The sequence below is a fragment of the Moschus berezovskii genome, chromosome 7 (assembly GCF_049115385.1).
Source record: "Moschus berezovskii isolate FMDL1 chromosome 7, NW_MosBer_1.0, whole genome shotgun sequence".
In the NCBI taxonomy this organism is placed as follows: domain Eukaryota; kingdom Metazoa; phylum Chordata; class Mammalia; order Artiodactyla; family Moschidae; genus Moschus; species Moschus berezovskii.
In genome coordinates, this window is record NC_142466.1 from 80,925,194 (window position 1) to 81,031,729 (window position 106,536).

Here is a 106,536-nt window from a genome sequence, read left to right on the forward strand (position 1 = left end):
CCAGTATTCTTGCCTGGGGTAGCCCATGGACAGAGAAGCCTAGAGGGCTACAATCCATAGGGTCACAAAGAGTCAAAAACAACTGAATGACTGAGCAGCAGCAGCAGCCATTGAAAGGAACAATGGGTTTGATCCCTGGTTCAGGAAGATTCCACATGTCTCGGGCAGCTAAGCTGGAGCACCACAACTACAGAGCCCCCGTGCCTCAACTACAGGATAATCCCCCCACTCACTGCAACTAGAGAAAGTCCATGTGCAGCAAAGAAGAGCCAGCACAGCCAAAAATAAGTAAATAAAAAAATTTTTTTTAAAAAGAACTCACGGAAGAGCTGCTTCATCAGTGTTGTTGATGAATCTGGTGGAAGGATGAAAAGTGAAAGTGAAAGTCGCTCAGTTGCGTCCAACTGTTTATGACCCCATGGACTGTCCATGGAATTCTCCAGGCCATAATACTGGAGTGGGTAGCCTTTCCCTTCTCCAGGGGATCTTCCCAACCCAGGGATCAAACCCAGGTCTCCCACGATGCAGGTGGATTCTTTACCAGCTGAGCCATAAGGGAAACCCAAGAATACTGGAGTGGGTAGCCTATCCCTTCTCCAGCAGATCTTCCTAACCCAGGAATCGAACTGGGGTCTCCTGCATTGCAGGCAAATTCTTTACCAACTGAGCTATCAAGGATGAAGGACAATGGCAATTCTCCTGCCAGAGGGCTCAGAAGAACAATTAGCACTCAAGAATTTCTTATGACTTAACTACAGAATGCTCTGAGTTAGACATGCATAGGACAGGATAATGGCAATGTATTAACAATAAACTTAATATAACAGATGTCCAAACTGAAGCTGAAGCACAGAAACAATAACCTAAGTAAGTCCTAAAGTACATTATCAAACATTGGAGCAGGGTCATGGATGGATGTCTGGGGGAAATTATGGAAGGAACACTAACTGGCAGGAGTGTTAGAAATGAATAAGTAACAGCTTCAAGCATGTCCAAATAGACCTTTATTGAAACTCAAAAACAACCTTAATTTGTAAGCATTGATACCTTTTGATGTTGTTTAGTCATTTTTATTCATGACCACACATGTTCAAACATCACTATTTTGCTATCTCAATAGGAAAAAAATTCATACCCAATGTACAAGCTTGTTTTAGTACACATCTTAAAACTGAAATTTTTTTTTGGCTTCTTGGAGTGGCTTGTGGGATCTTAGTTACCTGACCAGAGGTGGAACCTAGGACACCAGCAGTGAGAGCACAGAGTTTTAACCACAGGACCACCAGGGAACTCCCCTAAAATTGGAATTTTAAAATATAAAGTTCAGACTTATTATGGAGATGAGGCTCATCATAACTGAAATACATCAATGCAATGAAAAGTTTTAGGGTAAAAATACGCCCATTAGGAAGGAAGGCAGAGTATAACTGTCAGACAGAGATTTACTTATGTAAGAACGTTGCTGCCCAGTGAATGGACAGTGATGTGCCAGTAAATGTTTAGCAACTTTTTCCGACTTTCTGATGTGGGATGGAGGGGACCCTAGCATTTATTTCTGAAGTGTAAAAATTCCCATCAAGACCAGTTTCCAGTTCCCTACAAATACAATAGACGTCTTGAGAACCCCATGAACAAAATAACCCCAGGAGCCTGCTGCTGCTAAGTCACTTCAGTCATGTCCGACTCTGTGTGACCTCATAGACGGAAGCCCACCAGGCTCCCCCGTCCCTGGGATTCTCCAGGCAAGAACACTGGAGTGGGTTGCCATTTCCTTCTCCGGTGTGTGAAAGTGAAAAGTGAAAGTGAAGTCGCTCAGTTGTGTCTGACCCTTAGCGACCCCACGGACTGCAGCCTACCAGGTTCCTCCATCCATGGGATTTTCTAGGCAAGAGTACTGGAGTGGCTTGCCATTGCCTTCTCCAAATAATAAGATGTAGTAGAATAATTGGGAAATGATGATATTTGAATATTTATTACTTATTACCATTGTTTATAACTTACGTGATTTAATTGTAAGTTTTTATTGTTTATCTATTTTTGGCCAATCAAAGAGGCATCCAGGATGTTTGTTAGTTCCCTAACCAGGGATTGAACCCATGCCCCCTACAGTGGAAGCTTGGAGTCTTAACCATTGGACCACCAGGGAAGTCCATCTAATTTATTTTTAATAATGGCTGTTTTTCTTTTTTTTAACAACCAGCTTACAAAATTCCTGAAAATTTTAACAATCAGCTCTTAAAAGCCAGTGTAAGCAACCATAGCAATGAATGAAGGAACATCAGAGCATTTTTGGGGCAAGATAAAAAAGAAAAAAAAAAAAAAGAAAGGAAGGAAGGAATAGCAGTGAAATATTTTTTTACTTATAAGAAAATATGGAGAAATGTGAGTTTAGGTTCTTCATTTAAGTTACTTCACTATTGAATGATTATACTCAAATAACTCTGGCTCATAGATCAAAGTCTCTTTCCCCTAAGTTTGGTGATGTTTCATGTTAGATCTTTTCTGCTGCAGATTCACAATGTACTGTTGACCCCTGAACAACACATGTTTGAACTGCACAGCTTCACTAATTGGCAGATTGTTTTTCAATAGTAAATACTACAGTACAACACAATCCGTGATTGGGCGAATCCTTGGCACGGAAACTCGGATGGGAGGAGATGCATTGGCAGAGGGCCGACTACAAGCTAAAGGCAGATTTTCAACTGTGCAGAGGGTGGGCATCTCTAACCACTGTGTTGCTCAAGGGTCAACTGTATATTTAAAAAATCACGCAGTAAATAACCCATTTATACCTCATGTTCCCCAACATTTTTGACCATAGAATCCTTTTTTTTTCCCATAGAATACTTAAAATCTTGGGGAAAATAGGTGGAGGAACACTGCTCTGTACTTCTGCTGTAAGAAGCCTGATCCTCAACATTTGCTATTAATGATTTCCATCAGACACTTTATAGCATGTTGATCAAAAGTGTGGATATACTAAATCAGTGATTCTCAAATTTGACTGCACATCAGATTCACCTAGAATATTGACTGACTGATAAAAACTGTATATATGTAAAGTATACACTATGGCATTTTATACACAGAGAGTGAAATGATTACTCCAATCTAGCTAATTAATGTATCTATCGCCTCACATAGTTACTGGGGTGTGTGTGTGTGTGTGTGTGTGTGTGTGTGTGTGATGCGCGCATCTGAAATCTATTGTCTTGGCAAAATTTTCTTTTTTGGGTCATGGCATCCAGGATCTTATAGCAGTTCCTGGACCAGGAATCAATCATACCTGTGCCCCCTATAGTGGAAATGCAGAGTCTTAACCACTGGACCACCAGGGAAATCCCTAAATATATTATTAACTATAGTCGCACGCTGTACTTCAGATCTCCAGAACTCATTCATCCTATATAACTGCAACTTTGTACCCTTTGACTAATATCTCCCTATTCCTCTTTCCCTCTAGCCCCTGGCAACCACCATTATACTCTCTGCTTCTGTGAGTTTGACTCACAGTTTTAGATTTACATATAATTGACATCATGCAGTATTTTCTTTCTGCATCTGGCTTTTCATTTAGTATAATGTCCTCCAGTTTCATCTGTATTACTTCCAGTGGCAGCATCTCCTTTTCAAGGCTGAATGGTATTCCTATATATACATCACATTTTAAAAATTAATTCTTCTGTTGATAGACTCTAAGATTTGTTTTGGAGTTTGGCTATTATGAATAATGTTCCAATGAATTTGATAGCACAGATAATTCTTTAATTAATTTAATTCCCCTTGGATATATACACAGAAATGGGGTTGGTGGATTGCATGGTTGGAAGCTTCTTAAGAGACCTAGTAAATCAAAATATTTGGAATTGGAGCCTCTCTTTTTACGAGGCTTACCCTGTTAGATATATGAGCCAGCTATATTATCTTTGGTTGTGGTAGTCTACTTTTGCTAATAATTTGTTAATGTGTAATGTACAAATTTTTGAGCATGTAATGTGACTGATAATCATGAAATCACAGGGCTCTGAATATAAGAACTTATAAATGCCTTAAGACAATATATTTGAAATCTTTTTTTTTTTTGGCTACACCAGGCAGCTGCTGGGATCTTAGTTCCTCAACCAGGGATCAAACCCATGCCCTCTGCAGGAGAATTGTGGCGCTCTAACCACTGGACAAAATCACTGCAGATGCTGATTGCAGCCATGAAATTAAAAGACGCTTACTCCTTGGAAGGAAAGTTATGACCAACCTTGATAATATATTAAAAAGCAGAGACATTACTTTGCCAACAAAGGTCCGTATAGTCAAGGCTATGGTTTTTCCTGTGCTCATGTATGGATGTGAGAGTTGGACTGTGAAGAAAGCTGATCGCCGAAGAATTGATGCTTTTGAACTGTGGTGCTGGAGAAGACTCTTGAGAGTCCCTTGTACCTCAAGGAGATCCAACCAGTCCATTCTAAGGGAGATCGATCCTGGGTGTTCATTGGAAGGACTGATGCTAAAGCTGAAACTCCAATACTTTGGCCACCTCATGTGACGAGTTGACTCACTGGAAAAGACTCTGATGCTGGGAAAGGTTGGGGGTGGGAGGAGAAGGGGACGACTGAGAATGAGATGGCTGGATGGCATCACCGACTCTGTGGACATGAGTTTGGGTGAACTCCGGGAGTTGGTGATGGACAGGGAGGCCTGGCGTGCTGTGATTCATGGAGTCGCAAAGAGTCAGACACGACTGAGCAACTGAACTGAACTGAACCACTGGACATGAGTTTGAGTGAACTCCGGGAGTTGGTGATGGACAGGGAGGCCTGGCGTGCTGTGATTCATGGGGTCGCAAAGAACTGAACTGAAGCACTGGACTTTGGCCACCTGATGTGAAGAACTGACTTATTGGAAAAGATCCTGATTCTGGGAAAGGTTGAAGGCAGAAGGAGAAGGGGACAACAGAGGACAAGATGGTTGGATGGCCATCACTGACTTGATGGACATGAGTTTGAGCAAGTTCCAGGAGTTGGTGATGGACAGGGAAGCCTGGCGTGCTGCAGTCCATGGGGTTGCAAACAGTCAGATACAACTGATCAACTGAACTGAACTGAACCACCGGACTGCCAAGAAATTCGTTGATATCCTCTTTTAAAAAACATTCTGCCACCAAATTTTAAGGTGAAAAATCTTTGGAATAATTCTCTAGAAAGAATTACAACTACATGGCTTTTTAGACTTCCTGTACAAATTAATTGTCATTTCTATGAATTGATCACCAAACTATTACCAATAAAATCTCAATTATAGGAACTTCCCTGGTAATCCAGAAGATAAGTCTCCAAGCTCCCAGTGCAGGGGGCCTGGATTCAATCCCTGGTCCCACATGCCACAGCTAGAAATTCTGTGAGCCGCAATGAAGACCTGGCAGCAGCCAAATAGATAAACAAAATATTTTTTAAGGTATCACTTATGAAGGAGAAAAAGATAAAACTTTCTATTTGTTTATTCAAATATTTATCAAGTTCCTACTATGTTCCAGAGAATACGTATCAATCCAAAAAATGAGGCATTGGGAAGAAAGATTAAGGAGCTGTGTATTAACACCTATGCACGTAAAAGGGCCTAGAACACAATATTTTTTTAAAGACTTTTTGATGTGGGCTATTTTTTAAGTCTTTTCTGAATTTGTTACAGTATTGCTTCTGTTTCATGTTTTAGTTTTTGGCTGTGAGGTATGTGGAATTTTAGTTCCCCAGTCTGGGGATCAAATTCACACTCCCTGCATTGGAAGGTAAAATCTTAACCAGAAAAGTTAATCTTAACCACCAGGAAAGTTCCCCAAATTACAATATTTGATTATCAAGTCCAGCGGACTCCTGGCAACATTAATGGAAATAGAGTGTGCACAGAAGAGGGCAGGTAACAGTTTTACTCAAATGGGTAATTGTCAGGTCTGAATTGTTATATTTATTTCTGAGCATCACTGTATGATACATTTGGAATAATTAGATTTTATACAGAGGATATTGACTGAGATAATGCACTGATACGTAGACCAAATCTGGATCAAGGAAGGAAGCTTTGAAGAAGTTAAGCTGATTATTGTGGAAAAGAGAAAATGTGGGAGACATAGTTCTATACCAGTATCTAAACCACATTTGTGTTCATGTTGAAGAGGTCCCTTGTCGGAGGGCCAGAGTTTGCAGAATAAAGCTGCAGTGAGGTATTAATACATTTCTGTACAATATAGGGAAGAATGACTTAGTGATTATAGCTATCTAAAAATAGAATAGATTTTAGTTCTTGGTTAGTTGGAAGTTCCTAAGCAAAGACAAAAGGAACACTGGAAGGCATCTAGACAGTGAGTTCTACATCTTGAATATTGTGGAATGAATAGCTTTTGGAAACTTTCAGGCCAAATTTGTAAATATTAAGAAATTAGGTAAAAAATGCTGACATCTGCTTATAATGGGTTTTCCAGGTAATGCTAGGGGTAAAAGAATCTGCCTGCCAATATAGAAGAAATAAGAGACTGGGGTTTGATCCCTAGGTCTGGAAGATTCCTTGGAGGAGAAAATGGCAGCCCATTCCAATATTCTTGCCTGGAGAATTCCATGACAGAGGAGCCTGGCGGGCTATAGTCTGCAAAGGGCTATGGGGTTGCAAAGAGTTGGTCGTGACTGAGAGTGTGAACATATGCACCACTTGTAATATTCCCTGTAAAGTCCTTGAACCTGCTCCATATCAGAAAGCATGACCCTGATGGGTATGCCAGAATTTTAAGCCACATTATTTTATTCTTCTTAAATTTATTTTATTCAAGTATAGTTGATTTTAATGTGTTAATTTATGTTGTACAGCAAAGTGATTCAGCTAAGCACATATATATTCTTTTTCATATTTTTACCATTATAGTTTATCACAAGATATTGAATACAGTTCTTAAACCAAATCATTTTCTAATCAGGAACCTCTCTCTTTCATTTTTATTTATTTATTTTTTGGCCACACTGCATGGCATGCAGGATCTTTCCAACCAGGGATCAGACCCATGCCCTCTGCAGAGGAAGTGTGGAAACTTAACCACTGGACAGCCAGGGAATTCCCAGGGACCTCTCCTCTTACCTTTGAGTTGATGATCTTTCCTAGACACCCTAAGTCCTAATCGCCTAGAGGAAAGGAGCATCTAGTGCCACTTCTGTTTACTGAGGAGGAGGCTTGTGTTCATCTTAACTCCTAGGAAAAGAACAACTTTCAAGTGATTCTCCCCTCATCACATAATATTCTTTAAAAAGCAGTCTTGCAAAACCCACAGATAAATCTTGTTATCTGTGTCTTACTGGTGAGACTGTGGTTGTCCTTTGAGTCTTTCAGTTCAGATTGTAAGCAAAACATGTCCAGGCCTCACAGTCTTTATAGGACCCCCTCAGGAAAATCCAGAGGGAATTTTTTTCTTGCTGTAACTAAGCCAAACCCAGTTCTGCTGGCAATTACTACTTTGTACATCTTACATGTGGTCAGTTGTTGATGTTCTGGCTCAGGCTCACATGGAAAAATGCTTGCATAATAGCACATGGTTCATGTGAGTGAGGGATTGGTGCCCTATGGGATTCTCTTGGGTAATATGTATTCAGGGACATAGGACCACTGGAAGTAGTGGGGATGACTACCTATAAGCAACTTACATATTTAATCAATTACTGCCTAACAAATATAGATTGGCATGACCAGGATAATTTGTAAAATGTCTCTTTCTTCCAGGATTAAGAAGGGTGAGTGAAAACACCCACTCAGTTTGTGATATGACCTGGTGGCTCAGCAGTAAAGAATCCACCTGCCATGCAGGAGACGTGGGTTCGATCTTTGGGTAGGGAAAATCCCCTAGAGAAATAAATGGCAACCCACTCCAGTATTCATACCTGGGAAATCTCATGGACAGAGGAGCCACAGTCCATGGGGTCACAAAAAAAGTTGGACATGACTGAGTCACTAAACAACAACAACAAAGCAGTAAGGAGCCAACAAGTCAGCAATTTTCTTCCTAAACCAGAGAGATTTATTCATTCATCCATCAATCCAACAAATTATGTGGCTGATGATATGGAGATGATTAAAACAAATCTCCTGCCCTCACAGAACTCAGTCTAGTAACAGACACATATGTAGGTAATTCTAACATAATCAAGTAAGAGAGAAGTACATTAGATTTTATGAGACTATTTCGGAAGGACACCTAACACAGCTGAAGGTGAAAGGGAGCAGGATCCTATGGTCCTTGCCATGTGCCCTCCACTCCCCGAGTCCTCAGCCTGTCTTTTGTCTGTGGAAAACTTTAGTCAAAGAATAAATTTAATCAGAGACGTGAGAAACAGGGAAACAAAGGAAAACAATCAAAGGAGACTAAATAAGAATAACGTACTCATTAAGCATAGTTAAGGACTTTCAGTTTTTTCTCAAGGCCCATAGATAATATTCTGAGCCTGTAAGCTGTCTTATAGATATTCATGTGGAGACATTAACTACTTGATGACCAGAGTATGATGACATAAGCTGCCACAATTCCAAGAAATGATTACAAAGAAATGGGAACAAATGACCCTGGAACTGAAGGTTCAGTTCAGTTCAGTCGCTCAGTCGTGTCCGACTCTTTGTGACCCCATGAATCACAGCACGCCAGGCCTCCCTGTCCATCACCAACTCCCGGAGCTCACTCAAACTCATGTCCATCGAGTCAGTGATGCCATCCAGCCATCTCATTCTCTGTTGTCCCCTTCTCCTCCCGCCCCCAATCCTTCCCAGCATCAGAGTCTTTTCCAGTGAGTCAACTCGTTGCATGAGGTGGCCAAAGTATTGGAGTTTCAGCTTTAGCATCAGTCCTTGCTGCTGCTCCTGCTGCTAAATCACTTCAGTTGTGTCCGACTCTGTGTGACCCCATAGACGGAAGCCCACCAGGCTCCCCCGTCCCTGGGATTCTCCAGGCAAGAACACTGGAGTGGGTTGCCATTTCCTTCTCCAATGTGTGAAAGTGAAAGTGAAGTCGCTCAGTCGTGTCCGACCCTTAGCGACCCCACGGACTGCAGCCTACCAGGCTCCTCCATCCATGGGATTTTTCAGGCAAGAGTACTGGAGTGGCTTGCCATTGCCTTCTCCGAGCATCAGTCCTTAACTGCACTTAAAACAATCAAGATGACACATTGCATTTAAGTTTTGTATCTTTCAGGTAGCTGAAAGATATACCGGGTGGATTTTTAGTTTGGGTCTGTTCATTGGTTAAGTGAGAAATACTAATGTAGAAATGGAGACATAACACAACACTGCAGCTGTTCCATCTGGAGGAATTTTGAAACTTGCTTTTTGCTCAGATGGTAAAGAATCCGCCTGTAATGCAGGAGACCCAGGTTCGATCTCTGGGTCAGGAAGCTCCCCTGGAGAAGGAAATGGCAACTCACTCCAGTAATCTTGCCTGGAGAATCCTATGGACAGAGGAACCTGGCATGGTTAAAGTCCATGGAGTTGCAAAAAAGAGTCGGACACAACTGAGCGACTAACAGTTTACAATCAAACTCCTCTGCAGATCAACAATAAGGTAGTGGCCTTTCCTGGTGGCTCAGTGGTAAAGAGTCGGCCTGCCAAAACAGGAGACACAGGTTTGATCCCAGGTCTGGGAGGATTCCACCTGCCCTGGAGCAACTAAGCCTGTGAGCCACAACTATTGGGTCTGTGCTCTAGAGCCCGGAGCCACAACTGCTGAAGCCCAGGGCTCCCAAGAGCTAGTGTTCCACAAGATAAGCCACAGCAAACAGAAGCCCAAGCTCAGCAACTAGAGAGTATGTCCACACTCCCGCAACTAGAGGAAAGTCCCAGCAACAAGGAACACCCAGTTACAGCCATACCCTGAGCCCCAAAAAAGAATTAGGCAGAAAGTGGAAATAATGTAGAGGAGGTGCAAATAATCATAAACTTTTCTTTGGTCTCGGGAATGCCTTATCACCCTTTTCTGCCTTAAGGTCAAATCCTGGATGTTTTTAGAGGTGTTTCTTATGTGGAAATCGTGGTTCTCTACTCTGTAGGAGTACTGCAGAGACTGAGATATGTAATGTGTATGTTTTTAGGGGCTGCATGCATCATTAGCGCATCTTTTAAAGAAGTACGCATTCTCTCTGGGCTGATGAGGGGTGTTGCCAGTTTATTTTTATCCTTAAACCTTCGAACTCCACTGAAGATGCTTTCAATACAAATCTAATAATACCGGCAGCTCACGTTTATCACGTGCTCAAATAACTTAATCTTTGAAACAATCCTATAAGGTAGGATTGTTACCCTCGTTTCCTGCGTGGAGTCAGGATCGGCTGCGTGGTTTCAGAGCCCAGCACTTAACTACTGCTTTTGCACTTTTGGCGGAACAGATCTGGGTCACCTTTTCGACCATAATCTACTAGCAAACTCCGTTTTCCTTTTTGAAACCATTCTCAACTGCCTTCACTTATCAAGGGCTCTCGCCTTCGTTCCCGGGCCCAAGAGAAGGTAATTTAATTCACCCAGATGGCACCCGCCCAGCCACGTCCTTCTCAGATTCGCGAACTTTCACCTTGGCTGAGCAGCGAGTCTGCACCACCGTCCCTTTATTTTACTGGTCTCGGGGCTGCCCGATAGTCATTATTTTAAGTAGCAATACAGTACGAGTATTCGCTAAAAAGACACAGGACTCCATCAACTCTTACGAGCGAGCACGTTAACTGGACCATTGAGCCTGCCCCAGAGTGAAGGCACTGACGCGAAGGTGTGGGCACCGAAGCGCAGCAGGACGTCGGACTGATACAGACAGGGCGAGCACACTGGGGTCTACAGCCAGGGACCAGAAACGCGCCGGCCAGGTCGGCTGGGACGCAGCGGGCGGGGCGGGGCGGGGCGGGGCGGGGCGGGGCGGGGCCAGGAGCCCGCCGGGCCGCTCCCCCGCCCTTCCCCCTCCGTTCCCCTCCACAGCCCCGCCCCTCCCTTCAGGCCCAGCCCAGCGGCTCCGCCCTCCGAGTGACGTCACTGGCCAGGCCAGCCGGCGCCATTTTGAAAGTGGAGTCGCCTGCTCTGCCGCTGCCGCCGCCGTCGCTGTCGTAGCCGCTGCCGCCGCCGCCGCCGGAGAAAGAGCAAGAGTGGGGAAGCCCTTGAGTGAAATCCACCATCCCACCGGCTGGTCTGCCCGCCCCTCCTTCCTTCTCCCCCGACCCCTGCCCCCTCCCCCCACAGGTGCCATCCGCCGCCATCCGCCCTCTCTACCCCCCCATCCCCAGGTGAGGGGGGTGAGTTCAGGAAGCGGAGACCCCGAGGAACCCAACAGGGTCACCATTTGCAGCGCAACATGGCAGGTAAAGGAGAAATCACCCTCTCCACTGACAAGGCACCGCTTCCTTCCTCCTCCCTCCATCACCCCCTAGCGACCGCCTGCGCCTGTCGGAGAGCCACGGGGCGCCCCTCGGATTTCAGGGAATTGGTAGGGTGGGGTGGGGGTGGGAAGGGTTCTGGGGAGGCGAGTGGTCGCTGTGGCATCGCAGTGGCTTTTAAAAATGAGGGCTGGAGCCTGGGCATGGTGGGGGTGGGGCGTGTGCCTGCGAGCCGAGGGGTAAGGCGTGGGTGGGGCGGGGTGGGGGCTGACTGCCGATTTGTCCCTGCGGCCTGGGAGCCGGGAGAAACCTCCGCCCCCGCCCACCCGCACCCCCCGGGGGGCTTTTTTGCGGCTCTTCCTTCCGGTAATTCCTATTTTTCTCCCTTCTGCAAGCCTTCTCCTATGTTTCTACAAATAAATCTATTTTGCACCGAGAAGGAAGAGTGCTTTACAAGTTAAAATACAATGGGGACATAGTGTATTTCTTTCCACTGTGGGTACCTATATTTTTGAGACTGTAAGCCTGAATTTTTTGGGGGGTCTGGAGCCATTCTCCCTTTGGTTTCTTACCCTTTACATTGAAAGAGTGCAAGGCCTGTAATACAGCAAGTTGCGTGGAAAATGTAATTTAAACTTAGCGTTTTGCATATTAGCTTTTGTGCAGATGTCCTTTTCCCGAAAGGGTTTTATGGAGTTAGTTAAAATAGTTGTGGAGTTCAGAGATATAAATAGCCAACGGAAGAGAGATTTAGGTAAAAGCTTGGAGGGGGAAAAGATGCAGAGAGAAAACCAGGTTGGAATATTTAGTAAGGAATGGAGGTGAAGGGGGAGAAAGGCAATTGCTTCGAGGATTATTTTTGTACATTTTGATGTTGCTGAATATCTTCCTTCATCTAGTAGAATCAGTTCTAGATCTCGATCCAGTTTCTTGATAGATCCAGGACATTTTCCTCTCCGTGCTTGAAAGTGAAATAGAAACAGTCAGGGACTAAACCAGTTTTCTGTGCTTTCATCAATATTTAGACAGATCATTAAATCTGTAAAAAAGTTAACACTTTGGATCGACTTAGGGTTTGCTGTGAATAAGTTGCTTTTTGGCCTCGTTGAATAATTATGTGAAATTACAGTTGTTTTGCACAAGATGTTGACAAATGAGCAGAATTCGTTCTTTACGAGGGCCTTTGGCTTCTGAGGGATTAGGTGAAGGGGAGGGGAAACAAGCTTCCTGTGGCATTCCCTACACCAGCATTCAATTCAGTTTCTCTTCCTCTCCGTCTGGAGCCAGTGATTTGCTGGTAATGAACTGCAAAGAAATGGGTGGTGAGGTTGTGTTTGCTGTATGTGCGCCTGTGGTGACAGGGTTCATATGAATCACTGCTCCTCACCCAGGCAGTAATGTTCCTGAAGTTTTCTCTTCGTTCGGTGTTTTATGGTAGCTTAACCTTATTAACTTCTGCAGGCTTTGTACCCTTAAAGAAAAACTCTGACTTTTGGTATTTACGTTTTTCTGGTAGGTCTTGCTTGAAGTGAGGCTTTTACTGTATTTGAGGGGAAGGAAAACTGGAAGGAAAGTTTTGCACTCGTGTACAGTGGTGATGATAGTACATGGACGATAAATATTTCAGACCTGGAATCTCTCTCTTTTGAACACAGTACCAACTACTGGGGACTAACCTTTTTCCAAATTAATGCTCTGGGGTGGTGGTTGTATCTGTGGGTAGTACCAGGCGGTTAGTCTCATGCCAGCCGTGGATACCATCACTGTGTTTACGAGAGTAAACATGAATAGAACTCAGTTTTAATTGGTATGTTTTCTTTTTCCAGGAGCTGGAGGAGGGAATGATATTCAGTGGTGTTTTTCTCAGGTGAAAGGAGCAGTAGACGATGATGTAGCAGAAGGTAAGAGAGCTTTTAATAATGTAGAATTTGGATATAGAATCTTTTCAAAATCTTGGTTGCTGAAGGGCTTCCTTGCAGCTGAGTCTGTAACTAGTTTAAGAACGTTTTATGTTTGTTGTCCAAGCAGTGGGAGAACAGTTTTAAAAGAGTCTTAAAATATTTTATTTATGCCACATTTTATTATTTTTTTCTGATTAAAATAAGGAGCACTAGATGATGATGTATATAAAACTGTCACAAGAAGAAGCTAAGGTCCATATGGTAAAGGTGTTTTTGCTGTGTAAATTTCTTGTACCAGTAAATGGTGATACATTTTCATGGTTATACACTGTATTTTTAGATAGTTGAAATAGATGCCATCAGCATTTAGCTCAGAAATATTCTTGATAGCATCTTTCATTTTTAAGGGGTGTTTTTAGTTTTTTTTTTAACTTGCCTCCTTTGAGAGTGTGGTGTTGAAATTGGCATTTTCTGTGAAGAAGTGCTGGCTCAAATGATGCCTTTAATTGTCTTTTAAAGGTTAATTTAGGTGGATAAGAAAAGACAGTGTAATGGATATAGAGCATGTCTTCTGTATTCTTAGAAGCTGGATTTGATCAGTTGAATTGCTTAAGTATTTATTTTTCCCCCAGATTTGTTTATTAGCATATTTCAGAATTCTCAATTTTTGAAACTTCAAGATTTTTGATGGCATTTGAGATGGTCTTAGACGGAGGAGACATTTTTTATAAAGTAGTTGTATCACATCATTGTTCAGAAATATTAAGGTGTGAATTTTAATAGTATTCTGTGTCTTGAATTACAGTAGGAATTGTCTAAAACTCAGATAAAATAGGTACTTTTAATTTTCAAAAATTTGTCTAGTGACAATTTATAAATTTTCTAGATTGTAATGTCCTCATAATAAGATCCTATTTCTGACCTCCTGTCAGTATACCGTTTGTTCTGACAGTTTTTCCAGGTGATGGTAGGATGATGGCCTTGTGTTGAGCCAGTTGAATGCTTGGATTTGTTCATGTCAGTGTCATTCTCAATTAAGTACCTGATCAGAGTCTGGAGCCCTGTGGGGGAGCCAGCTGGCTTCCATGGCACTTCTGAGACAGCTCTCTCAAGTTTCTTTCTTTTGAATCCTCATCCATTTTGCAGATGAGAAACTGGAAGCTTAAAGGAGTTGAGACTCACTGCTGGTCATACAAATAGTGCAAATCAAGGTTTTCTGGTGAAGCCTGTGGCATTCAGCCTGTTCAGAGAAAGAAATCCTAAGTTCAGGGGAGGAGTCATGTGTTACTCATTTTGTAACTCCATTACCTGTTGAACAGTAGGCACTCAAATATTGGATCATTAGTTCTGTGCTGTTGTGTAATATGCACCAAGTTATGAAAGTGCTGGATCCTTGAAAAACATTCCTTTGTTGATTTCCATTTATTCCCTTTATCAGAGATCTGGGGGCCTCCTAAACACACTAGGGGTCCGATGTATGTTGACTATAAATCCTGCCCTGAAGGAGTTAATAGTTTGCTTGTTAAACAGGCAAAGACTACAATGAATTTTATTTAATCAGAAGAAATTAATGATTTCAAACTTACCTAACTGAACCAAATGATAGTTTGTGACATATGTGATGGATCAGTAGGAATTTTCTTCTGCTAATACTTAGTAACTGCATTTTGCTACTGATTCATTACATAATTTTCATCTGAGGTTAAGTATTACTTTTAACACACAGTACACTCTTGGCATTTTAACATGCCTAAGTGTGGTATGTATTATTTTAATAAAAACATTTATTCTAGTACCTGTGTCCATACAAATGTAGTAAGGATAAAAAGCACTCAATTTTCAAAATATGCAGCTTTAATTTGGGTATTTTTGCATACTATAGTCTGATATGTTTATTTTTACTAAGAAAAGGTTTATTTTTCTGAAATAAGATTAATACATTTCCCCCTAGCTTCAGAGTGTGATCTGTAAATGATTACATTTGGCTCAGTCTTTGGCTTGCCTGCTTTCTTTTAATGATACAGCCCAAGTTCATTTCCATCAAAGGCTCCACATTGTCTTTCCCTCCTACACACAGTCAGCTGTCATGGCATACCGTTTTTACCTCTGTAATGCTTTAATCTTCTTTCCATGCCCACTTTCACCTTGGTTAAGGTTCTCAGTGTTTCTCATCAGGATTGCTGTAACTTCCTAAATGATTCCTTGCTTCTTGTTAAATGTTTTGCTTCTCAGTTAATCTTAAATGCTACCCAAGTTTATTTTCCTTAGACATTTTTAGTGGTCTCTGTATCCACAGGATTATGAATTACCTTCAGATATTTTAGCCTAGAATGTGAGATGAGACCTCTCACAAATATGACTCCTACTTCTTTAAGTTTCTTTGCCAGTGTGTTTTACTGTCCAGGTGAATGGATACTATTCTTCAGACAAGTCCTGTACATTCTTATTTTGAGGTCTTCGTTTTGTTTTTATTTTTCTTTTTTGCACTTTATTCCCTTGGAATGCCTGACACTCCTCCCACTCTTCTCTTATCAGAATCATATTCATCCTTCAGGTCACATCTGTAACCCTTATACTCATCTCCCTTTACCAGAAATATTTAAAATCTTGCTTCATAGCACTTTGTATCTATAATATTTAGTACCCCCAACCTTCACTGTTCCACTGTAAGCTTAGTGCAGGACTGCTGTATCTTTGTCCTTTATGTGGGACTTTCTACATAAAAACTGCTGTGCTTAGAACAAAGCCTGGAAACCCGGTAGGTGCTGAGTGTTTATTGAATGGAGGGATAAAAATACACTGTTATGAGGTTATGAAGGAGGACAAATATGGGTGAAAGATAGAATGATTGAGACATACTTTTTACTTGGCAGCTATTTACGTGGATTGATGATACATGTATAGCCATATAATAGGAAGAAGTGAGGAGACCTTGAGTTTCTATCCTAGTAACAGGCTAGTATATGTCACTCTGGGTTCCAGTTTGCTTAGCCTTAAGAAAACAACTGGATTAGGTGATTTCTGTTGTTCTTGGTCCTCTAATCTTATTAATTTTCAAAGATGTCTTAGAAAAGAAACAGCTTCACAGTGTTACTACTGGTAAGTTAAGTTGGTTGAGATTTTGGATTCTCTGGGGGCTTTAATTTAAAAAGAAGACGACAGTGGCCTTAGTTACTTAGGGCTCAGGATTTTTCCTTAAGTACATTTCAGAACATTTCAGGGGGACTTCCCTGAGGGGTCATATGATAAAGAGTCTGCCTGAAATGTGGGGGACCCAGGTTCGATCCCTGGGTTGGGAAAATTCCCCTGGAGAAGCGAATGGCTACCCACTCCAGTATTCTTGCCTGGAGAATCCATGGACAGAGGAGCCTGAAGGACTACAGTCCATGGAGTCGCTCAGAGTCACACACGACTGAGTGACTGTCACATTTCAGAACTGAGACAGAATTTTGAAATTGGATCATATGCTCTTATTGTCCTTTGGTCCAAGTATGCCCTTCAGGATGTTTACAGCCAGTGTTGGGGTACTTATTCTATGCCCTGTGCTCTTCAGGCACTTCAAGTAGTTTACCTCTGATGTAGCTGCTTGTCTTGGAGAAGGATGAGGCACTAAAACCCCTATCGCTCACATAGTCTCATGTCATGTAGTTTTTATTTTAGCCTTCATGGTAGCTTTAACTCCATTTTATCCTATCTTCTGCTTTAAATTTTTCCTTTGTTGGTAGCTGTTCTCTTATGAGACAGTAGTTTGAGCACAGACTCTAGTGCTAGGCTGCGTGGTTGGAATACTATGCAGTTGCTGATAGCTGTGTGGTCCTGGGCCAGTTAACTCAGCCTCTTCGTACCTGTTTTCCCCTCTGTAGAACGAGGATGACAGTAAAACGTGTCCTATGATGTTGTTTTGATGATTAAATAAGCTAGTATTCCTAGAAAAGAAACCTAGCACATAATAAGGGTTTAGCTCTTGTTATTACTTGAACATTTATGAGAAGTAAGGGAGAGTAGGAAACTAGGCAGTTGTCTTTAAAGGCAACTAAAAACTTATCAGCCAAAGTGAGGAAAATGGTGTGTGTGTTTTTGAAATCTGTATGAGTGGAATCAAAGAATATGTATAAATGGGATGGTGAATTGACCTGAATGGTGATTGTACAGATGTTTGTAATAATTAATTTTAATTTTCTATATTTGGTAGATTTCATAGTAAAAAAGGTTTCTAAAAAATCCAATATTGTACTGAAGGGTTGAGAATGAAAAACGACAGTCCCTTCCACACTGTCTCATATCCTCTCTAGTCCCTCTCGTAAGGGCAGTTATATTGAACTCTTCTAGCTGTATTCTATTGGGCTTAATTACATTTGTTTGGTAAATATAATGATATTTCTATTTCTTGTTGATTTTAAACATTTCCGATTGACTTCCTTCCCTGGTAGATGAAGATTTAGCTGTTGATGTGGTTGTCCCCATGCCCCAGTGCTACATCACATATTATGGTCAAATTAGAAATCAGTGCTTGCGTTGTCATGAGGACGCAAATAATTCATTCCTGAGCCAACACTACTGTGCGATGTTCCTCACTTTTTGTGCATCCCTTTATTTTCCCTGAAGCTAATGATTACCTGTTTTATAATTTGCCTAGTTCTTTTTAAATTTTTTTTTGAAAAACTTCATTATGGTGATTTTGAACACAGTAGATGGAATAGTGTAATGAACTCCCGTCACCCAACATCGACATGTGGCTGGTGCTATGCATCTCTTGACTCCTTCCCAGCTCTTATTATTTAGTAATAGAAATATCATTGGTTTTGTTTTTAAAATCTAGATTCAATAAACTTGAAAATCAAGTTCATCATTTTAATGTGAAACAGTAAGGTATTTTTCCTAATGATTTTTTGCAGTGATTGTTTTCATAATTCGTAAATTTCTTCAAATTTGACTTGTGAACATAGGATTATTAAAAATTCAGATACATGTGGGCAATCTGAAGTGTATAATTTTGAGTAAAAAGAAATAAAAATTTAAGCAATGTGGTTATTTTAATGCAAATTTTCACTATTTAATACTGCTGCTGCTGCTGCTAAGTCACTTCAGTCGTGTCCGACTCTGTGTGACCCCATAGACGACAGCCCACCAGGCTCCCCCGCCCCTGGGATTCTCCAGGCAAGAACACTGGAGTGGGTTGCCATTTCCTTCTCCAATGTGTGAAAGTGAAGTCGCTCAGTCATGTCTGACTCGTAGCGACCCCATGGACTGCTGCTACCAGGCTCCTCCATCCATGGGATTTTCTAGGCAAGAGTACTGGAGTGACTTGCTATTGCCTTCTCCGCTATTTAATATTAAATATTAAATAATGAATTTTTATTATTTTCATTAATATTAGTGTAATTTTTCTCATCTCCAAATTTGACCATCTTAAACTTTCTTTCATTCGGTATTATTTTAGGGTATGATTTTCCTACATGAGCCAGTGAAACTTGGATCCAAATGTATTGCATCTTTTCAACACTGCTTCCTGTTTATTTTTGGACTTAGACTTGTGGACTAGTTTTTGGGGAATAAATTTTCAGTGGGAGAATCTAAATACTCCCCAAGTAATGAAATAAATAAAATTTGAGAAACAGTCTTCGGGGCATCACAGAATTTCACTGTTTTAAATTCATTCAGCATGTTTAATGCTATAGTATAACAGAACTTAACATCATTTGTGTTCTATGTTTCTTAGAGTAGTATGCATGTTAGATTTAGTCACTAGGGTCACTTAGTAGAAAAAACTAGTAAAACCTAGTCTTATTGCACATTTTAGAGTATTGGCACATAGGCTGTATTCCAGAACTTAATGACTCAGGGCAAAGGTCTTAACATTTTCACTTTGTAACACACGTGACAACTTCTTTCTCTTAACACTAGCATTATTGCTGACAGAAGTCTGGTACTAACGCAGTGCCATCGCATAAAGTAGTGTCACTTTGCCCATTAAACAGCGTGGATGACTGTATTTCTCTAGTAGTAGACAGAATCCTTGTTTTCTCCTAAGGTACTAAGGAGTTTTTTCGTACTCCTTTATTGGTTTAAAAAAGGAAAAACAAAATAATGGTGTTGATTGTCTCAGGCTATAAACCAAAAATGACACTTAGGTATTTCTCAGTACTCTCTTTTAGTGAACTATACTTTAAAATTCTTGAAAATTGTGGAATAAGCAGAATGATGAGAGATTGAAGCAAAGAATTAATTTTATTAAATCAGTAAAATAAAAAGATTGCCATATATTTTGTATTTATACATCTGTATTTGCCCAGTTTAGTTGAGTTACAGGGAGAAAGGTAAACTTTATTTTAAGCTTCTTATGTTGTTAAATAGGAAAATGAAAGGGTTGGAAATAGATATTTTAGCTAATGCCCTCAACTGTCATATTTTTTCCCTTCTCTTGGGTGATAATGGAAATTAAAACTGAGTAATCACAGGTCTGCAAGTTGCTCCCTCAGTAGAAGGAAAGAGAAGTAAAGGCCTGGTCATATATAAATTAGATCTCTTAATTATGTGCCAGGTGTTGTTTTAGGTGCTTTATATATATTATTAGTCTGTGAAATACATAGATGCTGTTGTTTTTCCAGAGACAGGAAACGGGCCGGAAAGGTTAATTTACTAACTGTATCCTTAAGCAGTTGGTGGAGCTAGGATTCTACTGCAGAACTTTAGATTTCCCTAATGTAAGTTTAAGTAAACAAAAACTTGAGCTACTTTTAGTCAAGGTGAAGGTGTTTGAGGTTGTTGGAATGTGACTGGTTTAGAGTTAATTTGTAATGCCTAGTAGATTATTGTTTTGAAGTAATTGAATCCAACTTGGAGATTTACTAAATTTTCTGCTAATGGAATTCTTAAGCTAGGACATGTAATGTATGTCCTTGTACATTGGTGCATTGTCAAAACAGTGGTTATTTATTCCATTTTGAAGTGTGGTTTGGCAGCCTCTCTTTCTAAAGGTCTCTGAAGTTGAAACTATTTTCATAGTCATGCTAAGATACTATTTGCCTTTTTATGTTGACATTTGCACCGGTGATACAAAGGCAGTGGTGGGTCCATCTGCTGACTTCTTAGCATGTATTAAGGCCTTTGCACCAAAGGGTGGTACCAGTACTACCACAGTCATCTTCATTGCCATGTATCAGCCATTTGAAAATGCATGTTTTACTTAAGAATGTCTTTGATGAAGCAGTAAAAATGAATTTTGTCAAGTCTGCTATTGAAAGTCTTGACTCTTGAGTACACGTGTTGAACATTCTGTGTGACAAAATGGAAAGTACACCTGAAGTGTTGTAAACCAGAGTGCAGTGATTGGAGGAAAAGCATTAGTGCAGTTATTTGAGTTTGAAGATGAACTAACTAGCTGCTTTTGGGGGACATCATTTTTACTAGAAAGAGCTATGTGTGTGTTAGTTGCTCAGTCATGTCCGACTCTTTGTGACTCCATGGACTGCAGCCCACCAGGTTCCTCTGTCCATGGAATTCTCCAGGCAAGAATACTCGAGTGGATTGCCATGCTGTTCTCCAGGGGATCTTCCTGACCCAGGGATTGAACCCACGTCTCCTGTGTCTCTTGCATTGGAGGCAGATGCTTTACCATCTGAGCCAACAGGGAAGCCCCTATACTGACAAACTATTCAGACTTGAATATTTGGCAGATGTTTTCTCAAATAAACAGTAACTCTGTTATTGCAGTGGACCGTGTTTGTTGCCCTTGATAAAATTTGAGTTTCCAAGCAAAACTCAGAAAGTATTGGAAAACGTGCATCGAGCTTGATAACTTCTGAATACTTATAGATACTTTAGATGAGATCAGTAGTAATATTAATGACAGTGATTTTTGATACCGTGTAATGAAATGTGTCAGCATTTGGAAGATCTGCATAACTCAATCAGTTTTTTACAAATGGCCAAAGCCTGTGATGTTAAAGAATTATACATAAGTTGAAGGGTAAGAGCATTAGGTTTTTTTTAATGTATGTAACTTAATTTATTTATTTGTTGAATTTTGGCTCTGCTGGGTCTTTGTTGCTGCTTGGGCTTTTGTGGTGAGCAGGGGCTACTCTGGTCGCGATCCTTGGGCTTCTCATTGTGGTAGCGTCTCTTGTATTGAAGCACCAGCCTGAGGCATACTGGCTTCTGTAGTTGCAGCACATGGCCTCAGAAGTTGCGACTCCCAGGCTGGATTTTATTATAACAGACAACTGATAATGGTTTCAGATTCCACAGACCTTTAAGAAACTGTCACATGTTGAGTTTTGCAGTAGTATCAAAGGTTTATCTGTAACTACCTGAAAAACCTGGAAACTACTCTTGCCTTCCCACCCACATACCTGACTTAGACTGGACTTCTCCGTGTGTTTGACCTGCACACCATGGTGTGGGGTGTTGCATGCAGAAGCAGTTGAGAGAATCCCAACATCTTTTGTAAAGTGAGACATTGGAAAGATTTGCAGCAATGTAAAGGCCATTCTTCACACTAATTTTGGAGGGAGGGGAGATAGTCTTTCTTTTGATAACTTCTTAGTTAACATGTAGGGCTGCTTTTTACATTTTTAAATGAATAAATATTTTAAAAGGCCTTTGGGGGTCCTCAGATTTTAATAGTGTAAGGAATCCTGCTATCCAGAAATAGCTTAAAATTGTGGGTTTAGTCTGTTGATTTCATTGTATCTTTGCTTTAGATGAGTCTCCTGAACTGCAAGAATCATAAAGTGCTGCTTTTGTGCCTGAATGTTTAAAGCTTTCCTGTAACTTCACGTTGTTTCAGCTTACTCCCTTGCTGTTCTTTCAGTTCAGTTCAGTCGCTCAGTCATGTCCGACTCTTTGTGACTCCATGAATCGTAGCACGCCAGGCCTCCCTGCCCATCACCAACTCCCGGAGTCTACTCAAACTCATGTCCATCGAGTCGGTGATGCCATCCAGCCTCTCGTCCCCTTCTCCTCCTGCCCCCAGTCCCTCCCAGCATCAGGGTCGTTTCCAATGAGTCAACTGTCTGCATGAGGTGGCCAAAGTATTGGAGTTTCAGCTTTAGCATCAGTCCTTCCAATGAACACCCAGGACTGATCTCCTTTAGGATGGACTGGTTGGACCTCCTTGCAGTCCAAGGGACTCTCAAGAGTCTTCTCCAACACCACAGTTCAAAAGCATCAATTCTTCAGCGCTCAGCTTTCTTCACAGTCCAACTCTCACATCCATACATGACCACTGGAAAAACCACAGCCTTGACTAGATGGACCTTTGTTGGCAAAGTAATGTTTCTGTTTTTTAATATGCTTTCTAGGTTGGTCATAACATTCCTTCCAAGGAGTAAGCATCTTTTAATTTCTGCAATCACCATCTGCAGTGATTTTGGAGCACAAAAGAATGAATAAAGTCTGTTCTTTATGTACCAAATTAAATATGCCTTAAATTATTTAGGGGTTTTGTCACTATCTCTGATGAAGTCCACTATGATTAATACTTAATGTAATGTAGGATTAAAAATTCTTTAATGCTTAGTTTACTGCCATTTCTGGGTTGGCTGCGTGGTCATTAGAAATGAGTTGGTGCCCTTGCCATTGTGTTTTATTTTGAACCCAACATGTAGCAGTTTTATGTGGGTTTTTTTTCCTCCCCTTGTGAGATCTGCACAGAATTGGCATGGTAACTATTTCTCAACTCTTAAGGGAGAGGAAAGGAGAAGGAACAGTACTTTCCTTTAAATTCTGCTTTAAAGTGCAGCATAATCCCATTTTTAAATAGTTGCTGAGTTTTCCATTCTGAGAATGCAGTCTCAACTATTTATTGCTTAGTATTTTCAGTATCTTTGTTGCTATTTTTCTATCCTTTTAAAAAATTCGTCAACCTGTATACGACTTTTAAAACTAGCTTTACTAATTTTCCATCCATGTTTAAACACTGAGTTTATTTAAAAAAAAAAAAACTAATTTTTTACTAATATGGACATTTTTAATGTCAGCTGTAGTTGATTAAAATGTCGTCTAGATCTTTGCCTGTGACATACATGGAATTCTTGGCGATTTATTATTGAATGCTTCTGTGTGCCACTGTACCAAGGTCAGCCTTTTGTAATTTTAGTTTCTGTATGTTGACTTTCTCTTTGAATGCTCATGTATTAACTGGAATTTTCTTTTCTGAAGTCCTTGAATGATCGTTTTTATCCAGTTTGAGGGTATTCATGGACCAGTGACCCTGTTTAAGAACCTCTGCTTTAATCTAAAAATTTTTCTGTGGCTAATATGCCTATATGGTTAATTTGGAGGAGTCAAGGATATTTTATATGAGAATGATAGTTTTTAATAAGCCTATTAAGAGGATTATTCTTTCTTAGGAATCTTTTTAGTACTTACTCTCCTGATAGAATTTTAGAGGGATGAATCTTCTAAGATATTGGACTTGACAGCTTTAGTGTAGTCCCATCTTAATTTTTTTTTTAATTGAAAAACTGTTGTCTCTTTAACATGGATAAAAATATTAGAGGAATATATTGGATTTTTTGTTTATACTTGATTACTTGTTTATACTTCATTCAGAAGGAATCTAAATTTTCTTAAGTAGTCTATTAAAAAGGGATTGGTGGGAACATTTTTTTAATTATTTGAACTTCTGAAACAGTGTTACCTTTTAGAACTTGCCATTGTAGAGTTTCAGGTCTGCTCTGTGTGAAAGTGGAAACAACCTTTTTGGTGTTAAACATGCATGCACACACAACCCCCACCTCCCCACCCTGCCCACTTTATCTCAAGGTGAGACTCTTGTGGGCCTGAAGTAGGTGTGTTTTTAAAATAGCATAAGAGGAATCTTTAATATTTTCTGTTGGCTGATAGATTGAGAAGGCTGTATTTCAAGAAAACAGGCTGTGGTAGGCAATCAGTAATTCTTGTCAAAGTCTTTACCTAGGGATGCAACATTAAAAATGATTATTATCAGACTTGGTAGTAGAGAAGCGATTGCTCCTAGTCTTTCTTTCCTTGAAAGGAGAATTACTTTTTTCCTAGCAGCAAAACTTCTTTAAGTATTTTTTTAGCACCTTGATATTTTTATATGTTTTGCACTGTAAAAAACCCCACAAGTTTACTGTCGTGGCCACTTTTAAAGGTGCAGTTCAGTAGTGCCAGCTGTATTCACATTATTGTGAAGCAGGTTTCCAGAACAGGTTTTCATCTGCAAAACAGATACTGGACCCTTGAAACAATAACTCCCCATTCTCTCCTCCCCTCACTCCTGTATACATCAGGCTGCTTTCTGTTTCTATGAATTTGACTGCTTCAAATACTTCATACCGGTGGAATCACAGTATTTGTTTTTTTGAGACTGACTTATTTCATATCCTCAAGGTTCACCCATGTTGTCGCATAAGACAGGATTTCCTTCCTTTTTAAGGTTGAATAATATTCCATTGTATGTATATCCTACATTTTGTTTTTCCATTCATCTTTTGACAGACACTTAGGTTGTTTCCACCTCTTAGCTATTGTGTGCTCCCAACCTCTTTATATACCTGGGGTTCTGTGGGGGAGGAACATTATAAGAACTTTCTGTAAGTGGTTGGAAGTAGACAGGAAGAGCCCTAAGCAGAAAATGGAAGTGTCATATTAGAGGATATTGAAAAATACAGGTTGCTGCTGCTGTGATACAAGTCTGTTATCCCAGATTAACAGTTTGGGGACAAGAACTGGGTTTTGTTGTAGGCCATTTCAGGATAAGATTAAGCAAAATCTACATTTTTGACCAGAGTTTCACCTTATTTGTTTTGCAGTTTCTGGTTAAAAGTAGAAAATCCCATGGATTTTATGTCACATTTCAGTACTATAAAACTAACAATAAAGACAGTACATTGTTTTGTTTAGGCAAAGTCTTCAGCATAATAGGAAAATTTGATAGCTACATTGCATTTCTTTGTAGTGAAATTGTAGATAAAGAATGACCAAGGTTACATTTCTTAACAAGCCTTTGAGGTAGACATTATTGTCATTTTGTATAGAAGGACACTGAAGCCAAAAGAAGTTGAGTGTTAATCTAAGATTATGAGTTAGTCAGAAAAAGTATTCTGTCTGCCTTTTAGGCTCCCATGTTGCTTCTCTGCAGTTCACTTTTAAAGAAGACTATTTGATTAAATCACTGGTTCTCATAGGGAGTAGTGCTCAGGTGAGACGCTAATTATTCATCTACCAGTCAATAAGTATTTGTTGAGTCCCCAGTATTTTGGAGAATTTGAGGGAAATAGAAGACATGGTTCCATCACTTTAGGTATATTAAGAAAGGTCAGTTTTATTACAGTAAGCATTCTCCATAACACACTGTGGCCTTTGGTATTAACTTGTTCATATTACCAGGAGATCCTTGACTAACCCCATGTAAAAGTTTTATTGATAATGCTGGGGTGTGAGTAGTAAATTATTTCCCGCATTCCAGGTTGAGGTTACTCTGCCTGATACTGAGATGTGTTTAGTACAATACTTAGTTATTCAAAAAATCACAAATATCTCAAGTCTTTTTTTTAAGACATAACTATGTCTTTGTGGTTACAAATGGTTGTGAGTTGGATTTACTAATGAATAAAACTGGAGATTTCTCCAGGCAGATGTTTGTGGTAGTTTACATGCCCTTTTGTCTCTTTCCTTTGTATCCTATGTTTCAAAACCGTCATTTGAAATTTTGGCATTTCCTTAAAAAGTTAAACACCGATTTGCTATATAACCCAGCAATTCTACCCCTATGTATATACCCAGGGAATTGAAAACTTGTATCCACAAAACTTGTACGTGAATATTTATAGCAACATTGTTCATAATAGCCAAAAAGTAGAAACAGACCTCATATCTGTCAACTGGTGATGCATAAAGAAAAGGTGATGTAGCCATTATTATTGTTGTAGTTCAGTAGCTATGAGACAGTACATTTCTGTTGTTGGAGCCACCTGTGGTATTTTGTCATGGTGGCCCCGGCAAACTAACACAGGACTTTTGTTGTTCAGTCGCTAAGTTGTGTTCGACTCTTTGGGACCCCATGAACTGCAGCACACTAGGCTCCTCTGTCCTCTACTGTCTCCCAGAGTTTCTTCGGATTCATGTCCTTTGAGTCGGTGATGTTATCTAACCATCTCATCCTCTGCCACCCCCTTTTCCTTTTGCCTTCAGTCTTTCTTTCCCAGTGAGTCGGCTCTTCGCATCAGGTAGCTCAAGTATTGGAGCTTCAATATCAGTCCTTCCAATGAATATTTAGGGTTGATTTCCTTTAGCATTGACTGGTTTGATCTCCTTGCAGTCCAAGGGACTCTCAAGAGTTTTCTCCAGCACCATGGTTTGAAAGCATCAGTTCTTTGGTGCTCAACCTTTATGGTCCAACTCTCACATCTGTACATGACTACTGGAAAAACCATAGCTTTGACTGTACTGACCTTTGTTGACAAAGTGATGTGAAGTCTCTGCTTTTTAATATGTTTCCAGGTTTGTCATAGCTTTCCTTCCAAGGAGCAAGCATCTTTTAGTTTGTAGCCACAATGGAACATTGTATAGCCATAGAAAGGAACAAAGGACTGGTTCATGCTGCAATGTGGATGAACTTTGAAAACATGCTAAGTGAAGAAGCAGTCATAGAGCCCACATGTTACATAGTTCTGTATGAAATGGCCAGAATAGACAAATCTGTTGAGACAGAAAATAAATTAGTGGTTGCTAGGGCTTTGAAGGGTGGGAGAAAGGGAAGTGGCTACCAGTAGGTACAGCATTTCTCTAAGGGATGATAGAAGCATTCTGGAATTAGAAAAGTGATGATGGTCACAAAATTCTGTAAATTCAGTAAAAACTGCTTTTGAAAACATAATAATTGTAAATAAACTAAAAAATAAGCAGAGACAAAGTAGGATTCTCTTCCTTAAAAAATTTCTGGAGCCAATAAAAAAACTCCCATTCACAAAAGAAGAAACTTTGATTCTGTAGTACTTCTCACACACACAGCACATCTACGTCTGACTTTCCCCACTGTAATAACCAAATCTAGTTTGCATATCTTTTTTACAAACCAAATGTAAGACAATTATGTTTGTGTTTTACTACCCAGGATTTAATATAAACACCTCCCACCACCACTGCATACACATAGACATGTATACGATGGTAAATCCACACAGTACAGGTGGTATACAGTAAAAGCATTTCTCCCTCTTACCCATTCTCCTAGTTCCTATGTCCCAGATATACTGTCAGAACTTTCATATTTATTATTGCAGAAACATTTCATATTTGCATGTTTTTGAGTTAATGCTGCATGTTCATCATTTTAGATTTAAAGTGGGTAAATATATTCCAGAAGTCCATGATGGGCAGGGTCTGTAGGCAGGATGCTTAGAGAGGATCTAATGAATTGTCCAACTAGCTACCATTTCTTTTAACTGGTCTGTGATTTCTGTAGCTTCAGTCTGAAGAGTTGCTGAGAAGATTGTACATGTTTGAGATGTGAATCCAGATATGCGATCAGTGTGCTATACATGCAGCTAAGTAAAATTTATAATAATTAGCTTCTACGGTATCAGTGTCTTTAAAAATAACATTTGGGTTTATTGATTCCTGGTGTCCATGTCTTATTCTTTTTAAATTAGACCTTGAGCTGTTTTTAGTTTAATTTTACTGTTTAGTTGAATTTTACCTGTTCCTGGTAGAGTCTGAAGCGATCTGGTCTTTTTGGTGATTATTTCATTAGGCTTATACTAGATGTTATAGAGTCGGCTGGTTCCCACGGACCTAATTTTTTTTTCCTAACGTGTTTTTCTGACTGTTGAGTAAATACGTAGGTCCTTTAGTTCGTATATCCACCATCTCTAATTCTCACCTGAATTTCTTGGGAATTTGGTTAACATTGTGTAAAATGCCAAAATTTGGTTAACATTAGTGTACTGCTCAGGTTGATGAGAATATGGCTTCATCAAATTCTTGCTATGTGGTTATTTGCTAATATTAAAAACTTTCATTCTTTCTGAATATGTTTTAAAAAATAAGTGCTCAAGGAACATAAAGTGAAAGTCATTCAGTCGTGTCCGACTCTTTGTGACCCCATGGACTATACAGTCCATGGAGTTCTCCAGGCCAGAATACTGGAGTGGGTAGCCTTTCCCTTCTCCAGGGGATCTTCCCAATCCAGGGATTGAACCCAGGTTTCCCGCATTACAGGCAGATTCTCTGCCAGCTGAGCCACCACGGAAGCCCCAAGAAACATAGCTGATTGCCTATAGTGTAAGCACTTTGCATGCATTGTCTGTTTAATCTCTGAGGGTGGGTGATATTATCATTTTCATTTTGTAGATGAGGAAATCAAGGATTAGATAAAGTTATCTTGACCAAGGTCACACAGTTGGTAAGTGGGAGAGCCAGGGGATGAACCTGGTTCTTTTGACCTCAAAACCATCATAAGTAAATGAAGAAAATCACATGTAATCTCACTATTTTTAGGTAATGTCTGTTAACATTTTCACATAGATTTTTCTAATGTACAGTCCTTTTTCTGCTGTGAATATGTATTTTCAAACCTGGCATTACATGTATAGTTATGTAATAAGCTTTTTTTCCCAGCTTCCCTGGTGGCTCAGACGGTAAAAGCGTCTGCCTACAATGTGGGAGACCTGGGATCCCTGGAGAAGAAAATGGCAACCCACTCCAGTACTCTTGCCTGGAAAATCCCATGGATGGAGGAACCTGATAGGCTACAGTCCATGGGGTCGCAGAGAGTCAGACACAACTGAGCGACTTCACCTCAACATTTAAGAAGATAAATGGCTATATGATATTTAATTGGCTGTGTCCTGTGCTGTGCTTAGTTGCTCAGTCATGTCTGACTCTTTGTGACCCCATGGACTGTAGCATGGGAATTCTCCAGGCAAGACTGGAGTGGGGTTGCCTTGCCCTCCTCCAGGGGATCTTTCCAGACCAGGGATCGAACCCAGGTCTTCTGCATTGCAGGCAGATTCTTTACTGTCTGAGCCACCAGGGATGCCTAATATATTTGATTTGGACATATTTATAATTTTTGCTATTATAAATTATGATGAACATCCTTGTGGGAATCTTATTATTACTTTAGGGCATATTTCTAGCAGTAGAAGCTAGTAGTCAAAAGGTGTGATGTTTTTTTTAATGGCTGATGGTATGTACATGGCCACCCACTCCAGCATTCTTGCCTGGAGATTCCCATGGATGAGGAGCCTGGCAGGCTACAGTACATGGGGTCACAAAGAGTCGGACACAACTACAGCAACTTGGCACGCGTGCAATGGTATGTATTATCAAATTTCAGTAGAACGTGGTGTTAATTTTCCCTTTCTCCACCAGTGAATGGGAGTGCCCATTTCCTGACCTGTTGACAATGTCTGGCACAATACTACCATTCAGAAAAATCTTTTCCACTTATTTGCGCATGTTTTAAGTGTGTAGATTCTGTTCCTGTCCTTTGTCTGTTGTTCTTTGGGGATGCTTGTCTTTTTCATATGTTTGAGCATCCCCACCTTTCCCCCTGCCCTTCCCACCCACCCTCTCAGTCATGTGATACCTGAGGGAGGTTGTATGGAAGCACAGAAGAAATAATTTGGGTCTAGGGTAGATGGGGGAAACTTTCTAAGAGAAGTGATTTTGTTTGTTTTTGACAGTCAGAGGAAGGCCAGAGGGTAAGAAACCAAACATCTGAGAGTGTTGTGTTTTCTGTCTATAAATGGGGATAATTACTAGACTTGCTTTGTTATTTAGATTAAACACATGTGTGTCCTTAGTTTTGACACATACTAAGTGCTCAGAAAATTTAGGTGCAGTTATTTAGCTATTTAATGCTAACAGGTTAGCGATTAACATAAGAATGAAAACCTGTTTGAGCCCATAAATTTTTTAAAAAAGCCTAATTGGTTTTGAGAATTGGGGCAGGATATAGACACTTTCCAGAGAAGGCAATGGCAGCCCACTCCAGTGTTCTTGCCTGGAGAATCACAGGGACGGGGGAGCCTGGTGGGCTGCCGTCTATGGGGTTGCATAGAGTCGGACACGACTGAGCGACTGAACTGAACTGACAGACACTTTCATCCAGTGTATGTTGCCATGAATACAGCTGTAACTTGGTTGGGTTAGGAATTTGGAAAATCCAAACACAGAAGTGGGAAGATTAGTTTCATCAGAATTGGGGTTAGGTGGGGTTTGGCATTTTGCCTATTAATTTAACTAAATTACTGTGTGGCAACAAAATTTCAAACCTTTTTTTTTTTTTTTGGCTTCATTTTCCTATTTATCTCAAGTTCCTCCATGTTTTGTTCTTCCCTCTGATTGTATATTCTGCATCTTCTCTGAAGAATAATACAGTTTGGGAGTGAGGGGGAACTTGAGACAGGCAGCAGAGCCCAAAAGCACCCTTCACCGTTAGTTTCATTTTCCCTTAGCATGTAAGAGTGGAGTTTGGGACACCTGAGGTTGTGATACCAGGAAATCCTCTTAGAAGTATTGACCCTTTAATTACTGAGGCTCTAAAAAAGCTTTCTCATATCCCCCCCAAACCTCTTCCCATGTTGAAGGCAACTTTATAAGTGCATTATTTTTTTATATTGTTTAAGTGTTCTCAATATTCTTTCCTCCACTCTAGCTGTTTCTATGATGATCTGAATCCTTTACCAAACCTTGAGTAGACTGATGAATATATGTATAACTCAGAAAAAATTCTACACGAGTCTGAAGAGAAAGTTTTATTATACCAGTGAGCACCCTCATTTGTCTCCTCCATTCCTATTTAGAAGTGTGCTGTTTTGTTTCAGAAGGGATGGTGTTAGCCCAGGACAAGTACTTGTCAAGCTTTATGTGCTTTATGAATTTCCTGGGTGGAGCCTTTGATTTTGCGTTTGTAACCAGCTCCAGTGATGGCCATCTTGCTGCTGCTGCTCTGGTGGACTGCGGTCCACAGATTGAGTGACCAGGCGGTTTATAGCCTTTTTTAGGGGAAGGAGAACAGGTAGGGTAGTAAGTTAATTTGTTGACTTAGCATTTCTGACAGACTGACTAGATCCATTGTGAATAGATCCATTGTACTGTTGTCACATCAGTTAGCATTTGTTCAATAAATGAATAAACACCTCCTGGAGAGCTTTGTACTGTGTTAAAAGAACAGCTTGCATCATAGTACTGTGCTTCAGCTGTCCGTAATTGTTGGGTTAAGTTTGTGTTTGCAAGTGCAGGCCAAGATCTTACTATACTTATAGCCTTGCGTTTGCTAATGATTTACTTTTGTAAGTAGATGGACTTCCAGTTCTGTGAAAAGGATGAGTTTAAGAAGTGAAGTCTTAACTCCTTAATTGGTTGTTTCGTTACCTTTAACATAGATTTTTAATAAGTATAAGTGAGCAGCCATTTAATTTTTATGTTTGTGATTCCTCTGTTTGCTTCATTAGCCTTGAGTTGACTTTTCAGTCTCTACCAGGATTTCTTCCTCCCCAGCCACCTAATCTTAGTTTTATTTTAGGTTGATTTTCATTTTATCTGTATAGTTCATGTATATAATTTAACAAATCAGTAGTTTCGTAATCCTTTTGAGGAAGTTTTCTGTCCCTCCTCACCTTGACTCTTTTAGCGGTTTCTTCTGGTATTTGTTTTCCTGTTTCTAAACAGTATGTTCGTATAGTTGTTCTTTTATCAGTTTTAGACATCCTGAGATGTAAATAGTAGTAAGAATTGAGCTCTGTTCTGCCCCTCTTACCACTCCTGCTGTTTTCTCAGGATTGTTGTACCATTATTATTGTTTACACCAGTATTCAGCATTGTAGCAGGCTGAATAATGGCCTCCCTCCCCCAAAGAAGATACCTACTTTGTAGCCCCTGGAATGAGTGGATATTACTTGGAAAAGGGATTTGAGATGTGGTTAAATTAAAAATTTTTTGATATGAGGTGATTATTTGGGTTTATCCTCCTAGGCCCTGAATATAATCACAAGGGTACTTGTAAGGAAAAGAGGAGGAGATTAGAATCTAAGGAGGAAGTAGTAGATGCAACCCCAGAAGCAAGAGGTTGGAGTGATGCCAGGAAAGGATTGCAAGCCAAAGAATGCAGGTGACCTCCAGCAGCTTCCAAAAGGCAAGAAATCACATTCTTAGAGTGTCTAGAAGGAGCTAGCTAGCCAATACCTTTATTCCAGTGAAACTGATTTTGGACTTCAGGCTTCCAGAACTGTAAGAAAACAAATTTGTGTTGTGTTCAGCCACCAGATTTAAGGTTAATTTGTTATAGTAGTCACGCGAAGTAGACGTTATTATGTCCATATAGATACTGTTCACCACTGTCAGATGATGAATTATATCTTTGCTGTATGACATTGTTTTCTCTAGAGTTTATAATTATCATGGTTTTCCATTTGTTTTTGTTGTTGTTGTTTGTTTCAATCTGCCATCCCTGTTTTCTTCCTGCACCTTTCAGTCGCTTTTCAGTATAATTTTCTACCTGGCTTAAAGAATCAGATAATCAGTTGTTTATCTCCCCTTGACCCCTGGAGTTCTCCATAGTGTTGTTTAAGTCTGGAGTGATTCATTTTCTGTGACTCTGTCCTCTGAAACTAGCTCTCCTGATAGTATTTTGAAGCACATCAGGATATTCTACCAGTTTCAGTTTTTCCTTGAACTCTGTCCCTCTGAGACAGAGGGTGTTTTCTAAGTTTATTGCATACCTTTGGGATTTTTCTTTGTTCTTACCATATTCACATCACCATTGTGAGAGTTCCTTTTGTCTTTCCTGTGTTGAATCTTCCAGTTTTGTGGTGGCATGTTTTGTTTCTTTCTTTTTTTTTCTTCATTGGTAGAAGTTTTTACCTGCTTGGAAAGGAAGTCTTTCTGTTTTCACACTTTTGGGATTGGCTAGTTATCGGGAATCACTTTCCCTCAGAATTTGGAATGCATTTCTTCTGTCTGTTAAAGAGTCCAGTGTGGCATTTAAGAAACCTTATGCTGTTCTGTTCACTATTTTTTTCCCCTCTCTGGACAGTGTGCCATGGTGTATCTTTTTCATTAGTTAGCCTAGTACTCATTGGTCCCTTTCAACTTGTAGATTGATTTTCTTCAGTTTTTTTTTTTTTTTCCTTCTCTGTCTTTTTCTCTTATTCTTTCTGAAACTCCTGACATGTGAATCTTGGACTTTCTGCATTGATCCTCTAGTTTTTGTGAGTCCGCCCGCCCCCTTCTATTTTCCATCAACTTTACATTTTGTTTCTTTTTGGGAAAGTTCCCCACTTTTGTTTCCAACTCTTTCACTGATATTTACAAATCTGATTATTTTAAAAAACTTTTTGTGGTGTATTCCTTTTTCAGCAACCTTTGTTTTGTAGATTAGAGTATCTTTGAGAGGATCAATTCTAATCTCGGCATTCTGTTTCCTTGAGTTCCTTTTTTTCTTGTGTTAGTAGACTGCAGTATCTGAGGATCCTTAGTTGTGAGATGCTCAAAGGGGATTGGAAGGGCTGTGTTCACTGGCAGAGCGAATCAGCTGGTGGGCTCACCGTAAGGTGATGAACTGGGGCGCCTCAGCGTCTCAGCAGAAGGAACTGCCGCGTTCAGAGGGAGTTGTGTGTTGAGGGGGGCATGTCATGTCTTAAGCCTGGCTGCTGACATTCTGAGATCCAGGAAGGTCAGCTCATGGTTGACTATGCATCCTTTCAACTAGGTCTCATTTTGAGTTTGTTACTTGGTCTTCAGCTGCAACCCATATCTTCTCTGGCTCAGTTTCTTCAGAAACTAGTTCTCTCCTTGAGAATTAGACTTCTCTGCATCTTAAGTCGGAGAAGGCAATGGCAAGCCACTCCAGTACTATTGCCTAGAAAATCCCATGGATGGAGGAGCCTGGTTGGCTGTAGTCCATGGGGTCGCTAAGGGTCGGACACGACTGAGCGACTTCACTTTCACTTTTCACTTTCACACGTTGGAGAAGGAAATGGCAACCCACTCCAGTGTTCTTGCCTGGAGAATCCCAGGGACGGGGGAGCCTGGTGGGCTTCCATCTATGGGGTCGCATAGAGTCGGACACGACTGAAGTGACTTAGCAGCAGCAGCATCTTAAGTAGGTGCTTCAACCAGCAGCCTTATTTTGAATCTCATGTCTCACTGTTGTCTTTTCCTGACCTCTGGCACCGTCTGCTTGGCAACCCCCTCCACATGCTCTTAGTTTTCAATTTTCTTTATTTGCTGAGTTACCTCTTTGCATTTTCTAGCACATTTGTTGTTGTCTTCTGCTGTTTGCCCACATGTTCTTTTGTTCTTAGTGTCTCAAGCTGTTTTTATTCATTTATTGTCATTTTAGTGGGCTCTTAAAGGGGAGAGATAAATGAAGTGTTTTGAATCTCTGTATGTAACAGGTAGATCAGTAAACATAGGTCTGTTTCCTCCGTGTGCCAGGACACTTGATAATCACTTTCTCTGTCTTGTAATAGAATTCACAGTAGTATTTCTCATTCTTTTAGTGTAAAGGTAGATTTAATTGTTTTCTCAGATTTAAATTCTAACGTTGTGTCCTTATATTCTCAATATACTAAGCCTACAGCAAAAAAAGGAGAGAAATTAAGATACACTATTTTCAAACCAAATTTTAGACATTAAGGAGCCAGCCAAAATGAGTAAAGTTTTAAAAAATTCACTATTATCATTTTTAAACTTTGAAATGTATTCTGGCATTAAACTCTACAAGGACCAGTTCTTTATTTACTGTGATACCTTCAGCACCTGCAGCAGTGTCTGCATATGTAATAGCTGCTCATGAGATAATTTGTTGACTGAAATCATATGTGAAATTTACTCACATTTTTAAAATATCAAGAGAAAGCTTTTGCTCTATCAGAGATGACTTTTACTTTTTTCCCCCAATTAATTAAAATCACTTCAGTTCCGTTCAGTTCAGTTCAGTCGCTCAGTCGTGTCCGACTCTCCGCGACCCCATGAATTAACAGCACGCCAGGCCTCCCTGTCCATCACCAACTCCCAGAGTACACTCAAACTCATGTCCACAGAGTCGGTGATGCCATCCAGCCATCTCATTCTCGGTCGTCCCCTTCTCCCGCCCCCAACCTTTCCCAGCATCAGAGTCTTTTCCAGTGAGTCAACTCGTCGCATGAGGTGGCCAAAGTATTGCAGTTTCAGCTTTAACATCAGTCCCTCCAGTGAACATCCAGGATTGATCTCCTTTAGAATGCACTGGTTGGATCTCCTTGCAGTATAAGGGACTCTCAAGAGTCTTCTCCAACACCACAGTTAATTGAAATATTTGTCCCAAAGTAAATAGAATAAAATTGTAGTCAGTTACTGACTGCAGGGCAGCTCAGTTCATAATTTTCTCCTGGGAACATCACTTACTCCTGAAACCAAGACAGAATTAAGGGAGTGATAGTTTTTCTGTTTTTCATCCGGAGCATTCATCCCCTGAAACTAGTACTGTACATTTGTTCACTTATGCCAGGGTGCCTCTGCCTGCCTCTGAGATCTTGTGTCATCTCACCCTTGTGATCCACGAACGTACACAGTCTTGTCCTTGTTGAAGGCTTTGAGCTTGCTGTTTTAATCTGGAATAACTTAAATTTTTGCATGGCTTTAATACCTCTGGAGACCTGGGTTCGATCCCTGGGTTGGGAAGATCCCTTGGAGAAGGAAATGGCAACCCACTTCAGTATCCTTGCGTGGAAAATCTCATGGACACAGGAGCCTGATGGGCTGCAGTCCATGGGGTCACAAAGAGTTGGGCACGTCTGAGCGACTAACACTTACTTAGTACCTATGTAAATTGAGTCCCCTCCCAACTCCAAAGTATACTCAGTGTTATCTGCTTTCCCCCCTCCTTTTCCCCATGTTATTATTTGAAATAATCTTACTATTTGTTTGTTTATTGTAGGCTTCCTCTCAAGTTTATAAAGTTTTCATGCATGAGGCAGTGAACTCTTGTTTCTTTATTTCTACCATTTTATTCTTAACGTCTTGAGGAGTCTCAGGCACGTAACATTATTGGCACTCAGTGGGCATTTGGTAATTGTTGAATGGGTAGATAAATTGTGCAGTCTTTTCATATGTCATCCCATTTATTCAAATATATGTGAAACTTCAGTTTTTATTTTACCCAAGGTATATATTTGTGCTTTTATTTAATAACAGAAGATACAGCCAGCTAAAGAAGTTAATAGCATTCATGTCATTCTAATCAGCCTTGTGAACCAGTAAAATGTTCAGCTGGTAAAGAATCTGTCTGCACCAGGAATCGAATCCACATCTGCACTGGCAGCCGGATTCTTTAAAAAAAAAAAAAAAAGAATCCACCTGCAATGCAGGAGACCCTGGATTGGTTCCTGATTGGGAAGATCCTCTGGAGAAGGGATAGGCTACCCATTCCAGTATTGTTGGCTCAGCCGGTGAAGAATCCACCTGCAATGCAGGAGACCTGGGTTCGATCTCTGGGTTGGGAAGATCCCCTGAAGAAGGGAACAGCTGCCCACTCCATATTATGGCCTGGAGAATTCATGGACTGTATAGTTCATGGGGTCACAAAGAGTTGAATATGACTGAGTGATTTTACTTTCACAAAACGAGACCCAGAAAAATACCCCAAGTCATACAAGCTGTTACAGACCGTGCTGCTGTAAAAAACCCAAATACACAGTGGTTCCCCAAATTGGAAGCTTATTTCTCTCATAAGCCACCAGTGGTAGAGAGGAGTCGTAAATGGGTAAGCTGCTTTTTTCCCGAGGATTATCCAGCACCCCGTGTTTCTTCTGTCTTTGTCTTTACCCTTCACAGTGTGTTGCTCTTGTCTGCATGGCCAGGTCTGGGTCACATCTGTGCTTATTCCTTGCTAGGGAGCCAGAGAGAGGAAGACACAGGGAACTTTTTTAAGGATGTGACGTGGGAATTTTACATTTACATCCCTTTGTTCAGAGCTTTGGTCACATGGCCTTAGGAGAGCCCAAGAAATGTAATCTCTACTTTCCTGTTAAAACTGTGTGCACGGTTTTGCTAGGGGTATGGAAGGGGCTGTGGGGAGTACCAGGGTGTTCTGTTACTAAGAAAAAAGTGGAAATGGCCACTTGCAGGGTCATTGAGTTCCTTACAGCTTGTCATTCTTAGCAGTGTTACTCAGGCCTGTTGTCTCCTTAGTTCAGTGCTCTTTCCTTCCTACCTACCTCATCTGTACCTTTAACATTAGATATTTTCTTCAAGGCATAAAAAAGTTCAAAAATGTTACTGTAATTTTCATTGTCAGATAAAATGTTGATTGCAGAATGCAATAGGTTCTAGAGTAGTAATAGTTAAAAATCTTTTAAAAATTAAACTTCTAAAAGTTAAAATTAAATCTCTTTAAAATTAGAACTTTTGCTTGTGTCTTGTTTGAAGTGGGGTTGAGTAGGCCTACATCTCACTTTTAAGAGGTGTGACTTCGTCTTTCCCAGTCACGAGTGCCCTGTATAGCTTGGCTAGAATTGGGGAGATTATCTTCCTGGTTTAGTAAGGGTTTGAGGGAAATATGCCAACTTAGATCTTGGTTTTCATGCTGGTTAGTTAGGAAAAAGCCAGTCTGCTCCACCTACCCCCCCACCCCCCGCCCCCAGCCATTATAGGTGGCTTCATAGTTTTAGGACTCAGATGTGAAATGAGGTCAGATAGATAATATTAGATCTATACAATGAAATACGAAGTGCTGTCTCCTGGGGGCAGGAACCAGAGGGGTGTTTGGTTCCCTGAAAAGCTTTGCAGCCCATTAGAAAGAGACCCAGGGAGGAGAGCACTTCCTTTTTTTGCTATGATGTATGAGAATGTATCTGGAGTTGCTGTATTCACTCAATCCCTTCCTTTTTATCTTCTGTTTTGAAATATTTTAAGCCCACAAAGAAGTTGAAAAATAAATTTGACAACCATTCTTTATTTGCATTCACTAATTTCATTTTGCCACATTTGGTTTATCCGTACCTGCACTCTGGCTCCTGAATTTTTTTGAAAGTAAATTATAAACAGCATGATGCTTTATCCCTAAGTAACTCAGCTTTTATCTCTTAAGAACAGGAATATTCTCTTACAACCACAATACCATTATGTTACCCAAAAAATTTAGCAGAAATTTATTCAGAAATGCTCTCTATTACACAGTCCATTTTAAAACTTTCCCAACTGACTTAAAAATCATCCTTAAAATTTTTTTCTTTGTTTTCAATTCAGAATCCAGTCAAAGCGTTGGGTTAATTTTGAAGAGTCAAGGCCTATTATAAAATACCTCTGGATTTCACCAGTTGTTTCCCATAATGAAATCCATGCTAAACATTTCTGGCCAGATCACTTGGTCATGTAGTTTATGCTAAATCTTGCCAAAAAAGGGACCTGTTTCCCTCTTTTGTATCAATAAGTGAATCATTAATGGCCCTTGCCTGAGACATTTATTACATTGGTGGATGCAGAACAGTAAGTGAAGTGCTAAAATGTTTGAAAATCCTGTTTGACTCAAAACATACCACCTAGAAATCTGATCAGATCAGATACAGGGTTTAACCTTGGGGCACAGTACCTTTGTGTCTGTGCAGGATGCTGCTTGTGTAGGTTAGGTCCTGTGCAGCAGCATGTGGTGGCCTTGTATCTACTTAAGGCGTTTGTGTTAAGCCCTTCTTAATTATGTTTTCCTGGAGAAGGAAATGGTAACCCATTCCAGTATTCTTGCCTGGAGAATCCCATGGACGGAGAAGCCTGGTAGGCTACAGTCCACGGGGTCGCGAAGAGTCGGACACGACTGAGCAACTGAACGGAACGGACGGAATTATGTTTTCCACATATTCATCATCCAGTACCAAAGTATCAGATCCGAAAATTTGTTGACATCTGATTGAGGGTGGTTTTTTTTTCAATATTTTTCACTTGGACCATTTTTATAGCCTTTATTGAGTTTGTTACAGTATTGTTTCTGTGTTTTATGTTTTTTTGGTTTTTTGGCCATGAAGCATGTGGGATCTTAACTCCCTGAGCAGGGATTGAACCTGCACTATCTGCATTGGAAGGCAAGGTCTTAAACCCCTGGATTTCCCAGGGGTGTCCCTTGAGGTTTTTTGGTTCTCTTCCTGTTCTATTAGTTTTGTAAGCAAATAGAGCAAGTAAACTGTCTTCATGGGAATGAGGATGGGGTAAGAGGAATAATATGGTATAGGAAAATCTTTTTTTTATTGTTAAACCAAAAATGGATATTTTGGTTTGTGAGTTAGAATACTGTTGGTGTTTTGACTGAACCTGGGCAAACTTCAGGAGATGGTGAGGGATGGGGAGGCCTGGCGTTGTGCAGTCCATACGAGGTTGTATGGGGTCACACAGAGTCAGACACGACTGAGCGACTAGACAGCAACAACATCTGTCTTGTAAGTGTTGTGTGTCCATCCCATAGTGCTCAGTGCCTCCTGCTGGACACAGAGTGGCAGGGGTGTCTTTACAGCCCTCTTCTAATTAGTTCATTCCACTGAGTAGCTGTGTGATTTGATTCCTTAGAGATATTGTTAAAGTGTTTCTTTGCTTACTAAGTTTTCTAATTCGTGACCAACTCTTTGCAACCCCTCTTGGAATTTTCCAGGCCAGAATACTGGAGTGGATAGCCTTTCCCTTCTCCAGGGGATCTTCCCAATCCAGGTGTTGAACCTAGGTCTCCCACATTGCAGGTGGGTTCTTTACCATCAGAGTCACCAGGGAAGCCCACGAATACTGGAGTAGGTAGCCTATGCCTTCATCAGTGGATCTTCCCAACCTAGGAATCGAACCGGGGTCTCCTGCATTGCAGGTGGACTCTTTATTAGCTGGGCTACTGGGGAAGTGAAGTTTTCTAATTAGTCACATCTTAAGCTGAACTAAGTTTGATGACACTGCATTTTTTTTAGAAATCAGCAAAATTTAGTTACTTGAATTACCATAGAATAAATCTGAGAAATGGTATAGATTGAAATCTTCGTTTTATCTAACAACGGAATTGAATTATATGACTCGAAAAATCAACAAGCATTTCTTGTTGTATTTATCAAAACAGAGTCTTTGAAAGAGTATGTAAAGTGCTTTAGTTAAACAAATAGCTGTGTTGACACCCAGTGTAGGAGGAGGATCTAAGCTCATGTGTTAAAACAGACAGACAGACACACTGAAATGACCAACAAGCGTAATGGGGGGAGTGCAGTCTCCTTGGAAACCCTGGAAGTGCCATAACAAAACTAAAAGAATTTTATCAGGAAGCAGTGCAAATGAGAAACAGAGTGAGGAAAGTCCTTACTGGCTGACCTGGGTTCATTTAGGTGGTAGAGGAGCCCTCCAAGGGTGTGCGTTAAAGGAACCTACTTCAAGCAGCTAAAGCTAGATTGAAAGTTGTTCATGGGGCAGTTGGTTGGTGAGATGCTTTATACTTGAAGCTGGGTTAAAAGCTGAATGATAAATTTGAAAAGTGATCAAATGCTGAGCCCAGAAATAAAATGGAGTAAACCTTGTTTAACTGGTGTCCTTACCATGGTCCTATCTGGAAGCCAACTGCTGCTGCTGCTAAGTCACTTCAGTCGTGTCCGACTCTGTGTGACCCCATAGACGGCAGCCCACCAGGCTCCCCTGTCCCTGGGATTCTCCAGGCAAGAACACTGGAGTGGGTTGCCATTTCCTTCTCCAATGTGTGAAAGTGAAAAGTGAAAGTGAAGTCACTCAGTCATGTCTGACTCATAGCGATCCCATGGATTGCAACCTACCAGGCTCCTCCATCCATGGGATTTTCTAGGCAAGAGTACTGGAGTGGCTTGCCATTGCCTACTTGGGATATATTAGCTGATCAGACATACCCCCTGCATTCTGTTTTGTTTATTTAATAAATAGTGCTCACTAAAAAAAACACAACAGAAAAACAGTGATACAGACTGTTTCTTACCAAGGAGAATGTGGCAAGTGGAGAGGGGTTGGCTCCCTGTGGTTGTAGGAGAGAGACTGTGAAGCACAGTGTTGAAGCTCCCTGCTCTGATGCCACCTTCTTGGCTTTGTAATCCTGCTTCCTGACTGCACATGACTGGGTCAACAAGCTGACTCAGGATAAAGTGTGGCAGATAGCTTCTAAGGTGGCCCCAGTGACCCTGCCTCCTGGTACTCATGTCCTGTGTGTTATTCGCTCCCCTGAGAATGGCTGGACATAGTGACTTGCTTCCACAAGTGCGGCAAAAGTGATGGGATGTCACCTTCAAGGTTAGGTTACGAAAAGGCTTTGGGTTCTACGTTGGACTGCTTCTCATTTGCTCTGAGGGAAACCATCTCCCATTTTGTGAGCTTCCCTGTGGAGCTTGTGCAGCAAGGAGCTGGTGTTTCTGGCCAGCAGCCAGTGAAGACCTGATGCCTTGCCAGCAGCCGTGTGCATGAGCTTGGTTTACAAGCCAATCCTCCTTCCACCAGCCTGCATCAAGCTTTGAGATGACAGAGACCCTGGCTGACACATTGCCGCCTTTTGAGAGATCCTGAGCCAAATGTGCACCCCTCAGCACACCCAGGTTCTTGATGCCAGTTTGTTGTTTTAAACTGCCAGATTTGAGGGTAATTTGTTAGACAGTAGTTGAGAGCTATCAATAATATAGGAGGTAACCATGTAAACATCTTCCCATCCTTAAAGATTTTGGCTTGGTTTTCTGAATGGTTTTTGATTGAACCCAGTACAGTTCCCAGTGTTGCATAAATGTAGACCTTTCTCTTTAAAGTTAAATACATGAAAAGATAGACATAGATTCAGTGTAAGAGAAGGTGACAGATTTATTGCAAGAAATAAGAGAAAATGTTGAAATTTAAAGAAAAACTAGTTAGTATTCTCAAGGAGACTCATGAACATTTGAAGAAGTATCAGAGAGCAGAAAAAGTTCTTTGGTGAAGTATGTGATTCTTAACCTATTGACTCTTCGGAGGCGGGTAGGTGCAGGGCTCTAGAAATATTCTTGCAACTCAGGGGAAATAAATAAAGATGAATAATGTGGACACAAATATAAGAAACACAAATAATGGATTTCCGATTAGAATGAGAGTTCAGAGTGAAAAGTCAGGACAGAGCAAAAGGGTTCAGGGAACATACTTTACATTTATTGAGCACTTAGTGTATATCCTGTATTGGGCAAGTTCAAACTCATTTAAAATTGTCTACACAGCTTTCATGTGGTAGGACCTGTTAATATTACTCTTTTACAGATAACTGAAGTGCATACCAAGCAAAATAAGTGGGATCCTGTAAATAGCCTAGTGGATTTCTAAATTTTAGGATGTGGAAATAATACAAGTATTGAGATAGGAAGGAAGGTAGACCAGGTAGAGTTTGTCTTCTGTATGCTAGAACTGTTCAGTTAGTGGTAGCTACTAGCCTCACGTAGCTGTTAAATTTAATTCATTCCCTCAGTTTCACTCCTGTCAGTTCAAGTACTCAGTAAATAGCTACGTGTGGCTAGTGGCCACCATGTTGAACAGTACAGAATAGAACATTTCTGTGATCAGAAAGCCTTGTTGAACTATGCAGGAGTGCCTTGTTGAACTATGCAGGAGTACCTTGTTGAACATGGCCTCAGCATTTTCCCAGGAAATTTCCCATGGTTACTTAACAAAGAGATGTATTCATAAGGGGCAGTGACAAAGGAGAGCAGTGTAGCCTTAGGTTAATTTAGCTTGTGTTTCATAGTCCAAAACAGAATTATGAAAAGCTAGACTGTAGCATTTTCCTGACTAAAAACTTGGGCCCTTTTCGGGTTCCTTCCTTTAATCCAAATCTGCCTACTCAGTGGCTTTATTGAAAGGTACAAGATCAGAAAGAAGAGAGTGCTGAAGCTCAAGGGAGCAGCTAGGCCTCTGACATGAAAATGCTCTTTTCCTCACTTTTGCCGTGTTGGTGAAAAACAGTGGAGTGGCATCTAGAGAACTTAAGAGGAAAGCTGTGTAACCCGAGAATCTTTGGTTGGTGAGACTGTCCTTCACATAGGGCAACAAAATAGCATTTTTCAGGCTTGTAGTGACTCAAAAGTGTATCACTCAAGTGCTTTTCTTGGGGAAAAAAACACCGCTCTCTCAGTGCACCCAGCCCCCTGAGAAGTCAGCTGCTCAGGAGCATGGTGAGTCAGCTTCAGTGTTTGCTTAACCTTCTGGTTCCCAGAATAACCCACGACATAGATTCAGTAAAAGTAAGGGGAGATCTTCATCCATGTCAGCCATAAAGAGGATGCCCGCTGTAAACCACATTTCAGACTGTCAGAGCACTGATTTCAACCTTGCCAGCTTAGCGCCAGAGCTGCTTCTCCTGACAACTGTAGAATAAAGCCACAGAAAATAACTTTTATTTTAAGGATGCCAATCCACTGAAATCAAGATTGGAATCAAGCTAGAATCAAGATTGCCGGGAGAAATATCAATAACCTCAGATATGCAAATGACACTTATGGCACAAAGTGAAGAACTAAAGGGCCTCTTGATGAACGTGAAAGAGGAGAGTGAAAAAGTTGGCTTAAAGCTCAACATTCAGAATACTAAGATCATGGCATCCGGTCCCATCACTTCATGGGAAATATATGGGGAAACAGTGGCTGACTTTATTTTTATGGGCTCCAAAATCACTGCAGATGGTGGTTGCAGCCATGAAATCAAAAGATGCTTACTCCTTGGAAGGAAAATTGTGACCAACCTAGACAGCATATTGAAAAGCAGAGACATTACTTTGTCAGCAAAGGTGTGTCTAGTCAAGGCTATGGTTTTTCCAGTAGTCATGTATAGATGTGAGAGTTGGACTATAAAGAAAGCTGATCACCGAAGAATTGATGCTTTTGAACTGTGGTGTTGGAGAAGACTCTTGAGAGTCCCTTGGACTGCAAGGAGATCCATCCAATCCAGACCATCCTAAAGGAAAACAGTCCTGAATATTCATTGAAAGGACTGATGTTGAAGGTGAAACTCCAGTACTTTGGCCACTTGATGCGAAGAGCTGACACATTTGAAAAGACCCTGATGCTGGGAAAGATTGAGGGCAGGAGGAGAAGGGGACGACAGAGGATGAGATGGTAGGATGGCATCACTGACTCAGTGGACATGGGTTTGGGTGGACTCTGGGAGTTGGTGATGGACAGGGAGGCCTGGCATGTTGCGTTTCATGGGGTTGCAAAGAGTTGGACACGACTGAGCAACTGAACTGAACTGAATCCACTGAAACCACTTTTGTTGAAATCACCCCAAAAATCTGCATGTCACCAAATCCAAGTTTTAATTTCTCAGCCTGCTGATTTCTGTGCACTTTGGGACACAGTTCATCACTGTCTCCTTTATTTATTTATTTTTCCGTTTATTTATTTATGACCGCAGCATGCGGGATCTTAGTTCCCCAACCAGGGATCAAACCTGTGCCCTCTGCAGTGTCAGCGTGGAGTCCTAACCACTGGACCGCTAGGGAAGTCCCTATTACTGCCTCCCTTTAGAAAGATTGTCTTACCTGGCTTCTAGAAAGTCTTTACCTCACCAGTAACACCTGGGTATTCTTTTCTATCTGCTTTCTCCTTTTCAGCTAATTGTGGGAGAGCCTGAAGGCTTGGTCCTTAGGCCAAACCTCTTTTTTCTTATCTGTGCTTGTTCACTAGGAAATCACATTTAGTCCTTAAATGCCTCTATTTTTTTTTTTTAGATGTGTTATACTTTTTTTATTCTTTTTTTTATTTCTAAAAAAGAATTTTATTAAAAAAGCACAAATGCAAAGAAATGAACAGAGGAAAATGTATGCGTCGAACCTGGACTGGTCACTTATGATAATATACATGCTACAAGCCTCTATTAATTGATGATACGCTAATTTATATCTCCTCTTCCTTCCCTAAACTGTCAAATCTGTCTAGCTTCCTAGATGAGATTTCCACTTATATGTCTGGTCAAAATCAACACCACAGATGGAAAATGGAATTCTGGGCTCCTTTCTTAATCCAGACCTGCTCTTTTCCTGGTATTTGTCTCCTCAGTAAATGGCACTGACTGTTCTATTGAATGTGGTACTAAAACCTTGGAATCATCCTTTGACACCTCTTTTGAGACCTCAGCAAGTTTTACAGTGCTGTCTTCAGAATGTATTCTGAATTCATCCATTTCTCTGGCTGCCACCTGAGTTCAGACCATCGTTATCTCTTGCTTAGGCTACTGCAGTAACTTAAGAACCAGATAAGGGTTTTAACACAAATTTGAAACTCTTCAGTGGCTTCTTATCACTGTTGTGACAGTCTTAGTCCTCCCTTGGCTTATAGGCTGAATGGGGTTTGGCATCTGTTAAATGTGCCCTCTCTTCTACCACCTTGTTCTGCATTAGTCTTATCAACTCATTTCTACTTGGGTCCTCTGCTTGTGATGCTTTCTTCATAAGTTAGGATGACTGATTCCCTGTTCATTTTGGTTTCTACCTAAGTCATCTCACTGGAGAAGGCAATGACACCCCACTCCAGTACTCTTGCCTGGAAAATCCCATGGATGGAGGAGCCTCGTAGGCTGCGGTCCATGGGGTCGCTAAGAATCGGACACGACTGAGCGACTTCACTTTCACTTTGCACTTTCCTGCATTGAAGAAGGAAATGGCAACCCACTCCAGTGTTCTTGCCTGGAGAATCCCAGTGATGGGGGAGCCTGGTGGGCTAACGTCTATGGGGTCGCACAGAGTCGGACACAACTAAAGTGACTTAGCAGCAGCAGCAGCAGGAAATCATCTCAGAGGGGCTTTCTCTTACTACCCTACTGTGTTTGTATAGTACTTAGCACTGCCAAATACATTTTATATTTATCTTTTATTTGTATAATATGCCCCCATCTCTAGAATCTATGGTCCATGAGACTGGGGATCTTTTGGACTGTCTTATGAACTCCTGTATCCCTAGCACTTAGAAATGCTGGTGTAACCTGGAGTATTCAACATGTATTAGATGAAGGAATGACTCTTAAGAATTTGTTGAAGAAATGAGCAGAACAACAAAAATGTATAAGACTTATAAAAAAATAAGATCAGTTGTCAGAAGAATAAACTTTTTGTTCAGCTAAGTGGAGAAAAACTTTAATGCTTAATTCTCTTTCAGTGAGATCCATGAAATAAATTGCATCTTTGAAAATGGAATTGTGAAATTAATTTCAAATAAACAGTATAGTAGAAACAATGATTACAGTGTAAATACAATTGAAAAGAAGGTCAGGGAATTATCACCTTGTGCAGACTAATCTAGAACTGAGAAGAAAAAGATTTAAGAAGGAAAGATGAGCAAAAAGAATGTTCTGAGCTAATTTTTTTTTTTTTTAAGTAATATATGATGTATCCCTTTTGGTTCAAGAGTTTTCCTGAAATCATTCTTGACATAATCTTTAACTTAGCTAATGAAACTTAGCTTTTTTCTTTGACCTAACGTTTGACCTGTGAATTGTGTTGTTGTTGTTTAGTTGCTGAGTCGTGTCCCAACTCTTTGCGACCTCATGGACTGTAAACTGCCAGACTGCTCTCTGTTCAAGGGATTTCCCAGGCAAAAATTGGGGTGGGTTGCCATTTCCTCTTTTTCAGGGGACCTGCCACATAGATGCTGTTAAATAATCCCTAATGTAAGGTAATTATCTGTCCAGTGATGATAGTCAGTATTAATATACTCAGCCAGTTTGAGAAGCTGGACGTTGTGTTTGCTTTCATGTTCCCTTCTCCACACGTTAGCAGTGATCGCACCTTGCTTCATATACTTCGTAAATAGATTTTAAAGTCTGTAGACTTCTGTCCCCTCTTTTGCCTCCATGCTTTAGTTTCTTCATCTCTTAAATGGATGTATTAATATAACCAGCTTCAGAGGTTTGTTGTAAAGTTAACATAAAGTGAATTTCAAACATTGGCTACTTTTGATAATATGATTACTGTGCTAATACTGATTCACTTGGGTCATAGTCATTACATACCAGGATTTCTGGAATGACTCTAGGTTTGTCTCCCTCCAGACTGCCCCCTGCTTACTCTTCTCCTAATTCCCAGGCTACTTCAGCCGAGAGTACCTAAGGTGCATATCTACCCAGTGGGCTTCCTTTTGTCATTGGAATAAAGTCTGTAATATTTTTTTCTATCGTAAAATTCTCTTAACTTCTTTCTCTGAACTATTCTGCTTCTTTATACCCACTCTGTAGGTGAGCTGAAGGAATCCTGTCAGAAAACACATTTGCTTTGGTTATGAGTCTGCTAAGACCTGTCCAGTGAAGTGCTTTCTGGTTCTTATAAATGGCCATAATAACCCTAGTTTGTAAAGATTTTAGAGAGGTATTAGCAACCAGATAACCATTCTGGTTGTAAAAGTATCTTAATACATGTGAAGATGCAGGAGCTTTGTGCAGTACTGCTTGTTTGTATGATCTCTGCGAGAAACTATTTACAGTCTATTTTGATAAGGCAGCTTAATGAGACGATTTGTTTAGTGGACTTAATTATGACTTCCTTAAAAGTTGGTGAACATCTAATGAATATGGTAACTAGGTTTAGAATGGTCATTTTAGAGTTCTTCCTTCAAACATTGTATGTAACATTCATGCACCAGGGCTTGTTTGTTAAGATCACCCCTGTAGACTAAATGTATTAGCAACTGTTTATCTTTCTGTTCTTTGTTGCAGGAGGGTATGGTTCCATTCCATTTTATCCAAACATGATATCAGATTATCCAGGAACAAGTTAAAAAGAAGGGAGACTGGTTCCAGAACACGTCTCTGGAAATTACCCTATGGACCCTGACTCTCATGGCAACATTACAATGTAGGTTCTGTATGAGCATCGATAGCCAGTGGTCTTTGTGGAGCTTCTCTCATAACATGTTCTGGTTCACTGAGTCAGAGGCTGAGGAAAGGCTTATTATGTAGGCCACTAGCACTTTACGTTGTTCTTGGGAATCATGGTGTAATTGAGGGGGTATTTGGGCCGAGAGATAGGAGTACAAGATCCTGTTCTTGGTCAGTTGTGCTTTAGCCTGAGGCCTCGTAAGTGTCTGCAGAGAAGCAGCAAGCCAGGCAGTTGCAGGACTTTGTTCCTAGCTTGGGTTTTAGCCTCAGGCTCCTGGGAGCTACGCTGGACCATTTGGAGAACTTTTTTACTTAGGCTAGGATTCAGCAGAATAGTCTAGAAATGAATAAGGCTAAATGCTTGTTTCTGCTTCGTGCAACAAAGCCCAGATCCCAGCCCACGTCTTTTTTTTTTAACTCATTCAAGGCTCGTTTCTTTATATTTACTGCTTGTTTAGCCCTAAAAACAACTCTGAGGTAGGTCTTTTTAAGATGAGGAAGCTAAGTCTTTAAGGTGCTGAGTTACTTCCTCAGGGTCATATGGACAGAAGTGGTGATTTGACAGTGGGGAAATGACCAGTCTGGCTTCTGGTCATTTGCTGCCCAAGTTCCCTGCAGATGGGGTGCAGGTGTGTGCAGATAGCAATCCCTCAGTCCTTGGAGGTGGGCTCGTGAGTGCAGACGGGAGCAGCCTCCCCTCCCCTCTGTGCTGATGTTCTCTGGCTGGAGGTAGGAGGCGGCGCACTGGCTGCAACAGTGAAAGTCATGTGTCAGCAGGAGTGCTTACAGCCTTTCAAATGACAGTGATCTGCCCTAGTCAGTGCCAAGCAGGAAAGAGGAGTCAGGAAGGGAGAGAGGAGGAAATGGTTGGGGTCTGCTCACCTCAGGAGCGGGTAAGCAGGTCATGTCATACTCAGCCCTGAGGAGCAAGCAGTTCCTAAGGGGATGGCACACACTTAGCTTTCCCTTCGGAGTGCTGAAATAAAATGTTCTTAAGTTTTGAACACATCAAATTTGTGAGAGGAGTGTCCTGACCTTGAGGGGAAAATGTAATAAGAACTTTGAGCTCCCTCTAGAGGTCAAAGAGATAAATGAACATCATAGTGGTGTGAAGGGAAATAACTATACTTAAAGCTTGCCAACCCTTTATCAAGAAACTAGCACTTTATGGCTGCATTATCTATCCAACAAAGTACTTTCTTATAACTGGGGAGGAATTAGTTACCTTTGGGAAGAAATCTGGGTAAATTATATTCTAGTTAGCTATGTGGGGCCAATCCTGAAATCCGGTGTTTGCTACATAAGTTGTATTAAATGAATAGAGGAGAAAAGATTGTAAAAATTGGTCATGTTTCCAAACAAGATAACATGCGTCTTAATGAGAGCTCTGATTGTTGAAACAAACTGGATCAAAATGAGAATTCATTTCTGTGCTGTTAGCATGCCAGAATGTTTTGACAGCAGGCCCCTGACTATAACAGTTGTTTGCTGCTGTTTTACCCCCATCTCCCCAACATCTGAAAAGAAAAAAAGCAGTGAGTACCTGAAGATTAGAATTAAGAAATCCAAGTTGTTGGCTAAGACTAGCTTCTAGAACCTCAGCTGACCAAATGAGAGGCTGTTCTAGGATATAAATCTTTGTTGTTGTTTAGTTGCTAAGTCGTGTCTGATTCTTTTGCGACCCCATGGACTATAGCCCGCCAGGCTCCTCTGTCCATGGGATTTCCCAGGCAAGAATACTGGAATGGGTTGCCGTGTCCTCCTCTGGGGATCTTCCCGACACAGGGATTGAATCCATGTCTCCTGGATTGGCAGTTGGATTCTTCACTGCTGTGCCACCGGGCCATATAGAAATCTTAGTTATGGTCAGTTATTCCAAGGATGAGAGTTAGTTATGGTGCTAATCTTTCTTTTAGTTATTCCTTTTGTTTTCAGTATGTTTATACTTCAGAATTGAGAGTTCAGTTCTTAAAATTCAGTATGTAACTATAGAATGAAAGAGTTAGAAGTCATTTTTAATTTGTACTCATATTAAGACTATCTGAAAGTTTAAAAAGAATATTCCAAAGTTTCTAAAAAAGCAGAAGGACAGGAAAATGTCAAAGGGACCCAGGAACCAACCTGAAAGAGTTCTCAGTGGCCAAATCTGGAACACTTTGAACAGCACAATAAATTATATACAATTAGATTATAACCCAAAGTATGACATTAATACTTGTAAATTCCTACTGATAAATGATTGGTTGGATAAATGAGGGGAAAGAGACAAATTTCCCGGACAAAAGAATTCTAGATAATTCAGCTGCTCGCCCTCAAATAGATGGAGCTTAGTTAATGCACATACACTCAGCTCCTTTAGTGATTTCCTGCTGGAGTACCTTAAGAGGGTGAAGTGACTGGTGGAGAAACTTTGCAAACCATACCTTGGCCAGATGATCTAGATTATCATCAGTAAGTCATACTGGTAGGATGTCCCCTTGCTATGATGTGATAAAAATGGTATCTCATCTCTGTGATCTTTCTGCCCGTAAGCCCCATAATTGCAGCCTAGCCTTGAGGAAAACACATTGCAATCCCAGTTGAGATACTTGCTGCAGAGCACCTGACTAGTACTCTTCAGAACTGTCAAGGTCATCAAAAACAAAAAAAGTCTGATAAATTGTCACAGACCATAAGAAGATAATTGCAGTATCCTGGAGCTGAAAAAGAACACTAGGGAAGATCTAATGAAATCTGAACAAAAGTGTGGACTTCAGTTAATAATCATATTCAAGTGTCAGTTCCTTCGTTTGTGACAAATGTAGCATAGTAATGTGAGATATAAACAGTGGGAGAAACCACCTGAGAGTAGATGGGAACTCTCTGTACTGTCTTTGCAAGTCTTCTGTAGATCCAAAATTATGCTAAAATAAACTTACAGAAGCCAAAAAGATCCAGCTCAATTAACTCTTGTGTTATTCAGCTTTTGTTCTGTGACATTGGAAAAATGGGGAACTTGGACGCTTTGTGTATATGTATTAAGCAGTCTCTGACTTTGTGTAAAAGTGAGGAAGATGCTATTTCCTGAAGTTGTGTGATGGCAGATGACATGAGAATCTCTGGTGCTTCCCTGTGGCAGCAGTGGCTCACGTTGAGCAGAGCAGCTTCATTGTCTGGGTTCCATTCCTATTTCACCATCAAGTAGCTTGGAACTAACTGGAAGTAAATCACTATTGTTAATTAGTTCCACATTAAAGAAGAAATAAGTCTGGGGTCCATTTTTGTCAGTGTGTGATCTTCAGTAGAGATACATGGTCCTGGGTAGAGCTATGCAGCTTTTGCAGAAGGGTTGTCCTTTCAGTCTTTAATTTCAGATATTAGATGTTTATGCATCCTAATAAAAACTTGTTATTTTCCTCCAGCCATTATTCTGTTTCCTTCCTCCCTTAAATATGTTGAGTTTAAGTGCCTGAGTTACACGTGTACATGCTCTAAGACATTCTCTGAAGAGATCATCTATCCATATTTCTTTGCAGATAAGAAATTTGAAGTTCATAAAGATTAATTGACTTACAGTCAAATTATTAACTTAATAGCAGAGCTGAGACTGTTTCCCCAGGGGTCTTTCTTCATGGTTAATGAAGAGCCAGAGCTTGTAGTGAATATGGAGGAGGGTTAGAGCAAAATGTGAAAGGATATTGGCAGAATAAGAACATTTGATGTTTCTCATATATTCTTTAACTTTTAAAAATAATTTATAAAGGCATTAGTGACTATACATTAAAAAATTGGGGGGGATTATTTCAGTAGGATGACTTCTGGAACTTATCAAGTTCCAAAGGAATGAATGTTTTGTGGCTTCTGATATAAATTATGAAATAGTTTTCTACAGTAATAATTTATACTTTTGTCTACAATGTAGGTTACCTGCCTAAAATATAAAGGGACTGAGCACATAGAGCAAATACCAGCCTTATGAACAATTTATATTTTCCCTCTAGGAGACAGAAAATGGTGTCTTATTTAAAAATGTATTTAGTTTGACTGGCTGTTTCCTTATGTTTTGCTAGTATTCCTCTTCTGTGAATTGTTTTGCTGCATTGTAAGAACTGTTTCTAAAAATACAAGTGTTCTTCCTAGTCCATTTGGCTTCTGTTTATTTATGTAAAAGTCACATTTTTCTTTTATTAAACTTGTAGATTGTAATCTTCAGTGTAGCTCTACCTCACCAGAATTCTAATGTGAATTAATGCTTTTAAAAAAACTTTCCCCTGATGGGGGCACATAGGGAAGGGCTGAAGGAACTAGGAGAGGAAGGAAGGTATTTCAGCAAGGTAGACAGCGTATCCAGGGTAAATAAGAAGTAGTGAGGCTGGACATAAGTATGTATGTGGGAGGTGTAAACATGAGCTTCACTGGAGAATATGGTGAGTGCTGTGGTCCTCGGAAGTAGGTTGGTATGCTTAAGGGAAGGGTTCATATTATGGAGGAAATGGAATGCTACTCAGTTACTTCACAGATCTTGTTGTAATCCTTAGAGGACCTTGAAGATTTTGGAGCAGGAAAGCATTTTGTAACCTGTAAGTAAAACAGAAGGAAACACATTTTGGCAAGTCTGAGATTCCAGGATTTTGTTGTTTTCTTACGGTATAATTTACATCCTGTGAAATTTATCCTTTTATGTACAGTTCTTCAACTTCAGTCAGTTCAGTTCAGTTCAGTCGCTCAGTTGTGTCCAACTCACTGCAACCCCATGAATCACAGCACTCCAGGCCTCCCTGTCTGTCACCAACTCCCGGAGTTCACTCAAACTCATGTCCATAGAGTTGGTGATGCCATCCAGCCATCTCATTCTCTGTCGTCCCCTTCTCCTCCCGCCCCCAACCTTTCCCAGCATCAGAGTCTTTTCCAGTGAGTCAACTCGTCGCATGAAGTGGCCAGAGTATTGCAGTTTCTTCAACTTAGTCAACATAAAAAGCAGTTCTGTCACTCCAGAGTTCCATGCCCCCTTGAAGTCGGCCTCTGCTGCTGCTGCTGCTGCTGCTAAGTCACTTCAGTCGTGTCCGACTCTGTGTGACCCCATAGACGGAAGCCCACCAGGCTCCCGCATCCCTGGGATTTTCCAGGCAAGAACACTGGAGTGGATTGCCATTTCCTTCTCCAGAAGTCGGCCTCTACCCTCCCTCTATCCCTCTAGTTGTACCTTTTCCAGAGTGTCAGATAAATGGAATCATGTGGTGTGCAACCTTTTGAATCTGGCTTCTTTTCGTTAGCATGGTGCGTTTTGAATTTTATTCATGTTACTGCTTGTATCTATAATTTGTTCCGTTTTGTTGTGGAGTGGTACTTCATTGTACGGATATATGCCACATATTGTTTATTCATTCACCAGTTGAGAATCATTTGGGTTGTGTCCAGTTTTTGGTGATTACAAATAAAGTTGCTGTAAGCATTTGCATTCAGAATTTTGTATGAATAGTAGTTTTCATTTGACTTGGGTAAATATCTAGTGATTGCTGGGTTGCATTGTGTTTGGCAGTACTGGAAAACTTTTCTTCCCACAAAGAGGGTGGCATTTCTACCAGCTATATGGGAGGGTTGCAGTTAGTACCAGCGCCAGCCGTTGTCAGTTTTTAAATAAAAGTTTAGTCATTTGAATGCTGTGTAGTGCTAACCTCACTACTTTTTTTTACTTTGTAGAGATTAGTCCGTTGGTTTCTATGTTACTGTTATGTGAATGAGAAAATGTATCTGAACCTGGTCTCCCTAGCTAAGCTCTGGTCACCAATTCCATAATGCTCTGATGGATTTGTTTTCTTTACACCAATAGGATAAAGCATGATTTGTAACTTTTTAAATATATATATATATATAATAGATAACGTTCTTTCTCAGTACAATAGATTTTGATTTTTTTGTATTGAGCACGGGAAGTACATGTGGAGAAACTTTGGAAGGGTATACTGGACTGAAATTCTCTCAGAAGTGGGGTTAAGAGTGAATGATTATCTTTTATTCTTTCTTTTTTTTTTCAAAGTAGTTATTTGTGTAATCAAAAAAAAGTGAAGTTAATTTTGATTGTAATTCCATTAGTGAAATTAATCTTAGAGAAATCATAGCATATATGAATACATCTGATACGTATTTTGCAGTTTGCATGAGTTTGCTAAAAGATTGTCCATTTATTACCTATGGGTGTTACTCCTTGTGGTGGTATTTCAGGTTTTTTATTTCAGGTTTTTTATTTCAGTTTTTATGTTAGTTTTATAGTGATCCTTGTATTTCTTTTTTTTTAAAAAAGAACAATACTATCTTAAATATTTATATACTTAAGTTCCTGGAAATCTTTAAAAATATTTTTATTGCAGTACTGATTTTTGTCCCTGCCCTTAGAGTTTTAAGGTTTTAAGTAGTTGATTAGAACCAGTAGTTACTTACCATTAGCTAATTTTATTGTGCTTAGACAAAGTGGTCTTTAGAATTCCTTAAGGGACTCTATCAGTAAATGTGAGTTTTTTAAATCACAAAGCTCTTTTGAAGAAATAACATATTTTGTTTTGGTATAAAGTTCTGTGTGTGTATCAGTTACATTTTTCATGTGTCTGTCTCTTCTTTTCCCTGCTTCCCTGCCTCCTATTTTTCTCTACCCCACCTATTTTTAATCTGTCAGGCATGGAAAAGGATTTGTCCAGCTTCTGGACAATTATTGTCAACTCTTCTACTCCTGGTAACCCTGAAATATATAAAGTAACAATCTTTGGGCATAAAGATTTATGACCATTACATCTTCACCATACCTTTTATCAAATAAATATAAACATAATATAAACTCTTGTCCTATTGAATTCTTTTTTTATCTAATTTTACCAATGAGTGAAGGCATTATTAGCATTTACTAGGCATAGGCTTGAGTGTACTAGCTATTCTGCAGTTTTCAGGACAATCTTGAACTAGAAAAACTTGTCCCATAACCTGCACGATTTAGAATATTTTGCCATGCTTATGGTGTTGAAAAAAACTATTTTCTAAGCCTAAAAACCCAACTCTATTTTTGTTTTTTGCATATGTTTATATACTAAACTTTACTTTGTAAATTAGGGAAATATTATGCTTTGAAATGTCGGAATTCTTCGTGATTTTGCAGTCATATCCTAAAAATAAGACTAATGAAATTTATTGAGTTGCCACTACTGTGTACCTTTGTAAGTCTGCGTTTCAGTTCAGTTCAGTCGCTCAGTCGTGTCCGACTCTCCGCGACCCCATGAATCACAGCACGCCAGGCCTCCCTGTCCATCACCAACTCCCGGAGTTCACTCAAACTCATGTCCACAGAGTCGGTGATGCCATCCAGCCATCTCATTCTCCGTCGTCCCCTTCTCCTCCCGCTCCCAGCATCAGAGTCTTTTCCAGTGAGTCAACTCGTCGCATGAGGTGGCCAAAGTATTGCAGTTTCAGCTTTAGCATCAGTCCCTCCAATGAACATCCAAGATTGATCTCCTTTAGAATGGACTGGTTGGATCTCCTTGCAGTATAAGGGACTCTCAAGAATCTTCTCCAACACCACAGTTCAAAAACATCAATTCTTCGGCGATCAGCTTTCTTCACAGTCCAACTCTCACATCCATACATGACCATGGGAAAAACCATTGCCTTGACTAGACGGACCTTGGTTGGCAAAGTAATGTCTCTGCTTTTTAGTATACTATCAAGGTTGGTCATAACTTTCCTTCCAAGGAGCAAGCGTCTTTTAATTTCATGGCTGCAATCAGCATCCACAGTGATTTTGGAGCCCAAAAAATAAAGTCTGACACTGTTTCCATTGTTTTTCCATCTATTTCCCATGAAGTGATGGGACCAGATGCCATGATCTTTGTTTTCTGAATGTTGAGCTTCAAGCCAGCCTTTTCACTCTCCTCTTTCATCAAGAGGCTTTTGAGTTCCTCTTCACTTTCTGCCATAAGGGTAGTGTCATCTGCATATCTGAGGTTATTGATATTTCTCCCAGCAATCTTGATTCCAGCTTGTGCTTCTTCCAGCCCAGCGTTCCTCATGATGTACTCTGCATATAAGTTAAATAAGCAAGGTGACAATATACAACCTTGACGTACACCTTTTCCTGTTTGGAACCAGTCTGTTGTTCCATGTACAGTTCTGACTGTTGCTTCCTGACCTGCATACAGGTTTCTCAAGAGGCAGGTCAGGTGGTCTGGGATTCCCATCTCTTTCAGAATGTTCCACAGTTTATTGTGATCGACACAGTCAAAGGCTTTGGCATAGTCAATGAAGCAGAAATAGATGTTTTTCTGAAACTCTCTTGCTTTCTCCATGATCCAGCGGATGTTGGCAATTTGATCTCTGGTGCCTCTGCCTTTTCCAAAACCTGCTTGAACATCTGGGAGTTCATGGTTCACATACTGCTGAAGCCTGGCTTGGAGAATTTTGAGCATGACTTTACTAGCATGTGAGATGAGTGCAATTGTGCGGTAGTTTGAGCATTCTTTGGCATTGCCTTTTTTTGGGATTGGAATGAAGACTGACCTCTTCCAGTCCTGTGGCCACTGCTGAGTTTTCCAAATCTGCTGGCATATTGAGTGCAGCACTTTCACAGCATCATCTTTCAAGACTTGAAATAGCTCAACTGGAATTCCATCACCTCCACTAGCTTTGTTTGTAGTGATGCTTTCTAAGGCCCACTTGACTTCACATTCCAAGATGTCTGGCTCTAGGTCAGTGATTGCGTTATCGTGACTATCTTGGTCGTGAAGATCCTTTTTGTACAGTTCTTCTGTGTATTCCTGCCACCTCTTCTTAATATCTTCTGCTTCTGTTAGATCCATACCATTTCTGTCCTTTATCGAGCCCATCTTTGCATGAAATGTTCCCTTGGAATCTCTAATTCTCTTGAAGAGGTCTCTTGTTTTTCCTATTCTGTTGTTTTCCTCTATTTCTTTGCATTGATCACTGAGGAAGTCTTTCTTATCTCTCCTTGGTATTCTTTGGAACTCTGCATTCAGATGCTTATATCTTTCCTTTTCTCCTTTGCTTTTTGCCTCTCTTCTTTTCACAGCTATTTGTAAGGCCTCCTCAGTCAGCCATTTCGCTCTTTTGCATTTCTTTTCCATGGGGATGGTCTTGGTCCCTGTCTCCTGTATAATGTCACGAACCTCTGTCCAGAGTTCATCAGGCACTCTATCAATCAGATCTAGTCCCTTAAATCTATTTCTCACTTCCACTGTATAATCATAAGGGATTTGATTCTGCATATAATGTCATCATGCTGGAGCACTTCTATGCTGGTCATTTTTTCAAATATTCCCCAACTTTTCCCCTGGGACTACAGTGATACATATGTTGGAACAGTAGATCTTTTCCTGCAAGGCAAGTCTTTGTTCTTTTTTTTCCCCCTCTGCATCATTTTGACTCTGTATGAGACCTTCAAGTTCTTGATCTTTTCTGTTGCAGCATCTAATCTGTTAATCACATTCAATGTATCTTTCATTTCAGATAGTATACTTCTCATTTTAACATATTCCTTTGTCTTAAGCACCTGGAGCATATTTACGACAGTTGTTTTAAGGTCCTTGTCTTCTAGAAATGATTCATCCATCATTTTTGGCGTTTCTGGTTCTGTTTCTATTGGCTTATTTTTATTCTGGTTATGGGTCACATTTTCCTGCTTTCTTACATTCCTGATGGTTTTAGACCCAAGACAGTGTGAATTTGCGTTGTTGAGTGTTGGATTTTGTTCTTGCACATAATTAAGTTGCTTGAGATCAGTTCTTCAATGTGAAGCTTTGTCAGGATGAATTCAATTTGGCGCTGACTTGATATCTGAGGTGATACTCTTCTGAGGATTCTACCCGATGCCTTGTTAATTACATTTCTCTACTCTTGCTGGTGGCTCAGTTGGTAAAGAAACTTCCTGCAATGCAAGAGACCTGGGTTTGATCCCTGGGTCAGGAAGATCTCTTGGAGAAGGAAATGGCAACCCACTCCAGTATTCTTGCCCTGAAAATCCCATGGACAAAGGAGTCTGAGGGACTTCAGCCCATAGTGTCGCAAGAATCAGACACAAATTATTGATTAAACCATTGTCAACCAGCCTCCTCTGGCTGAGTGGGATCTCTGTTTATTTTGAGACCTTGTAAGCTTCCTGATAGTTCTTTTGTAGGCCTTGTGGAATGTTACACCATTACGTGTGTGCGTGCGTGCATGCTCAGTTGCTTCAGCTGTGTCCAACTCTTTGTGGCCCCATGGACTGTAGCCTGCCAGTCTCCTCTGTCCAAGGGATTCTCCAGGCAAGAATACTGAAGTGGGTTGCCATGCCCTCATATCCTCAAATCAGTATTAAACCCTTTAAAGATTCTAGTGATTTCTGTAGAACCCGTGAACTTTCTCTCTGTTCATTTTCTAATCATTCCCACCTAGGGGCTGAATTGTCTTGCTTCCCCATGGCCAGAAGCAGAAGACCAATTACAGATTTTTAATTTTGATTTTTCTTTTTCACTTCAACCTTTTGAAGTGCTAAAAGTTGCTTTATGTTTTCATTGGGTGCTTTTTGGAGACAATTTATGCAGTAAGCCTTAATGTTCTTTGTTAATGTTTGTTTTTACTGAAATATAACAAAAAGGAAAGAAGACTGATTACCTTGGTAGAGTTTTACGGGTAATTAAGTACTATTTGGCAATAAGGAGTTCATGATCTGAGCCACAGTCAGCTCCTGGTCTTGTTTTTGCTAACTGTATACAGCTTCTCCATCTTTGGTTGCAAAGAATATAATCAATCTGATTTCGGTGTTGACCATCTGGTGATGGAAGAGGGTGTTTGCTATGACCAGTGCATTCTCTTGGCAGAACTCTATTAGCCTTTGCCCTGCTTCATTCCGTGCTCCAAGGCTGCAGATGCTGATTGCAGCCATGAAATTAAAAGACGCTTATTCCTTGGAAGGAAAGTTATGACCAACCTTGATAGTATATTAAAAAGCAGAGACATTACTTTGCCCACAAAGGTCTGTCTAGTCAAGGCTATGGTTTTTCCCGTGGTCATGTATGGATATGAGAGTTGGACTGTGAAGAAAGCTGATCGCTGAAGAATTGATGCTTTTGAACTGTGGTGTTGGAGAAGACTCTTGAGAGTCACTTGTACTGCAAGGAGATCCACCCAGTCCATTCTAAAGGAGATCAGTCCTGGGTGTTCATTGGAAGGACTGATGCTAAAGCTGAAACTGCAATACTTGGCCACCTCATGTGACGAGTTGACTCACTGGAAAAGACTCTGATGCTGGGAAAGGTTGGGGGCGGGAGGAGAAGGGGACGACAGAGAATGAGATGGCTGGATGGCATCACCGACTCTGTGGACGTGAGTTTGAGTGAACTCCGGGAGTTGGTGATGGACAGGGAGGCCTGGCGTGCTGTGATTCATGGGGTCGCGCAGAGTCGGACACGACTGAGCGACTGGACTGAACTGAACTGAACTGAGGTACTATTTGCAGAAAGGTAAGATTCAGCATAGCCAACTTGCTAATAAGTTTGTTTTGAAAGTTTCATTTGATACCTAGAAGGCCATGCTGGCAGCAGCTCTTGCAGCAAGTCTTTGCTGACACTCACTTTCCCCCCAGAGCAGTCCCTTTTGAGATAATATTCAGAATGTAGAATTTTAAGAAGCAATGGTTATTCCTAGAATTTTTGTGAATCTCATGTTTTTCTCTGTGAATATTTCAAATCTCTTGTCTTGAGATTTATGCTGTCTCTTGATGCATAAGGCAAATGTGCCTGAATTTTTAGAACTCTTTACTGTAACAGTGTTTATAGTATTTTATGAGTATTAACTTTTTAAATTTTCTTCTCTGTTTTTTAGCTTTAAAGACTAGTCGTGTTGAGGGTATTGAGCACAGTGCCCTGCAAGCAGTGTATAAATATGAGCTGCTTTTATAGGGGGCTTTTACTACTGATGTCTCAGTGACAGCACAGTGAGAGTGGAGTAAAGTTTTTGTGAGCAAGTGAGTTTGCAAGATAAGTTACAGTTTGCATTGTTTTCTGGGTGGAATAAAGATAAAGTTGAATTTAGGATTAAGTAAAATGTTTCTGATCTGACAATTTTATTGAGAGAATATTGCACATTCCTGTTTCATTTATATGTATATATTTAACGATAAAAATTCCAAGTCAGCAAAAATTAAAAAACAGAGAGTAAGCCTGTTGACAAAAATAATAGAATCAGGTGTGTCAGCATTCAGTGGATACCATGTTAACTGTTTCAGGTGAAACTTTGGGGACTGTATAATCCAGAAGGTTAAACATATGTGTGAGCAGTTTCTTCCAGTTGATTTCCTCCCCCTTTATTTTAAAGTAAAGGGAGCTTCTTTATATATTTACTCAGTCTTTATGTCTTAGAATTCATTTTATTATTTTTTTATTAGAAAACTGAAATTTACAGTGTGTCTATATCACTTACTGAGCACATGGCATTTAAAAACAACATCATTATAGAAAGATAACAAAAATACAGTCTTAATACCTACGGAATATGGAAAACATTATTCACTGGGGTCTTAAATGCAGTAGACTTTACATAAAAAGGAAAAGCAATGAATATACAAGTATACAGCCAGTTTAAGAAGTTAGCAAGATAAACAGAATAATCATAAAGAAAAGAAAGCACTTAATATATACCAGGTATTAATGCAATAAAAATAAAGATAAAATTGAGAGGCTCAGCAGAGTCAAAGCTGCCTTAAAAAGCTTCTCTAAAAACGGAATTCATTTTATAATGCTTACAATATTCCTTCTTTGGTTCTTTTAAACATTTACTAAATCTTTTCTTGGTTAGCTGTTTATCTGTTTTAATAACATTTTGCTTATAAACCTCTTTAAAGGGTACAATTTAGACTCTGGATCACCCAGCCCCTGGAGTATAGCAGGTGCTGGAAAAATGCTTAGTTTTATTGTAGGGCCAGATCAGTAAATTGTAATGAGATCATTAGTAAATAGTGTAAAGTCGATGTAGTTTGACCTTAAATGTTTTATTGAACATAGGCACTTTGGCAGTGAAAAAGAATCAGTAAACCGAACACTTACATTATTTATTTATTCATCATCCAGTGACTTACAGGATTTTGTGCTGCCTCCTTACACATGTGATTGTTCACACCTGCTAAATTTGAATCCTGGCTTTGACACTTGACAGAGGTGTGAAAGGCAAGTTACTTAATGCCTCAGTGCTTTTGTACACTCTTAATTGAAAGTGATGCCTATCATAGTGGCATTATAAGGGTTAAATGAGAATATATATATATATATATAAATGCTCATTTAGTACAGTGCTTGGCATATTATAGTTGAATCTTTCTGTAGATGGAGTGTGCTTTGACATTGGTTATCGGGTCTCTGTCCCCACATAAATCATATTTGTTCTTTTAATGTTAATATTCATTTATTCTTGCTTGGAGAATCCAAAGGACAGAGGAGCCTAGAGGGCTACAGTTTATGGGGTCACAAAGAGTTGGACATGACTGAAGCAACTTAGCACAGCATTCAGTTGTATTAATATACTTGAGCAGTGGTTGACAAGCCTCTTCTATAAAGGACCAGATAGTAAATGTTTTCAGTCTGTCTCAACTATTCAGCCCTGCTGTTGTCAATTGAAAGCAGCCAAAGACAATATATAAACAAATGGGCATGGCTGGGTTTCAATAAGACATTCTTTACAAAAATAGCTGGCGGACCATAATTTTCCAACCTAGGTACTAGAGATTGCTTTTATATCTCCTCATTATTGGATGTTTGAAATACGTTCGTCTTATTTCATTATAGGCACATCTCAGATATTCAGGATGTGGCTCTAGATGACTGCAGTAGATAGAGTAACATGAATTTTTTGGTTTCCCAGCACATATAAAAGTTGTTTACACTGTACTGTAGTCTCTCAAGTGTGAGATAGAGTTATGTCCCCAAAAATGTACATCTCTTAGTTGGAAAAATACTTTATTGTTTAAAAAAAAATGCTAACTACCATCTGAGTCTTCAGCGAATTGTAGTCTTTTTGCAATAGTAATATTTGTGACCACTGATCACAGATCACTGTTAAAAGCGTAATAATGACAATGTTTGGCATATTGAGAGAATTGCCAAAATGTGACACAGAGATATTAAGTGAGCAAATGCTGTTGGAAAAATAGCTTTGCTAGACTTTGTCTACGCAGGATTGCCTCCAGTTTGTTAAACACACAGTATCTATGGGGCACAGTAAAGGGAGGTACAGTCAGTGAAGTTTGCCTCTGTGTAGGTAATTCACTGTAACCATGTGGTGCTAATTTTGATTGGCTTCTTTCAGATAATTTGTTTGAACTATAGTCCTCACGTGGGATTATAAAATCACTGAGTAACCCATAAAGTGTCTTACAGTGCAAGAGTTGACGTATTCAGAGAATGTCAGAGCTAATAATAATTTGATCACTTAATATATAGTAATTATTGTTAATTACTACCATTTATGCATATATATTGTCTATTAACTTTCCATCATGAGATTTTTATGTTGACTGTGTTGTATTTTTTAACCATTGGCTGTCTGTGTCCTTTTCCATTGATAAGAGTACATAAGAAATAGAGAAGGTGAGTAACAAGGGAACTGTGGTGTTCCTGATGAAGTAAAGACAGACCAGAAATAGCGTTGTCACCCCCACCACCACCACTTAACCATTCTTGCCCCCAAAAGAAAGCAATCATATCATCTTAGGATGAAACCTGGATGGTGAGGGTTTAGGGGAAAAATGTTGGAAAAAATTTTGTCCCATTTTATATAACACATTATAAATTTCTTGCTTTTTATTAATACTATGTAGAATTTCACATCAAAGGTCGAAAACACTGTGGTTAAGTTTTCTTACCAGCCGTCAGATTGTGCCTTTCAAACCCTGTCTTTAAGGTGCCTAGAATGGCTGTGTGTTGACTTAATGCGCAGTAGAGGATCCTTGACTGATGTTCTCATCCAGAGTCCTTCCTTTTTATTAACTGTATTCGAATGTTCTTTTATATGATATTAAACAGGCACTTTTTTTCATTGTGAAAAAGCATTTGTACTGGTCATAGGAAGGATTCTTATGAATCCTTTATGAGAACAGACATAGCTGTTGTGTTATACTGGACCCTGCATCGAGTTCAGTAACGTGACTCTTAACAGTGAGGTTAGTGTCTTTGCCTTTTTAAAGTATGTGATAGTTATTTTTATCTCAAGAGTAAAGTGTTCACAAGGTTTCAAGGCTTTAATTAATACTTTGTTTTAAAAATAGATCCAGGAATCTGAATTTTCATGAAGTACATTCATATTTTCAGCCTGCTTCTTGAAGTAACAATCTGGGTGTATGCGTACATAGTAGTTTTATTTTACCTGTTTAAAGTTTCAGAATTCTCTTAGCTTCAGCATTCTTGTCTTTTAAAAGTCAGTGTCCACTCTGTAATGTTTTAGACCTAGACTCTCCAGTACTGTAGCCCCTAGCCATGTATGGCTAAAGTTAATAATTCAGGAGCCACACGTGGCTAGTAGTTACTGTATTGAACAGCACAGATATAGGACCCCTCTATGATAACAGATTTCTGCTGAACAGTGCTATTGTGCACTTTTTTTTTTAATGGTATAGAAATCAGAGCAATGAATATTTTCTAGGAGCCAGGGTTATTGTTATTTTAAAAAACACAAGATAGCAGTATTTGACCAGTCTCATCTGGGTATCGCTACTCACGATATGGGAGCACTATTTTTAGAGCCATGCTACCTTATCTTTTCCATACTTGTGTCATATGGCACTCTGAGGTCAAGTGTGGGCTGCAGGCTGGAGGTCTTAGGTTTGGGTGGTTGCAAACCCATATCCCCTTCCTGGCATACTAGTGTGCTGCAGGGGCACATACAGCTCAAAGCTCAGTTTTATAGTGTACTCCTTAATGGATTCCTGGATAAAATTTATCTTGGACTGTAAAGCAGGGTTTTATTCTCCCTGTTATTCATCCTTTTTATATGGCATATTCCCAAGAAGACCTTGTGAGATCTAGGCATTTTACAACTGAGAACAATGTTGAAAGCATTCATACACTTGGAGATTTAATAGGTGCTTATGTACATGGTGGCTCTCTCACTTCATGTATGGATGGCCAAGCCTACAGAAGTCATGGTGTGTCATTTCTCCTTTATTTGATGGGAAGGAGGAAGGAACACCATGGCATGTACCTATTTAATTTCACCATACAAGTCATGAAAACAATTTACCTATCTGAAATATGACCATATTAAATACATGCAGTAAGAAAATCACAGTGAGGAAGCCGTGAATCTGTGTACCTCTACCCTAGATAAAATTCCACTATACTATTCACCTAAGCATCAGTGGCTTAGTTAGCTATTTCTAAAATTTTATGTTTGTTCATTGGCTTTTGGCAAGATAAATAGTCACAAAACAATAGTGCCTTAAAAATAGCTGAAATGAGAAAATCATTTGCCTTTCTCTGTGTATTTCCCACCCTCAAGGATTTAAAGTGGGTTGACTTTTATGGTGTAAATCTTTGGCTCTTGTTTCCTGATGGTCAGCCTCTCTCTGTTTAGGTCAGTTGTTTTTAGGGTTCCTCAACCTATATGACTTCCTGTTACTCCATTGTGTGAACGGGAGAATGAATCTGGAGTTGGTATGAAGTGTGAGCATTTCACCAAGCCAAGAGTATATACTGGAGTCCAGAGGTCAGGAGTTTTTGGTATAGTGTGACTTTGTAGCCAAATTAACTAGTTCATTTCATGGGAAATAGAAAGTAGGAATGCTGTAGGGAAAACTGGCTGAGTTGGATTTAAAAGAACAAGAGAAAGTTTGCATCTCCAAAGTGGTGCCTGTCTGAGGGATTTGAATTTAAAGATAATTTTTACTAGTGATTCATGGGGTCGCAAAGAGTTGGAGACGACTGAGCGACTGAACTGAACTGATGGGAGTTTTTTCCCCCCTTATTCCCTGATTTTATAATCTGACCTACAAGTAAGATGCAGCTATTTGCTCTGTCAGATAGTTGGCCCCTGCTTGTTTTCTTTCTGTAACTGTACTATAATATGCTTTTAGTGCAAGGACTGTGTTTTTAATCTCTTACTATACTCAATACAGAAGTAAATACAGAGCACCTAATAGAATGGCTTTTAAGTACTGGTTGATGTTGGGCTTTATAGAATAGTACAGTATATTAGTTTTACACTTTGCAGCAGCAGCAGCAGTTACATATGCATGTAGCATAAATACTGGATTTATTCTTTCCTGTTGATAGTACTGACCTTGGTGAGTTGTCTGAGCCAACGGTTTTAAGCTGGAGATGGGGTGCTGTCCAGACCTTTTGAAGTTACATGTAAATTTCATTAAGTGTGTACTTAAATGTGTACAGTTCTTTGGGAGAGTGTGTATAACTTTTTTCTCAGAGAGTTCCAAAAAGATAAAGTGTCTTGGACCTAGACAATGGAGGAAGCAAAGAAAGCTTTGGAAAATCACTAAAATGAAAATGATAAAATGCAGTGCTGGTCAGTTTATTGGTGTGCTATATTCATCAATAAGTTTTAAAATTTAAAGTATGTAATGTTCTTTATTATTATAAGTGAAGTGAAGTTGCTCAGTCGTGTCCAACTCTTTGCGACCCCATGGACTGTAGCCTACTGGGATCCTCCATCCATGGGATTTTCCAGGCAAGAATACTGGAGTGGGTTGCCATTTCCTACTCCATTATTATATAAAGTCACTTTTTAAATTCTTACAGTGAACTGATGTTGGCAAGAAAATGACCCTTCTCCCATACATAGTAAGAGTTTGCTTTTTTATGTAACGGGAGTTTGATGGGGTCTTCCCTAATTTAGCATAATGCTTAGTAGTGAAGAACTTGTAACTGGGGAATTGTGTAGTGTGATTGCTTTACCTTAATGCCCAATTCTGTAACTTAGATTTTTTTCTTTAGGAAAATGACTGGTGTCAAAAAGGAAAAAAAACCTGATAATTTTATTTGAACTTGACTGTGAAGTTAGCACCGATTTTGGGTGTAACATGACTGATTCTAGTAGCCCCTGCTGTGTCTATGTGTGGGAACCACAAGAAGAGCTGTGCATTTTGAAGGTGCATAGCACAAAGAATTGCTGGTATAAGTGTGTTCTATTTACAAACATTTGTTTGAGGCCATAATTTGAATTTATTTATTTATGATTGTTAAAGTTCTATCTGAAATTATTTTTGCATTTAAAGACTTTCCCCATTTTCGTTATATCTGTCTTAATTTTATAGTAATTCTTTGGGTTTGCGTATATCAGCTTATCAGAAGTATATAAGAAAAATTAGCACGATAATTATTAATGTTTAATGGTGCTATCATGGAATGTTTCATGAATTGTTGATTTCTTTATATTCATGAATTTAGTGAATTATTAATAAAGCACTGATATTTTTTGTTATGTGCCTATTTTTAAAAAAAGTGTCATTGGTTTACTTTGGGAAGAGTTTTGTGGGGGGAGTGAACCAAATATTCATGACTCAAAATTTCATGAAAGAACTTTAGATTTACATTATTTCTGAGGGCAGGTTGAAAGATAGACTTGGAATATATTAGGAAAACATGCTGAGTTCTTACTAAGAAACTCTGTCGTGAGTTGGGAGAGAAGAACTAATGTCTTTTTTGTTTGTTTCAATTATACAGCAGATATAATTTCTACAGTAGAATTTAATCATTCTGGAGAGTTACTAGCAACCGGAGATAAAGGTGGTAGAGTTGTCATCTTTCAGCAGGAGCAGGAGGTAAGTGTTTAAAGATTGATGTCTAAATTTCAGTTTGCTCTTGGGACTGGAGCTAATGCTGGAGAATCTCATCAGAGGATGTTGGCAAATTTTTCTTTAAAAAATTTGTTGTATATCAAACAGAATATTGAATGTGTAAATAGCTCTAGTTCTCTTAGCTTTGTGTGTCTGTGTACATGTGCGTGTTGTTTTGATTTAATTGTGAAAGGATTTCGTTAGCGAAAGGAGTGAGAAGTGTGTTATGCAAGATTTTAACTGGTTTTATAGCCTTGGCCCTCATTTTTTTCCTCCTAAAATTCCATAAAGTAAAATTGTTTTGACCTCTTCTCAGTGTATAATTTGCCTTGTGTAATTAGGGGTGGGAGCCTGGTTTAAAGGAAAAAGCTGCTCAACTATTTTGATATCAGTTTATACTAATACGTTTACTGCAATTTAAGTATAAAGGTTTTAAATGATAGTTGCATGTAAACACATGTACGTAATTTATAAGCTTAGTTACCCCTCTTTAAAGTGGATTTGAAAATTTTTTTCCTTTCTCTTTGAAGAAAGGGATTTCTCCTTGCAGAATCTGTGATTAAAGTAGGGTTGGTTTGGTTTTGTGTACAACATAGGCACACTTCTAAATCTGATTGACTAGATTTCTCACTAAAATTTTATACTAAACAAAATTTGTCACACTTAGTCTCCTCCTCCATTCGTAGATCACAGCTAATTTATCATTTGCTTCCAAACATTTTGTCCCTGTCTATACTATCTTCAAAAAGAGTTAAAAGTAATGTGGATAAAATGCAGGGCTTTATGAACAGATGTCTAAATCATAACACAGAGTTAGCTTTTAAAGGATTGTGAAATTCCTTAAATAAGCAAGAATCTAGTAATAATACTACTACTTTGCACTTCTATAGCGCCTTTGACCTGAGGATCTCAAAGTGCTTTACAAACACTAATGAATTAATCCTCACAACACCCAGTGAGGTAGGTAATTTAATTTTAAAAGAAATGATTAATAGTGTCTGATTAGAAGATGCACAAGCACTAAATATGTCTCCTTTTCTTATTTTTCTTTTTGGTTGGAAGGAAATATGAAAATAAGACTCGAAGATTTCTTGACAAAAGATGTTTTTGTGGGAAGTGGGGGCAAAATCAGTTTTCTGTTCCTGTTTTCACGCAGCTAAAAACTTGACCATAACAATCTAGGAAAATTTGGAGTCGAAATAGAGCCTTAATAGTTTACCTTTATTTCCAAATGAGAAAGCAGATTGTTAAGAGATCACTTGATTACCCAAACTCACAACCGGAACCCAGAACTTCCAGCATGTCCCCTCTCGGTGCACTCCAGTGCCTTTCATGTTAAGTCACCAAAATGTGAGTGTTAATGTAACGTTGTTAGAGCTGGATTTCCTGTAGACATTCTCTGTCCTTCTGTGGTTTGGTTTTGTTTTTTACTGAAAATTAATGGCATTCTATATATTTTTGTTTTAAAAACAAAAGGTGTTTGGAGAAAAACATTTAAATTTAAGTTTGCTTCCCAAGCGTTTCCATCTTGGTGCGCTTTACATTGTGGGTTTCTGAGCCTACATTTTTAATGGGGGCTTTGTGTTGTTTAAAAATATAAATTGTCATTCTTAACTGCATGTAAGTGTTCAAGACAGAAATCCATTATCTAGAACCTCAGATTAGTAGTATGTTTTTTGAGAATTACTTAATGTAAATTTCAGTGTATTTTTAGTGATAAATAATAAAGATGATAATTATTCTCTTTCTTGAAACTTGATGTTGTTAATGTTAATTTGATGTATTTACCCAATATATTTTCCACATTTTTTAAGCCCTTATTCTGGAGCTTCTAATATTATGCTGTCTTCAGGACATTCAGTACCTATGTTAATTATAAATGTATGTGCCTTGTATCAGTAGCTAATATATTTAGGTTAGATTTTATGAGTTCATAGCTAAATGTCTGTAAAATAGTGTTAGAGTTTGAAAATTGGAAGCGAACTTAGAGATAAGTCTTTTTCTAATGTTTAAGTAAATCTCAGCAAAAGTTTACATAAAGTTATATTGCTGAGTTTAATAGCAAAGGCCTGGGCGTAGAACTTGGAACCCTAAATTTCAGTAGCCTCTTCTAACCACCACAGCTATTATACATACATTCCAGGGTACGCTGGCACTTAACAAGTGAGCAGTTTTAAGAACCTGCTAGTTCTCTTTGCAGAATACAATGATGTTTGAACTATTGTGTCTACAGTGGCAGGGTTCCTTGCTAAAATTCACTTGACTGGAGATGTAAATATTTCCACTCACTCTTTTTATTGTCTTTACCTAATTAAGAAGAAAAGGTCATGCTATAGTAGCAGTGAACCTTGCACATCAGACTTTGACAGCTTTATCCTATGTTTCTGTTTCACTTTACTCTTAAGATATGGCAGGTCCCCTTCCTGTCATCTTGTCGGGCACACTTTGCTGCCTGTCCATCTGTTCCCCAGGCGAAGAAACCGGGTGCTCATTTACAAGATTTTCATTTGGTTCAAGTGTATTTCAGGATGGTGATTCTGTAGCATGTTCTTCTGTTTGTGTGCGTGTGTGTTTCAAAATAACATGTTTGAATGATTTTCTGTTTGACAGAATCTCTGAGCTAGAAGCAGGGCATGTAGGGGAGTTGAGGCACAGGGTAGACTGAGTTTCCAGGAGGCATCATACCCATCACACAGTCAGAGTCCAGACTTTGGTGTTGCACCCAGTGTTCTGTGTAGCGTGTCCTGAAATAAGGCACCCATCTTGCTGATTTTCACAGCTTGTGTGTATTAGGTTAGTACAAAAGTAACTGTGGTTTTAGACAATGAATTTAACATAACTAGGGTCATACATGTATTCATTAATCAAAATAGGAACCACTACAGTCAACACTTTTTTTGCCATATAAATATGTTTATTCCTGTAGTATAAAAGTCCATACTTCAGGATTTGATGAACTCTTGGAAAGCATTTTCTGCCTCCTGCTGGTTGTGGAAGCAGTTTCCTTGCAAAAACTTGTCGAGTTGCTTAAATAAGTGGTTGGCACGGGGTAAGGTGAATATGGCGGATGAGGCAAAACTTTGTAGTCCAGTTTGTTCAACTTTTGAAGCGTGTGTTGTGGAGAAGAATTGGGCTCTTTCTATTGATCAGTGCCAGCTGCATGGGTTGCCGTTTTTGGTGCATCTCATTGGTTTGCTGAACATATTCTCAGGTGTAATCATTTCACCAGGATTCAGAAAGCTGTAGTGGATCACACCAATAGTAGACCACCAGTGACCATTATCTTTTTTTTTGGTGCAAGTTTAGCTTTGGGAAGTGCTTTGGAGCTTCTGCTTGGTCCAACCAGTGCCAATTTGCATATACAATCCCCTTTTTGTTGCATGTTACAATCCGATTGAGAATTGGTTCGTTGTTTTTGTGTAGAATAAGAGAAGACGACACTTCAAAACAACTATTTTTGGTCAGCTCATAAGGTACGCAGTTAGCGAGCTTTTTCATCTTTGCAATTTGCTTCAAGTACTGAATGACCATAGAATGGTCCATGTTAAGTAAGTTCTTCTACAACTTCTCATGTAGTTGTAAAAGGATCAGCTTTGATGATGACTCTCAATTAATTGGTTATTGTAAACTTCCCATGGCCAGCCACTGTGCTCTTCATCCTCAAGGCTTTCGGCTCGTTTGCAGAACTTCTTGAACCACCACTGCACTGTACATTCGTTAGCAGTTCCTAGGCCAGATGTGTTGTTAATGCTGCGAGTTGTCTCCACTTCTTTATGACCCATTTTGAACTCAAAAAAAGTAGCTCGAATTTGTTTTTTGTCTGACATCATTTCCATAGTCTAAAATATAAAATAAACACCTAGTAATAAGTCATTAGCAGAAAAAAAGATAAAGCAGGAAATGCACCTTAAAATGATATATAACAAAACCACATTTATTTACGGATGTATCCCAAAGAAAGGCAATGCCAAAAAGCTACTGCACAATTGCACTCATCTTGCACAGTAGCAGAGTAATGTTCAGAATTCTCCAAGTCAGGCTTCAGCAGTACATGAATCGAGAACTTATAGATGTTCACGCTGGATTTAGAAAAGGCAGAGGAACCAGAGATCCAATTGCCAACATCCATTGGATCATAGAAAAAACAAGAGAGTTACAGAAAACATCTACTTTTGCTTTATTGATTACGCCAAAGCCTTTGACTTTGTAGGTCACACAAACTGGAAAATTCTGAAAGAGATGGGAATACCAGACCACCTGATCTGCCTCCTGAGAAATCTGTATGCAGGTCAAGAAGCAACAATCAGAACTGGTTATGGAACAATGGACTAGTTCCAAATCAGAAAAGGAATACATCAAGGCTGTGTATTGTCACCCTGTTTATTTAACTTATATGCATTATACAGCATTTGAAATGCTGGGCTGGATGAAGCACAAGCTGGAATCAAGATTGCCAGGAGAAATATCAATCACCCCTGGTGGGCTGCCGTCTATGGGGTTGCACAGAGTCGGACACGACTGAAGTGACTTAGCAGCAGATATGCAGATGACACCACCCTTACGGCAGAAAGCGAAGAACTGTAGAGCCTCTTGATGAAAGTGAAAGAGGAGAGAGAAAAAGCTGGCTTAAAGCTCAACATTCAAAAAAAGATCATGGCATCTGGTCTCATCACTTCATGGCAAATGGATGGGGAAACAGTGACAGACTTTAGTTTGGGAGTCTCCAAAAGCACTGCAGATGGTGACTGCAGCCATGAAATTAAAAGATGCTTGCTCCTTGGAACAAAAGCTATGATAAACCTAGTACCAGATTAAAAAGCAAAGACATTACTTTGCTGACAAAGGTTTGTCTAGGTAAGGCTATTCCAGTAGTCATGTATGGTTGTGAGCGTTGGACCATAAAGAAAGCTGAGTGCTGAAGAATTGATGCTTTTGAACTGTGGTGTTGAGAAGACTCTTGAGAGTCCCTTGGACTGCAAAGAGATCAAATCAGTCAATCCTAAAGGAAATCAGTCCTGAGTGTTCATTGGAAGGAATAATGCCTAAGCTCCAGTAGTTTGGCCACCTGATGTGAAGAACTGACTCATTGGAAAAGACCCTGATGCTGGGAAAGATTGAAGGCAGGAGGGGAAGGGGACGACAGAGGCTGAGATGGTTGGATGGCATCACCAACTTGATGGACATGAGTTTGAGTAGGCTCCAGGAGTTGGTAATGGACAGGGAAGCCTGGCATGCTGTAGTCCATGGGGTTGCAAAGAGTCTGACACGACTGAGGGACTGAACTGAATTGATTCCGGTATCAAAATGGCAAAGTTCAACAGGTGCAAAACTGCAGTTACTTTTGTAACAACCTAAATAATAGCTTTTGACATCAAAGTGGATGGGGCAGTATTCTTTCCGATGATGGTAATGTGGAGGGAGAGCCCAAGCAGCTGTGAGACTGTGGTGTTCCATACTTTGTAAGGAATCTTTATTTCTATGGGTGCTCACAGGAGGTGGTCAGCAATTGTTGAAGTAACTGGTTTCCTGTTGGCTTTGGATTGCTTAGACCTTCTTCTGGTTTCTCTGAGGCTTTTTGATACATATAGTATATTAAAAAGCAGAGACATTACTTTGCCAACAAAGGTCCGTCTAGTCAAGGCTATGGTTTTTCCCGTGGTCATGTATGGATGTGAGAGTTGGACTGTGAAGAAAGCTGATTGCCGAAGAATTGATGCTTTTGAACTGTGTTGTTGGAGAAGACTCTTGAGAGTCCCTTGGACTGCAAGGAGATCCAACCAGTCCATTCTAGAGGAGATCAATCCTGGGTGTTCATTGGAAGGACTGATGCTAAAGCTGAAACTCCAATACTTTGGCCACCTCATGTGAAGAGTTGACTCACTGGAAAAGACCCTGATGCTGGGAGGGATTGGGGGCAGGAGGAGAAGGGGACAACAGAGAATGAGATGGCTGGATGACATCACCAACTTGATAGACATGAGTTTGAGTGAACTCTGGGAGTTGGTGATGGACATGGAGGCCTGGCGTGCTGTGATTCATGGGGTCGTGGAGAGTCGGACACGACTGAGCGACTGAACTGAACTGAAGCTAAAATGTTGGGGGAGGGTTAATATTTTTAAGAGACAGTTAAGGAGAAAGGAAATGGCAATCCACTCCAGTATTCTTGCCTGGAGAATTCCATGGACAGAGGAGCCTGGTAGGCTACAGTCCATGGGATCACAGAGTCGGACACGACTGAGCGAATTCACTTCACTTAAGGAGAAAGGTGAACAGAAAGGTTGTTCTTACTGATTTTTCTGGATTGTTATGCAGCCTTTGTTTTCTGTTTTCTACCACTGCTGGTTACTTACTAGGATTTCTTTCTCACTTTTCTGTTCTTAATGTAGTGTTCCTAAAACTTAACACAGTTTAGGCTTCCCTGGTAGCTCAGCTGGTAAAGAATCTGCCTGCAATGCTGGAGACCTGGGTTCGATCCCTGGGTTGGGAAGATCCCCTGGAGAAGGGAAAGGCTACCCACTCCAGTATTCTGGCCTGGAGAATTCCATGGACTGTCCATGGGGTCTCAAAGAGACATGACTGAGCAACTTTCACTTCACTAACATGGTTTAGAAGAAAACTTTAGCATGCTTATCTCAAAAGAGGGATAGTGTTGTTTATATGTTTGTATTCCCTTTCTAAATTATTTGGAAAGACTAGAATGAGAATCAACCACATGATATTGTTTAATAGAATTTAATATCATAGATACAAAGGGCTTGGTTTAGTGTATTGTTTATTAAAGTGAAGGGACAGAACCTGCTGTTTTAGGGTGACAGGGTAACGTTCTCTTGGGAGTTGAGTAGTATGTGGGCCCTAGATTTGCAACTCCTGGCAATTCAGTCTGCTTTTACCAGTAAAGAAACGGAGGAGCTCAGACAGATTACCGGTCAGAAGTCGTACAGTTAACAAAGAAGTGAACTCTTACTCTAGAACCCTTGCTGTTACTCCTGATTCCCTGCCCATTGCATTCCCCTTTCTGACCTGGGTTTAGCAATAACAGTTAATGTGCCACACATTCTTCCAAGCTCCCTAAATCGTAATAATCTTCACAGTAAAATAAGGGAGATGTTATGCTTACTTACTACATCTCAATTTATTACAAATTTTTAAGTGAACTGAAACCTAAGTTAAATGCCTTTTCTAAGATTGCACAGCTAGTCAAGTGGGTTAAAAAAAGAAAAGCTAATTCGGTATAAATTGGGATGAATATCCACAATGAAAAACAAGTCTTAACTCCTCTAAGTAATGAATCTAAGTGGTATAAATCAAGAAAATCAGTTTCATTTATAGTAATGAGAGAAGACTTGGTCCTCAGACTTTTTAACAATAGCAAGTAAGGAATGATGTGTTCTGTAGAAGTTTAGTGACAGGAAAGTTGGAGTTTGGAAGCCTCGAGAATTTAGGGACCTGGGCTCTAGTCCTCATTCATATCCATTAACTCGCCCAAGCACCTCTCTTGTTCAGCTGTCTGTTCTCCAGATTCCTAGTTTCAGTTTATCTCTTAATATTCCCAGTAATTAAAATTGCTCTATGCCTTGCTCTAATTCTGTGTCATGGTTTAGAACTAAATTATTCTGGTTAGATGGGGAAACAGTGGAAACAGTGTCAGACTTTATTTTTGGGGGCTCCAAAATCACTGCAGATACTGATTGCAGCCATGAAATTAAAAGACGCTTACTCCTTGGAAGGAAAGTTATGACCAACCTAGATAGCATATTAAAAAGCAGAGACATTACTTTGCCAACAAAGATCCGTCTAGTCAAGGCTGTGGTTTTTCTCGTGGTCATGTATGGATGTGAAAGTTGGACTGTGAAGAAAGCTGATTGCCAAAGAATTGATGCTTTTGAACTGTGGTGCTGGGGAAGACTTGAGAGTCCCTTGGACTGCAAGGAGATCCAACCAGTCCATCCTAATAGAGATCAGTCCTTGGTGTTCATTGGAAGGACTGATGCTGAAGCTGAAACTCCAATACTTTGACCACCATATGTGAAGAGGTGACTGATTGGAAAAGACCCTGATGCTGGGAGGGATTGGGGGCGGGAGGAGAAGGGGACGACAGAGGATGAAATGGCTAGATGGCATCACCAACTCGATGGACATGAGTTTGAGTAAACTCCGGGAGTTGGTGATGGACAGGGAGGCCTGGTGTGCTGCGATTCATGGGGTTGCAAAGAGTCAGACACGACTGAGCAACTGAACTGAACTGATACAGTCTGAATCATAGCACTTTAACCTTTTTAGATTTTATAACATTTTAAAGCATTACAGTTAACCCTTTGAACAACATGGAGTTAATCCCTATATAATTTATGGTCAGCCTTCTGCACCCCCTGATACATAGTACAGTTGTATTTACTATTAAAAATACACGTGAGAGCAGTCCTGCACTGTTCAGGGATCAACTGTATTAACTGCAACCCACACATTTCCATGGTTGGTTGAATTCACAATATAGAGGACCAAGTACACGTTTTACCTGGACTTCCCACTGTAGAAACTTGGCACCCATAACCCCTATGTTAATACATCTTTGCATACATTGTTTTTCATTAGGTTATACTTTGAAGTGGAATTGTTGAGTACATCTTTTAAGGCTTTCAATAAGTATTGACAGATTATTCTCCAGAAAAGCTGTGTAAATTTATACTTCTCCCTGTAGTATATAATTTTTGTCCATATTCTCATCTTTAAAGCAATGATCATTATCATTTTTTAAAATTCTTCATCAGTTTAAAGGCAAAACATTATTCTTTAATTTTGCGTACTAATTATGAGTAGTTATGTATTTGCTGATCATTTTTTTAGGTAAGCTACCAACTGTTGACCTTTTCATCTCTCAAGGGGGAGAGTGTTAATATTTTACTAATTGTTTTTAAAATTGTTTTGAAAAGATAGTAACATTTTTTACACATGAAATGTAGTAACCTTGTTTTATGATGCACTTTTCTCCCTAGTATGCTTTTTTTTTTTCACTTTTTAAACATTTAATTCTTCCCTCTGAAATTTATTTTTGTGTAAGAAATAAAGTTCTAATTCTCTTTCCAAATGTTTGTTTGGCTCTAACACCATTGGATTTTACTGCTGTTTTCTGTTTTGGTTGGTTGAATCTCAGGGGCATACTTGAGTTCATGACAGTATCACTAGAGATCACGGCCAGGCCCTTTATTTAAGTAAACATGCACATAGGTGTGCAATAGTGCACACATTATCTTTTATTTGCATAATGTGCTGCCATTCACCTCTCACTTCATAGATAACTGTTGGAATGTGTTCTTGTAATTTTCATTTTGCTTTTGTGTACTGGACTGTATTTATTTGTGGCAAAATATAACATTCAGCCTCCCAGCAGTTTCCATGTGTACAGCACGGTTTTGCCAACCACATGCACATTACTGTGCAGCAAAACCCCCAGTATAACTGGAACACTGTACCCACTGAACAGCAGCTTCTTGCCATCAACCCTCCCTTCAGTCCCTGGCTGTCACCATTCTACTTGGTTTCTGTGAAGGTGACTGCTTTAGGTAATCCATATATTTAAGTGGAATTGTGCAGTATTTATCATTAATGACTGGCTTTATTTTTATTTAGCATAATGTCCTTAAGGTTCATCCATGTTGTAGCCTATGATAGGAGTTCCTTTTTTTTTTAAGGCTGAATAACTTAATGTGTATACACATGCGTGTGCACATACCCACCACATTTTCTTTATTCATTTATCTGTCAGTGGACATTTAGGTTATTTCTACCTCTTAGGTATTGTGAATAATGTCTTTTGAGATTCCTTTTTCGCTTCTTTTGGATTTATACCCAGATTGCCAGATTATCCAGTAGTTCTTTTTTTTTCCCTCTCGATGTGGCATATGGGATCTTAGTTCCCAACCAGGGATTGAACCCATGGCCCTTACAGTGGAAGCATAGTCTTAACCTCTGCAATGCCAGGGAAGTCCCTATTATTTATATTTTTGAGGAACCCCCATACAATTTGCAAAGTGGCTACACAATTTGTGTGCTATTTTTTTTTTAACTCTGTTGAAATATACACAGAAAAATGCACAAAACACTAGTGGTTTATTACGCAGCATATATTTCGGTCAGGAGCTAGAACTTCCCCACTTCCATCAACCCTCCTCATTACCCTTCCAAGCCACTCCTTTCTCTTTCCTCCTTATAAGTCTTCTAACACTTGGTTTGGCCTGTAGTTTTAGAACTTTTTATAAATGGAATCTACAGTAAGTATTCTGTGTCTGGGCTTTTTGCTCAGTTTTTATTGGTGTAGTAATTTGCTCACTTTCATTACTATATCGTGGTCTTCTGTATTACTGTACCACAATCTATCCATTCTGTTACAGATGAGGATGTTTTGGTTGATTCAATTTGTAGCTATAAAGAATAAAACGTTGTAAGATAGCATAGTGAAAAGGGAAGCCTGGTGTGCTGCCGTGCATGGGGTTGCGAAGAGTCAGACACGACTGAGCGACTGAACAACAGTAGTAAAAAGTGGTTCTGCCCATTTTATTCTCATGAACAATGTGTGAAAATTCTGGCCCGTCCACATCTTTGCCAATGCTTTGTCCGTAATTTTATATTTAAGCATTTTGAGATTATGAGGGTGACTTGTTCTAGTTTTAATTTGTACTTTCTTGATTAATACTGAGGTTTGACGTCTTTTATGGGTTTATTGGCCATTGGATATCATCTTTTGTGAAGTACCTACTAAAATTTCTTGCACTTTTTTCTACTGGATTGTCTGTTGTTTTTCTCACTGATGTATAGGCTTAGCACCTTTTGAATATTAACCCTTTGTCAGTTATATTTGTTGGAAGTATCTCCCATTCTATGATTTATTTTTTATTTTTCTGAATGATATCTTCTGATAAGTAGAGGTTATTAATATAATTCAGTTTATCTATGTTTTTCTCTAGACTTATTGTTTTTTCTTTCCTGTAAAAGAAATACTTTTCTACCCCAAGGCCCAGGAAGATAATATATTCCCATTATTGTTTAGATCTGTGCTTTCCGGTATGGTAGTTACTAGCTCCATGGGCTATTTAGAATTTAATTAGTTAAAATAAATGTAAACTTCACTTCCTTAGTCACAGTGGCTATGTGGTGCTCAACAGCCACATATGACTGGTGGCTACCATACTGGACAGCACAGATAAGGACTATTTCCATTATTGCAGAAAGCTCTCTTGGATAGTGTTGTACTAGAAGCATTTACAGTTATATTCCTGATGATTCACCTGGAATCAATTTATATGAGTGACTTAAGGGGGGTGTAGTAAGGGTCAGGGTTTGTTTTATTATATTGAATATATGAATAACCAATTAACCAAAAACTATTCAGTGAAAAGACCATCCTGGCCCAGCAGTTCCACTTTTGTCCTAATTCAGACCTACCTAATTATATGGACTTCACTTTCTACTCTTGATTAAAGTTTCTTATACACAAGTTACCTGAAGGCAAAGATTCTGTGTTATTAAATCTCTGTATACCTCTGGGACCCAGTGTACATAGTACTGTAGTCTTTTGCTTACATTAAAAAATAGCATTCATATTAAAAATTGAACTGCTGTTTATTGTAGCTTTCTTGGAGAATAATATGACAAGTGTTTTGAGACTGAGTAAGTAATTTTCAGTGGAAGATATATGGAATTTCTTCTAAAGAGATATTGGCATGTAGCTATTAAATGGGTTGGGTTATTAGATTTGGTGTAGGAGTATTATAATGAGACCAAGATTCTCAGTTTGAATTTTACCCTTTGCACATCCCCAGTGTGCATTATGTTCTGTGACATGTTCTGCATTCTCAGTATTGGTGAACACACTCAATCCAAATACAACTGTGACCACGAATGATCAATCCAGATAATCAAGCTACTGGAAAAAACAACCTAAAACCCATGCTTATGAGAGAATGATTCAATAAGATTTTCTTTTTATAAAGAGTAATAATAATGACCAGCAGGCTATTCTTAGTATCACATCATCTTAAACATTTCATTTGTTAATTCATATTTAGTTAAAATAGTTCATTATAAATACTACCTTTCTTTTGAACTATTTTTCCATTGGTTCTTTGAACTAGACATTTAATCTTTTTGGTGGAAAGGTTTTTGATTGTGTGATGATGGATTAATAAGTAAAACTCTAGAAATGGTTACAATTTTCATTTTTGCTAAGGTATTAGTGTTAACTGAAGAAGTTCACAAGTAGTCTCTATCCAATAGCTTAAATTATATTCACTTGCACTGATACTAAATGAAATAAATCACTGGTGTATGCTAGACTCATAATTAAGAAAGATAATTTAAGGAGGGTTAACATTTGTTGCTGGGTAGTGTTAGATGTGGTCTCAGTGAGTAAAACAACCCTGTAAATGTGGTCTTGAGTGGGGGAGGTTGGGGTCAAATGTGCCGTTGCAGTTATGAGGGCTCTTCTCTTCAAGAGCTTTCCAGCAGTGAAGTGACCTAAAGGCAGGCATGAGAAAGGCAGAAGAAGGTGTGCCTCATCTTTCTTTCTGCTGTTTCTGATGAGTTTTTCTTATTTAGTCTTTACTTTTTGGATGAAACTTGTTATGTATGCTCAGTAGTCCTCTATTAAGTATGTCATATATATAATGGTAAAGCAGCAATCAAAATGATACATATTTTAATATCACTTTTCCTAATAAATTGGGCCTAATTAAGTAAAGGATTTATCTAGCTTTTCCTTTTTTTCTTTCAAGCGTTTGTATTTATTCCTTGGAAGCTTTAAATATAAAAAAACAATAGAATTGTATAAAAGATGATACAGGAGCTGTTAGAATTGATTAAATGTTTGATTAATTTGAAATATTTCTTACCTGGTCCAAATATTTTTGTTTCCATTTTAGAACAAAATCCAGTCTCATAGCAGAGGAGAGTATAATGTTTACAGCACCTTTCAGAGCCATGAACCAGAGTTTGACTACTTGAAAAGTTTAGAAATAGAAGAAAAGATCAACAAAATTAGGTGGTTACCCCAGAAAAATGCTGCTCAGTTTTTATTGTCTACCAATGGTAAGTGTACATTTTTTCTTTTCATGTACCCACTATGACACATATCCTGTGGGTTACTTTCCCCTTTTCAAAGAGGAGTAGTTGTTAAGAGGGCTCTGGAGATAGACATTTGGAAATATTTCCTCTTCATATAGAATGAAAACTCTTCTTTTTTTGTCTTTCCTTTTTTATTTTCTTTCAGTTTTTAAATTCTCTGAAAGAGCTCCTTAGTTGTCTTATTCTTTAGTACACACACTCTTTGTAGTAAAAAGAATGAGGTTTACCTTTGCTTTGGGCCAGATCCTGTTCCTGCTCCTTCTTGGCTTAGGATGCTTGGGCAGGCTGCTGACCCTGCTCAGGTCTCCTTGTCTGCACACTCAGGGTGGTGGGTTTGCATTACCATCTGGTTGCGGGGAGTACACACGATGACTTCTGGTGTACACAGTGAGTGCTCAGTACGTGTTCATTTCCTTCCCTCTTCCTTTTTAAGTGTGCCCAACTCCCAAGAGTATTTCATACGATAAATGCAAAACACTGTCAAAGGACAGTCCCCACTCCAGGACACTCTAGAAGAGCTCTCGCCTTACTTGATCTTCGTTCAAGAAGGACACAAACTGGAGTTGCCTCATTGCCATACTGTCTTGTTTCTGTAGAAAGAGTTACTAAATGAAGGTTAGAATTATATAATGACTCTATCAGAATTTAAAGTCCTTTATGACAGGTTAAGAAGTGGATCATTTCTTTTTGTTCTTATTTTCACCTGAGTTGTGACTTGGCTTATCCCTGTGGATTTGGGTCTAGAGAGAATCATTAGCATGGTTGAGGAGTACTATCAGGTGTTTTGGGTATCCATTCTGTAAAAATTTAAATTAAAAGCTTTTTGATGCTGGAACAAAGATTGGGGGAAGACTTCCATTTTCTCATCCCCTTGATATTAATAAAATCAGATATTAGTACCTAAAACTCACCATTCTTTAGCACTTGCAGAATCTAAACTCAGGTGACTTTGGTTGACACAGTAGAAAACATTAAGTGCTGGCTTCATCCACCTTAGACCTTCTTACCCACTGTGTCAAATTCTTGGAACTGCATTCCACAGAATGATACCACTGGCTGATAACACGAACTGCATTTTCCTCTGCTTATTTAAAGAAAAATACATAGAAATAATGATTTAAAGCTTGTAATTTACAACATTATAAATGGAGGCTATGTGTTCACTCATGTTGTATGTTGGTTTCTAATCTTGGTTCAGTTTTCATTTGTACAGTTAACTAAGTTCTTTCAAGCAGCACTTCAGGTACTGCTCTTTGACATCAAATAATATGTATTATTGTGGAGAAGGAAACGGCAACCCACTCCAGTATTCTTGCCTGGAGAATCCAATGGACAGAGGAGCCTGGCAGACCATGGTCCATAGGGTCACAGAGAGTCGGACACGACTAAAGCAACTAAGCACTCATGGAATATGTGTTATACAATTTAGGCAGTTTCTACTTTGGAAGTAAATGTCCCAGGAAGTGTGTGTTTGCTCGTAGTAATTTTGGCAGTTCACTTCTTACAGGCTAAATTGTTTTATTTTTTGTAGAGGGGAATTTTTAAAATACAAGCCTAAGTAGCATAATGAAGTCCCATAAGCCAAACACCCAGCTTCAGCAGTTCTCAGTTCATCACCAGTTATTTTCACTGGTGCTTCTTACCCTGCCTTCTCAGTGTTATTTGAAAGCAAACCCCACTTCATCTCTCAGTTCTCATTTGTATCTCCGCATGTCGTCCGTGCAGGTTTCCTCTGTGATTTGAAATAAATAAAGCATCATATAATCAGCCCAGCCTTTCTAGACACTGAACTCGGCAAGAGCTCACTGAAAGGAGAAACCACTGGAAATTCCAAGGGTTGGGTCAGGGGTTAGTGAATCTAAGTGCTGTTTTTGTGTAGATAGAATAAACAGTGTTCCCCAAATAGGATTATGTAAATTTGAAAAATCATTGATTAGTAATATAGCTTATTTTTAAGGGCAATACACAATGCATTGTACCTGTTTGGGGTTTTTTTGTTGTTGTTGTTAAGGAATACTAAGTAAAACACAACTTTTGGGATGGTAGCTGTGTTATTTTTTGTGCTAAAAGTAGAGTCCAATATGGAAGAATGTAACAAGTATGGAAATTTTACGAACCACAGTATCTGGGGGTGCTGAGCATAGGAAAAGGGTTGAGAGGAGTAGGACTTGAGCTGCATCTGAAAAGCTTTAGTCTTTGAAAAGAGAGAAGGCAAATATGGAAAGATGCAACTTCTGTTAAATCTGAGCAGTATCTCTATATTATTTGGTATAGTTTTCTCTGACAGACAGCATAATATCTGTACTTTCTTCATAGTGTAATTAATGGGTCTTTATACTCACAGAAAAGGTTAGACAACTACTGGGGAGACTGATGGAAAATAGGACCAAACATTCCAACTTTGAGTAATCAGAGTTAATCTTCATCTTTGCATTGGCTTTCTGTGATCGTCACTATTCAAGTATTTCCCAGATTGTTTTTACTTAAATAATTTCATAGTCCTCTTCTTATAACTTTATTAATTTAATGTTTCTTCAAGTGACTTTATTCTCTTTCTCTTTAACCTCCTTTGCCTTTCTCTGAATTCTCTTCAGTTTCTGTATGTTGCAAAAACATCCAGCTCTAAAATCTGTTGACCATGGGTCTTTGAATATATGACTAATAAAAAGTTCACTTGTGAATAGGTTATCTTAACAGCTTATTAATAAGAAGCTTTTTGGATTGTATGTAAAAGCCACACATGCACCAAGGAAACTTGGTAGCATTGGCTATCCCTGTTCTAACCCTCTGGTGAGGGGAACACTGGGACTCTGAACATCTGAAACACTTTAGATATCAGTATTCACAATGTTGGGAAACGCTGTAGAGCAGTGGTTCTTAACTTTTTGACTGTAACAATTCTCTCTGAGGAATCTAATAACCCTCGTCACAGAAATTATATTCACATACTCTTGTGTGCAGTTTTTTGGAGTTTGATTATTCTCATGTACCTCCAACTACAGGCCCAAAATTCCAGGTAAAAGTAATTGCTGGACTTCTCTGGTGGCTCAGTGGTAAAGAATCTGTCTGCCAGTGCAGGAGACAGGAGTTTGATCCCTGGTCCAGGAAGATCCCACATGCTGTGGAATAATTGAGCCCGTGTGCCACAACTACTGAGCTTCTGCTCTAGAGCCCATGGGCTGCAACTACTAAAGCACCCTAGAGCCCATGCTCTGCAACAGGAGAGACCGCCACAATGAGAAGCCTGCACACTGCAACTGGAGAGTTGGCCTCTCCCCCCAGCCCCCCAGCCGCTTGCTGCAACTCGAAAAAGCCTGCTCACAGTAACCAAGACCCAGTGTAGCCGTAAATAAATAAATAAATCTTTTTTTTTTTTTTTTAAAGAAAGCAATAAACCTGCAAGCCCAGTAGCACAGCCCCCCCCCCAAAAAAAAGTTTTTTAAAATACTGTAGAGCATATAAGAATTTATATATTTTTTAAAATTCCCAACCTGCCTATTCACAGGCACTGCACTGATATCGTGTAGTACTTCTCGGTCTTTTGTTTATGCCATTAAAAGTTTTTAGCACTCTCTAAAGTCACAGATTTTATCACTTTAAAATTTTTGTTCTGAAGTTTAATTTGTTTCAAAAATCTGTTTACCCAGTTTTTTTCTTTTTTTTTTTTTTCTATAACACTACTAGGAACCACAAACTACATTTTATTTGAAATGTTTGATAAGTTTATTGTGATTTCTTTATCTGGATCTTTAATAAGGATGACGAATTTGAGCAGGCCATAAGAAATCATGGGAATGTGTGTGTGATGGTGTTGGAGGGGTTCATCCTTGTAATCTTTATATGATAATTTCTGCCAAAATGTAGAATTCAGGCATGGCTCATTTACATGATAGATTTGGGACAGGTTAAATACTCTAAAATTTGTCATTCTTTACCTAAATTATGTAAATATATGTAAACCAAATGGCACATAGAAAACACACATAACTGCAGTATACCTGAAAACCCCAGTTACAGGGTTCAGATGCAATAGTTAGCTGCAGGCTAGTAAAGTTGGCAGTTGTTCTCTGTGTACATGTCATCTCTGCCGGGGTACCCACAGTGGTGCTTAGCATGCTTTTCTCCCCTGGGCTGGCCAGGCTGGAGGAGTCCCTGCTGTGTCTCTGTCTGATGGAGCACTACACAGTGCTCTATACACTGCTTTTCCAATTCTGGAATACCCATTTGCATGTGAAGGGCATTTATAAGTCCAGTTTTAAGCTTATAATGGGCATGTGTGCTCAGTTGTGTCCGACTCTGCAGCCCCATGGGATGTAGCCCACCAGCGTCCTCTGTCCATGGGATTCTCCAGGCAAGAATACTGGAGTGGGTTGCCATTTCTTACTCCAGGGGATCTTGCCAACGCAGGGACTGAACCTGAATCTCCTGTGTTGGCAAGTGGATTCTTTACACTGGGCCACTTGGGCCACAGAGTTAAATGTGCTTGATTCCATCGTGTTGTAAATGGTTGATTGAGTAAATAAATAAGTGGGGAGAAAAGATGCTTGTTACAGAGAATTCCAAATAACATGTGGATGGATACTCCTCCCTGCCCAGACTGTAACTTGTCCTATTAGACATGTATGGATTTAGTGCCTCATTTCCAAAGGGGGAGACAGTAAGTGTGCAGTGGAGAAACCTGGCAGTTTCTTTCCTAACCAAGTGATCACCGGTGGAAAAGTCATGTCAGTACTGTGTATACATTTACTTCACTCTGGACTATTCCTGATACCCCATGATCCCAATCTGATCATGAGGGAACAGCAGACATGCCCAGTGGAGGGACACTCTGCACACTTTGCCACTGCTGCTCAGAACTATCAGGATGAAGAAAAATAAGAAAGTCTGAGAAATTGTTGCAGAGAGACTAAGGTGACGTGACAGCTAAATATGGTGTTTGGATCCTGGAACAGAAAGGAGGCGTTAGTGGAAAACCTGATGAAATCAGAGTAAAGTCTGAAGTCTAGTGAATGGTAATGTGGAATGTTAATTTCTTAGTTTTAACAAATGTACCGTGGTTGCATAAGATGCTGACATAAGGAAAAACTGGCTAAAGAGTATATGGAAACACTCAGTGCTCTTTGCACTTTTCTGTAACTGTAGACTTATTTCAGAGGTAAAGTTTACTGTAAAAAACACTATTTTATATATTCTCGATACTGAATAATTTTGTCTTGAAGGACTTGGGAACATATGCTTTTAATTGGTTAACTATTTTCAGGGCCTTGTACTTCCTTGAACTGAATCACAAATGTAACAGAGGAAAAGAAAGATTTTAAACAGATCCATCTAGACCTGTTAAGAAGTTTGTGGAGTTTTTGAGAGAGCATCTGCTAGGAAGTGTGGGACCAAAGGAGATAGATAGCCATACCATGTTTACTCTAAATAGTCCCTGGTAGCTCATATAGTAGAGAATTTGCCTGTAGTGCAGAAGACCCAGGTTCCATCCCTGTGTCGGAAAGATAGCCTGGAAAAAGGAATGGATACCCACTTCAGTATTCTTGCCTGGACAATTCCATGAACTAGGGAAAACTGAGTCTGGTGGGCTATACAGTCCATGGGGTGGCAAAGAATTGGACATGACGGAGCGACTAAGCCTTAGGCTATTTTAACCGGCTGTTTTTTGTGTAAAAGTTAAATATTAAGCAATACACATATATAGACATATGACTAAGCATGTGCTTAGTCACTTAGTTGTGTCAGACTCTGTGACCCCGTGGACTGTAGCCTGCCAGGCTGCTCTGTCCTTGGGGACTCTCAAGGCAAGAATACTGGAGTGGATTGCCATGCCCTCCTCCAGGGGATGGACACACACACACACACACAGTTTCCCCCGCCCCCTCTAGCTATAATAATTTTTGAAGGATAAGGACCTGGCTGTAACCTGATTTTAACATTAAGTGATATTTAATGAGTGCCATTAACATAGATTTTTTTTATTTCTGCACGATTTTTATATGTACAGATGTTTTTATTCACCTGGTAGTAGAAAGTTTGTGTTTTATTAAGTCAGATCAGGGATTTTATTCTTGGGATCCTTTTGGGTGAGATATGAAATCGCATGTTTAAAAATATCTTAAAATGTTTTCCTTCTGTCAAGGTTAATCTCTCATTTTTTAAAACTTCATTTTTTCCCCAGATAAAACAATAAAGTTATGGAAAATCAGTGAAAGGGACAAAAGACCAGAAGGGTATAACTTGAAAGAGGAAGATGGAAGGTATAGAGATCCTACTACAGTCACTACACTACGTGTAAGTACATGTTTAAAAAAAAAAAAATCTGATGCCAGTTAATAGTCTTCTGTACTATTATTATATAGTCTAGATCCTCAACAGAACATGAATAGGAATAATTACATTCTGCCCCTTCCCAAGATTCTGTGACCAGAGAGAACATTAAAGACTCAAATTTTAAACAGACTCCGACCTACAAATGAGTCTTACTGTGACCAGGGGCTGAACCAGGACTCAACACAAGACTGTGTTTTGATTTGTTTTTCACTATGCCACCATGCTCTCTTTTGTTCTTATGGTTTGGTTGTCAGCTATTAGAAGGTTAAGTTTCAAGATTAACTTTCTTTGGAGATCAAAAAAGTAAAAATGGACTAAATCTTCTAGTTGCAATGAAAAATACCAAGAATTTGATGCTTTGGGCTGATTTCCTTTTTAGCCACTTTAAATCATAAACATTTATTAGCTTTGCAAGTCTTTCAAGCAAAAGATTGAAACTAGGAAAAACTATAAATTCTGATAGTATTGCTATCTGTAAAGGAAGGCAAATTTGTTTTCCATTTTTCTTCCCATGTTAACATTTTAAGCAATCAATATCAGTTGCTTTATATAACTAAATCTGTGTAGTATTATGCTGTTTAATGTTACCTCAGAAACTGGAGTAATGAAGTCTTCTGAACCTTCAGTTCTCTCGTAGAAAGTGAGTATTTTGTAATCACTTCTTTTTCATGTCTTATTGACAGGTGCCGGTCTTTCGGCCCATGGATCTAATGGTTGAGGCCAGTCCACGAAGAATATTTGCCAATGCTCATACATATCACATCAACTCAATTTCTATTAATAGTGATTATGAAACATATTTATCTGCAGATGATTTGCGGATTAATCTTTGGCATCTGGAAATAACAGACAGGAGTTTTAGTATCCATTTGGTTTCCTTTTTTGGTGTTGGGTAAAGAAGGCATGTTATCCTCATACTGGATTTATTTTCATTCTCTCTGTAGTGTGTTTTGATTCTTATATAGTAGGTTATTATTTTATAGCACTTTTTTTGTGTTTTAAACACTGGGTGAAATTATTTGATAAAAGGCATAATGTATCAATTTAAAAACTGGATTCTTGGAATTTTAACAAATTTTTCTCTTTGTACCTATGAAATAGAAAAAAAAGCTTTTAATAGCTGTTTCTTGTAACAAACAAATATGTGCAGTATTACCTTTAAAATGTTTTTAATTATAAAAGTATTCTCATTAAGGTTGGAAAAAGTCGTGCAAGTCATGATGCGTGATGGTCTAAATACTTCTCATTGTTTATGTTATCCTCCTAAAAATTTTCTGTGATTATGAGATATACACACACACACACATAGAAATGTATATACATGTTTGTTAAGTACTTAAGTTCTTGATAAATGTTAACTATCATGACTGCTATTAATATATATCTTTCCAAATAGATAGCATTTGAAAAATTAACACTGTACTATAATTCATACTCTACCAGTGAAAGCATACCTCGGAGATATTACAGATTCAATTGCAGACCACAAGAATAAAGTGAATACTGCCCTAAAATTAAGTCACACGAATTATTTGGTTTCCCAGTGCTTATAAATGTTAGTGCTATATTGTAGCCTATTAAAGTATGTAGTTGCATTATGTTTTTAAAAAAAAAAACCAATATGTTTACCTTAGTTTAAAAATATTGCTGAAAATGCTGATCATCACTTGCACCTTCAGCAAGTGGTAATCTTTATGTTGCTGGAGGGTCTTGCCTCGTTGAAAGTTGCTGACTGATCCGTGGTGATTGTTGAAGGTTAGGGTAGCTGTAGCTGCTAAGTCACTTCAGTCGTGTCCGACTCTGTGTGACCCCATAGACGGCAGTCCACCAGGCTCCCCCGTCCCTGGGATTCTCCAGGCAAGAACACTGGAGTGGGTTGCCATTTCCTTCTCCAATGTGTGAAAGTGAAAAGTGAAAGTGAAGTCGCTCAGTTGTGTCCGACCCTTAGCGACCCCATGGACTGCAGCCTACCAGGCTCCTCCGTCCATGGGATTTTCTAGGCAAGAGTACTGGAGTGGCTTGCCATTGCCTTCTCCGAGGGTAGCTGTAGCAGTTTCTTTGAAATAAGACAACAGTGATATTTGCCACATCAATTTTGACTCTTCCCATCATGAATGATTTATTTGTAGTCTGCAGTGCTATTTGACAGCATTTCACCCACAGTGGAACTTCTTTCAAAACTGGAGTCAGCCCTCTCAAACCCTGCCACTGCTTTATCAACTAAGTTTATGTAATGTTCTAAGCCCTTGGTTGTCCTTTCAGCAGTTGACTAAATTCACCACCTTATGTGTGTAGTTCATGGCACCCCAGAAACAATTACAGTAGTAACATCAAAGATAGCTGAGCTGATCACAGATCGCCGAAACAAATGTAATAATAATGTAGAGGTTTGAACTGATGATGTTGGGAAAGTGGTGTTTGATAGGCTAGCGTGATGCACAGTTGCTGGAAAACATCATTTTATAAAAAATGATTAAGTCATAGGTGAATTCACGTGCAGTAAAGCAAAGCAAAGAAACAAGGTCTGCCTGCATAAAAAAGCCTGCTTTCCCTATACCTTTAGTGGTCTAGTTAGTGAAAGGTTCTCTTGTTGTTTTCATTTGCTTCTTTCATCCTTAGTAGACTTGAGCATGTTTTCATATTTTTTCAACCATTTCTTTTTGTTCTTTTCCGAAATTTTCATTGGATTTGCATATATTCTTACTGGAGTTTTTGTTTTTAAGCACCTTTTTAATATCAAGTAAATCAGCTCCATTGTTTGTGGGCAGCTTCCCCGTTGTGCTGCCTTCCAGATTTTTCCTTTTGTTTTGTTTGGAAATATGGTAAGTTCTTAATATTTAGGATGATGGCCTACCAATCTTTTCTTTATGTCTTCTTGGATTTATATCATGCTCAGGAAAAAAAGTATGATTTATATCATACTCAGGAAGCCACTCAGGGCTTCCCTGGTGGCTCAGAGGTTAAAGCATCTGCCTGCAATGCGGGAGACCCGGGTTCGATCCCTCGGTCGGGAAGATCCCCTGGAGAAGGAAATGGCAACCCACTCCAGTAGTCTTGCCTGGAGAATCCCATGGATGGAGGAGCCTGGCGGGCTACAGTCCATGGGGTCACAAAGAGTTGGACACGACTGAGCGACTTCACTCAGGAAAAAAAAAACCCTCTACATTCTAAAATAGAATTAATATGTGTGCTTAAGTCTGTGAGTGAACTGTAGATTTGAGAAATATAAAATTATACTTGACCTTTCTTTTAAGTAGAAATTCCTTAATAAAATACTCTCCAGATATTGTGGATATCAAGCCTGCCAATATGGAAGAGCTGACAGAGGTGATTACAGCTGCAGAATTCCATCCCAACAGCTGTAACACATTTGTATACAGCAGCAGTAAAGGAACGATTCGGTTATGTGACATGAGGGCATCTGCCCTCTGTGATAGGCATTCTAAACGTAAGTATTTTCAAATGATAACATTTTCTGTTTGTCTTCAGATGTGGTAACTACATTTACATAGGTTTCTTTGGTGATTCAGACAGTAAAGAATCCACCTGCCATGCAGGAGATCTGGGTTCAGTCACCTGGTTGGGGAGGTCCCCTGGGGCAGGGCATAGCAACCCACTCCAGTATTCTTGGCTGGAGAATCCCATGAACAGAGGAGCCTGGTGGGCTACAGTCCATGGGGTTGCACAGTCAGACAGGCCTGAGCGACTCAGCGCCGCACATGAGTCTTAAACCTCCTGTACCTTTTGGTAAGCTGCCTGACTCAACCTGAGACTTCACATTTTCTCCTAGTGGAGGAACTTAGAAGACTGTCTCTGAGGCACATCTGTTGAGTCCCAGTGGATGTACTTTTAATAGAGTGCTATTCTTTGGGAACTTGGGTTGGGTTCTTCAGTCCTGTCTACAAGTAGAACATTTCCTTTCTTGCCTTCCTCCCTCTCTCTTCTCCCCACTCCCTTCTTTCCTGTTTTGGGCTTCCTAGGAAGATTTTTTCCTGAGAAGAGGTTTCCTCAACTCGTTTAAGTTTGAAGAGTACAAGGTTAAGAAATTCAGGGGTTGCATTATTCTTACCTCCATGTTGAGTTTTTTAAAAAACTTACGAAGACTGTTACATACCTCTTATCCTACTAATTTTACCTGACCACTCAAAACCGTGGGTGTGCACGGGAATGGCGAAGGTGGTCTGTGTCTTGTGGTGATGGTACAGGCAAAGTCAGTGAGGTATATGTAGGACCACAGACCTGACACATGTCAGATGTGGCAAACGAGTCTGGTTCTGGTGAATTAGCCACATGACTCTGGAAAGTGCTGTGCTACATAATGTACTTTTGCCTCTTCAGCTTCTGCATTATGTCATTCTCATTCTCCTAAGAAACTCTCAGGGAGGTTACAATCTTATATTAGAGATGTTTTCCAGTTCTTTATTAGCCTGTCGTTTTTAGCCCACTGCTAGGAAGTTTGTGAATGATGTTTTGTATAAATGCTTTGTCCAAGCCCGAGTAATTACAGATGGTCCCAACTTTTTTTGCTTGTTTTTAGTGTTTGAAGAACCTGAAGATCCCAGTAACAGGTCTTTTTTTTCTGAAATCATCTCTTCCATTTCTGATGTAAAATTCAGCCATAGTGGTCGATATATGATGACTAGAGACTATTTGTCAGTCAAAATTTGGGACTTAAATATGGAAAACAGGCCTGTGGAAACATACCAGGTATTTGGAATTCTCTCTTTCAATGAGTATATAGCCTATATGTGTTCATCACAGTACAAAGTGAATGTTTGCTATTGGGCTTTTTCCTTCAGAGAACCATGAATACACTGCTTTTCCTTATGTTAAATTTATATCTACTTTTATAGATTGTGTTTTCTATTTAGTTTTACAATTAAAATGTAAAGCTACCAATTTGTTTCAGTAATAACTTTTTTTCCCTACTGTTACCTACATTTGAAGTGAGGATGGAATTAAGGTCTCTACTGAGGTCTGTGGAGAAGATGGGGGAGAATGGCCAGGCCTACTGGAGGCATCCCAGATGGAGTGTGGACAGTGCTAGTTGAATTACAGGTTAACCCTGGCATGTTGCCCAGTCAGGTGAACTGGTTGGTAACTGTTGTCTTAAGCTGAAGGAGAGGGACTTGTGAATACCCAGTAGACAGCTTTGGGAGCTGCCTGTCTGTCGTAGAATGTCAGTTCTGGATTCTCCTCATCAGCCAAGCTGCTCCCATGGGTCCCTTTCTTCTGGAGAAGAGAAGGAAGATGTGCACAGCTGGGAGAGGGTGTAGTTTTTCTACCTGTGCTGACCTGGCTTAGTGATTGGAGTAGAGTCACATCATACTCAGTGTAGCAGGTGCAGATTCAACTCCCACTGAGTTTGTATAAGCATCTAGCTGACCTGTTATGTGATTGAAGGGTAATGTTAATATTACTATTCGCCTCACATACTCATTGTGGGTCCTAACCCACAAGTGTTGTAAATCCTCTGTGTTAACAGATTTTCACTTAAAATGTCACACACAGTGGTCTGAATCATTCCATTATACTTAAAACGGACACTTAAAATGAAGTTAGGTTGTTTCATAGAGAATTCTAAGCATTGAGAAAGTACTTGTTCTTTTTTATCATTACTGCATTTTAAGGTTCTCATTTAAATGAAAAAGAACAGTGAGATAGAGACTCCTTTTTTTCCCTTATGATCGCAACAAATACTTTGGAACTTTCCTTTGTAATTTACTAATATTAATATAGAAATGTGTCATTTCTAAGAATACTTTTAAAATTTATTTTCTAGTTGACCCCTTAGTGGAAAACTAGTGAATATAGAATTGTACTTAAAAAAACAACTATTTTCATTAGCTTTGGATACTATATAAGAAATGGCCTTCCCAGGTGGCTCAGTGTAAAGAATCCACCTGCCAATATAGAATTCCATAGGAGATGCAGGTTCAGTCTTTAGATCGTGAAGATCCCTGGGGGAGGAAATGGCAACCTACTCCAGTATTTTTACCTGGAGAATTCCATAGACAGGAGCCTGGTGGGCCACAGTCACAGCGATGCAGAAAGTTGGACATGATTGAGTGACTGAGCACATACCGTGTGTAAGTAGTAATAAGTGTGTCGGATGTTTCCATGACGCATATGTGAAGTAACCGTATAATTTATCACTGGGTCGGGGCGGGTCAGGCAGTGCATAATATATGCACTTAATGATACTGTAGGCTTCAGTTAGTTATGCCCCAAAAATGGTAGTTAAAAAGGAAGTAAAGCCACAGTATTGTATGTTTTTAATCAACAATTAATAGAAAATCAAGTGTTGGAAAATTCAAATATTGCTATATATTCTTTAATCAGTGTCTTATCTGTGCCATTTTTAAATGTTCTCTGGTCTGCTATTTTAGTCAAACTTAGGAAGAGTAAATGTGCCATCCCCAGGAGGGTATATCTCTCAGTTGTATGAAAGAAAAATGTGTATTTGTGGAACGGGGAGCTCAATACCTTTACTATTTTTGTTTTGTTTTGAGAATTGAGTTTTAATGAGATTAAAGTATGTATATGATCTGAAGAATTCCATGGGCAGAGGACCCTGGTGGGTACAATCCATAGGGTTGCAAAGAGTTGGACATGACTGAGTGAGTTTCAGTCAATCCATGTGTGTCTATATTCCTTCTTAAAAAGATACAGACTTGTTAAATCATTTTCCAGTTTCAAGAGCAGTAGATCATGTGATGTAAGCTAAGTACACATATATGTGTGTGTTTGTGTGTGTGTATAATATATTTTTCCCCCCCAGGTGCATGAATACCTCAGAAGTAAACTTTGTTCACTGTATGAAAATGACTGCATATTTGACAAATTTGAATGTTGTTGGAATGGATCTGACAGGTAAATTGATTTTAATTTGAACTGAATATCTTATTCAAATGTGAATTCTATTAGAGGAAGGAAATGTACTATTTCACTCCTAGTATGACTGCCACATTTACTAATGGCCAATGTGTTTTTCTTTTTTGTTTTTAATTATTTTATTTATTGGACACACAGCATGTGGAATCTTAGTTCCCCAACCAGGGATCGAACCCATGCTCCCCTCATTGGGAGCTAAGAGTCTTAACCACTGGACCACCAGAGAATCCCTGGCCAATGTGTTTTTCGACGAACATAAATTACATTTCCCGACTTTATTTTCCCCAGGGTTTCCTTGAAATCTTACAGCAGTATTGGCAGATAAACATTAAACATTGTGTTTCACTAAGTAAATGTGAAAATACACCAGAAACTTCTCGATATAATAAGTTATTATATAAATTTTAATTTTTCACTTTAATGAACCAGATCAATCACCTTTTTTGTATACCAGGAGTTAAAATGGTGAAATTTCAGTGTGTTTGTTACTTTGCTGTTACATTGGTTTTAGAAATATTTAGGTGGTAGATACTTCATTTGGAGTTTTACACACCAGTTTTTCTGGATACTACATCAATACCTCATAGAAGAGAAGAAGTAATTACTATGTAGTATTTTAACCATATTACCATGAGTGATTAGGCTTGTTATAATCCACAACTTTGCCATAGTACCATTCTGTGTCATCAAAATGTGTACAATTATTTCAAAGGATAAGTATTAATCTTTTCAGTTCTGGTTGTCAGTATTTATTCAGTTCAGTTCAGTCACTCAGTCATGTCCGACTCTGTGACCCCATGGACTGCAGCATGCCAGGTTTCCCTCTCCATCACTAACTCCCGGAGCTTACTCAGACTCATGTCCATCGAGTTGGTGGTGCCATCCAACCATCTCATCCTGTATCATCCCCTTCTCTTCCTGCCCTCAGTCTTTCCCAGCATCACGGTCTTTTCCAATGAGTCTGTTTTTCACATCAGGTGGCCAGAGTATTGGAGCTTCAGCTTCAGCATCAGTCCTTCCAATGAGTATTCAGGACTGATTTCCTCTAGGATTGACTGGTTTGATCTTCCTGCAGTCCAGGGCATTCTCAAGAGTCTTCTCCAACACCACAGTTCAAAAGCATCAATTCTTTGGCATTCAGCTTTCCAGCTCTCACATCCATACATGACTACTGGAAAAACAGTTGTATTTGGCTAAACGGACCATTGTTAGGAAAGTAATGTCTCTGCTTTTTAATATGCTGTCTAGGTCATAGCTTTTCTTCCAAGGAGCAAGCCTCTTTTGATTTCATGGCTGCAGTCACCATCTGCAGTGATTTTGGAGCCCAAAAAAATAAAGTCTGTCGCTGTTTCCATTGTTTACCCATTGATTTGCCATGAAGTGATGGGACCAGATGCCATGATCTTAGTTTTCTGAATGTTGAGTTTTAAGCCAAATTTTTCACTCTCTTCTTTCACTTTCATCAAGAGGCTCTTTGGTTCTTCTTCGCATTTTTCCATTAGGGTGCTGCATATCTGAGGTTATTGATATTTCTCCTGGCAGTCTTGATTCCACCTTGTGTTTCATCCAACCCGGCATTTCGCATGATGTACTCTGCATATAAGTTAAATAAGCGGGGTGACAATATACAGCCTTGACGTACTTCTTTCCTGATTTGGAACCAGTCTGTTGTTCCATGTATCTATTTACTATTAATTATGTTCCAGGAGAACAGACAATAGTAAAAGAAAACAAATTCTGGAATTACTAAACCTACCTTCAAGGTATTCATTAGAGTACTTTATTCAATAGTTTTATCACTGAAGCCTGATATGATTCAGGTTTCATGGTGCTATTACAGAACTTGAATCATTTATCTGTTGTCTGATTTTTAAAAACTATTTTTATCTGGTTATAATATGAGGCCACGTAGTAGGCTGGCCACAGTAAAACTGAAGGAGTAAGCGGGTTTCGCCTTTGAACACCACTGCTGTCCCTGAGGCGTCAGGGAAACAAAAGGGAAGGCGCTGCTGGAGTAGGATACAGCGCACAGCTACACCAGCTCATTCTTCTTGTGTTTAAACAGCATCTTCCATTATAGGAAAAACGGTTTCCCTTAACATAAAAATTTCCTTGGAAAGATGCTCTCCTATATAATGACTGTGTGGGCATCTAAGGCAGAAAAATTCACATAAATGCAGTACTGCTGTCTAATCCACAGATCCCTGTAAATATCACAAGTTCCCTCAATCGTGTTCTTTGTCCCATCTCATTGTCTCCTTTAATCTGGAGCAGTTCTTCATTCTTCCCTTGTCTTTCATGATCTCAGCTTGTTTTAAAACCACAGGCCATTCATTGTAAAGAATTTTCCTTCATTTGCGTGTTGTCTAATACTCCCTTATGATTAGATTCAGGTTATACCTGGCAAGAATACCATAGAAATGCTGGCTAGCAACACCTTTTAAATAGCTATAGACTAGGTGTCAGAATCCATTAAAATCCATTAAAACCTCACAAATGCAGGTAACACGGGGATGCCAGTCTAAACTACACAAATTATAAAAATATCTGTCAAAAATACTTGCTTACAATATATTTAGTGTTTAGGTTAAGTGATTTTTTTATTAATAAAAATGATACATGCTACTTGTTTTATATTCTTTGAAGCAAATTTCTTAAAAGCATTCGTAAGAAGTTATTGTCTGAACCTGACATGTCCTGGGAACATCAGTAGCTTATAATGTAAATCAGAGAAGAAAGCATTGTTTTCTTAGAGGTGTATACCACAGTTTTGTGTTTTGTGGTTGGCTGGTTGGCCTGAAGGACTACATAGACTGGGGTTGTGAATGTTTACAACTGAAACCATTCACTACTACTTACAAGCCTTACTTGAGCATGCTTTCAACTTTGGTGACAGTTTGGGCAGTCATGAAAGGAATCATGAATAGACATCAAATTAACTAATACCGCATTCCTAGTTTATTCCAGTGATTGGTCTCTGGGTTGGTGCCAGCAGCCCTCTCCCTAAACCCAGATCTGCTTGCAGTAGCTCTTGCTTTGGAACATTAGGCCGAGTTTCACCAGCGAAATGTTCATTGAAAACTCATGTTCATTATTTGACTGGATGCTCTGTCTCCTTTTCCAGTGTTGTCATGACTGGATCTTACAATAATTTCTTCAGAATGTTTGACCGGAACACAAAGCGAGACATAACCCTGGAAGCATCACGAGAAAACAATAAACCTCGCACGGTTCTGAAGCCACGCAAAGTGTGTGCAAGTGGCAAGCGAAAGAAAGATGAAATCAGTGTTGACAGCCTAGACTTCAACAAGAAAATACTCCACACAGCCTGGCACCCCAAGGAAAATATCATTGCTGTAGCTACTACAAACAATCTGTATATATTTCAAGACAAAGTGAATTAGGGTTGGCCTTCCTAGCAGAAGAACCCACTTCCTGCTTAGTTGAGATAGTTGAATCTAGCATTCATACTTAAAAAAGAGAGGTCCATTGTGGCGCCCCTTTTCCAGTGTTTGACAATGTGCCATTCGACAACACATTTTCCATAGCTACATGGAGAAAGCTCTGTGGATCCCTCCCTGTGGTGTTCTCCATGTCTGCTAGCCATTTAGGTAAGGGTAGGGCACTTTTAATTTAAATGACTTCTTGCACCATCTTGCCTAATGGACTAGATTGGACTGTGTCAACATTGATTTACTCCACTTTTTATGCCTTCCATTGTGATGACGTCAAACACAGTGAAAGCCTTCAGTCATGCTTATGGGATTTAATTGTGTATCCTCATTACTGTATCATTTGTGGGGTACACCCCTCCTCCCCTTTTTTAAATTAAATACAGCTCATTCTTACTGTGGCTTGTAGCATTCCTCCTCTCTGGCCTCCTGGACTCTTCCCCTTCATCTCTCTTCCCCTTGCCCCTCCACCCAGTCTTGGTGGTGGTATAAAAAGGAAAGAACGAAAGCACACAAACGAGTCAGTTTGGGGTCAGTGGTAAAGGGGGTACATGTTGCGAACAAATGTTTTAATAACAGTTGGCTGTAATCACTCCTTGCCATGTCTGGCACTGAAAATAAGGAAAAAAAATACTACTACTGAATAAAAGTGACAAAGAATGGAGAATCTGGTTTCCTTTTTCTTTTTAATCTACCTCTTTAAGCCAATATTTTGTGTCATACCTTTGGGCACAGTGAAATGAAATGAGGTTCCATTGTTTAATTGGTATTTTTGATAATTATTTTTAAAAAGTGTTCTTTTACATGGAGAAGGAGAGGTATCGGTTCTGTATGAACATATTTTGACTATATATTGGTATTCCTAAAGATACCACGATCTATATATGTGCTATTAGAGATTTTTTTTTTTATTGTAGTTATAAAGGTACTGGATACATTGTGTCTACACTTAATTCATGATCTGTTAATGAAAACTGTTGCAAATGGGAACCACATTTGTAGAAACTTCATTTTTAAAGACTTTTTACAGTGCTTAATTTCATTTTTGCATTACTGAATACTAAAAGACAAACTTTTTAAACAAGTCAAAACCTTTTTGGTTATTCAGTCATACCATAACAAAAACCTCAAATGATTTACATAGACAAAATTGACACTGCACTAATATTTGGGATGGGGCGGGTATTTTACTGCTGTCAAATCTGAATGAAATGTACTTTGCCATAGATGTTTTTCTTCTATCTTTGGTTTTCCAAAGCAATTAATATTAAAGACAAACTTTAAAGGTACAGTGTTCCAAAAGTGCTTAAAATGGACTCCAACAGCTGCCTCATATAAAAATTTAGTAATGTATATGATTACATTATCCCTGAATGGTGATACCTTGTCCAAAGATGAAGAGTACCCCTATTTTAACAGGTAGAAGGAACCTTTTTGTCAATCTTGCAGATGCTTTAATGGAAAAAAAAGATGGACTTTATTTTTAAAAGATAAATGAGTAGACATTCGTATTAACAGAATGGTAGTGTGTTTTGGTTGAGCAGTAATACACCGCCTTGAATTTTAGAGGACCCAAGTGCTTACCTGTCCACCACCTTGTTGTTCTGTTCTCATCAATGAAAAATGATTAAACAACTCCACCATAATCCCCTCTACACGTATATAAATACTGTGTCTTGTAAGTTAACATTTTTAGCACACAGGAGAAATTATATGTAATAAAATTACTGTATCTTTTGGACTTAACAAATCTGAGTTTGTATTTAAACACTTTGATTATATGTCTGATAATTCTTAAAATAATGGCACTTTTCCTAATTTACTTGGGGATCTTGGGTGCATTTGTACTTTGTGTTATTCTTCATGCTTGACTTGGAAGTGGGCTATTCCCTGGCTACAAGCAGACACTGATCACTCTGATCAGGCGGTTTTCCAGATCTTTTTGGGAGATTGTTTCCCTAAAGTTTCGGTGTGGGTGTTGCGATAAACATCGTCAGAGAGCTCTCAGAAATTCTTCTTTGATTTAGCAGTAGCTCTGAGAATTCTCCTCCATGACACTAAGGGTTAGTTTTATATATTTACAAAAAACATTGCTTAAAAATTAAAATGCCTCTATAAAAGGAATGCTATTAGAAATTACTGTAACAGTATTCTTAAGAATCAATTTTTAATTTCTTCGATGTAGCAAACTATAAGCCCAGCCACTCATGGTCATGGTTAATCCTTTTATTAATAAAATTAGACTAAACGTAGTCTTGTCAAGTTGCTTATATACAAACATACATATTCTGTCCCTTAACCTTTTTGATAAATAACAGTAGGAGAACTTTCATTCTTTTAATCTTGATCTTTAGTGGTTGGGCAATAGTTATTATCTAAATCTCTGTATCTATATAAACATGTTTATGTAACTGTTGGATATTAAGCTTTCTTCTGTGAAGCCCGTAGACTTTTGGAATAGAAAATTGCATTCACACTTTTTCCTTTCAGATTAAGTGAGGATTTTTAAAAAACCTTAAATGTGAGAATTATTCTGGTCATAGACATTCCTAAACAATAAAATTGAGGTTCTTACCTTTTTTAACAATATTTATACAAGTAATGTGTTTATTCTTGGAAAATTATTTGTGAAAACTTAAACAGTTACGATAAGAGTATTTTTAGTGAAATTTAGGCCATTACCTTGCTGGGGGACACTGCTTCAGCATCTTTCTCTCTGCCACATAGAAATTAAAATGGAGATAGTGTGTACTTGCAGAAGAACAAAACCAAGCCCCAACCTTCAGAATAAAAAGGTGGTGCTAGGCAGTCAAGAATGAAGTCCATTTACTGTATTACATAAGAGCACTACTATTTTAGGTACTTACATGTTAAGATGGTTTATAATTAAAGCTGTGTGTTTGTGAGAGAGAAAGAGACACCATGGTTTAAAAAGGTTTTTTACACACCCCTCCTCTCCAAAAAGCCTTGGAAACTGATTCTGCTTCATCTTACAACTATGCATATAAGGTCAAGACATCTTTAGTATTAATCAGAAGTTCAGAGAATTTACAAAATCTTGGGATTCTCAAGTGTTGTAAGTGTAATATTAAATTGAGTTTTGTCTGCTTGACAGGTTATTGCATAATCGTTTTATTAAACTATGTGACCTACTATGTAAGAATTGCACGCCTAACGTTAATAATACATATGAAAAGGACACCTTAGCACAGTACCCCTAAAAAGGAAGACACCACAAAATTTAGTTTCTTCCAAAAGAAGGAATTCAGCAAACAAAAGTATGTGAATAGCAGCCAGTTATTTGAGGACTTTCCCACTAGGGGGCACTAGTTAAGCCTTGACCAAAATTTAGGAGGTATTTTTGAGAAGGCATAAATGAGACACCAAAAGAGCATTATTAAGAGCCAAACTGGGGACCAAACAAAGGGAAAGTCCAAAGTGTATTTATGCCCAAACAAAACCACTATTCAACACAGCCCTAGAGTGAGTGACAGGGGCGACCCAGATGTCAACTCTGCTGTCTGTCCATGGCCTGCCTTACTGGAGAAGTAGCAAAGATGCTACTGAAAGAGAATTACGGGCTGCCTTTTCTTTCAGTCAGAGGTTACTCAGCCTGCCCCCTTCCCAATGCAGAATCAGATCCTTATGTACCATAAAGGAGACCAGGAGTTTCATGTTGCTCTTAACTCTGGAATGTCTAAATTCCTCAAAAAAATTAATTTTTCTTCTGAATACATGTTCTTCAGAAAGAACAAAAAAGAAAAAATACCCCAGAAATAATCATGCAGAGAAAATTCCCATTCATATTTGTATGTACTTTTGTTGGCTCTCTTCTGGGTGTACTTGAAGCCAGATTTCCCCTCTGAATAGCCTCAATTTGTGGCTGATGCATTACTTATTTAACTAGTCCTGTTATCAAGAGAGATTTTTATTTTCACTTTTGCAAGTGGAAGTATTGGAATAGTGAACATACACACCAGCTTTGGTGTGTAAGATTTTTAGGATACATTCCCAGAAATTACTGTATTAAAGGATATGGGTATATTTATGATTTGGTACATATTAGCAAATTTCCATTCCAAAAATGGAAGTTCTGTCACAAATATACCCCTAACTAAGGATAAAAATCTCATGTTTTATCTTTGTCAATCAGAAAAAGTAAAAATGATAAGCCAAATTGTGTTTACGTATTTCTAATCAGATATTATTTCCTATAATCTGGCTACAAGACTGTCAGCCATGTGCTTTATAAATATTTCTCAGAATGAGCCTTGCTTTGTCTTTTCACAGGGCTTTTTGAAGAGCAGAAGTTCTTAATTTTCACAAAAGTTCACTCAATTATTTCTTTTAATGGGTTATGCTTTTGGTGTCATATCTAAGAAGTCTGCCTAACAAAGTGGCAAAGATTTTAAATATTTTAGAAACTTAGTAGTTTTCAGTTTTTACATTTAGTGATGTGAATGTGATCCATTTGAGTTGGTTTTTATATGTTACATATAAAAATCATGTACCATATGTAGATAAAGGTTCATTTTTCTTTGCACCTTTGTTGAAAATCTGTTGACACACCATTAGTCTATTTCTGAACTATTCTGTTAAGTTTATATGTCTGAACTTTCACTCATACTACATTGCATGATCACGGTAGCTTTGCATAAATAATGCAGCTATGTTCTTTTTGAAAACTTTTGCTAATTTTGGATCCTTTGCCATGTCATATACAATTTAGAATCAGCCTGTTGGCAAGAACAAATCGCCTGCTTGGATTTTGCTAATGATTTGCATTGAGTCCATAGACCACTTCAGGAAGAGAGGACATCTTAATATTTGCCCTCCAGTCCATGAGTGCAGCATATTGCTCCATTCATAGAGGTCTTAGATTTCTTTTATCAGTGTTTTTAGATTTTAGCGTACAGATTTCGCAATATGTTATCAATACTTTCTGGTTTTCTCTGTGTGTGCTTTTATAAATGGTACTTTAAAAATTTTCAATTTCCAAAATGTTCATAGCTAATATCTAGAAATACGATTGATTTTTGTATATCAACCTTGTATCCTGACACTTTGCCAGATTATTTATGTAGATTTCTTTAAAGTTTTCTACATAGCCATGTGTGCAGATTATTATTATTTATAATAAATGTTTTATTTTTTCCAGTCTTTTCAGTTTTCCTTTCCAATGCCTTTTATTTCTTGTCTTGCTGCACTGGTTAGACCTTCTAGTATGATGGCGAAGAGAGTAGTGATGCCAGACACAACCTGCTTCATCACTGATACTGGGGAACAAGCATGCCGTCTCTTAGCATGAAGTTTAGTAGTTGTAGGTTTTTGTAGATAGTCTTCACCAGGCTGAGGAAATTCCCCTTTACTCTTAGTTTTCTGAATGTTCTTAACCACGAATGGATGTTGGGTTTTGCCAGATGTTTCTTCTGTATCTATTAAAAATGATCATGTAGTTTTTCTTCATGATGTTGACATGGTGAATTACATTGACTTTTAATTGTGGAACCAGCCTTGCATTCCCAGAGCATTGCTGGATTCTTTTGCTAGTATTTTGTTGAGTATTTTTTCAAGTTTCATGATGGATATTGATGTAATTTCTTTATCTTTTAATGTCATTGTCTGGTCTGTGTAGTAGTGACCTCATAAAATGAGTTTCCCTTCTTACCTATTTTATCAAAGACTGTAGGCAGAATTCATATGATTTCTTCCTTCAGTGTTGGATAGAATTGACGAGTGATGCAATTTGGGTCTCTTTAGAAGGTTAACTGAGTTTAATTTTTTTGAAGACATAAAGTTACACAAATTATCTATTACTTCTTAAATGAGTTTTGGCTGTTTTCCCTTCAAGGAAATTGTCCATTTTACATAAACTGTCAGATTTAGGAGCACAGTTAATAACACTCATTTTTTTAATCTGCTCAAAATACTATAAACTGGGATTTCTTTAATTTTTTATAGTCAAACCAAAGAGTTATTCATTTATAGTTAGGTCTTCTCCAGCTTAAAATGAGAAAAAGTTACTTTATGTTCATATTTTATTTGATGCTTTTATTTCTTAATAATTTTAATTTCTATTACTGGTGTTCTTGTTCTAATTCTGAACTCCATTAAAGGTTATGAGATAAAAAGTACTACAGGTGAAGTGTTCACTTCAAAATACCAAATAATGTCCCTCATTAGCATTAATTAATCTTGACCTATACATCAAAGAATTACTTTATTGTTTAAAGGGATCTCAAACTTCATTAAACCAAACTCCTCATTTGAAAGATGATACAATATAAAATTATTCTGATGAGGGTCATGTTAGTTATGAGTCACTACAAAGAAAACTGCAGTATCTGTCCCTTTTGAGAATTGAAACGTATTATTGCTTTATTATTCTCTGAATCTCTCAGCAGAATGAACCATCATAATTTGTTTTCCAAGTGACACTTTGCTTCCTCACAGGATCTTTGAAAACGTTAATGTATTAGCCCCAATCTAGATCAAACTCTTGCTGCCCAGTTTACTTAGTACTGCCTGAAAGAATCCACTGATCGGGCCAGGTAGTCGTTGCCTTCAGTAGGAAAGAACAAGGTGATTAGGATGTGGTGAAATGCCACACCAGGAACACTGCCAGTCTAAGAAAATATTATAAAGTTCTTTCCTCCTCTGAGCCTCTTCACTGTCTCAGCTGGCAGCCGAGTGCTGACGGATCTTGCAGAGAAGTTGATCTGGTCACTGGATGAGAAGGCCTCTCAAAGCTCATGCTTCAATTCTACCATGTTTGCTTACTTTCCTCCCTTCTGAAACCACTGAGTTCACACCTCTTCTGCTTTAGAAATAGGACCAAAACAAGGCAAAATTATTTGTAATTGAGTACGATATGCAATCAACACTCAATATAATTTATAATGGGCTTCCTGGGTGGCTCAGTGGTAAAGAATCCACCTGCCAATCGATACAGGAGACATAGGAGATGTGCATTTGAGCCTAGATCAGAAAAATCCCCTGTAGGAGGAAATGGCACCCCACTCCAGTATTCTTGCTCGGAAAATCCCATGGAAAGAGGAGCCTGGTGGGAATACAGTCCGTAGGGGTCATAGAGTTGGACATGTCTGAGCAACTGAGCACACATACACACACAATAATGGTTTGCAGAGTACATCATGGTTATGTCTTACAAACATCTCATTTGATGCCTACTACATCCCCAAGATGGTGAAAGAGGATTACTTTTCCCAGCTGACCCTTGATCAGGCTCAGAGAGGATGTGACTTGCCCAGCATCTCATCACTGGAAAGCCTGGACTCAGACTCAGTTTTTCTTACTCTGGGTCCCATGTTTTTTGCTCTGTCTTACACACGATGCCTCTCTGAGATTAAAGACATGTATTTTTACTTAATTTCCATTTTGTAATGGTAATGATGATGATAGTTGCACTTTACTAAGGATTTTACACAAATTAACTTATTTTCTCAAGGTAACTTGCCCAGAGCCACATAACTAGTAAATACTACCCAACTCGGTCTCCAGAGCCCACAGTCTTAACCACTTTAATAGGCTGCCAGGAAAGGAAGATAAAAATCAAGTCTATCCACAATTCTTCCTCTCAGATATCATTTCTTTTGCTTTCATATATATACAAAAGCTGGAGGGCTATTCATACTGTTCTGTAAACTATTTTCACATGATGGCCCACATTTTCCCATCACTGATCAACATTTTCATTCTTCATGACTACATTACAAGGAAGTACCACTGTTATTGACTTTCTGTTGGCCACATCTAGATTTTTTATCTAAGTTTTTTTGTGGCCAGTAATACTGCAATGATTATCCATGGACAGACCTCTTTGATTATTTTGTTAGGCCAATTTCCTGAAAGTGAAAGTTCTAGACCAATAGACTACATTTAAAATCTGGATGCAGTCTGCACCAGAATGGTTTTAGACAAAGCTTTGTTATATAATGAGACAAGTTAAGGTCCTAATTTAGCTATCAGTGTTATAGGTACCAAAGCAATTTTCAAAAATTGTGGATCAAAATGTCCATTTCCTGACTGATTTATATCACTTGGTCCTTATTTTTTCAAAAGCAATAACAATGCAGTGTTCTCAAATGATGAAACTTCAGAGATCAAGGCAAAACATTTTCTGCATGATACAATTATGGCTCTTCTCTTGAAAGCAAAGTACTTGAGAGAAATCACTCCCTGGATTAACATATCAGCATTAAGGCAGCTTTCTTTTTTTTTTTAGTGCCTGAAAGGAAACATTCTTTCCTACCAATCAAATGGTAAATAATTACATGTAACATACTGAACTTTGCATAAGCCCATAATTGATAAGTAGGAACTCTGTGATTTATAGTAAAAAGTTCCAAAGGAAGGGTGCCTGGCAGTGCAGCTGGTTAGGGTAATGCAGACTGTATCCAGGTGAGATCTCTGTAAATTTGGGTAAAGAGGAATCTGGCTCAACTGGACCCATTTTTCTAGATAGTGCCTTGCAGTCTAAGAAGCAAGACGATAATCAGAATACACTAGCAGCTTCATTCACATGTGTGTGGAAATGAAAAGGGAGCACGGTAGCGGTGAGTCTGTACTTGGCAGTCAAATGGTTCCGGGTCCAAGTACCAGCTGTATCGCCATCATCATGTGTATGGTACTTAGCAAGTGTCATGGTTTTCTTATTTATAAAATAGTAACAATACCTAACTTCTAAAATGGTTGGGAGAATTAAATAGGAAATTAGCTCTATGAGATAGTCATAAAGCCTGGCTCAGATTAAGTGCACAATAGGTTTAGCTGCTGAACTTGCCAGGTAGCACAGTGGTAAAGAATCTGCCTGCCAATGCAGGGAACATGGACTTGATCCCTGGTCCAGGAAGATCCCACTTCCCGCGTAGCAAGTAAGCCCTTGTGCCACAACTATTGAGCCTGTGCTCTAGGGCCCATGCTCCGCAATGAGAAGTTACCACTTCTCTTGCAGTATGGGAAGCCCACATACTACTAGAGAATAGCCCCGCTGGCCACAACTAGAGAAAACTCCATGTAGTAACAAAGACCCAGCACAGCCAAAAATAAATATTTAAAAAAATGGGTAGAAATACATCAAAATGTTGCAACTAAACAAAAACATGAACAACAATAATAAAAAAACCACAGAATCATGATTTTAATATCAGACAAGGTTGGACTGAGGACAAAACTATGACCAATTCATAATGATAAAGACACGGTTATGAACATCTATGCATCAAATAATGAGGCCTCAATTACAACAAAAGAGAAGAAATAGAAACATATCAGGAGTGAAATACTAACTGACCTCTTGAAATCCACAGAAAGAGGGAAAAATATAAAAAAATTATTAAGGTAGTTCCAATAGATACATCAAATGTGCTGTCTTCAACACAGGAATCACACCTTCTTTTCAAATATTCATGGAACATTCCCCAAATGGAACCATAAATTAGGCGCCAAAGAAAACCTAAGAGAAATCGCCAAACTAGAAGTAGTCCGAAAACATACTCTGAACAGAGAAAAATCCTTAAACACCCAAATAAATAATGAATGGAATAAGTATCAAATGTAAGAAGTTAGGAAAAATCAGACATAACTAATGAGCATAAGGTTTCTTTTGGAGGTGACATAAATTGAGAATTAGATTGTGGAGGTGGCTGCACAACTCTTAAATAAAACACAGCTGTGAACTTTAAATGGCTTAATTGTAGAGTATGTGAGTTATATCTCAAGTAAGCTGATAAAGGGCTTTCCAGGTGGCTCAGTGGTAAAGATTCTACCTGCAATGCGGGAGGTTCAATCCCTGTGTTGGGAAGATCCCCTGGAGAAAGAAATGGCAAGCCACTCCAGTACCCTTGCCAGGAAAATCGCATGGACAGAGG

General features: G+C 39.1%; 1 protein-coding gene across 6 annotated transcripts; it reads left to right on the top strand.

Moving 5' to 3' along the window:
- The first annotated feature begins 11,037 nt into the window (after positions 1-11,037).
- On the top strand, positions 11,038-97,042 carry PPP2R2A (protein phosphatase 2 regulatory subunit Balpha). Of its 6 annotated transcripts, none has more exons than XM_055427250.2 (10): positions 11,038-11,351; positions 13,193-13,267; positions 66,742-66,839; positions 79,769-79,934; positions 86,149-86,261; positions 86,984-87,161; positions 89,584-89,748; positions 90,838-91,007; positions 93,082-93,173; positions 96,319-97,042. In XM_055427250.2, exons 1-10 carry the CDS (start codon positions 11,345-11,347, stop codon positions 96,596-96,598), a joined length of 1,344 nt encoding a protein of 447 aa, XP_055283225.1. In that variant the 5' UTR covers positions 11,038-11,344; the 3' UTR covers positions 96,599-97,042. The 6 variants fall into 6 exon arrangements, with proteins under 6 accessions (XP_055283225.1, XP_055283226.1, XP_088694174.1 ...); XM_055427251.2 differs by having other exon boundaries at positions 66,745-66,839; XM_088838048.1 differs by lacking the exon at positions 11,038-11,351 and adding an exon at positions 47,906-48,044 and having other exon boundaries at positions 13,213-13,267.
- The last annotated feature ends 9,494 nt before the right edge of the window (positions 97,043-106,536 follow it).

What these genes read in the sequence shown, in the direction of transcription:
- PPP2R2A (XM_055427249.2), top strand. Translation starts at nt 29,405, where the DNA reads ATGTTTTTTTTAATGGCTGATGGTATGTACATGGCCACCCACTCCAGC. An exon ending in AACTTGGCACGCGTGCAATG is followed by an intron (nt 29,556 to 66,741) that starts GTATGTATTATC and finishes TCAATTATACAG; the next exon opens with CAGATATAATTTCTACAGTA. An exon ending in TGTTGGAATGGATCTGACAG is followed by an intron (nt 93,174 to 96,318) that starts GTAAATTGATTT and finishes CTCCTTTTCCAG; the next exon opens with TGTTGTCATGACTGGATCTT.